Here is a 142928-nt window from a genome sequence, read left to right on the forward strand (position 1 = left end):
TACATATTTGTACAAAGGTGTATTTTGAATATGTTTATCTAGTGTATTAATGGATTTGTTTGTTTCAGTGTATTCCATCAAATGCACTTTGAGTGTTAAAGTTTTGAAACATTGAATCTTTTTCAGAAGTTAAATGAATTAAAAGAAAGAAACTATTGCAGTAATAAACTGACTGCCGCCGTGGAAAGATATAACTTTTGTCTTCTCATGTTTTTACAGTTTATGCACCGATCCACAGTGTACACTGCCTGTATATCATTTGCCGCCGTCTCAGGTATCCCTTAGATCTGAGGACGGTAACAACTTGGGGGCTCGTCCGGGATCAGCGCCACCTGGTGGTCGGGTGCTGATCAGTAAAGAACCACAGTGGTTGAACGTCTTTCATCCCAGACCAGCGAGTTGAACGGCAGACATCAGCAGTCCAGTCATGGCTACTCTTCGAGAACTACGGTGGGAGATCGAGAAGCAGCTCCACCTGCTGGTCAGCTCTTCGAACTGCAAAGCACTCTATAAAGTAGCCCTGTGTTGCGCGGTGGAGGAAGGAGAGGTGGTCCCAGGCGTGGATGCAACAGAAGTGGAACTCTACGATTTCATCGTTGATTTCATGCGAGGAGATCAACTGCAGAGTCTAGAGGACCAAGGAATGGGCCGCTTGCTGGCACTTCTTGACCTCGTTCATGAGTTGACTGCTACAGAACAAGGTTTTGCCTCCAACATCGAAGAAAACGAAGAGACTGTGGGACTGGTATCGCAATCTGCATCAACATCAGTAGCTTCCAGGGCGCAGGTAGCACAAACTACAGGTCTGACATCACATGCAAGAGCTAAACAAACTGTTTCATTGCCTAGAGTGTCTGAACAAATGACTGGTCTGATCAAATTCTCTGATGTTGCATCTTATCTGCCACGTAGAGAGTTTAAAATTTATGGTGGACAAATTTCTGATTCAAATTCAGATTTGAGTTTCAACAGCATTTGCAAGCAAATTGATGAAGGTATTGCAGATAATTTCACAGAGACAGAAATCATTCGAACAGTGTTAAAGGTAATCAAACCTGGTACCTTCAAAGAAATGCTTATCACAAAAGACAGCCTTACAGTAGCTGAGTTGAAACGGTTCCTTAGAGCTCACCTGAGGGACAAAAGCAGTACTGAATTATTTCAGGAATTGAGTAATGCAAAACAACAGGACAAAGAGTCCCCCCAACAGTTTGTGTATAGGTTAATGGGGCTTAAGCAGAGAGTGTTGTTTGCTTCAGAACAAACCGAATCTGAGTTTCAGTATGATCGTAAACTGGTCCAAGGTGTTTTCCTACACTCACTGTATCAGGGTCTGAATGAAAAATACACATTTGTTCGGAGGGACATTAAAGCAGCAATAGCAACCCAGGCAGCCACAGATGATCAGATCCTAGAACTGATTACACAGTCTGTTAGTGAGGAAACTGAAAGACAAAAACGAATAGGTCACACCAACAAGTCCAAAGTCACAATTTCAAGTGTAACACAGCAGGATGATGTGGTTGGGCAGTGTTCTCCCCTGAGTCTTGCAGAAGTTAAAGCCAATCGTGATGCCATTCAGGAACTTTCTGCTCAAGTATCTGTGCTGACCAAGAATCTGGAGAAAGTTGTCATGTCCATGGGCCCTTGTGTTCAACAGCAAACAAAAGTAGTCACCGCAAGTGCTCAACAGCTATTAAAATCGGAAGTGAAGGGAAAATGCAAGCAGTGTATATCCCAGAATGTTGAAGTGTGTACTCACTGTTTCTTCTGTGGTCAAGCAGGACACCGAGCTGTGGGCTGTCTCATGAAAAGTCGAGCGTTAAAAGAGAGGAGGTCACTGGGGAGGGACCACCAGTGACCGCAGATGATCTTGTGTCCCAAACTACTCCCCATGCACCCAGAGGTGAGAAACCTGTAACACAAAACACATACAGCAGAGCAATTGAGACTGTAGAGAAACGTGTTGCACAGCTGATTGGCAGTCGCTGCATGATAACTTGCCATTTAAATGGTGTCCGGGCTCAAATGCTTTTGGACAGTGGAGCCCAGGTCAGTATTGTTGGACGGGTGTGGCTAAAGCAATACTTACCAAACATTGAAATCCAACCACTAGAATCTCTACTAGCGGATTGCCAGCTTCATGTCACTGCAGCAAATGGAACAACCGTACCCTTTGATGGATGGGTTGAGGTTTTATTACAAATCTCAAGTGGCAAACAAAACAAAATTGCCATCCAAGTGCCCTTTTTGGTGAGTCAAAAATGCATGGACTGTCCACTGCTAGGTTTCAATGTAATTGAGGAGATCATAAGGGAGAGTAATAGTTGTGCGAATAACATCAGCCTAATTGATCTTCTATCTGAGGCCTTGCAGATGCACAAAGGTGCCGCTGAAACCTTGGTGTCCACAGTGAACTCCTCTCAAGACTGTAATGCAATCTGTAAAGTGAAGACTGGGAAGCTCGGAGTCACCATCCCCTGTAGTCAAGTCCTAGAGGTAAGATGTCGAGTAAAAGCATGGCACAAGGGTGGAACCATGATATTTGAACCAGCGTCAGGAAGTGTCATACCAGAAGGACTGGAGTTGTTTCCTGCTGTTGTAAATGTGCCTCCTGGTGCTTCAAAGACAGTGAAAATTCCAATTCAAAATTCCACAAACCATAACATTTACCTACCTCAGAGACTTGTGTTGGGTAGTATCGAACCCATCAGCGAAATGAGACCAATATGCCCATCCTCCAGTGTTCAGCATTCAGATAAGCAGATCAATGGTGCACTTTTGTGTTCATCCCAGGTCATGTCAGCAGATGATATCGGTCAAAGAGAAGATCATGAGAGGAGAGTTGTAGAAAAATGGCACCCACCTGTTGATCTTGAACACCTTGAAAAACGGGAACAAGAGATTGTAAGAGAAATGTTGTTTGATGAGTCAGATGTGTTCGCTCAGGATGAGGGAGACATCGGGTGTATTTCTGATCTTCAGCTGAAAATCCATCTATCAGATAAAACACCAGTCCAGAGGTGTTATAATGCCATCCCAAAACCCCTTTATAAGGAGGTCAAAGACTATGTGCAAAACCTGTTGAACAGAGGTTGGATCAAGAAGTCATCCTCATCATATTCGTCACCAGTGGTATGCGTTCGAAAGAAAGACAGCAGCTTGCGCTTGTGTGTCGATTTTCGAGATCTTAACCGTAAGACCATCCCTGATCGACATCCACTTCCCAGAATTCAAGATCTGTTAGACAGCCTTGGGGGAAATTCTTGGTTTTCCATTCTGGATCAGGGGAGCGCATACCATCAGGGATTTGTGAGTGAAGACTCTAGACATGTTACTGCCTTTAATACTCCATGGGGATTATACGAGTGGGTTCGTATTCCCTTTGGGTTGACGAACGCCCCAGCTGCATTTCAGCGATGCATGGAAGGAGTTTTGGAGGGTGTTAGAGATGAGTGCTGCGCCCCTTATTTAGATGATGTACTTTGTTACTCAAAGTCTTTCGACGATCATGTCAATCATCTCAGAAATGTGTTTCGTAAGATGAAGGAGCATGGAATTAAACTTCGACCAAAAAAATGCGAACTATTTAAAAGTCAAGTGAGATACATTGGCCGCTTGGTGTCAGGAGATGGAATTCAGATAGACCCAGCAGACTTGGAGGCAGTCAGAGCTTTGAAGAACAAGGAACCCCGCACCGTGGGAGAAGTGCGGACTCTGCTGGGATTCCTGAGCTATTACAGATCCTATATACAAGATTTTTCTAGACTGGCCAAGCCACTCTTTGAGCTTCTCCAACGACCACCTGGAACAAATGAGAGTACACAAAATCCCCAGGTTCTCAGTCGTCGGGGTGCACTAAGAAAGAGCGAAAAAGGGCAACTGAGCTCCAGAACGCCAGTCATTTGGACTGAAGAACATCAGAGTGTCGTTTCCAAATTTGTTGACATGTTGACAAGCCCGCCAGTGCTAGCTTACCCAGATTTTGACCTACCCTTTGTATTACACACGGATGCTTCCAATGAAGGTTTAGGGGCCGTGCTGTATCAGCAACAGGGCAATAAACTCCGTGTCATTGGGTATGGGTCCCGCACGTTAACCCCAGTGGAAAAGAACTACCACCTACACTCGGGTAAACTGGAATTTCTGGCGCTCAAATGGGCCATCTGTGATAAGTTTAGAGATTATCTCTACTATGCTCCAACATTCACAGTTTACACCGATAACAATCCACTAACGTATGTCCTCAGCACAGCAAGGTTGAATGCGGTAGGGCAGCGCTGGGTGGGTGAGTTAGCAGACTTTCACTTCGACATCCGATACAGACCGGGTAAAGCAAATGCTGATGCCGATACTCTGTCAAGACACCCCCTGAAACTGACAGAAGTCATGGGTGAACACACAGAAACATTATCACCTGAAACTGTGTCTGCTGTTTGGCAGGGTAGTAAAGCTGTGGCTGACAGTGATGTTCCTTGGGTTGCCGCTTTAGAGCTCAACAGTCCAAGAGAAGAGATCATATGCACTAAGGGCAGTATCTCCTCAGTCACACCTGAAAGCATCAAAGCTGCACAACGAGGTGATCCAGCAATAAGTGAGATAATCAAGTTGAAAGAACAGAGCTGGACACCAAATGAAAAAGACAAAAGTATGATGGGAAAAGAAACAAGGAGACTACTCTTTGAATGGCCCAAACTGGGGCTAGAGGATGGGATTTTGTACAGAAAAACAGGACAGAACAAGCAATTAGTGCTCCCTCCGCAGTTCAAAACAACAGTACTTAAAAAGTTGCACAACGAAATGGGACATGTAGGAGTAGAAAAAGTGCTCCATCTTGCTCGTGAACGATTCTATTGGCCCTCAATGAGGAAGGAGATTGAGGAGTATGTAACAACCAAGTGTGCCTGCATAAAACAAAAGCATCCGCATGTCCATCAACGAGCACCCATGGGTTCCATTACATCCAGTTCCCCGTTTGAGCTTGTGAGTGTGGATTACTTACATCTGGAGCCAAGCAAGGGTGGTTGTGAGTATATTCTTCTGCTGATAGACCACTTCACCCGCTTCGCACAGGCATATCCAACGAGAAACAAGTCTGGTAAAACTGCCGCCGAAAAGATCTTCCAGGACTTCATTCCTCGGTTTGGGTACCCCGAAAAACTCCACCACGACCAGGGCAGAGAGTTTGAAAACCACCTGTTTCAGAGGTTACAACAGCTGTCCGGAATCGCCCACTCAAGAACCACACCATACCACCCTCAGTGTAACCCTGTGGAGAGGTTAAACCGGACAATTCTGCAAATGCTCAGGACTCTGGAGGAGGAAAAAAAAAAGGAATGGAAAGACTACTTGCCTCACATTGTGCATGCTTATAATTGCACCAGGCATGAAGCAACCGGCTACTCTCCATTCTTCCTTTTGTACGGCAGATCACCCCGATTGCCTGTCGACTTGCTGTTTAACCTGGAAAACAAGACAGAGAGTTCAAATCAACAAGTTTTTGCACAAAAATGGGAAGACAGAATGAGGCAAGCATATCAAATTGCGAAGGAGAACAGCCAGAAGTCTTCAGCAAAGGGCAAGAAATACTATGACCGAGCAGTAAGAGGTGCCATTCTTCAACCAGGAGACCGAGTGTTGGTCAGGAACCTTTCCGAAAGAGGTGGCCCCGGAAAATTACGTGCATATTGGGAAAAGGATGTACACCGGGTCGTAGAGCGCATTGGTGATGGCCCAGTGTACAAGATACAACCTGAGACAGGTTCCAAGACTTTCCGCGTGCTTCACCGTAACCTCCTTCTTGCTGTCAATGACTTACCTTTGGAAGATCCCATGGCTGATGCTAAGGAGACAAGAAAAGGAAAACAAAGAAAACAAGTGAGAAGTCAGTTGGAGAATGAGTCAGACGCAGATGCCTCAGATGAGGAGGAGCATACTTACCGGTTCGACCATCGTATGAACATCCCTTGCTACAAATTTGTGACAGTTCCACAAACAGAGAGTGGACCCAAGACTCAGACAACCCAAACCCATTCTTACCTCCGTCCAACTGCATTGGAATTCTATCCTGATGAAAGCGTTGTTCCCACAGGGAACCGGGTTCAAGAGTTGGAACAAACCTTTGAGTCTCCATGTGTCCCTGGTCCAAGTCCACGGTCTGTGACGTCAGATAAAGATGAGGAGAGACTAAGGAATGAAGGAGATATGGTCAGAATGGCAGAAAATGAAACTGAAAGAGAAACTGAGGCGATAGAGGACGGAAATGTGAGAAGGACACAAAGAGCGGGAAAACCACGAGAAATGTTCACATATGACGTTCTGGGCAAACCATCATATCGACCTTGGAGAGCAGAAGCAAAGGCACTTTGGTCTACGCAACAATACATCCCACATGAAAATGCTCTTTACTACCAGTATATGCCCACTCATCCCTGCTGTCATTGGTATCCTAATGGTTACTGAGGTAGTGTTTTGAAAAAAATATCAAAGTAAAAACAAAAATAAAAAAACGAGTTTCAGAGGTAATTCAGATGTCAGGAGCCATCTAAGAAAGTAGGGGAGAGTGTAATGGAATGATAAAATGTAATTTTGAAAATTGACCCCCCCCCATTAATATGTGTATACATTTCCTCATGTTTTCTTTTTTTTTTTCTCTTTTCTTTTCACAAAATGATAACATTTCAGTTAAGGTTAAACATCTTTGTGGCACTACACCGCCATACCTCTAGATGGCGCATTACGCACATATGAATAATGCGAGAGATTTACTTCCCCCTGTTCGGCGCGCTCAGTAATAAACTGACTGCCGCCGTGGAAAGATATAACTTTTGTCTTCTCATGTTTTTACAGGTATCGAGTATATTTTATTAAAAAAAAGATTAATTTCATTGTACTTGTGTGAATCGACAGGGGTGATGCAAAGAGTTTAAGCGAGTTATGAAGTGTATTTAATCTAAAAAAAGTGTTTTAATTCACAAAGAATTATAAAAAACGGCTAAAGAGCAAGTTTATTCATGTTTCATGCCTGTTTATGTTGATTGACATTAGAAAAATGTTTATTAGACTAAGATATTGAGTTCATGTCTGATATATTATCGTTTTAGAAACGTTTTAGAATTACATTTCTTAGTGCATGTTGTATTCTCGTTTGTATCGCCATTTTGAGTGTTCAGCACATGTATTGTTTCAGTGTCTGCATGTGCGTGAGTTAAAAAGAATAAGACTAATTCTATCAAACTAATATATAATGACATCTAAAGTATTTTCATTATTGTAAAGTATATGATTATTATTATAAATCTATGTAAGATTCTAAATGCATATAATGCATACCTGCATATAAACTTATGTGTTAACATACAAGTATACATATTTGTACAAAGGTGTATTTTGAATATGTTTATCTAGTGTATTAATGGATTTGTTTGTTTCAGTGTATTCCATCAAATGCACTTTGAGTGTTAAAGTTTTGAAACATTGAATCTTTTTCAGAAGTTAAATGAATTAAAAGAAAGAAACTATTGCAGTAATAAACTGACTGCCGCCGTGGAAAGATATAACTTTTGTCTTCTCATGTTTTTACAGTTTATGCACCGATCCACAGTGTACACTGCCTGTATATCATTTGCCGCCGTCTCAGGTATCCCTTAGATCTGAGGACGGTAACAGTGACAATGACATAAATGAAAAAATGTCCACAGTTTTCATGTTATTAGATTTTTAACAAAAATTACATTTGTACTAAAAAAACCGCCCCCTTGGTACAAATGTAATTTTTGTATAAAATGTATAAAATTGGCTTTATACATGTTATATAAAATGTATAAAGCAAGTTGCTTTATACATTGGCAGAGGCGGGCATGGCAGAGACAGGCCTGGGCATGGGCAGACTTGGCAGGCAGCTCAAGGCAGCACGGCGGTGCAGGCAGCTCAAGGGATTTTTATCTAATTACAAGCCACTTCAGAAACCCTGTGTGTGCCCTGATGAGATAACATCTTAAAATAATGCTGAACAGGAATTTTCTAGTTTGTCTTGTTTAAAAATAGAATTAAGACACTAAAGGCAAATGAGCTGTTTTAGGCAAATATAACAATCTCAAAAATGTGTAGACCAATTTATGTGGGCATCAATAACCAAGAAGATGCTGAAGTACACAAGTTAGTCAATACAAATGTAACATTTTATTATTTTTATACAATCATACTAGTATTAAAAACCCAGGTAGAGCAGCAGGTTGATGTAATCATCACATGTACAAATCAACTAGCAATGTATTTAATGACAGTCCATAATAAATTAGCTTTGGGAAATTCAGTTGAAAAAGCATATTTATACAGTACAGTACAATCATCAACGCACAGGAGTGTTTGAATTTGAAAGCAGTGTGTATCTGTAAGTGCTCGGTGAAGAGCGTCATTGACTATTTACAAAGTTTTTGAAGCGTTGATCATTGAAGCCAATCACAGACATATCTGTTTACAGATCTGTCTAGGACAGCTCAGTTGTTTCGCAGACACGCACATTCTATTGTCAGTTTGTGGTCAACAAAATATTTGCAATAGTTGCTAACGTCACTGAACATTTTATCCAAGAGGGTATGTTAACTGAATGAATTAAAAACCAGCTCGACCAGATCAAGCTGTGATAGCCAAAACATGGTAGCTGGTTAGACACAATGTATGCTGGTAGCTGGATTTTTTTCCCATTTTTTTGTTAAAACTGTTATTAGATAGAGTTCGATGCATTTTTTGGTCACTGATTTAATTTAATATATAACAGCTGCCAGTTACAATACCTACCCTCTGTCTATTCTGATAACACCAAACCTACCAAACTCTAACAATGGAGCACACAGAAACACACATTCAAGTGGAGAATTCAATTTATTTATGTGAATATCAGTCTAACAACTGCTGACTAACTCTACAAGTGCACTAAGTATACCAGTTGCTTACTATTTTAATACTTGTAGTATATTTTTTGTTTATGAAAGTGAAGAATACTCTCAGTAAAAAAACTAGTTTAGTAGTTTTATACTGCAAATTGTCAGTTTACTATTTATATATTACTCAATTTATTTATGCGAATATCAGTCTAATATCTGCCAAATTATTGTGAATTCTGAGGTCATTCGCTCCACTAATTACCTAAAATAAATAAATAAATAAATAATAATAATAATAATAATAATAATAAAATATACAAAAATATAAAATATAAAATTACAATGTTAACTCACTTTCATATGTCTGTGAAAAAAACAATAATATAAAATAATACACTTTTCTGTAGCTTTGTGAATTTTCATATAGTCAGTAATTTTTGTAAAGAGCCAGAGCAGGGACACTTTGGCACTATTTAACAAAACAAATTGAAGATATCAAAATAAATAAATAATAAAAAGTCAAATGAGTAAAAGTTACATAGTTGTACTTCAGTGTATTATTGGTCTACTTTTAATTAATCTATAATTATACTTTCAAATAATGCATAATTTATCTCACACAAATAAACAAAAACAGCTTTTTGTGCTTTTAATGAAGATATGTTAGAATGATATTCACATTTGAGATTTCCTCTTGAATATCTGTGTGCCTGTGTGCTCCATTCTTAAAGCAAGGGGTTTGGTTTATCAGAAAAAGCATGTTCCCAAACACAGCTTGAGATGATAGTTTTTTCCAGGAACAAATATGTAAAAATAGGGCACAATATATTGTATAAATATGAAGGAATTTTCCCTATTTTGTTTTGTGTTTGTGTGTGTGTGGCTTGTGGTGTGTTACTTGTATTTTGAATTGCACATTGTGTTGTGTTTTAGGGTTAAAAGACGTCCTTAGGATAATGGAAAATTTCCAGTAGCTGTAATATCCAGTGGCCATATTTGTAATACACGTGCGATTTGGGGAGAGTTAGGAGGCCAAGTCCACTATAAGGAGAATAATGTTTTCATCAAAAACCTTCATTTCTTTTCAACTGAAGAAAGAAAGACATGAACATCTTGGATGACATGGGGGAAAGTAAATTATCAAGAAAATTTTAATTTGAAAGCGAAACTAAACCACGTAGCCTGAAATCAACTGAAGATGAAAGAAGACATTAAATCTCTCAAGATCTCAGCAGAAGGTCTTTTTGAGAATTAACAGGTTTAGATGTTGATGTTTTATTGAAAATGTTTGGTGGTCGGTGTTTCCTTTATTTGGTTAGTTTGACTCTTGGCTTTTTTGTGTGTTTGTGATCTTTGTAACAGAGTTTACCCAAACACATTTTGTTGTTGCAAAGAAACCAGAAAGAAAGATGATTGAATGATATAGTTGTCATCATGATGAAGCATAATCATTTGCTAACTGTAGTGATGTTACGGTCTGTGCCGAGGCTTCGGTGTCGAGAAATCCCGGAAGCTTTCAGTGAAGCGCGTATCGAAGGCTGCGTCCAAAAACCTATTGACATACATTGAGGACAACATTTACTGTTACATACAAATATAATTGTAATTATGCATTTAGATTTTTGTTCTGTAATGTGTACCTCTCCAAATAACCATTCATGTGGCCTTAGTGCATTGAATTCCTTGTGATGTAAAAGGAACTCGAGATCTTGGCTAGGAGACTGAACAATGGCTACTAGCAGCTCTGTATGTTCCTTCTTCTTCAATAGCATCTGGATCTGTAATGATATGAAGTTCATAGAGTAAATAATAGCGTACCTTCATATATGCAATTAATAGTTTAACGTTTTGTTCTAATGACTTCATTACCTGTTCATCTACATGGAGTCCATGCAGGAGGCTGACATGCATCAGAACTTGAAGTTTCCATTTCCACATCCTTCTTGATCCTCTTTTTGGGGAGCAGGTATTTTATGTGGAACAGAAAAGAATTTGGATTCGGTGGATGGGAAACGGTCTTCCTTCTTCTTCCAAGTTTCTTGAGATTGATCAAGGTTCAAAGGTTCCTCAGGTTGCCGCAAAAGCTTTTGAGGAAGTTCATGCTTGATGATATGCTCTGTATACCTCGCTTGTAGAGACTCGTGCATCTTTCTTATGAAGGTCCCTGTTTTGACTTTTCTTTCTTTATGCATTATGGAATGTTTGACAATTCCAAACCACCTTTCAATGTGACAGTTGGCATCTCTTGTTTTTGGTTGTTTCTTTGTTGTCTCCATGTACTGTTCATGACATTCATCCATCAGGTCTCCCAACAGCAAGCCACTCCAAAGAGGAAAGATAGCAAGGTACATATCAAAGAGGACTGTGAGAATGCCTGGACAAAAGTATGGGTTGTCTTCTGTTGCCAACCCTGTGTCATCATCAACCATTTCTTCCTTCACCTCTTTCATAATCTGCTGAAAAAAGGCATAGAATGGTGATTTGGCACTGATGGTCGTTGCATGTGTTCTGTCTTCACTTTCACACATTTCCCAGTCTTCAGATTGGGGAGTTTCTTCCATGGCTCCTCTTTGGATCTTGAAATGACACTCTCCAAAATACGCAGACTTTCTTTGACGAGGTCTGTGTTTTGTTGGGTTGTGAGCAAGGCACATAATGCACGGAACACCTTTCTTTATTAAGTCATGTTGCTGGCATTTTGAAGTCTTGCAAAAGCATATATGGCAAAGTATCTCAGTCCTTTGTCATCTGTTTGCCTACAGATTGCCTGTCTGACAGCTTTCAGGATGTGAGCAGAGCAAATGTGTAGTACAATATATGACTTCATTTCATCCACTGATTTTTTTGTTCATGCAGAAGTTATATGCTCTGTTGAGGTAAGATGTGCTCTTTGTTGAAAGCGAGCATCACACTTTGTATTAAAGCCCAGCTATAATCAGTTTCGACCTGTTTAATTTTTATTTGGGTGTACTTTGATAAATGCAAAGTGAATTGCATGAGCCAAAATGTGATTGGTGGTACTGAGTGCTTCATTGGAGAGTGTTTCACAAATAGGCAGTGGTGGTGCATCTCAACCTGCATTTCCTGGAAGAGTGAGCGCATAGTACAACACCGGTTTGGGCTGTTCTGGAATGTTTGACACTACACCACCAGTGGCATCAAGATGAGGGACACAGGAGACTTACTTCGCAAATGATGCACAAGAATGCTGATCCTCAACTCAGAGTACAAATGAACAATGAACCGATTCACACTGAAATGCTGTATGTAGCCTGGTATTTTGAAGTATTTTTCGTCCTTAAATATTGTCTGCCTTAAGGATATTTCCATCTTGATGTTAGAGTGTTTAATGAAGTCATATTAACTGAAAAGTTCAGTATCAAAGGTCTAAGTCTGTTTTGACACACATAGTTCCAGTTCAATAGCTTTTGATAACACACTCACAACCTTTCAAAAGAAGTTGTAAAATATTTATATTAATGTAATGAACAAATGAAAAGTGATCAATGAAGTCATTTTATCTGAAAAAGTTCAGTATCAAAGGCTTAAGGCTGTTTTGATGGACACACACAGTTCCAGTTCCACATAGTGCGCATTAGCGACATCTGGTGGTCAGACTTGTTTCTCCACCATATCTAAATCATCTAAATCACAGATCTACGGTTTGAAAAAGCACTTGACCAAAGCTTCGTAAATCCGTGACATACGGAATAACTCTTGTCTTGAATCATTTATATCTAATATAAACTAATCTCATCTAAATTAATTAATATGTGCCTCGAAGCCTTGGACAGTGAGTCTTTATCACGCTGTCAATCGAAACTTGCACTTTGTAGATGGTGCCTCAGATTAACGATGACGTCACAGCACTCCATAGAGGTAAGTGTGTTTGTTTGCTGTCGAGTTCTACAGAAAATTGTGTTGTACTTTGTGCTCATAACAGTCAGTAACGATAATAAAATTAAATTAGCCTTTTTAATGCAGATTCACAAAGTTATTGAAAGCGGCAGCCCGAATGTGCGAATATAAAACCAACTTTACCGAAGTAATAGATGAATGAAAGTAATGTAAATAAATTTGTAATGTAAAAAGTAATCTATATTATTTGTCCATTAAAAATTATCCATTAAACAATTGAAAAATTGAGGAACATTTGTGTTGGATAAAATGTTACTTAACACATCAACAGTTACCTCAACATTTAAATGTAGATTTGAGCACATAAATCTCAGAGGAAACTTGAATCTTGTCTGATGTTACAGGGACAGAAATGAATACAAAGTCTATTTAAATCTTAAGTTGTAGTTTATTTTAATTATTGTAATTTCAAACAGAGTTATTACAGCACTTTTCTGATTCTTGATGTCTGTATGTTTTCTGCAGAGCTTTTGTGGAGCAGGACCTGCGAGGTAAGGTGACAGTGGCATTTGTGAAAAAAAAAAAAAAAAAAAAAGGAAAACCTTAAAAAAAACATAAAGTAAGATCATTTTGTTACTTCTAATACAGAAATCAGATGACATTGTGCTGCTAAAATTACTGCTTTTGTATTGTTTGTGTATTTTTGTAGGATGTGAATGTCCTCAGACTGGTGTGAGCACTGAGGATGGAGAGACACAGCAGATCCTGGGAATGGTTCAGTGTCATGGATGAGACTCTCCATCACTCCTCCTGCCCTTACTGCCTCATCTGACCTGATGTTGCTGTGATTTCTTCATCCTCAGTGAACCCTGAGAGCCAGCAAGAGCATCTAGACAAAGACCAGGACAGTGAGGATGTGATTTTGGTCAAGATTGTTCTGCTGGTTTCAGTGGAGCTTCAAAAGCATAATCAAATAATGTCATAAAGCTTCTGGAAGTCAGGCTCCATTGACTGATAGTGTAGAAACTAGCTGGACAAACTTGATCAAAATCAACTTTTGTGTTCAGAAAAAAAAGAAAAAGAAAAAAAAAATGAACACAGGGATTGAACAGCATGAAGGCAAGTGAATAATGACTAAATTTATTTGTTTGGGTGAACTAACCCTTTATGCCCCCAAATAGAAATATGTATGAAATGTATGTATGCATTTATATTATAGTAGTACCTTGAAAAAGTAAACTTTAAGAAATAAACAGCTTTGTGCTCAAAACACTAACAAAAAAGGATTTAAAAAAAATCGAATTTACATTTGGCAGATGCTGTTATCCAAAGTGACTAACTGTGCTCTTATTACAGGAATGATCCCGTTGGAGCAACCTGGAGTAAAGTGTCTGGATCAAGCACACACTGGAGGAGACGCTGCAGAGATCAAACCAGCAACCTTCTGCTGACCAGCTCAGTGGTTTAGGCCACCACACCACAAAAGTAATGAAGCTACAAAAGAAATCATCATGTAATTGTAAAAATATGAAATGAAGTATGGCAAGAAACAGAATGCTGACATGAATGAAGTGTAAAAAAGTTTTAATCTGTTTATTCAGTCATGCTGATGGAGAGCACATGAATGTTTGCAGCAGACACAGCAGAGCCAGATTGTCCCGCACATCTTCTCCCACTCCTGCTTCAAGGGTTCAGAGGACCATCATCATGGTCTTCCTCATCCTCTGGATCAACGATGTCCCCATTGAGCAGAGCAGCAGTGAGGGACATGATGGATGAAGGTGTTCATCAGCTGCTTGATCAGAATAAAGCTGCAGAATGGGCACGGCTGTGTGAGATGACAACAGGACTGTAAATACGTGATTGTTAGATAATTTGAATAAAGCTTTGTTTCGTGTGTTGTTGACTTGTACATGCATTTATTTATTTATTGTCATTATTACTTATTCTTTACTTATTAATTATGCTATTATCAGTAAATTTATATATTTTATTCATGCTTTCATTGACTGTAAATGGAGATGTATTCACATCAGCTGTATTTGTCTAGTGTGTGTTCATGCACAGCTGTCATATAACAAAACATTACATTTTGCTTGTTTTACTAAAGAAGTAATATGAAAAGTAATATAATTAAGTTTTTGGTTTATGGTTAATGTTGGGGTGTGCTAGCAAAGCAATTCATTCTGAGGTAATCTTAATTTCAAGTAGTTTTTACTTACATTTGAGTATAAAATCAACAGTCTTCTCCAAAGGCGAGATCTTCGAGCAGCTGCTGATGTCTTCTTTGGCTTCAGACATTATTAACACTGAGAAAAACTTCACTAGGTAGGGTTGTGGAGTTACTGGTGCTGTGAGGTGTTAGTGCACCTGTCGCTCATATCTTTATTTTATTGCAGGACCTATAATAACATACAAGATCAGGGAAAATACCAGTTGTATCTTTAACAATGAACAATAATAATGAAAAAAAAACAAATATGTGTTTGTATACATCATCGTTTGAAATTATATACACAAAGCATGATGACGAGGTTAAATATTTTGAATACATCATAATGCATAAAAGTATTTATTTTATTTATTATTTGAAAGCCTGAGGGATGAAACTAGAGCTAATTCAACAAGAAAAGGGAAAAATTTTTATTTATGCTTGTGGATGGACATTTTTGCATATAAAATAAAGAAATTAATAACATTCACACGAATTTGGGTATTTGTAACAAAAAATAAACTCACATTATAAAAATATAAGAACTTTAAATTAACCCAAAATATATTAGTTGTAGCCTACTACAATTACAAAATTACTGGCAGCTGTTTCTTCAACAAGACCACAAAATAAGCAGTTTAATCAATATCAAGATATTAACAGAGAAGAATTAAACCTGTCACTCATATCTTTTAAGTTGTTGCACTTGTGATAACGTCGTAGGTCACATGATAACGTCAACATGGCGGATTATATCCGGATCTCGCATACTCAACGAGATTTGGCTGTTAAGTACCTACTCTTTTAGCGCTCGTTAAGTAAGTACTTAATGAAATTGAGTACCTACTCATTGAGTAGGTGGTTTCGGACGCAGCCGGAGAGTCTTTATCACGCTGTCAATCGAAACTTGCACTTTGTAGATGGTGCCTCAGATTAACGATGACGTCACAGCACTCCATAGAGGTAAGTGTGTTTGTTTGCTGTCGAGTTCTACAGAAAATTGTGTTGTACTTTGTGCTCATAACAGTCAGTAACGATAAAAAAATTAAATTAGCCTTTTTTAATGCAGATTGACAAAGTTATTGAAAGCGGCAGTCCGAATGTGCGAATATAAAACCAACTTTACCGAAGTGCCTGCCGCCACAGCAGCAAGCAGGCTCCTGATTGGTTAACGCGGCGCGAATTTACGCCAAAGTTAAAATTGTTCAACTCGGGCGTCAGACGCGAATTCGCGTCAAACGAATGCACAAAAAGCACCATTCGCGCGTATCGCGCGAAACGCTCAATTCGCGTCATTCGCGCGAACTAGACGCGCGAATGAGGCGAATTCGCGTCTTCCGCGCCGCGCTAAACGCCTCATTCGCGCCGCGAGACCTCCAGACGCGCGTAAACGCGTCTTTACATTGACTTAACATTGAAATCATTCGCGCCAGACGCTCTATTCGCGTTTGGTGTGAACAGGCGCTTTGTCGTTGGCTGAGGGTGAAGCCCTGTGAGAGCGGTCCTTTCAAAATAAAGGCTGATTTTTTTTTTTAAATCGAAGTCATTTAAAAATTAAATCGTGAACAGGGTGAATCGAGATCGCGATTTTATAACGATTTATCGTGCAGGCCTATTTTCAATACTCACATTTGACAGCATACGCGCCGCTTTTCTCCTCCGTGTTTGATTATGACGTATCCTCTCCCGTGGCCTGCTGGGATAGAAAAGTATCCAGCAAGGAATACTTCAGAATCTGGGCGGAAGCAGTAGGCCATCCGGGAACTCCTCGACTACTATTTTATGATTATTGAGGTTTCTGACATACTTAATTGCTCGCCTACTGCTTTCCCCTATTATTTAGGCGGTTTCGGACGCACTTTAAGTAGGCGCACGTCCGAATCTCGCGAGAATTAGTACGTCACGCAGGTAATTTTCGCCTACTCTTTTTGCTTCAGACATATTCGCTCGCCTACTGCTTTCCCCTATTATTTAGGCGGTTTCGGACGCACTTTAAGTAGGCGCACGTCCGAATCTCGCGAGAATTAGTACGTCACGCAGGTAATTTTCGCCTACTCTTTTTGCTTCAGACATATTCGCTCGCCTACTGCTTTTCCCCTACTAAATAGTAGAGAAGTAGGCGGTTTCGGACGCAGCCATCGTGTCTTTTTCTTCGCTCTTTGAACGCGGCGCGGCTGTTGCATTACCGCCCCCTACCGGATGATACATTGAATAACAATCTGAAAGACATGTTCAAAAGACATTTACCATTAAAGATGGGGATTTAAGAATGTTTAAGTATTAGAGACAAACTGTTCTTTATGCTACAATAAAAATGACTCTACACGTACATACACGTGTGTATCTTTCTTACTTACCATTGCTTTGATTGTTTTCTTTGCTGTTTAAGGATGTACTGTTTGTAACTTACATTCACCAAAATGCACCTGTGAATGTTTCTGCAACTGCGGTCACTTCTGATCTTGAGAACCTAAGAAAATAAACTCTTTTAAATATACACTTTCAATAGTTGCATTTGTTTTTTTAACAGCATGAAAAATGAAAAATTCTGGAATTAGCCATTAATATAATCAATCACAATATCACAACTTCCAATGCATCTCAAATTATGTGAATCTTAACAGTACTATATTATATATTATAACATAATATCATGAAGGCAAAGTAAAAATAGGTTTCCAAAGCCGTTTTTAATGCTTATTTATTTAACAGTCAATATTGTCACGATACCTGTTACACACACTGTTACATGGTGTGTGTGTGTGTGTGTGTGTGCCTACTTAACTATATTTTGGGGACAAATTTAGTGACATTTAGAAACCTGACAAAATCTCCAAAAATTCCTTTAGGAACATAGGCCTACTCATTTGTAAAACTAGCATAAAATGTAATTACTAAAATAAAGTAATTAAAGATTTTTAAAAAATGTAAAAAGTTAATGTAAATATAGATTATAATTTCTGTCCACTTCCTGATGTGAAGTGTATTTTTTCATGATGTCTTTTCATTATGACAGTATTAAGAGAGTTGGGGGTTTAGGTTTACCTTATCAAGTCATATTAACTTGTAATTAATCTTTAAACTACTGTCTCTTTAAACAACCACAATCAGCTTGTCTTGATATAACCTTAAGCATCAGCCGTACATCTATAGACACTCCTCATGTTGGTCTCTGTTCTGAAGCAGCAGGAAGTGAGTCTCGTCAAACACACTTTGAAACTCAATGTGAACACTACAAGTAAAAACTTCTAGACTGCTGGTGGGAATATATTTCATTTGGAGCTTCAATTAAGTCAAGAATATGTCAAGTATAATGGACTTCGGTAAGCTTTTCACTCGTAATAGAAGCTATTTTTTATGAAAGAAACTTGTTTACAGTTTTTGTAAGACACTTTTACTGCTTTCACTTTCATTTTGGTCAGTACAGATTTTGGATCTGTATGCCTCTTTAGGCTTAGTTTTCCTTTCACCATTAAGTCTTTTATAAATAAAAGCAGTCACAAATGCTCTTTTTTAGTTTTCTTTCCATCTAGTGAATGTAAATGTAACAAAGTCATGTCTTTGCTGGAGCTAATAGACACCAGTGCATTGATAATGTTTTCCCAGGAGTGAACACGGATAAAAGACAGATTTATTCATTGGTTTAGAAGGCCAATTTCATTATTTTTAAAGAATGTTTTCTGAAAACATTATTCTGAAGTTATTTAGAATTCAATTTACTGTGTGTTCTGTGATCTGTTATATATTGTGTGCAGATCACTGAAATTTTGCAATTTACTTTTCTCTATAAATTATAATTATTGTCCATTGATAACTTTTGTTCAACTCTGATTTAAGAGTTTTATTAATATGAGATTATATGTCATTTTAATCAATAATGTGTTTGGCATTCATACAGATATGGTAAACTTTATTTCAGTAACCCATTTTTTATACACACAGAGAGATTACTCAAGAAGACTTAAGATCTCACCCACCTTAAGAAGTGTGTTTTGTTCTCTATTTGTTGCAGGTGATGCTCAACATCTCTCAGAGCTGAGGATTGTGTTGATGGGGTATAGAACTGCTGGTAAGAGTTCAGCAGGAAACACCATCCTGGGCAGAGAGGAGTTTGACTTGAAGACATCTGCTCAGTGTGTGAGGAGACATGGAGAAGTAGCAGACAGACACATCACTGTCATTGAAGCTCCAGGATGGTGGAAGAATTACACTGTAGAGAAGAGTCCTGAGATACTGAAACAGGAGATTTTGCTCAGTGTGTCTCTGTGTCCTCCAGGACCACACGCTGTACTACTGATCATACGTGTGGATGATAGATTTAAAGAGACTGAGATAAAAACAGTGCAGGATCATCTGGATCTTCTCAGTGAGAGAGTCTGGAGTCACACTATAGTTCTGTTCACTCATGGAGACCGTTTGTTAGACACATCTATAGAGCGGCACATTGAGAGTGAAGGACAGGATCTCCAGTGGCTGGTGGACAAATGTGGGAACAGGTATCATGTTCTCAACAATCTCAACAGGAGTGACGACACTCAGATCAAGGAGCTGCTGGAGAAGATTGAGGAGACAGTGGCAGAAAACAACGGCCGCCATTTTGAAATAGACAGAAAGATTTTACAGGAGGTGGAAGAGAGAAGAAGAGCAGAGGAAGAGAGAGCAGAAGAACGAATGAAGAGGATGCAAAAAAAGAGAGAAAACATCAGATCACAGATGAGTGAGTCCACATACTTTATAGTGCAGATATTCACACTGATATATGAAGTAAATCATGAAAATGTAAGTCACACCAATAATAACAAGAAACTTCTTGTCATTAATCTCTATTTGTCGAGGCACTGCAATAGATGGGTTCAGAGCAGCTCACAGTGACGGCTCTTAAAAGCTGTTACTGAAGGAAATAAGCACTTTTTATTTCTCAAACAATCCTGTTCTTGATCGGGTGTGCTTTTGAAAACAGAAATCCTTTTACCTAACCCATAGACAACAATACATGTTAAATAAAAATATAACATAATGCATGTTATTTGAACATTTTTGTGTTTTGAAATTTTGAAATGCTTTAGATGTTTCTTGATTTTGTTTTGAGAGGACCAGATCAGAATGGTATCCATTGTATTTGTATTTTATTATGGTGGTCAATACCCATGAATCCCCTATAGCACACCATTAATGTGTTACACTTCTTATAAAATATTTCAGTGAGAGGAGTTGGGAAGTTTGACACGTGGTCTGTGGGAAGTTCTGCTTACAGTTCATTTGGATCACACTCAGGAGTAAGCAGCAGGTCAGATTCACCCTTCAGCTCTGTGGACGGCTCAAATCTCCAGAAAAGATGTAATAGCATGGGATTACCATCACCATATAGTGAGTATATTTTTTTATTATTTCATGTTTAAATGTATTATTTAAAACATATATTTTATGTACTGCTTCTTTTTTGGTAGTATTATATGCAAACTAGTTTTGATTCAATATTAACATTGAAATGTTATTTATTGCAATACAGTAGTCATATCCTAGCAATGCTCTCTCACCAAACTCAAGGTCAAAGAGAGGCAAAGGGTCATAATCCAGGCAGGCAGTCTAAACAAACAACAGAGCGAGCCAAGAATACACAGGCAAGAACAGGGAAATCCAGGAAAAAGGGCAAAGAACAAAACTAGGAACACCGGAGCAAAGGAAAGAACTCTCAGAATAGCAGACATTTCAAAGAACATTACTTCGCAGGGAATAGATGAATCAACCAGGCTTATATTGGCAGAGTGAACAGACAAACAGGCTTAATGGCCATGGCAAATAACAGGTGAGCAGAGTGGAAGGGAAACATGAGGTGCACAAACAGTGGAAACACAGGGAACACAGACAGGGATTGTGACAGCTATTGTAAGGCTCAGTGTAAGGAAATATGATTTTTTTTTTTTTTTTTTTTTATTAACAGTGTCTTAAAGAACACCCATTACTAATTTCCCTGAGAATATCTAATTGCAGTATGTGTGACCTGGCAGTGTATTGATTTGTATCTAGTACCTTAAACTAACTTTATTATATTATTGTGTTATAATTTTTTGGATTTTTGTGCTATTTTATTTGTTAATGGCATATTAATACTATTTATTATAAATTATTAAAAGTCAGAATTGTTACACTGTGTTGTTCTGATACAAAAAAATTTTTGTTGTTGTTTCTTAGTGAGTGGAGATGAGCGTTCTGATACAATGTCTGTGAGAAGCTCTGCTTACAGTTCAGACACGGCAGAAGCAGAAGACAGTGGTTAAAGACCACATGAAGCTGCCCAACAAATCCATTTTTCTTTCCTGTGTTGACATATTTCCCGTTAAAACAGGTTTTTCTTTTCTCAGATTATAACTACAAAACATTATCATTATCAGTATAACCCTAGTTAACGTGTATGATCTGTGTTAAATGTTTAAACAATCTTATACAAACTGTAAAGATGAAAATCGCATCAATTTCAGATGAACGATCTGCACTGTACAAATACACAAATGATCTTTATATAGTAATTGGCAACATATTTCAAATGACTGGTAAACCTTTCCACAGAAAAATAATTAAGATTTTAATAAATATCAAGGGAAAATCAGTGTTTCCTTTTTATAGGAAATGTAAATATTTTAATCATGACAAGACCAAATGCTTTAGAACAACATGATTAGGTGAGAGGGCAGACACAATGTCTGTGGGAAGTTCTTCTTATGGTTCAGTCGGATCAATATCAGGATCAGACAGCAGGATAATTTGTAGCTCATTGCACTGTTATCTCTCACAGCTCAAGATTCGGAACTTTGTGCTCCATTCCTGAGCCTGTGGAACATTCAGAAATCAAAAGTGTGCATGACATGCCAAATATCTCAAAACGTAAAGAGGACACTGAGAAGTCTTGAATGTTATTGAATTAAGGAAAGTGGTGGCGGCTGTATAATATTGACATCAGAATATGTTTAACTATAGCGATTACTTTAAGATGTTTTATATATTTGAAATGACTGTATAAAAAACCTAAATCAAGTATTAGTACTTCTCTGGGTAACTGCTTTCAATTACATACGTACAAGATTTTACACCTTTTTGTCTTTTGAAATCAAATAATTTGAAAATGTGTATTCCTTCATATAACCAACTTAAAACTTACAAGATATATGCATGCATAATATTTTTGCAATAAATAAATAAAAACGTCATATGTCATTGTTTTAACTCTTAAGTCATGTTTTGTTTACGGTCTCATTAACTTAAACTCTAAGATCTGATATTCAAACTCATTCAAACTTGGGATAGTGTGCAACAATTGTCCAAAGTCATTATAAAATGTCAAAGCAACAATCCACACTGTATGAATATATGAAAGATCTTTTTATAGCATTTGGTTTCACATGGCGATACTGATGAAGTTTTAACATCAAACTATTGCACATAAAAATATTTAAGATATTTATAAAGACCAAGAAAAAAGTGTTCCTGTCTTTTTTTCAAATTTACAAGAGGAAACTCTGTTAACGTGCTTTACATCAATATTTCATTCTGTCAAACACTCTAAAGGCAACAGACACATCTGAGATGAACACAACTGAGATCTAAACGTTACAAACCTATTTTAGCCCCAAAACACATTGCAATAAACCAGCAAAAACAGTGAAATGTGTTTAAAATTCATCTCTTAAGTGAAGTTTACAGTGATAAAGTGTGAACAATCATCCCAGAAAATGTGACCAAATAAATACAATCCAAGCTTTATTTCAAAATTCTACAGTATCGGTTCCGTGATGACATCACTGGCGTGTTTAAACTCGTGTCAGAAAGCTCAGATTGAGGCTGCTGGGAATCTGAATGGTCTCGAGGGCCACAGATGAAGGGTTGAAGGGGAAAGTGACTGAGAAAATGATCTTAGCGTCCATCAGTAACTGAGAAGACTCCTTACGATCCTTTAATAAATTCTGAGTAGAGAGAGAAGTGTTTAATATGAAAAATCAAACAATATCTGCTTTAAAATACATTTCAAAACATTGAGAAATGACTCACCTGTACAGACTTTATGAATGATATAGACACTCTCTCCTCAAACTCATTCACTGGTGTGTACAAGCTGAGGATCTTCACAATCTGTCAGAGAGAAACAGACACACAACATCAGAACTGAACTCAAGCTTTTATTTGAGCAGCTTCACACACACACACACACACACACACCTGTTGGGTGGTGAGAGCCGAGCACATGGTGCAGATGGCCTCTGCGTCATCCTGGCTCTTCTTCTTGATCTGCAGAAGCTGAGCCGCCTGAATCAGAGGCTCCAGAGACTCACGAGCTCCACTGCCCTGAAGATCTTTATCCAGCAGCCACTCCTCCAGCTGACACACATTATACCTGATGTGAGGAGAAAAACATTTCAGACACAGCAACAGAGTCGACAGAGAGAGTCAATTCCTGTGCTGGACACACTAGAGGAATCGACCCATCACTAGTCAGTACCTGATCTGCAGGCCTTTACTCCAGGAGCACATGTCCTTGCGAAGCAGTAAGTTGTTGAGTGTGACGCAGCAGATGAGGTAGAACTGCTGTTTGATGACCTGTCGGACCAGATCCGTGTCGTTGCCGTGCTGGAGCAGCGTGTAATAGAAAACATCCAGCTGTTTCAAAATGGACTCCAGCGAGTGAGAGCTGTCCTCTGGGAAACTGGACGTGCGCTTCCTCATTCCTGTGGGCTTCACTCCCATCACTCCCTGAATGGTCTCCTGCTCCAACATGGCTGGTGCTGGGATGAGGAAAAGAGGGAATGATCAAGAACGAATAATAAATATTGAAATCTTTATAACCGGATCGTGCAGAGTTACCAATCATGGGGTGTAAAATGTTCTCTATGACCCTGATGAGCTGCTGGTAGATCTGGATGGCTAGATCGCTCAAAACCTGGCAGTACTCAGACAGGTCAAAGTTCGTCAGACAGTGTTCGTTTTGTCGAGGGGTGTTGTGCTTTGTGTAGCCCTGAATGATGTCAGGAAGAAATAAAATATCAGGTCAGCATTCATATAGGAGTGAATAATTAAATATGCCTGTATAAATTAGGCATGTGATAATGCCTAAAATGCTTACTAGGTAGGCAGCACACTAAGGTTTGAAACACAGGCCTACCTCTTCTCCGCTGTACTGCTTCAGACAATGTAAGAAGCGACAGGTGTTTGCCAACCAGAATGAAATGGTCTCAAAATCTCCCCGTTTCTGTAAAGACAGTCATTTATTTTTAGAAAAGGTTCACAGTATCTTCTATCAGATGTTTTTTTAAAAGAATCTGCACAATGTTTTTAATGTAAAGATGTTTCACAGTCATCTCAGTGGATTCATATTCCAGCATTTTCTGTCTGCGAGAGTCTCTCACCTTCAGTACGCTCTTGATGGCGTTGATGGAGGAGTTCAGGAGGGTGGAGACCCGCTGGTCATCGTTGGCGTAGTCGGCGTGCCGCAGACACATGAAGAGAATGTATGCAGGCAGGCCTGGGATCAGATTCACCGCCACACCTCGGGGTTTGAGCTCTGGTAGATAAACATCACGATCAGAAGACTGAAAATGACTCTTTCCAATGAAATACAAACTAAGAATGAATACATTTGAAATCCATTTGTTGTTCTTTCCTCTCATCTTTGCATTGATGAAGCAAAGGAAAAAATATGAATACATTTGTGTTTTTTAGTGTCTGTGCTGATATCCTGATGTTCATGTCACCTGTGATGAGTATCTTGAACAGTTTGTTCTCGTCGTCTTTCCTGTACTCCAGCATGCCCCGGAAATCCCGCTCTTTCCGAACGATGCTGACCATGCGACCGCTCTCGCCGACCACGTCCGGAGAGGACTGCTCGATATGAACACCTGCTGCCACCAGCAAAATATTAATAATAATATTTTATACATAAAAATCATCCTGGGATGCCGCTCCAACAGTAAGTCATAATGTCGGCACATTTAACTAAATGCATTTTTTTAAGATGACAAAAAACATGAATTCAGTTAAATGTGTCCAATCTTGACTGAGAGTATTGATATTATGAATTCAAAATAAAAGTCTTTACCCTCAGCCTCTCCAAACTTTTTCATATATAGTTTCAGGTGTTTCTTTAGTTTGCGGATCATTTTGTCCTGTTTCCCCGTCTGCTCCAAGAGGTCCTATAATTGACAGAATTCATTTTAATACAGAAGAATATTAATTTCTGTCAGCACATGTATATTTTTCAGTGTGAGAATGCATGCGCACCATGTTTTGTTGTGTGAGGCGACTGATCTCGTGTTGCAGGCCTGCTTGTATTCGAGCGTCATGCGGAAGCTCCAAGCTGTCTGACATCATCTGCTGCTGCTGGTCAAGCTCCGCCTTTAACCGCTGAAGCTCCGCCCTCAAACCCTCCACCTCCTTCTCGTGGGACTGTCCCTGAGTTTGCAACTGTGACGCCAGAATCCTGCAGAGAAGAGATGTATTTAAATATAACTCAAAAGATAGATACTAAAAATCATGTTAATATTCACTAGATCAGTTTGATTTTTACACAAATTGTGTGTTTCCATCAATACTCAACAAAAGGATTTTTTAGAGAAAAAAAGTTTATACAATTTTCTTTAATGGTGGCATTTAGCCCCTTTGCATTCTCAATATAAAAAGCAACAAAAAAGGCTTACTGGATGGTGTGTATGTTAGTGCGTATGAGAAAGATTAAGTCTTTATATATTTAATCTATTTTATTTTACCTGTTAGTTTCTTTCAGGCTCTCATAAGCCATCCAGAGCTCTCCATCCTCATTGAGCTCATGAAGGTCCAAAGTCGGGGATCTGAGAGAGAAACAGTCATGAGTGACTTCCATTATAAGAAAACCTCGATGTTACAGTGTAAACATGGGTATGATGATGGAAAATACAAATTTATGAAATATAAAAGCTGATTTACCTGCTTGATTCACCTGAATCTCCTTCACTTCCTGTTTCCTGAAAAGAGAAAATATTTACCCAGCAGATTTATCAGGTTTTATCTATAATTCAATAGAAGAGAAAAAAATATTTATAAATAAATATAATATAATATTTAATATACAATTCTTATTATTTTGTATTGATTTTTATTTTAATTATCTCTTTTTTAGGTTTTGTTGTCAAATATTGTCAAATGTCTGAAAGAAAAAGGATTGCACCCTACCTTATGTTTAAACGCCTCCTGACTGACCAGCTGAGATCGCAGAATAAGCACCTCCTCCTTTCGCACCTCGAGCTCTTCATTGGTGGAGTTGAGCTGCTCGAGAACCACGTTATACGCCTGACCTCCAGGGGACGCCACCTTTGACCCCTTCCCCTTACTGAGAGACTGACGGAGCTCCTGCAGATCTTTCTTCAGCTTCTTATTGTCAGACTCCAGCTCCTGACGCTGAGAGCAGATCAGAACATGAATATACACATCTATATATTTCTCTGAACATGACAAAGTGTTTGTTTGGTCATGTTTTTGTACCTTCAGAGCCTCATAGTCTCTCTCAGCCACTAAAATTCTCTGACAATCTTCCAGTTCCTGAGAAAACAGAGAACAAACTTGCATGACTTCCAGTACATGATGACAGAATTTCATTTTTGGTCCATTATCGGGCCGTTCTTAAATATATAACACTGATTACTTTAGTTTGCTGCTGTTGTAGCTGCTCTTCTTTGGTGTCCATCTCACTTTGCAGGTCCATGTTCTCCTTCTCCAGCTCAGTGACTCTCCTCTGCAGCTTCAGCAGGAGGGAAACATCAGCTGCCGTCTGCACAGCGTCCTGGACGCATCAAACACATCCATTATATTCTATCATGATAGAAGAAATGTAGAGAAACTCAAGAGCCAAACTGCCATTCGAAACTGACCTCTCTTTCCATCGTGCTGACCTCTGACCCTGTCAGCACAGAGCTGTGGACGCTCTCTGTTTGGCTGCTGCCGTAGCCAGAGTCGGCTCTGTTATGTCCAGGTTTGGAGAGATCCTGTTTAAAAAGATTGGTAACATAAAATGGTTTATGATATTGAAAATGTTTTCTTTAACAACAACTATATCATTATTTAATTTCATCATTGAGATCTCATGTTTGTATAAGTAGCATGGCATATCCTTTTCTTACAGCTGCCTCCTCTTTTTCTGATCTCAGATCAGCGTAGCGCTCCTCCAGTTTCAGGTGTTCGGTCAGAAGGTTCTGGTAACGGAATCGTTCCTCGTTCAGCTGTGCTTGCAGGTGCTCAGTGGACTCCTGATTGGTCGACTCTGGTTTTTCTGTTCAAGATAAAATAATTTCTTCCTTCCTTCTGATTTTGTTTAAAATCACTTTTCTGACATGTAAATCCACCGATTGTTCCTTATTAACCATGACTCTGTTTATCTGCTAACCTCTGCTGTAGAGTGAGTGCCATTGAGATGAATATGAATGCTAATAGTTAATTTTCTCCACATATTATAGACATAATATTCTAGTCAGTAAAATACAAAAGTAATAATATTTGGAACTTTCCTCAAAGCCAAAACAACATGAACTCACCTTTTATCTGCTGCTCCTGTTCCTGGATCAGTCTGTTCATCTCATCTTTCTCACTCTTCAGCAGTGTGTTCTTCTCATTGAGATCAGCGACCATCTACAGATATCATATATGGCAGTATGCATGCTTTTTATAAAAAATATAACATCCTTTTCTGACCTTTATAAGTGGTGGTAAAAATTCTGCTTTCATAAAGCACCATGGTAATATTGTATCATCACATTTTGGACGTGTACCATGCTATTCATTCAAGTACATTCAATACCACAGTATATGAACATGATAATCATTCAGTACCATGGTAGATCAATCTGACACCATCACTGTAATACCACAAAATTACCATATTTGCTGACAGGTTATACATACACTACTGTTCAAAAGTTTAGGGTCAGTTAGATTTCATTGTTTTCAAAAGTCTCTTAAGCTGCATTTGCTTGATAAAAAAAAATTACAGGAAAAACAGTAATATTGTGAAATATATTACAATAGAAAACACTTATTTTAAATTGTAATAATATGTTAAAGCATTATTTATTTCTGCGATGTCAAAGCTGAATTTTCAGGATCATTACTCCAGTCTTCAGTGTCACATGATCGTTCAGAAATCATTCTAATCTGCTGATTTGCTCAGGAAACATTTATGTTGAAAACAGTTGTGCTGCGCAATATTTTTGTGGAAACCCGACACAAAAAAAACAGCATTTATTTTAACTAGAATCCATTTGTAACATTATAAATTTGATCAATTTATTGTGTCCTTGCTGAATAAAAATAATAATAATAAAAAAAAAACGTAGTAACCCCAAACTTTTGAAGAGTAGTGTATATATATATATATATATATATATATATATATATATATATATATATATATATATATATATATATATATATATATATATATATATATATATATATATATATATATATTCTATATAATCTAAACTATTAAAACACTATTTTGTCTAAATAAATAAAAATAAATAAATAAATAAATTGTACCTCTTTATTCTTCTCCAGCTCCTGACGAACCAATTCCAGCTCCTCCTGTAAAGATGTCACCAGGTCTCCGCGGTGACGGGCCTCCTCTTCCACCTCCTGAAGAGTCTTGAGCCGCACGTGCAACTTCTCCATCTCAGCAGCACTGTGGATCTCTAGTGAACTCATTCGCTCAGAAAGCTCTCGGTTCTCCTTATGCTGAAGACATAAAAACACATTGTTAATCAAACATGGATTCCTCCTTAGATATCACAAGGATGAAAGAGTGACGAAGGATACCTGCTCATCCAGTTTCCTCTGCAGCTGCATGATCTTGTTCTCCATGCCGACATTGAGCTTCTTGAAGTGCTCGACCGATCTGGCCTCAATCTTGAGTTTCTTGAGCTCTCGACGGGCCAGCATCCTGCGTACGCAACACTGCAGATACACCACAGCACGCTTGATGCGACGGAAACGCCAGCGGGCCAGGAAGCCACGCACCCAGCGCTGGATCAGTAGAGCCTTGCGCTCAAACACCAACTGTGCAAGAAAACAAGATGTCAACTTTCCATGTCAACTTTTGTATAACAAAGACATTAGATCGACAGAAAACACATTCATTTCTTGGCTGGAAATCCAATTCACTTTTGGCAGCTTCACATCAATTCAATTAATGTTGAAGGACACTGGAGTAGATCATGAATTCAATATGTTGAAAATATACTATTATTTATTCTGAAACATCAAATCCTGTTGCTTATGTGTTGTGGTAAATATTTTGAGTGTGATCACACCTTTCAATGAATGAGAATTAGCAACTCTCTACTAAGAAATAACTGTTACTTATTCCTGGAAGCAGTTTTCGCACCCGTTTGTACTCCAGTCTGGCTGTATATCCACGCAGTAACCTCTGAATGAGAACCGCCGCCGCTTTCTGTCGCAGGTACCGTCGTCTCGCCGCCCACATGCGCGTGTTCTTCTGAAAGATCACTGCGGCCCGTGTCCGTCTCAAGTTATTGCACAGGCTAATCGAGGGCAGATAAAAAACACTTGGGTTAGTTTCCAGCCAGCAACTGATAAACAAGTCAAAGTCTTCAGTAATAAATAAATTGTCTTCATTTATGCCCGACTCATTTCACAGGCTAAATTAATTTGCGAGCGTCACCCACCAACGAGCCTGGTGTCCTCTGGTGTATTTCTGTAAGGTAATGGCCGCCTGGCGAATTCGCAGGTATTTCTTGCGGGCCAGCCAGCAGCGGATGGTTTTTTGGATGTTTATGCAGGCTGTACGGAGTTTGTCCGCCCTCAGCTTTTCCAGGTAAGCCACCTGTCCGGCTCGGAAGAAGATCTTTGTTTTTCCGAACTGGTATTTATCTTTGTTCTGTAGAGAGGGAATGGAGTAACATAAGACTGTTTAAAAAACCCAAGTGTCTGAGCACGGTTAGAATAGACTTTAAGCTGGTTTTAGAGGGGTTTTGTGCACTTTTTGGGTGGGAGATCAGCTTAAACCAGCTTTGAACATCTTAAACCAGACATTTTTTTAGCCATGTTCTTTGTATAGAGAAAGAATTATATTTACAAAGACATGTGTGATACCTGCACAAGCCGCTCTAGGACATTCTGGCAGGTCAACTTCCTGTCTGAGAGGATCTCTTTCTTCCTCATTAGTACACGATAACGACTGAAGAACTCCTGGTAGGTCCACCTGACCGGAGGGAGTTAAAGCAGCATTGAAACAAACAGATTCCAGATCAGTTAAAGCATTTAGAGGTGGGTTAGCATAACTAATCAGTCTAAAGCAGTTTTAAACAAATACAAATATAGCTGAGAGCAGCAATTGTCAGGGTTCAAGTGCTTTAAGGCCTTTAAACATGCATAAAATGGTATTATATTTTATTTAATAAGCCTGTAAGCATTTAGCTGGTTTTTGAAATAATCTCCAATATTCAACGAATGATTCGATGGACAGCGGCGGTCTTAGAGGCAAAGTTGCTCAGAATGAGGAGTTCTACCATGTGGTATGAATGTTGTGTGCATGTGCAAAAAAAATCGGGTGATAGACAATCTTTTACACACGTGATAATGTGAAGGAGCCCCCGGGTGGCTGATTTCTTTCGAATTTCTTACAGGCCTCTAGGGCCGTGAGACAAACAGGCCCAGTGAGTTTCATTCTGATCAGCCTCCGTTAATCTTGTCTTATGCTCAAAGGTCATTGGCTGTCGTTAGCCGTGTTTTTGGAGATACGCCAGTGTCCTCAAAGGCAGTCTTGGCACCATGCACAAAAACACTGCATGCCAATCAGACTTAGGGTTGCATAGTTGTAGCCATTTTTATTTTTTTCCATGTTATAGCGCCACTAAGTGGCCAGTCGCCACGTCCTTTTTCACATGACCACAGAATGAGCTCTTACATATGTGTGCCAAGTATGGTGAAAATATCTCATTTCGTTCATAAGTTATAGACATTTTAGTAAAAGTGGCTCCGCCCACTTCAAACGTTTTGGCAGCCCTTAGAGACCGTGAATTGAAATTTCAACTTTTATAATTATTATAATTATAATTAAATATAAATGCATTTTATAATTATTGACAATCAGTCTCCAGAGAATCTTGTTGCACTGGTTTGGTTTCCGATCAGGCCAAAAACCTAAGACTAGTTTGCAAAAGTATAATTTCGACAAGCAAATCCAGGGGAATGCATTTTGTCCATCTTGAGCCAAGGATTCCAATGATGTAAGGTACGCACTTGATCCCCCAATAAGGTTTTTAGTGATTTTGCTATTAGTTCACCACTTCATAAACTTTGAAGATTACTGCTTTTGAGTAAGTCACATCTGATTGGTTCCCTTGAGTTGGTCACAGCCAATCAGATTCCAAGCAGAATGGACACTAGTTATGTCAGTCATTGAATCAGCACCTGGAAGGGAAGCCTGTGGCTGAGATACGAATGGTCTCAAGGACTCCACACGCTCTGAGCTGCTGAACGGCTCGATGGGGGTCCATTCTAGAGACAGAAAGAGAAGAAACTATGATGACCCGTATTACATAATGGTGGATTATCTCTGAACTCAGCTTACTGACATGAAGGGGGCTTTAACATCATTTGGCTTGATGCAGCGCACGTAGTGTGGGGTGGTGGCGTTCAGCGTGTCCATGAGCAGGTGCAGAGAGTTCCGGAACTGAGAACAGGAGGAAGAAAAACAGATAAGTGACACTGTAATTTTCTATGAAGAGATTTGGGTGGATCATTTTTTTCCCAATAGGAAATGTACGGAAGCTTGTTTCTGCCACTAAATAAAAAATAAAAAAGGTAATTACGATTTTTTAATTCACAATTCTGACTTTTTTTCCTCGCAATTAAACTTGCATTTCTGAGAATAAAATAAAAGTTTTTTTCCTCCTCACAATTTTATATTATAACACACAATTGTGACTTTATATCTCACAATTCTGACTTTGTCACGCGATTCTGACATTATATCTCACTATTCAGACTTTATGTCAGGCAATTCTGACTTTATATAATACAATTCTGACTTTATAATTCATAATTCAGACTTTATATCTCGCTATTCAGACTTTATAACTCAATTCTGACTTTATAACTCATAATTCAGACTTTATATCTCGCTATTCAGACTTTATAACTCAATTCTGACTTTATATCTCACAATTTTGAGATAAAAAGTTGCAATTACCCTTTTTATTTTTTATTTCATGGCGGAAACAAGCTTCCATAGTAATGCATATCTAAATGAATGAATATGAAAGATTCCTTAATGAATAACAGTGATGGATCTTGGCTTTGTTGGTCAACTCTAACCTGCAGTCCAACCGATTTCTTGTGCTCCCTAAAGGACTGGGTGGTCCGTCCAAACTTTGCTCGACCAGCCGGTGCTGTGGTGCTCTGAGCCGCAGGTGTTTCCTCATCCTGGAAGAGCTCAACCAGCAAGGCGAACTGTGAGGAAACAAGAGAGCCTTTATAAAAAAAAATTAAAAAAAGAGCGATATGTATGCTACTTATGATGATTACACCCTAGATTAGTGGTTCTCAATGGGTTATTTGCATTTAACACAGTCTTCTGCTGCTCTAAATTACCCATTTTGGGTTGCAACCCACAGGTTTAGGAACCCAAGAAAGATGTTCATGAACTGAACAGCAGGTGGCGATACTTCTCCAAAGCCATGTTGAATCATAACTCTATTTTTAAGTCACTGTCTGAGGGAGTAGAGAATAACATTTCTCAAGCTGAAACATGTTCCTGTGGAGCCCTAGAAGCTGAATTTCTGTGCCAGAAAAATGCTTAGTGAGCTATGTTGAGTTTAACACACCTTGCTAGCCTTGAGCACATTAATTTGTTCTTCATTGACTGTGTCTTTATTTTTCTCCAGAAATCCATCACACTGGTATTCAACCTAAAAGAGATATAGAGAGAAAAAAATGGCACAGATTTCTAGAAATTTCTATATGACCACACAAAAGCTACATATTTTTCTTCATGTACCTTGTCCGCAAAGTGCAGTATAATGAAGGCTGTGTTAGACATGCGTGGCTTCTCAAAGTGAGAGCTTTTCTTCAGGTGAGTGTTGTACAGCTTTTGTGCCCATGATTCATCTGAACCTTTTGGCATCTGGACACATCAAATTAAGGGATTTGAGAAGTTCATCATAGAAAAACAAGATCATAATTATCTAACAATTATGTTTTAATTATGTTTTTTACAGTGCATTCTTCATCTAAAAGATCTAGCAAGCCCATCTTGGCCTCGATCAGGTTGATGCAGGGCTGGTTGTCGTAGAAATCGATGAGCGTCCATGGTATCTGCTCCTTCATGTACTCCTCCTGCTCCAGTTTGAACACGTGCTGGAGGGGAAATGCTTTCTGTGAGTGGTGATGTGCTCGGACATGACTGCTTATTTCATGAATGCTGGAGCAGCTGACACATGTTTGAAAATGCTGACCATGTTAAACTGCTGCTGGAGCTTCTCATTGGCGTAATTGATGCAGAACTGCTCAAAGCTGTTCACCTCGAACGTCTCAAACCTGGGCACAACACAATGTACGTTGTCTGCAACTGCATTTTTATTATAAACAAAGTATGAATGTGACATAATAGCAGCTTACCCACCCATAGATGTCTAGGACACCGATGAACGAGTGCGGTTTGGAGGAAGTGCTCAGGGCTTTGTTGACCTGGCCGACGATCCAGGAGAAGAGCTTGGCGTAAATGTGTTTCGAAAGAGCATCACGGCCGTTCACGGCCTCCAATCGGGTAACAGGCTTGTTTAGGGTTTCTGTGGCGGTCTTGAGTTTTTTATGGCACAACCAGTGAGCCATGGACTCGTACGAAACCTCAGTGAGGTCACAAAACACTGCCAGGTGGCCACTCTCATCCTGGACACAATGCAAACAATATAGTGTGGAATCAAAATGCATTTACATTTAATCATTTAGTAGATGCCTCTGTCCAAATGTAAAATGTGAATTCAAGAAATCATTTATTCTCACTGCGACTCACAGAGACGCCACAGCTAGAAGATCCCCTCTCCTTCATGTCTACATTTCCCAGATGAAGAATGGCTGACAGGATTTGGAACAAACCCATTTGGTGTGCCTCAGTAATTCCTGGAATCAGCAGAGACTGGCACGTTTGTGCTTGAATGACTGAACTAAGTGTGAGTGAAGAACCATTAAACAGGCTCTTATCATGAGGAATCTAATTGTCCTTGATCTTTACAGGTAAAAGAGCTTTATGTACAATGAAAACATGCTGTAACTTCCTCCCTAGTCCAAAAAGACTTTAAACTAAGCTGCAAAATGGCTCGTTTTGAACGTTCTGAAGTCAGAAAAATTAATACATTATTATAATGTCCATGTTTATGCATCAACTATGACCATTAGGTGTTCAGAAACCTGGCCAGTTTAATCATGGAAATAAAATAAAATAAATTATGTAAAAAAAAAAAAAAGATGGGACCCCCTTTTATCATTCTAATAATAAATTAAGACAATAAAAGAGAGAAATATGGGATCCTGTTGTACAAAACAGCAGATGGCACATGGAAAGGTAAAGTATTCATACCCAGCAGTGAAAAGGCTTTCCTTGTGGCCTGCATCTCCTTCAGGTCATTCACTCCCTCGATGACGGGACTTCTGCCTTGGTTAGTGTAGGGAAAGTCATCAGCGCTACCTTAAGAGAAAGACTGGTTACTGAAGAAAAGAAGTCCACCCTGAGGGGAAGTGATGAACAGATTATCTTACTACAAAATATTAGCTTTCAATTGACTTAAAACCTACATATATGACCCTTTATAACCCAGTCAAATGAAGATGCTATGCTCTACTTGACTGTTATTTATAAACTCAATCCAGAAAGGGCATCATATTACCTAACTTCAGAGGTTCAAACTCGGGTAAATGGGCGCAGGCACAGAGCTGATAGAAGATGTGATAGTTTCTCTCCTCGCTCGCCTAAAACAGGAAACAGAAACTGATCACTTCAGTGCAAGTCAAGTGACATTCCCACATAAATACATCAAACTTTATTAAATTTAAATTTATTTTTTGATATTTATGTGCCCCTATTATGCCATTCTTAAGGGTTCTAATTTTGTTTTTGCCGTCTCCTACAATAGGTTTACATGGATCCAAGGTCAAAAAACAAAACATTTTCTCATAATATACAATGCAGCACTTCCTCTGTTCTCAAAGTGCCTGAAACAGTTTCTGAGAGCTACTCTGCTCTGATTGGTCAGATAAAGCCCAGACTGTTGTGATTGGTCTACTGCTTACAGAGCATGTCAGAAACAAAACGCCCATACCATATCTGAATTTCAGCTTCAGATCTTCCTCAGCATTTGATACAGTGATACGAACAGTAACCATGGTGACCGTTTTACTGCATCAATTTGAGCTCGAGTCCTCTTCCTTTGGAAGTGCATCAAAGTGGATTTGCTTTGGCAGCGCAGAAAACAGAGTCTTCTGGTCATGTCCATAACATGAACCAAACTCTTTAGGCCTCAGCTACAACTACAGTGTTTGAGGGTCAAAGTAGACGTCGTTCACAGGTTGCCAATGAAGACTACAGGCTGGCATTATCCAAATTTGTTACAAACCTACATAGGTTTGTGCAGGACGTGAAACTGGAATTACTGACGACTCGTTTCAATAACAATTACTCCATCTGCACTTTGATCTTTGAAACTTTGCAGACCTTTAACATTCACAAACATCTATATTACACTCTACATGAAAGCTAATACTCCAAAAAGCATAATAAGGGCACTTTAAAGCTACTAAGTTTTATATTAATGAAATTAATTGTGACTCATGGGTCATTCTCTTTAAATCAGCATGTAGTAGAGATGGAGGAGTATAAGACTAACCTGGAACACCACTCTAGACTTTTCCAGAAGGTACGTCCTCATGTTGGCTCCGATAATGTGGTGCTTCCTGTCAAATCCAATCTCAATGTACTTCCCAAAGCGACTACTGTTGTCATTTCTCGTTGTCTTGGCATTTCCAATAGCCTACAGACAGATGAAAACCCCAATATGACACAGAGTTTCTTAGTATAGATCTGTTTGATGTCTAGGGAGGAGTTTTTATAGGCTAGCAAATGCTAGTTAAAGTTAGTCGTACCTCCATGATAGGACTGGATGCCAGCACCTTTTCCTCTACACTGGACTCAGCAGAGGATCCGCTGACTGTAGCAAAGTAACGCATGGCATATTTGGCAGAAACAGTCTTCCCTGCTCCAGATTCTCCACTCACGATGATGGACTGATTCTTCTCATCTCTTACAGGAGGAGGAGGAAGAGAGATATCGTTGTCACTGCCTATGGACATATTCTTAAACATACTATTTGTATGACAAAAAGGTGTGTGCACATACCTGGCCATCTGTTTATAGGCCTCCTCTGACACAGCAAAGATGTGAGGGTCCATATCACCCATGTTCTGCCCACTGTAAGCATTGATGATGTCGGATCCATAGATCGGAAGACTTTCATATGGATTGATGGCAACCAGGATGATCCCTATTTTTATTTTAAAACAAATAAATAACTTGATTTTTACAAATTTTGGAGTTATTGGTCAAAGGTCAGACTGAATTGCAATGCAATTTTTGTTGCATTTTTATAATTGCAAAGCTTCAGACTTTTTTTAAAACTTTGCATACTGTATGCAAATCTGTCTAATCTAAGAACAGGAGTCCAGAACTCAAAGTCTAATGAGCTGTGCGGTGCAGATGACACACAAGCTCTGCTAGTTCATGTTTTATGGTTCATATTCGCTAGTAATATCTGCTGCACATGGGAGTTTCAAAGTCTACAGGTCATTTAAACAAAAATAATATATAATAAAATAAAAGTAATTTTTCTAAAAAAAAAAAAAAAAAAAAAAAGTGAATTTATCAGAATATAATTATCCTCAGACTGATTTCAAACTGACATTAAACTAAATAGGAAACTATTAGTTTAATATACAGTACAGTCCAAAAGTTTGGAACCACTAAGATTTTTAATGTTTTTAAAAGACGTTTCTTCTGCTCACCAAGGCTACATTTATTTAATTAAAAATACAGTAAAAAACAGTAATATTGTGAAATATTATTACAATTTAAAATAACTGTATTCTATTATATTTCACAAAGTAATTTATTCCTGTGATGGTAAAGCTGAATTTTCAGCATCATTACTCCAGTCTTCAGTGTCACATGATCCTTCAGAAATCATTCTAATATGCTGATCTGCTGCTCAAGAAACATTTAATGTGTACAATTGTACTAAATATTTGTGTACAATATTTTTTTTTCAGGATTATTTGATGAATAGAAAGTTCAAAAGAACAGTGTTTATCTGAAATCTAATCTTTTGTAACATTATAAATGTCTTTACTGCCACTTTTGATTGATTTAATGCATCATTGCTGAATAAAAGTATTCATTTCTTTAATTTCTTCTCAAAAAAATAAAAATAGAAATTCTTACTGACCCCAAACTTTTGAACGGTAGTGTATAATGCTACAGAAGCTTTGTATTTCAGATAAATGCTGTTCTTTTGAACTTTCTATTCATCAAATAATCCTGAAAAAAAAAGTACACAACTGTTTTCAACATTGAAAATAATCATAAATGTTTCTTGAGCAGCAGATCAGCATATTAGAATGATTTCTGAAGGATCATGTGACACTGAAGACTGGAGTAATGATGCTGAAAATCCAGCTTTGCATCACAGGAATAAATTACTTTGTCAAATATATTTAAATAGTACACAGTTATTTTAAATTGTAATAATATTTCACAATATTACTGTTTTTTACTGTATTTTTAATTAAATAAACGTAGCCTTGGTGAGCAGACGAAACTTCTTTTAAAAACATTAAAAATCTTAGTGGTTCCAAACTTTTGGACTGTACTGTATCTAGAAAGCAATGTCATGGCCAGTTGAGGTGTCATTTTCATTACCGCAGTATGTGTAGATAAGCTTGGAGTCTGTGAATCGGACACGGAGGTTGTGCAGTACAGCCGGTTCATGGAGGTAACTGAGAGCCGTGAGGTCGTTCTCGCCCACCAGGATGTCCGGGTTACGAAGAGGAGGCAGAACGCCACTCTTTGGGTCCAGCTTGTACTCGACCTCCTATGAAAAGACACTACAGTTCAGCTGAAGCTCATGAGGAGAACTATAAATGCTCTTAAAGAGAAAATATTGCCTTCCAGAGGTATAAAGAGTACCTGAAAACCATAGTTGAGTAAAAGGTCTGACACCTTACAGCAAAAATTACTTAGGAATTATAGAGGTTAAAAAAAAAAAGAGTTTGTTATTTTGGCCTTGTCTGCCCCTGATGCTAAACCCTTATTAAGAAATAAATCTTTTCTTTTCGGCATCTCTCTGGTAGTGACACTCTTTTCTTCCATTTCCTGTTACGGGTGTCCCCTAGATGGTCGTAACAGAAATTGGGGGCTCGTCCGGGATTTCTCTCTTTATTACAAGTCACCAATTCCAATATGACTTGAGTAAAAGTCTTAAAGTATCTGATTCTAACAGTACTTAAGTATTTTACTCATACTGAATGTAAGATTAAATATGTACATGTGCTCAAATCTAAGAGACAAGCCAGTGAAAAACAAGAAACAGCTCATTTGTGTCAATATTGCAATAAATCAAGGTCGACACAACAGTCTCTTAAACATCTACAAACACTCATGTCGCAGTTATGCTCAAGTGCTCACAAGTAAACCATTATCCTTCAAATAGTTCTCTTTAGTACACCATATAAATTAAATAATTTTAAATAAAATGAACTAGTCAAAGCCTCGTGCACTGGACGTGCTTGTTTTGGCGCCATCACCGGCAGTCATGTCTTCATCTTATAAACATCTGCAATTCAACCGAACTCAATTTGATACAGTACCTTCAATGCCCTGTAGATGGCGATATTGCTTATTTTGTAGCAGAAATAAACTGCTGCAGAAAAAGTTAGTTGCCATGCAAAATGCAACTCATCAAAATTACACATGTATTGGAGTAAAGGGTACTTATACTTATTTAAAAATGTAGTCAAGTATCATTTCTTTGATAGTCAAACTACCCAAAAGATATACAAGTACAGTAACTAATGACATTTACACCACTGGCCTTGTCTTCCAAACTTCCACTGTACATGCATTGCTGTGAATGTGATTTTTGTTTGTTTTTCTGTCATAATCAAAAGAATGTTGTCAGTAGAGCTAAATCTTCATCGAACTGAAGTTCATCAGATCATCTTGTCCACACATGCAGCTTAAATAACAGTTATATTGTGGGTAAAACATGCAAAAGCTTTCGCGATCACTGACACACTAATAGACAGGACATATTTACCTCAGGAAAACCACAAGCTAAACTTAACAGATATTTTTCTTTGCCCTAGTGACTTTACAAAAATGATAAGGTTACCATTTGCCAGCAGTGAAATAAACTGTGGCAACAGCAATGGGTGTAGTTACTGAAATATGCTGGAATTGGATCTCCACGCCCGTTATTTTTCCACACAACCAGTCTGACTCAACTCTGCCTCAAACTTGACTCAATGCTGACTCAAGCAGACTATGAAAGCTTTAAACCACCTAATCTGGTCAAATGTGCATCATGCTTTCCCTTCATATCCATGTTGGATGGGTAAACTGGAACAAATCAGGATAAACAGAATGTGGAAACCATTTGAAGTACAAGTGTTGCTCTCACAGATTCATCCTCCAGCTGTAGATGCAGGACAGTGTCTCCAGACCTGTAGTCTCTGGTCAGCTCTGCTGATCTCCACACATCTGTGGTGTCTGGGATCCAGACTCGAGCAAACTGCATGTGAAGAACAATGATCATCAAGTTAGTTTGAATAATAACAGCATTTATTTAAAGCAATTCAAAGCAGATGTATATCTTATTTCAACTTCATTCAAGCATATGATTGTTTAATCAATGCTTTCATGTTTAAAACAATTTAATATCGTTGATATTTTAGTGCTTATCTTTTTGGATACAATAAAAACTGAATGTTTGACAATTAAACAAACAAAAAAGAAGCCCCTTTAAAGTTCCCACAATCCTTTTGTAAGAATGCACATTCTGGATGATAATGTTTCACATGTTTCATTGCTCAGATGTGAAAGCAGCGGGGTTTAAACTCTCATACCTTCGAGTACAGCTCCAGCGCTGCCATTGAGCTCCGCCTGAACTCCCGTTACTCCAGAAACATCGCTACTCTCCGCATCTGGTACGATTTAAAAAAAAAACAGACTGTCTTTGAGAAACGCCAAAGTTTCTGCAATCTGTTGGCTGGTGGTGTGGAAGAAGTGTGACAGCCGCCGGGGAAACGCATTGAGCGGCACAGTTTAATAACTAACAGCTGTTCTTGTGGGTCGTGATGATGTGTGGACGCCAGGGGGCGCTTGGAGGCTCAAAACGCGGATTCCTCCATTGAGCCGCATTCAAATCTCAGGGTTTTTGTCTCATTGGAAGAATGTTTATACAAAATAGTGTAATCTTTTTATTATGTTAATTATGAAGACAAATATCTGGCAAACACATGATGCCAGCAATTTTATGAAACGATTAAAAAAAAAATAAAAAAAAATCACCTAGTAATCACAAGCAACCATAATTGGTCCATCCTGCCATCGCTGAGAAAAGTAACAGATACCACGTGACAACGCTATTAATGTGATGATTAAGCAAAATAAAGACGCTGATAAACTTCGATAGCCAATTAAATGTTTATAGATTGTAAAACGTGAATTGTTTTTTAATATTATTTATTATGAATTAAATTATTATTTATACTTCGAGTATATCACCAATTAGAAACCACTTCCGGGGACCCAAACCACGCCCATTAAATATTTCATAATGTTCTTCCCGCTTGTTCTATTTCTGTGTGGCAATCATCCTTGCCAGTTTCTTTTAAGCATGCTGGGTGTAGAAACGAGCCATACTTTTCTTTTGTCATTTGTTATTTTCCCAGACTGTTGTACAATATACTTGTTTTTTATGTTTAACCGTAAAAAATGATAAAATAGTCACCGTGGCAATGAGAGACGTGGAAAAGGTGCCGCCTTGTGGCGATTGTGTGTTACTGCAGCCCGCTAAGGAAAAGGTATTAAAACAATTAATACTCAAAATATGAGCTGGTTATGTGTATATCCACATCTTCTCTGCTGTTTAAATAATCTGTTTGATCATAATCTTGGCTTTGGAAATATTATAAACGCTCGAATAAAAATATTAATAAATAAAAAAAGTCACCGTGGCGATGACAGACGTGGAAACAGTGTCGCCTTGTGGCGGTTATGTGTTACTGCAGCCCGCTATGGGAAAGGTATTAAAACAATTAATACTCAAAATGGGAGTTGGTTATTTGTATATCCATGTCTTCTCTGCTGTTAAAATAAGATTTTTGTTCATAATCTTGGCTTTGGAAATATTATAAACGGTCGAATAGAAATATTAATAAATAAAAAAGTCACCGTGGTGATGACAGACGTGGAAACAGTGTCGCCTTGTGGCGATTGGGGATTATTGCAGTCCGCTAAGGAAAATGTATTAAAACAAATTAATACTCAAAATGTGAGCTGGTTATTTGTATATCCATGTCTTCTCTGCTGTTGAAATAAGCTGTTTGTTCATAATCTTGGCTTTGGAAATATTATAAACGCTCGAACAAAAAAATATTAATAAATTAAAAAGTCGTCATGGCGATGACAGACTTGGAAAAAGTGTCGCCTTGTGGCGATTGTGTGTTACTGCAGCCCGCTATGGAAAAGGTATTAAAACAATTAATACTCAAAACATGAGCTGGTTATTTGTATATCATTGTCTTCTCTGCTTTTAAAATAATATTTTTGTTCATAATCTTGGCTTTGGCAATATTATAAACGCTCGAATAAAAATATTAATAAATAAAGAGTGGCCGTAGCGATGACAGACGTGGAAACAGTGCCGCCATGTGGCGATTGTGTGTTACTGCAGCCCGTCCAGATAGGCTATACAAAGGCAGAAAAACAACGTAAAATTCAAATGTAAGCTAGTTGTATTTCTTGAACATTCTGTATGAAAAACGTTCAAGTTAAATAACGCATTAGTTAATTATATACTAACTAAGATATGGATAAAATTAAAAAGAAACAACCCCTGAGCACATTAACTTTAATAATCCTTTCTTTAAATTTATTAATCAAGGTCTGACTAGACCTAGTTAAACAAGCCACTTTGCTAAGAGTGCATTGTCAAAAAGTGCTTGTGGCTCCATTACATTTGTCTAGGTATTTAAAACACATTTCATTTCTGTTATTTTAACAGCAATTCTACTGCCTTTAAAAGACAAGAAATACTGCAGAGTTCAGAAACAACTACTTGGTCTCAAAGCACATGTGCAAAACTATTTTATTTACAAAACAAATGGCACAGTTGTGACAGTAAACGTTTGTACAGCTCAGATAAATCGTTTCAGTTGTTCTGGCAACACAACCTAGACGAGTCAGTGAAGAGGTCAACGCTCCGCAGTGTGGGGGAACTGACAGTTTTAAGGCCATTTTCATAATCAACAGGTAGGAGGCAAACAGCAGATCTCAACGAACGAACTTCAAACAGCTAACATCTACGAGGCCTTTTCTTTCTTCCAACAGGCACAGTTTTGGCAGAAGAGGTGGATGTGATTATTTCAAGTCCAGTCCATATCCATTCATGCAGGTCTTTTTTCAAGACATGCACAAAAAAACAAAAGTGGTTGAAAAGATGGAAAATGTGTAAAACCCTAAAATAATGCTGACCTGACTCAATCGGTCAGATTACCATGTTTAAACCTTGGCATTGATGCAATACATTTAACTGTAAGGTTAAATCCAAGTGCGCTGGTAGCAGCAATCTACACATTTCCTTATCAAAACATTATATTGAGAGCGTTTCTACAGCCGAAGACAAAAAGAGTAAGAAAAGACAGCAAAAGAAAGACAAAATGATGGTTGAGGGAACATAATGGAGATGGAGACATCAGGAGGAATGGCATCAGACGGCGAGTTTGCTGGCCACCAGAGACTGTTTCCGCTGAGGAAGGTCCTGAGGGGTGGGAATGTGGTCTCCGGTGATCTCTTCCTTCTCCGCCGCTGCAGTCGGGAGCTGCTTGTTCTTCATCTTGGCTTTGGCCATGTTATAGTCACCGGAGTCAAAGTATTTTTGCTGCAAGGAAAAAAAAAGTCCATTATTAGCAATCAATTGAATTCTGCCAATATTAAAAGGGACAGTTCACCAAAAAACAAAAGATCCTGTGACTAGTTACTCACCCTCATGTAGTTTCAAACTTTCGTTCATCTTCAGAACACAAATTAAGATATTTTTAATAAATCTGAGAGATTTCTGTCCCTCCAGAGACAGAAAGTTTATAAAGTTTATAAAGAGATTGTAAAACTAATCCATATGAATTGAGCGCTTTAGCCCAAATTTTCTGAAGAGACTCCATCGCTTTATATCAGGGCTGCATGATTTTGACAAAAATGTCGATTATTCCCTTGAGATTGTAATTGCGATTATTAAATTATGATTATCACAATTTATTTTGAATGATTTTTTTTTTTATAGCTTTTCTACAGCATTAAGCTGCAAATATCAACTGTACCTTGGTTTGGTTTATTCTTAAAAAAAAATAAATAAATAAACATACGGGCCATTTTCCTGGTTGCATCTGCACCGCCAGCAGGAACTCTGAAGTGATGTAAACTGCGCTTGTTGTTGTGACTTATTTTGACGGGGTCATGAAACCCCCCTGTTTTACCCTGGTCGTTCACACCTCTGAGCTGGAAAAGCTGTTAAAATGTGCGTGTAAAGCTCTGGAAAAGTGGGAGTGAAGAGGGGAGAGAACAACCAATCAAGCACATAGAGCACACTTATTATACAGAATAATGAATATTAATATATGAGCACGGAGAGAATGACAACAAACTCACAAGCACAAGGGAGAAATGTGAAAGAATATTTAATAGGGCTAATAATAGGCTACTTTGATTACATTTATGAGCACTGCAGTCTCAAAATCAGTCTTTTGTCTATTAGAATGATTGTGTCATCATGTTCATATCGGCTACACCACTGCATCAGTGTCCAGTTTGCACATATAATTCATTTGAAGAAGACTTGATGAAATATGTGTGCATAACCACCGTGCTGGTTAATGTTTGGTGCAGGAGAATGAGTGAAATAAAAACTTTAAACACAGATACTTTATTCTTTATGAGCTATGTGTCACGTGGCTAGTGTTGTTAAACTCATCGTGGAGCTCTGCGCTGAAACGATCATATGCACGCTCCGCGTCTATATCATAATAACAGTCGTATTTTCATGCGTTTGTATTCAAACTCCAGCTCTGACTGCATCGCAAGCAAAATACAACACGTGCTGCTGGGGGAAACAGCCTACGACTTGTGTGTTTGAACGCAGAGGTGAATGAGCCGCACTTGTTTAGTGACATTTGAATTTTACGCTGTAATGCGATCTCATACGAACGTATTTTCCATTTGTGCTGGTAGATTACAGCAAAACAATCCACATGCACACAAACCTCTGCTCCGGTCGCGTCTCAGGATAACACATTGTGTTGTAGCACTGAGGAAACGAACACCAACACCGCAATTATAATCTCATGCATACTACAGCGCAGTGATTGGATTAAATGAGCTTTATGTCATGAATATATGTCGAGAATCGCTCTAAATGGTCAGCATGTTCGACCATGCCCATGCTTGGGCCGAAAGTACACGATGACGTCAGATTTTGTGAGGTTGCTCCGACTCAGCTTTTCAAACAGGAAGACAGAAATCGCTCTAAAAAATGCAAAAATAACTTTTTCACTTATGAATAACATTAATGAGTACCTTTAGTGTTTTCAATGATGCGCAGCCTATACATATCTGTTTACATCTCAAAAAAAAGTGTTTTGGGGTTTCATGACCCTTTAAAGCGGATGTTCACATGCACATGCTTCTCTTTAACTGAGGCACTACAGCGATCCGTCACATCACATTAAACAGCACCAAAAAGTATTTATTTTTTGAATCTCATAATAAGATGTATGTCATTTGAAATCTGAGACTTTGCTTCAAAAGTAACAGCACAAAGATTATTGCGATTTATTTGATGGGAGACGCTACATGTTCTGCTCATTCATCAACTGAGAACAGACTAGACTAATCGATTCTTGGGATTAAGAATCAATAACGGTTCGTAAAAATGAGAATCGATTAAATCGAGAAATCGATATTTGCATCAAGCAAGCACGGTTGAACTGTTGATGTTCGCTGATCAAGGATTATATATGAATAAAAGCCTAAATTAAATCTGTTCATCATATAAAGTAGGACTGCACAATTAATTGAATTATCGAATTATCGTTCTTCAGAAAATTTGGACTGAACCGCTCAATTCATACGGATTAGTTTAGCTGTCAATGAAGGGACAGAAATCTTTTAGATTTCATCAAAAATATCTTAACTTGTGTTCTGAAGATGAACAAAGGTCTTATGGGTGTAGAACGACATGAGGGTGAGTAATTAATGACACAATTTCATTTTTGAATGAACCGTTTAAAATCTCTTTCGAAAACGTACCCCCTTTTGTAGTCTTTTTCGTAACAGATCTGACCCACCAGGCCTTGTCCCGAGATGAGGATATCGGGCCTTCAGTTTGGCCTCCTCAGCTTTTTCTGGACTTACAACAGTGTCCTGCATCTCCTGCATTAGATATGGGAACAAAATAACTTCAAACTAAATTTCATAAACCACAGGAAACAGATTGACTGAACTAACAGCAGCATAAACAGAAAAACAGCAATGATTAGTCCATTTTTCACAACTTACCTAATTAAATAAAGTTGTCATATATATATAGATATAATATAAATTAAAAAAATATATATCACACACACACACTTGACAATTATTCTAAATACTAAAACGCTTCTACAAACACACTACAGTTTAAAAGACTAATAAAATCAGTGTTATTTTGTATGGTCAAGCAGCTCTCAATTTAACACATATATTTATATATTATTATTTCAACAGTGCGTCTTTCATGACTGAATCAGCACAATCACATTGTCAGATGCGCTCGGCCTCTTACGAAACGTGTTTGAATGAGCGAACCTGCTGCTCCTCGCTGCTCGCCTCCACCTCACCGGACATCTGGACAACTTAAAGGCAAAAAAACAAAAGAAAACAAAACACAAAAAAACGAAACACTTGGCTTTACTTCGCCCTCAGAGAGCCGTCAGAAGATATCGTTAACTGACCGCCCGCTGCTGCTGCTGTCTTGAAAATCCTAAATGTTCTTCTTCGAGAGAAACAGAGCGGCGCGCGCACTCACTGAGAGCTGCGCCGCCTCGCGGACTGGAGGAGAACAGCGGCATATGTGTTTTGTATTATAAAATATTTGAAATATTGAATTATTAATTCGTTTACTTTCAAAAATAATTCATTATTTCACATCACAGAGAATTATATTAAAATTCCGTTTATTTGCTAGAAAAGTAAGAACTATCAATCACATGGCAGAAGGCATGTAGTAGATTGCGTCCAGTTGGGTTTTCATCGAATGTTTGATCATGTTGAAAATGTAGAGGCCTTAGAAATTCATGTATCAAATATAACAGTAGGTTTTATAAGGTTAAAATTCTCTTTTAACTAGAATGTGAAAATGTTACACACAACAGACAGATACAAGGTTTGGACAATGAATCTGAATCACAGGCCAATAGTGTTAATATGTTGTTTTGTAAATTATTTAAACAAATAAATCTTAAGTCATTGATTTTGAGGATCAGAGTTTTAAACGGACATCATATAAGAATAAAACCTGGTTAAAAAGGCACAAGAAAAAACATGGAAGGAAGCATTCGCATTAAAAATCATTTTAATTTACATAATGTTAGAAATCTTGTTAGTTCTGTATTCTTACATATTCTACAATGATAAAAAATATAAAGCATGGAATTTGAAAAAATATGTTTTTAATTAATTTGAAATAAAACAACAAATATTGGTCCGTGGCATGTTTCTTTCGATTATGAATAAAAATATACATTGAATAGTCCACTTTTGAGAGTGTAAACAAAGGGTTTGCTTTGAATTAAACATGATAAATCATCCTCAAACTGCAGTTAATCTTTTTAATATTAATGAAAAGACATCTACTGTACACTTCACTGAAATCTCCTCATAACAGGATCAAACAGAGAATCCACAAAAGCTCTCATAGAACTGAGAAACCTGCTCTAAAACATCAGCAAACGACCCATTAGTTCTGGATCCGTGTCACTAGATAGTACAGCATGAAGAAGAGCACGACCAGGCCGATGGACACGTAACACAGGATCTTTCTGTTGTCTCGGCCGGACCGTACCATTGTGGAAAACCTCTTAACGCTTCCAGTCAACAGGCCAGTCGCACTGAGAAAATTGGAGTCCTGAGTAAACAAGGATGTCAAACACATTATGAGTTACACCCATGTGCCAACACGGCACACACAACATCAACACTTTGATAAAACACACACACCATGCCATCCAAGTAGCTATTCTGCTCCTCAGCCTCTTTGTCAATGTCGTACGCCAGCTGTGGAAGAGACCAAAAACATTTAAATGCCACAACATGACCGCTTATTTTAAAATCACATTATATACAGTGTTTGGGGAAGTTACTTTTAAAAGTAATGCATTACAGTATCGCATTACTCCCTAAAAAAGTAACTAATTCCATTACTTTTCCCAACAGGGCTTGCTTGTTTGTTTCTTAATAATGAAAAAAAGTTATATTTTTGGCAAATGTACAGGCCCTTTCATACCAAAAGTAAAACGAATAAACCTCAGACTGCAGGAAATGCAAAGTCAGTCAATTCATGGGAAAAAAGTAACTTTCATTACTTATCTGAAGTAATGCCTTAAGTTGAAAAAAGTAATCTGATTACATAACTTGCGTTATCCCAACACTGATTAATATATACTGTGTGTATATATAAAATCTAACTTACAGATTTGAGTCTAGAAACTTTAGTGGCCAGATTTTCTGCCATCAGCTTGTTTTCAGCATCCAGCATGTCATCCACAGCACCATGTCCTGTCAAGTCCACAAAATTCACTGTTATTAAGTCATTTTGACACAGTTTACACCAATATGACTTTACAGTGCTCAGCGTTACTTTGAAAAGTAACATTTTAGACAATATCCCAATGAACAAAAAACAATTCCCAAAATGTTTACAAGCCTAAGTTTTATATAACATCTGTTTAACTTATAACATGAAAGTAAGGTTAATAATATAACTTAGATTACACATTTTTCAGTTTTGCTCAAATTAGCGTGATGCAAAAATGAGTACACCCCACAACAAAAACTACTACATCTAGTATTTTGTACGGCCTCCATGATTTTTAGTGATGGCACCAAGTCTTCTAGGCATGGAATGAATAAGATGGCAACATTTTGCAACATCTATCTTTTTCCATTCTTCAAGAATGACCTCTTTTAGGGATGGAGAGTGATGCTCAACTTGTCTCTTCAGAATTCCCCATAGGTGTTCGATTGGGTTCAGATCAGGAGCCACTGAATCACTTTCACCCCGTTCTTCTTCAAACATCCTACAGTGGTCTTATGTGTTTAGGATCATTGTCATGTTAGAAAAGTGCATGACGACCAAGGGCACGGAGTGATGGTAGCATCTTCTTTCAGTATAGAGCAGTACATCTTTGAATTCATGATGCCATCAATGTAATGCAGCTACTCGACACCAGCAGCACATAAGGACACTGCCACCACGTTTCACTGTAGGCACCATGCATTTGTATTCCTCACCTTTGCGATGCCATACAGTTTTGAAACCATCAGTTCCAAAAACATTTATCTTGGTCTCATCACTCCAGAGTATATAGTCCCAGTAGTCTTCATCTTTGTCAGTACGGGCCCTGGCAAACTCTAGGCGGGCTTTTTTGTGCCTGGGCTTTAGGAGAGGCTTCTTTCGTTGACGGCACCCATGCATGCCATTCCTCTGCAGTGTACGCCGTATTGTGTCACAGGAAATAGTCACTCCAGTTTGGCTTTCTACTTCTTTAGATAACTGCAGTGAACTTGCATGCCGATTTTCTTCAACCTTTCTCATCAGAAGACGCTCCTGTGGAGGTGTTAACTTCTGTGGACGACCTGGACGTCTCTGTGAGATGGTTGCAGTTCCTTCTATATAGAAATTTTTTACCACTTTTGCTACAGTATTCTGACTGATAAATAAAGCTTTGCTGATCTTCTTGTAGTCTTCAACTTTCTGGTGTAAAGAAATGTTTTTCTTTCTCAGGTCTTGTGACATTTCTCTTCCATGTGGTGCCATTGCTGACAGTGTGAAATGGGTTTTAACACCCTTTTATAGTCAACTGTCTGCTAATGAAATTAGACACACCTGTGGTTGAATTCTTGTTAAATTAGACATTTGTAGTCTAAAATTTAGCTTTGCTCCAGAGACTTTCAGTGGGGTGTACTCATTTTTGCATCAATCTAATTTGAGTAAAACTGAAAATTTTGTTCTTTAAGTTATATTATTAACCTTACTTTCATGTTATAAGTTAAACAGACGTTATATAAAACTTAGCCTGGTCAACATTTTGTAAATTGTTTGTGTTCATTGAGACATTGTTTAAAATGTTACTTTTCAAAGGGGGTGTAACGTACTCATTTACTCTGAGCACTGTATATCTGACCACTTTCAGATTCAAGTTTACCTTTACTGGCAACATCAACAATAAACGTTGTTTTTAGACCAGAGAAGCATCATAAAATTTAAATATTCTGAGGATATACCAATAAACTATAACTGTATATTAAAAGAAAACTGCTACGTGTCACTTACCTCGATTCCAGGGATCAGCCATTTTTAAAGAGCTAATCAGCTAACAACACCCAAAAACACTCCAAAACACGCCGAACAACAACAAAAACTATTCGTTTTAAATGTAAACGATGTGTAAAACAAATACCAACACATATGAGTTCACTAAAATGGTTGACAACTGTAAAACAGCGTACAGTTATCAAGAAGCGAGCCGCCGAGCAGCGCAGCGTTCACTGTAGAGCAGCAGCCGCGAGAGGATTGTGGGATATGTTTGTCCGCCAGTCACTCAATTTTCTATCATAAGGACTCTGTCTGATTGCATAAGCTTCCTACCCTGCCATCTGCTTGCGTTTGTTTTCTTTAAACATTTTGTTCGGTTAATATTAGTTTTTAAACGACGTCGATATGAAATAAACAGTGCTGTTATTGTTGTGCAGGTAAGCATCTTTATGTTATAATAATGCATAACATTGATTATGCTATCATCATAACGACGAATCACAAAATACCAAAAACAACGATTTCATAATTAAATCCGATCATATTGGCATGTCTTAACTGTTCGTGTGCGTTTTTTGTAATGAAGATGCATTCAATTAAATAGCCTATATAATGTATATCTAATGAAGTAGATGTATTCCCAGATACACAACATAAAGCGGGAAAGATTGAGATTTTTAAATATAATTAACTGTTATATTGTTGATGTTTTAATAGAAGTGAGATTTGTGAGATTTCAGAGCTTGTGTTGAATGATAACAAACACCACTGTCCTCTGAATCCTCTTAATGTACGATCTTTATATATTTATATTGAATATAGTGCATTACATGGATTTAATATGCATGTAAATAAGGGGTTTAAATTTGTAATATGCGAATTAATCACAATTATTGCAAGCACAAACCTTTTTAAAATTCATGTAAAGGTTTCGTTAAACGTACTTAAATGCTATAATTACATATAAATGATACAATGATAATATGACTTTAAATACAATATAATCTGTAGTGAAATTATATTATAGTGATTATTTTTATTTTTTATGAAATAAGCAAAATACAATCATTTTCACTAGCGGTCTCAGACGTTTGGAGCCGACTGATTCATGCAATCTCTTACACACACACACACACATTTGTGCATGTATTAATTTACATTTATAATAATGTCTGACAAATTACGCATCATGTTAAGTTGAAATGGATGGAATTTTTTATAATTGAATTACATTCACCTTAAATATAGGCCTGAATATGAAATTTAATCATCAAATTTAATATTATTATTCTTTTAATGTGTTAAATAGTCAATCTCTTAGTGCCAATGTATATTTAAATTTAATGTGTTTAATTTAGTTTGTTACTTTATGTAGCGTGGAGCACCAATCAGCCACCGATTGTCATAATGTTGGCACGCAAAGGCCTTTTACCTGATGGGTTCCTGTTAACACGTCTCGCTGAGGATGCCGCACAACCCAGTCGCATCCGGCCAAAGTCACAGAGGGCACGTTTCATCACCAAGAACGGCTCGTGTAATGTTGCCCACAAGAATATACGAGAACAGGTGTGATGCACAAATCAACTCTGGTCCATGCAAATGTTTAAATTCACTCACATATTGTTGTATAACATGTTATTAGACAACAGATGCAATTGTTGCTTCTCAGGGCCGGTTTCTCCAAGATGTTTTCACCACCATGGTGGACCTGAAATGGCAGCATTCCCTCCTCATCTTCACTTCGGCATTCCTCTGCTCCTGGATGCTCTTTGCCATGGTGTGGTGGCTCTTGGCGTTCGCTCACGGTGATCTGGAGCCTCGAGATCCCAATGAGCCCGGACCTGTGCCGTGTGTCACTTCCATTCACTCCTTTACATCTGCTTTTCTGTTCTCCATTGAAGTGCAGGTAACTGACCTTATCTAGAACAGTGTCAGCTGAGCTTAGTGCACCTAAATTGAGGTTAAAAGGTTTGTAAGATCATAAAAAACATGTTTCCGTAATGTCAGGTCACTATTGGTTTCGGAGGACGGATGGTGACGGAGGAATGTCCGCTGGCCATCATAGTCCTCATCATCCAGAACATTCTGGGCCTGATCATCAACGCCATCATGCTGGGCTGTGTGTTCATGAAGACGGCTCAAGCCAACCGGCGAGCAGAAACCCTCATTTTCTCGCGGAACGCAGTCATTGCGCCGCGGAACGGCAGACCGACGTTTATGTTCCGCGTCGGGGATCTGAGGAAGAGCATGATCATCTCGGCCACCATCCAGCTGCAGGTGACTAATGTCTTCTACTCTCTTAAAAATAAAGGTTCTTTATTGGGTTTTTGATGAAAAACCTTTAATATCCATGAAACCTTTCCATTGGACAGAAGGTTCTTTATAATGGGAAAAGGTGCAAAATGGTACTTTTAAAGGGATAGTTCACCCAAAAATGAAAATTCTATCATCATTTACTCACCCTCAAGTTGTTCCAAACCTCTATGAATTTCTTTCTTCTGCTGAACTCAAAAGAAGATAAACATTGACTTCCATAGTATTTTTTATTTGATTTTTTTTTTCCATACTATGGAAGTCAATGGGGTCCATCAACTGTTTGGTTACCAACATTCTTAAAAAAAATCTTCTTTTGTGTTCAGCAGAAGAAAGAGCTTCATACAGATTTGGAACAATTTGAGAGTGAGTAAATGATGATAGAATTTTCATTTTTTGGGTGAACTATCCCTTTAAGAACTGTGCACTGAAAATTTTTTTGGGGAACCCAGAATGGTTCTTCTGAGGCATCATTTCTGTCCAGAATGTCTTGACTTGAATTCCACCCTAATCTTGACTTCTGTTCCTCAGGTGATTCGGCGGACAGTGACAGCGGAGGGTGAGGTGATTCCTGTTTGTCAGCTAGATATCCAGGTGGAAAACCCTCTCAGGAGCAACGGCATATTCCTCGTCTCTCCACTTATAATCAGTCACACTATTGACAGAGGAAGTCCGCTGTACGAGGTCTCGGCGCAGTCGCTGGCTACAGAAGACCTGGAGATCATTGTTATTTTGGAAGGTGAATGGAGTGCATTTCTTTTTATTGTCTTTATCTTAAAATATGTTTCTAAGACACGTTTATAAAAGCTACTTAATGGGATAGTTCACCCAAAAATGAAAATTATCCCATGATTTACTCACCCTCAAGCCATCCTAAGTGTATATGACCATCTTCTTTCAGACGAACACAATCGGAGATATATTTAAAAATATTCTTTTTCCTCCAAGCTTTATAATGGATGTGTTTTGAAGCCATCCAAAAATGCATCCATCCATCCATCATAAAAGTAATCCATACGGCTCCAGGGGGTTAATAAAGGCCTTCTGAAGCAAAGCACTGGCTTTTTTTAAGAAAAATATCCATATTTAAAACTAACTAGCTTCCGCCAGGCGACCGTAAAAATACACATGTGCAAGCCGACTTATGGCAAATGAGTACAAATAGGGCTGTGCAACAAACTCAAGCTCCTCTTCTCTTGTATCGAAATCCTCTGACATTTCTCTTTAAAAATGATCTTTTAGACTTCTAACTCGTGACCGGTGTTTTGCTTTGCTCTATCCTCGGCGCTTCTGCGTTCGTCATTACGTCATGTGTCGGGTCAGAGGTCACTCTTCCACTGCAAATCGATGCGTACGGCCATCTGCTGGAAGCTACTTATTATAGATAATAAACTTTTAAATATGGATATTTTTTTGTTACAAAAACCCATCGCTTCACTTCAGAAGACCTTTATTAACCCCCTGAAGCCGTATGGATTACTTTTATGATGCATGGATGCTTTTTTGGGGGGGGTGCAAATCACCCCTCCATTCACTACCATTATAAAGCTTGGAAGAGCAAGGATATATCTGATACTCGTCTGAACGAAGATAGTCATATACACCTAGGATGAATTGAGATTGAGTAAATCATGGCATAATTTTAATTTTTGGGTGAACTATCCCTTTAAACGTCCTTATTGAACCAAGTCAGTAAAACCAGGCCAATAAATTGAAACAAGACAACCCTGAAAAACTAAAACCAAACTAAAGCAATGAAAGAGTGAAAACCAACTCTAAATTGAAAAGACAAACTGATGATATCTTATAAGGTTGCTGCTTACATAGCTCACTAGTTTTTGAAACAGAGCCGATGTGTCTGTCCTACCAGGTGTCGTGGAGACCACCGGCATCACAATGCAGGCCCGCACATCCTACACCCCAGAGGAGATCTTGTGGGGTCGGCGTTTCGTCTCCATTATGACGGAGGAGGACGCGCGCTACTCAGTCGACTACTCCAAGTTTGGGAACACAGTCCCCGTCCGGATGCCGGCCCTCAGCGCCAAAGAGCTGGATCAGACCAGGGGTGTGCAGGACAGCGGGCCCCATGAGGGTAAACCTCAGGGCTGGGGGCTGGTGAGAGCGGGACGGGGCGGGTACAGGAGGGGTGGCGGCAGGGCCTGTGATGACGCGGCATCCAAGCCGTGGTACGTAACAACGGAGAAAGAGGAGGAGAAGAAGGGTCAAAAGAAAACGGTGAAACTTGAGGAGATAGGCAGAGAGATTGAAGAAGAGACAATGGAGGACATGAGCGATTAAAGCACAGAAAAACCTTTTTTTTTTTTTATCTAAATGATCTAGCAGTTACTGGAGACATTAGTTGTCAAATATAGCACATAGGTCTCAAATAGGTTTTATACTACACATGTTTTGTAAACTGTCAAAACATGGACAACTTAGAATTTCGTGTAGATTTTGTCCTGTTCTGCTGGCAATATGATGAATTTTAGGATTGTTTTGACAGAGAAAATGTGGTACTTGGCAGTACTAGTCAAGCCGTGGCGCCTAGTTAGGGTAGACGACATAAATTGTTTGATGAGAATAAAAAGAGAGGCTGTGGGGCTTAAAAGTACAGTACATATAGTCAATTCAAAACGTCCATTAACATGACCAAAGAGCTTACTTAATTCACACTGAATTTGTTTCACTGTGCTACTACATATGTAAACATGCGCTATACCAAAGTCCCTTTCAGGCAAGTCATTTCACTCGGCGACCATCTTTGAAACGCCTCTCGTGCAGCTATTTTAGTCATGCGAGTGCAGTTCCTATCTCAGTGATTGGGGAACCTTCAAATTCTCTGAAGCTCTCTATTCACCAATTTTAAATTTCATATTTGAAATCACCAGTGAAATCTGACAACTGTTTCATAAATGTGTTTTTATGCTCAAATAGCTTTTTTTCAGGCAGGACCAGCCAATGCGCATGCACAGTCCAAAGCGCGTCTCAAAATAAAGAGTCTGAAATTGCATACTCTCTTGAGTAGGTACTTATTTTAATAAGTAATTACTTCACAACCACGAAAAAAGTATGTTCTACATGGTATTAATGTGTGTAGTACGAATGTAATCTGGACATACTATATTCACCATATTGCCCTTATCACGTGACCTACGGCATCAGCTGCGTCACGTCACTGCCATCCTCTCCTGTGGCCTCATGGGATAGTAAAGAGTCCATTGTATGCACACTTCAGAATCTTGCCAGATTTTTTGCCTACTCTTTTATGAGTACTGGACATACTTTTTTGTCACATACTGTTTTTCGGCTATTATATAATAGGGAAGTATGCGATTATTGGATGCAGCCTGTCTGTATCTATAGCAACTGGAGCTTCTAACAGCAGCCGCCGTGACGAAATGACTTTACCAATTTGCTTTATTTTCGTCCGCGAGGGTCTGCCGGCATTACTTTCGTTTTGTTCTTTGTTTATTTTGAATTAAAGTTTTGTTGAACGTTCGCCGGTTCCCGCCTCCTTCTTCCCACAACTACTAACCGTGTTAAAACGAAAGTAATGCCGGCAGACCCTCGCGGACGTCTGCCGGCCACACAAACATAATAAAACATAAAATAAAGTCCAGGCCTGGTCCTCTCTCGTCTTTCACTGATGTCGCTCCTCCTTTTATGCCTCCGGAGCTCCTCCGTGAGAGACTCGAGGCCGGCACGCCTCGCAGGTGATGCTCGTTTTCACTCGCGTCACCGGCCTCGCGCCGTTCCCTCACGGCTCTCGCCCGCCCTGCTCGTCACAAAAACAAACTGGAAACAGATATTAGAAGCGCAAAATGTATAATACAATATATAACTAAGCTAGCAGGCTAATCAGGTAGATGTATGCTATGCTAGTACATAAGCTAACTAAAGAAAAACAGTAAAAATGAGAAATGCTTGATTTCACAACCTATAGCTTCAGTTATATACTAGTATATGAATCAGGTAATTTAAAAGACATTAATAGTCATTATAATGCATTTTAAACTATATAAATTATAATGTGATTTTGCAGGAATTATAATCAGGTGCTAAATGTTGAACTTCTTTTAACTTGACGTTGCAAAGAGACAACAGTCAAACGCCCTCTAGTGCATGTTTACGTAGAAAAGCAATGGAAAAGCAGCAAAGTGAAATACAAAAACGTGTTTTGTGTGGCTCAATCCGTTTTATACTCCACAGCTTTGTTTTCATTCACGTCAAATTAAATATGGCATCTACCCAGACTAAAATATATTGCTGCTGCTGTTGAAGCAAACACGAGGCAGCTGTATATGTTTTGTATATTGGGTTTTGATTCCATAAACCCTTTTAAAATATTCCAGTTCTACCCTCCTAAAAAATCCAGCATTGCTGGTCACCAGCATAAGGTGTGTTTTGCATGCTGGGACCAACATGGGAAGCTGGAGAGCTGGTGGAACAGCAAACCAGCTCGGTTCTGCTTGGGAACAACATGACTGTGCTAGTCCACCAGCCAGACCAGCACTATACCAGCAATAACCAACATTAACCATCCATGGAACTCATGCTGGTTTATTCTGGATTTTTCAGCAGGGTGTTCTTTGCCTTTTTGTGTTCTCATCTTGTTTTATGAGATGTGATTGTGTTTATGTGACCTTTTTGTTTTTAATGTGGCTGTTTTTAGCTTGTAAATGTTGACATATAGTGTGTTTACATTGTGTGGCCTTGTGCAATTGTGTGTGAACTAGAGGACCTGATTGAGCACATCATGTTTGTGTTTCCCTAAGCTATTTAAATAATACATTCCGTGTTGATTTCACTGTTTACATATCAGCGAGTTAATTTATTTTGTGTATTTCATGTATTTAATAAAGTATATGACATTTTATATATCTGACTGAAGCACTTCCCGCAGTTTTCTTTACTTTTTTCGGAAAGCGGTGTGTTATATCACAGGATTAGGAGTCAACAGCTGGGCAGAGTTTACTTTTAGAGACTTTGCAGCATTGGTAGTCAGAGTGAAGCCGGCCCATCTGTGTTCAGAATGGTGGAGATTTTAAAATCGGCTGTTTCAAATCCACTCATCAGTCTAGTACTGTATACATATTTTCCCATTTTCTTTTTACTCAGTGTTAAGGTGCATTCGTGCCATGTCATAATTACGACCATCCTTGTAGAACTTGTAATTACAACGTGTAAACTCTGAGAGCTATGACTTGTACCACGTGGCCGCTGTACCACCTGACCACAGCAGATTTAAAGGGCCAGTTCACCCAAAAATGAAAATTCTGTCATTTATTACTCACCCTCATGTCATTCCACACCCGTAAGACCTTCGTTCATCTTCGGAACACAAATGAAGATATTTTTGTCAAAATCCGATGGCTTAGCGAGGCCTCAATTGACAGCAAGATCACTGTCAGATGCTCAGAAAGCTACTAAAGACATATTTAAAACAGATCATGTGACTACAGTGGTTCAACCTTAATGTTATCAAGCAATTTGTGCGGCAAAATAACTTTTCAACAATATATTGATGTGCGATTTCAAAACACTGCTTCATGAAGCTTCAAAGCTTTACATATCTTTTGTAGTCACATGATTTCAGTAAACAAGGCTTCGTTACGTCATAAGTGTTTTCGAAATTTCAATAGTTCACGTGACTTTGGCAGTTTGATACAGGATCCGAACTACTTATTCAAAAAAAAAAAAAAAAGTTTCATAAAGCTTCATGAAGCAGTGTTTTGAAATCACCCATCATTAGATATTGTTGAATAAAGTCATATTTTTTCTATTTTATTTTGGCACACAAAAAGTATTCTCGTCACTTCGTAACATTAAGGTTGAACCACTGTATTCACATGAACTGTTTTAAATAAATAAATTAATTGTCTTGCTGTCAATGCAGGCCTCACTGAGCCATCAGATTTTATGAAAAATATCTTAATTTGTGTTCTGAAGGTGAACGAAGGTCTTACGGGTGTGGAACGACATCAGGGTGAGTAATTAATGACATAATTTTAATTTTTGCGTGAACTGTCCCTTTAAGAATGATTGGTTTATGACATCAAAGTACCACAAGAGTAATTCGAAAGCATATGGAGCTTTATTTGCGGTAATTACGACATGGTGTGAATCCAGCTTTAGGTGCTGAATTTAAATGGCTAGTTGAAGTGGAGCTGTCCGCGGTGCTGAATGGACTCTTGAACTGGAAGTTTGAAACTGGACATTTAAGCTAGTAAGGAGTAAGACAACCCTTCAAAAAAAAAAACATAAGTACATTCTTTAAAAACGTAGAAATTCAGAAAATCAATTTTTTTTAATTGGTTATTTTACTGATGTAATGGTACCACATACAAAAGTCATATATGAAAAGATCAAACATTTGCTGCATTATTTTAAAATGTCAGCCAAAATAAAATGTATTTAAATAAAATTCATAACACAATGGTATTAGAATCAAAATAGTTTACAACAAACAGTGCTTTTTCGATTTATAAGTGGTTAGTCAAAACCAAACAATCACTAAATAATGGTACATAGTAAATATATAGATATGCATAAGAGGTATGGCAACAAAAAACCTCCGCAGAAGTTCTATTGTGAAATCATGCAGTGATGGAGCAGGACCAGAGGCCGCTGAGCACCGCCAGCAGGTATAAGAATGGCGTGCTTGCAGCTGTCACTGGCCCGCTGTTACACAGGTCAGTGTTGCAACACCTGTAAGTGTATTCTGATATCGACGGGAACTTCTGGGACAGACGAGAGTTATCACAGTCTGTGTATCGAATGCACCGGCGAATGGTCTTTCCACCTGGAAAATGAGAAATGTTTTAATCAGAGAATAGAATAGAATAGAATAGAATAGAATAGAATAGAATAGAATAGAATAGAATAGAATAGAATAGAATAGAATAGAATGTAAAAAAAAAAAATCCCAGTAAAAATTACAGTAAAAAAAACGGCAGCTGTGGTTGCCAGAACTTTACCGTAAAAAATACAGTAGCGACGTAAAAAAAATCTATTAAATTTATGGTAAAATAACGTATTTCACTAACTGATATAATGTTAATTTACCAACCTAATGACGTACTAATATCTGTTTTGTACCTTTATAATACACTGACAGTCACCAAACACAGTGGTGATAAGAGTCACATGATGAATCAAAGTTCATCACAAGCAGATTTTCCACAAGCTGAGAAGGACAACACTAACATATAGAAGGTGCACACAGTGTCATTCACACACACACTAAACACCATCGTAGTAACATGCATGAAATTTTAAAAATGCAATAAACATTAATTTAACAACATTAGATGTAACATAAAACCCTAACGTACATAACTGATTAGAAAAAAATGAGAAAAACTAAGAAGAAACGGAGTTATTTCAACGAAAATATATCAAATGTGAAGTGTCACGCAGGGAATTGTGGGAATGTCAATTTACAGTTTTTCACTGTAAATTTTACAATGAATTGTTATTTTTCACTTCCAAAAACTGTAATTTTACGGTATTTTACCGTAAAATTACATTAAATGTACCGTTAGATCTATTACAGTTATTCACCGTATATAGTACGGAAACTTTCTGTAAACCAATTGACAGTTTTTCACCGCATCATTTTTACAGTCTTTTACTGTTAAAATCACGGTAATTTTTTTACAGTGTAGAATAGAATAGAATAGAATAGAATAGAATAGAATAGAATAGAATAGAATAGAATACACTCTTAAAAATAAAGGTTGCATTGATGGTTCCATGAACAACCTTTAAAATCCATGTAACCTTTCAGATGCACAAAAGGTTCTTTATATTGGAAAAAGGTTCATTAGATTTTTAAAATGTTCTTCAAACTTAAAAAAAAAATATTCTTTTAAGAACTAATCACTAAAACTGTTCTTTGGGGAACCCAAAATGATTCTTCTAAGGCAGCAATGTGAAAACTTCCTTTTGGAACCTTTATTTTTTAAAGCAGAATAGAAGTTCACACTTAAAATTGTATGAACAACATTGCTTTAGATAACAAAAGATAAAGCAAACGGTATACTAATTATATTAAAAACACATTTTTCAAGCAAAACATTAAGTAAAGTCAGTAAGCTATACTGGTTAAAATCTACTAATTTTGCAAGATCAACCACTAACAATCATCTGAACAATAAATTCATGAAACATTTTACCTTTTGGAGAATTTAAGTTGGAGGTTATCCCAACTTAAGAGGTTATTTGATTTTTGATGATTTTTAAGAACATTCTTTTCAAGAATTCAAATTCTATTTAGGAATTCCTGAGTAGGAACTGCTTCATCTTTAGAACAATTTAAGAAAAAAGAAAAGAGTGTTTTGTGAATGTAAAATATTCGTAACTTTATTAGTTAGAAAGTAAGAAGGACATTCCGTGTTTGAAGCACTTCTTATTTTCCATTCCCTTTATGTATCAGTATTTTGTATGAATTTATTACTAAGAAATTTAGGGGCTGTTTACCAACACCATTTTCAACTAAAAATGGAAAACTTTTTATGCATTATGGCTTATTCACAAAAAAATGGTGTATTGGGGGCCTGAAAATGCAAACTTTTGAAAAAGGGGTTTTTGAATATGATACCATTATTGTGTTGTGAATTTGTGGGTCCGTGTGAAAGAGGATCGTTTTGATAACGTTGTCATCTGTACGCAAAAAACACAAAGGAAAAAGTTTTCATTTTTAGTACATCGTTGTCATGTAAACATACGCTTTAAGACTGTTTTATGGACATTTCTATTTCTAAGGGGGCATTTACAAACATTGTTTTCAACTAAAAAACTAAAAACGTTTTGGTGGTTCATTTACACGACAACAGTGTTCTGTGGCCTGGAAATGCAAACTTTTGAAAACGGGTTTCAAAGTGCAAGTTTTTGAAAACTATACCATTATCATTTCTGTGTAAACTACAAAAACTTGTATTTGTGAAAACGGTGACACTTCATGTGTAGTCAATATGTGCATAGTGTTTCTTTACAAATTGACATCAACTCCTGGCCTGGCATGAATAATACAGGGATTTTAGTCGTTTTCACTGATCCATGTAAACGGAAAATACTTTTCCATTTTTAGTACATCGTCGTCGTGTTAACATACCCTTAAACTCTAAAATTAAACCTTTTACTGTTCTCTTTTAATTCTTTATTCAACTCAATTTATTTGAAGAAACAAAAAACATTTTGGTGTTAACTTTTTCTTGCAGGATTAACATTTTTATGCTTTTGAAAACTAAATATCCCCAACACATGGGCCAAAGTGTGTCTAAATCACGCCTGATTATAAAAAAGGAGAAACAAAACTAGACAGTTGTCTAAATATATAAACTCATGACCTTTTCAAGAAATCCAGATTTGCTTTTACCTAGTAGCAAAAGGGTGAAGTTTGCTGAATCATACATTTGAAGGACCAATTATAGTAGAAAAATAAGGTAATGAATCATGTCACCTTTGCCATGCTCCTATTCTATAAAAACTATTGTACTGTCTTAGGGGATTCTCTGTGATTGATACAAGGTCCTCTTGGCCGTATTCTAAACCATTGTCTGGAGTCTGTCTGGTTACTGCTGAGCAGCAAGTTAGTGGAACACTATAGACCTTATTCCCAAGTGATAGTGTTCATAAGACACAAGACGTTATCTAACTCAGCTGACGTCGATTAGGAGATGTGCTAGAGGATAAACTGATAAGCGTCATCAGTAGACTTCCCAGATTAACTTTAAGGTGCAGTAAGCAATTTCTGAGAATCATTGTTGAACAGTATTATAAATCAACTCAAAGAAACACACCCCTCCCTTCATTGCTCCGCCCCCAAAATGCATGAATACGCAATGCAACACAACTGAAGCAATATAAAGCTTCACGAAAAATAAAGCAAAGATGATGACCAAACGACTAGGAAGAACAAAAAATGAACATACAGTAGACAACAGTATATAGAAGCAAGAGTTCATCTCTCTCTTGCTCACTCTCTCTCCTCCCCCATCAGGAGTGGACACGCCCCCTCTTGCTTATTGGCTACAAGTGTGTTGTGGTGCTCAGTCTGATCCACTTTCAAAAGCGTTTTTCAGAAATCACTCATCTTTAAGTCAGTTGCGTAGGGGAATTTCTACCACAATAGCCAATTAATTTACAAATTAATAAGTAATATTAAGTAAGTGATTATATTTTAGAGTAATTAGTAAAGTACAGTTTTTTAAATTCTTCTTTAGAGTAACTTACCCAACACTGCTCAACATCATTTGGTTAGAAGTTATTGCAAAAGTGGTTTAAAAAAAGTGAAGTTAGTTAGAAAATGCATGGAAATTACAATGGACACTTAGAAAATGGATAGGCTGATAGCATTTGTTAACTATGAACTGGAACTATTTGCATTGCAATGGGAAAAATGGCTAATTACATAACATCCCATTGGCCTGGTTTTATTTTCAAAATTTGATAAATGTTTATCTAATGTTGAATCTCAATAAACTTGTTTGTACATTGTTTGATATTTTATATGTAATATGAAGATATTTAAGTTTACTTTTTGGATGATATATTATAATAATGAAACAATAATATTTGTGTTTAAAATATATACAATGCACTAGTGTACAAGTACGCAGTAAAATCCCTAGAGTTAAATCAACTCTGCTCAGAGTGCATATGGTCCCTCTCTAAATAGTGTTAAAGTAGCACTAAAGCAGAATTAAAGTTAATGAGATAATTAAGCAATTAATAAAGCTGAAGTCAGTTGTAGTTCTTGTGTTTCTCTTTTCTTCAGTGATTCTGCTTGTTAACAGCAGGTGTTCATCACTAACGCACAATCATTAATTAATTAATTGCTTAATTATCTCATTAATTTTAACTCTGCTTCAGTGTTATTTTAACACTATTTAGAGAGGGACCATATGTACTCTGAGCAGAGTTGATTTAATATAATATCTTTGGATTAATATAATATAATATAATATAATATAATATAATATAATATAATATAATATAATATAATATAATATAATATAATATAATATAATATAATATAATATAATATAATATAATATAATATAATATAATATAATATAATATAATAGCCAAAGATTTTTTCTGTCTCAGGATGATATGTACTGCATACTAAAACTTTATCCACAAACCTTTCTCATGAAGATACAAACACGCGTCTTCGTAAGAACAAACTTGCTGCACAGTGCAATGGCCCCCAGTGTAATCCTCACACTTGTAGCATCGAAGAGACGAGCCTGCAGAGGAGAATCGCATTCCATAATGCTTAACGCCTGTTTCAAATAAAAAGCATTGAGGTCATGACCAAAGCCACACAAAAAAAAACAACCCGACAAAAAGTACCATATCCATTTAACTTACCCAAGCTAAGAGGCAAACAACAGACCAACAGAAAAAGTCCAAGAGAGCACTTCATCATGAGAAAACCTTCCCGACCTAAGAGACTGATAATGAATAACAATAAACTGAAATTAAACAGAACCAAAATGGGTGGAAATTTTATTGTGTATGTAGGCTACTTATATGAAAGCTGTAGGAAATACATCAGCAGCAGCAGAATTATATTAAATATATCACTTACCCTGCTCGAAAGTATTCAGATATCACAAACGTCCAAGCTTGTGCGTTTCAGCAAACCAAAAGCATTCCTCGTGCCACCTCTTCCCTGCTCGAGCTCTTGCCCAACCTCACCCTTGCCCTACATGAATGATGTCATTGATGGAGTTTCTCATAGATGCCAAGACCGATTAAACACCCAAAAAATGAGACATTATTTTTAACGGTCATTATTGTTATTATATCGTCTGTGGTGTTCCCTAGAAAACTTGTAAAATGAGAAACAATGTAGTCAGTGAGTTTTTCCTGCAATAAAAAAGCAAGCAAAATTCAATTGTTTAAAGCTCAGAAATTTGTTTGCATCTCAAAAACCATTTGCACTTCGCTTATCTTATCTTACACAGCCAGAAGAGGGTTATACTGACCTAAAATTGAGAGCATTCAGAATTTGCCTTAGTATACAGAATCTTAAAACAAAAGATCTTCACTCGATGTTTGGAACTTTAATTGAATCTAATTTTCTTTACAGCGTAACCACTGAGCACGAGAATTAAAACCCAATCCTTTCTGCTACGTTTCCCAACGCTGCAGCTGGTGGTTACAATAAGGCCTGTGTCACATTTCCCAGAGCCGTTCTGCAGTCATGGAAGCACTCAATTGAAATGTCATCTCAATGGCGCCCTTATTTTAGTCTGAATCTGAAAAGGCACAAAATACAACTGTGAATCTGTATCTGATGACAGCAGAACAATCGGGGTTGAGAAAATGGATTTGTTGGCATTTAAAACACAGTGAAGTGGCGCTGTTTGTGCGGCAGCCCACACAAGTACTCATGTTGTTGCTTTTTTTCCTACATTACCGAAGGGAACAGAAAAGTGTCAGAATGCTAATATCCAGGAGAAGGCGTGATGATTGGCCTCTTCCACAATGCCGGAATGGGTCTGTGTTTAAAGGAGTAAAGTCTAGGCACAGATGAACAATGAAGCTGTGGTCAGACAAGCAACAAAGAGCACTTGATCTTTGTTTGGGCTGTGGCGCTCTGTGCAGCATTTCAAATGATGTTTGTGTGTGTGTCTGGCTAATCCTGCTCACAAAAATAGATAGGAGTCAATTTCGGGTAGTGCTTAGTTTCAGTTTCCAGATTTTTTTTAATCCAGATATATTTATCCTGTAAAGTTAATTACACTAAATTTCAAATATCTGAACATATTTTTAGCATGCAATCATCATCATCATCTTTTTAAAGGGGTCATGACATGGATTTTTTTTATTATTTCGATATATTCCTTAAGGTTCACTTAAAATGTTAATACAGTTTATTTGGAAATAAAAAGCAAATATATGCAGAAAAATTATTATTTTCAAACCTCATTCTAACCCTGATCCATTTTTAAAGGGAAAATATCAGACTGTTTCCATGTTTTAGTGCTATAATCAGGTCCCCGTTGCATCTGCCAACCCAGAAAACATGAAAAACAACAACCCAGTAGCTTTGTTTTGGTAATCCATTCTCTGCAAGCATGTGAAAAAAATGTTCGCTCCCTTCTTGACGTATAGGAAGGGGATCTTATTATAATACAACCGCCTTTTAATCTGCATGTTTCCACCCACGGTGTGCCATTTTGTTTTCGCAAGCGAGGCAAAGCTGCAGATTAAGAAAATGTAAGTATTATTAAGAAATGTAATGTGTTTCTTCAGTTCAGGAAGCTCCACTTTCTGTGTGCTTTCCTTAGCATCCATTTGCAGAAACGTCCAATTGCATCCTAAAAGTTGTAACGTCTTCCTGAGTCTCTCAATCAGTGTTGACTCCGGTTTGAACAATGTAAGGCTGAACACCGTTACTGACAATCCTCATTTTGGCTGCGTGAGATTCTCCAGCTTTGTTGTTGTTGAGCAACCGAAGCGTGAAATGTTAAAGCCCCGCCCACTTTTGAAAAGCGAGCTGGGGGCAGCAGCTCATTTGCATTTAAAGGGACACACAAAAATGGTGTGTTTTTGCTTACACACAAATAGGGGCAATTTTAACAAGCTCTAATAACTGATCTGTGGGGTATTTTGAGGTGAAACTTCACAGACACATTCTGGGGACACCAGTGACTTATATTACTGTGGCGACCAGGGCGGGCGAGAGCCGTGAAGGAACGGCGCGAGAGTTAACGAGCTCCACCTGGGAGGCGCATCGGCCTTGAGTCTCTCACGGAGGAGCTCCGGGAGCATAAAAGGAGGAGCGACGACAATGAAGGACGAGAGAGGACCAGGCCTTGATATGATTTTATGTTTTATTATGTTGGTGTGGCTGGCAGACATCCGCGAGGGTCTGCCGGCATTACTTTCGTTTGTATTTGTTTATTTTATATTAAAGTTTGTTTGAACTTTCGCCGGTTCCCGCCTCCTTCTTCCCATACTTACGAACTACGTTACATTGGTGCCTAAACCTGGGAGGAAGGAGGGACATGCTGTCGGAGAGCCCTCGCTGCTGAGGGGGATCGCGGTGCTGTGGAGTTCGGGCAGCGCGGGAGTGAAGACCACGATAGGCTGCCCGAGGCGGTGGTGCTGGAGCCTTGTGAAAGGTGGGACGGAGACCTGGATGCCGTGCTCCTGGGACGAGGTGGGGTGGCTGCCATCCTGGAGGGAGCGGAGGAGTGCCTTCGTCTGCCGTGGGCTGGAGTCTGCTACTGTCCGCAATGAAGGGGAGGAGCAGGGGACGGCAGACTCGCTGCCTGCTGCCCTCAACCGGAGGAGCCATCGCCGGCCATCAGGAGGCGGTCGAGGATCGGCCGTCCACAGAGCGTCCAGTGCCATCGCATGGCACCGCGAGGAAAAGCCTCTCGGCTGGCTGAGGACCGAGCGGCAGTGTGTCCGGGAGCCGGACCCAGAATTTTTTTTTCTCTTTTTCCTCTCTATAAAGTTGAGATATATAGCTCCAGTTTTTTGTTTATTTTTGACCCCTCCATACCACAAGTGTTGATGGTTTTGCTCCTAAATTACTAATTTTTTTATTCCATGCACCTTGTTGGATGTGAGAAGTTGCACCAGACTATTGCAATTAATAGTATTATATTAGTAGTATTATATTAGTAATAGTATTATATAATTATATTACAATCTGTAACAATAAGAGAGACACTGCTGTTTACATTTAGTATGGTAAATAAAACATTTATAGTATAGGTATAAAAATATTTAAGTAGGCCTAATGAAATTTGAAGGAAATACATTTTCTGAAATGTTGCGCTTTCTTGCGCTTGAATGTTAATATGGCCCTCCTGTGAGGTGTCAAATCACAGAAACGGCCCCCCGCCAATTTGAGTTTGAGACCCCTGTTTTAAGCAATGAAACTTGCAGGATGTTTTGGTACAAAGATCTCTTATATGTTAAAAGATCAAGGTAAATATGATTTCTCATGTCATAACGCCTTTAATCTTAAAGTCATCTTACTGTATCTTTATCTATGACTAGTGAGACAATTAAGCAACCAGAGAAAAATGACCAAGACAATAAAAATAACATAAAAAAAAAAAAAACTTTATTAAACCATTATTTGTTGAATATAGATTCCATATGCTGTCATTTTAAGTGGGTTTCTATAATACATGTACACATTCTCTAGGCATACATTTCACATATAATTCATATTCTTGAGTTTCCAGTGTTATATTTTCAGGAAGAAGGTGTGTATGATGTGTAAATCTAAGCAAATGACATATTTCTCTGCAAAAAGAAACAGACTGAGAATATAAAGCTACAATTCACTTATTCCATTTGAAAAACTTGAAATCAGAAGTAACTTTGTTCCTTAGGACTTAGACCTAGTCTCTCCCACATAAAAACACATCATCAATAATTGTTTGAAAAACATTACATAATAATTCATAATACGGACAATGAACATTATTGTGATTACATGACAACTGTAAATCAAGAAGTACAAAATTATGAATCTAGACGTAACATTTACATTTGGTAGGCGTAGTATTTGATGAAAGAAAAATTAAAGCCTCAACGAAACAAAATCAGGCTCGACTTTGGCTCATTTGATCAGAATTCACCATTGAAGATGAGCAAACGTTTGCTTTGACACAGCAACGGTGTATAACTCCCAACACAATACGAGAAGATTCACTCGATGGCATACCTCACTGTGAGGTAACAGTCTGACATTCAAAAGCATTCACATACATGCATAAATGAAACAAAACTTTTGGATTTTTGGCAGCTCACTTATTAATCCTTTACACAATCATATTGCTATTCCAAATGAGTTCAGATGTGGGTATGCTATGACATCAATTGCTCACAAATGCTAACAAAAAAGCTCATTACTTTGAAACTTAATAGTTTGACAATAAATGAGAATAATCTTTTGCGTAGAGCAGAGTTTTTAAAATGTACATTCATTAAAACAGAATAAAAAATGGATTTATCTAAACGTTATCCCCAAAATACAAGCTTTCTGAGGCTCTAAACACATGCGAATTACATTCAGACGTGCAGAATGTAAATCTATTTCAAAATAAAGACAAGCTGTAATGACTCTAGAAAATTTTATTTATGTAAAACACTGCAGCACATGGAAGGTAGTCCAGTCTTAATAAAGCATGTGGATAGTTAAAGGTTAATGTAACTTCAGAGAACACTGCATTTAACTGCTCCTTTTTGATTTTGTACTATACAGTGAGAACAATCAATACTATTTAATATAGGTGCATTCATGGCATATTGTAATTACCGTAATTACGAAAATTTCAACTTGTAAAGTGTTCACATCCTCGTAGAGCTCATAATTACAACTCCTACTTGTACCATGTGACCGCTGTACCACCTGACCCAGCTCCATGTACAACGTTGCGTGTTGTCATCGCAAAATTACGGTAATTTCGACATGGCGTGAATGCAGCATATTATACTGCATGTATATGTTTGAGATTGATTGATGGCGCTTTAACATTTATATGAAATAAATTGACAAGTTGACTCATGTTTAATTTGAACTAAAACATTGCAAATATAACTATAAAATCCTTAATTTAATAATTAATTAATAATAGATCTCTAATTTTTTTGGACCTTGAGAAATTATATTTAAATATAGTTATGAATGAAAAATATGGACATTTCTTGAACAAAATAAAAAGGGCAAATCCATAGGCATCTTACAAAACATGCTTGATCATATTGGAAACTCTAAATTCCAGAGTTTTGCTTTAAGGAACATTATTAGTAAGTTTTAAACTTGCTTGTTTTTAAGGACATACAATTTAAGTGTAAAATATATATTGCACAGTTATAATCGATGGACTTTAGTGGCAAGTACGGCAAAATTAACTAATTAAAAGTCAGTGAAAAAATATATGCTGCTGACCATAAGACATGCACTGATAAATTACACGAATGCACATAATAACACAATCAAAAATACAAAAGATGTGTTCTTGTATGACACTGTTTCAAAAAGAGCTATTCTTTCAGGTACTTAACATCTAAAAAATTATTCCAAAGGTAAATAGTTGTACAGTGTCGCCTACTAGTGGTGACGTCATGCACAAGCATTTGAATCGGATGAAAAGTATGGCTGAGGAAGTCAGAGTGTGATCATATTTGGGGCTTTTACTACTTAAAATATTTTCTGTTCATCATTTAAATTTTCAGTAAACATTTGACTATTTAGGCTGCCTATATGCAGCATAAAAGTAAACATATGATATATGTGTTGCTTTGATGCAGCATCCGAATAAAATCGAGTAAAACCGGAATGAAAATTTAACTATAATATAATTTGAACATGTACCAGAAATCAAACTCTAGCATTTGGTAAAAGAACAATTGGTAAAGAATTCAAACCTTGCATATTTAGGCTATATACTTTAAATCAGATTGGATGTAAACTGCACATTACAGGTGCCCAATTGCATAAAGTATTATGGCACATCAACATGTTTTCAAACCATTTTTACAAGTAATCTTAAGCGTAATGATTAACTTAAAGCAGGATTCCTCTAATCTGTCCTGCAGAGTTTAGCTCAAACCCTGATCAAACTCACCTAGTTGTAATCTTCTAGCAACTCTGAAGACTTTGATTAGCTTGTTCAAGTGTGTTTAATTAGGGCTGGAACTAAACTCGACATGGTAGTTGCCCTCCAGGACCAGATTTGAGGAACCCTGACTTAAAAGAGCATCTAAAATAAGATATAAAATGTTAGGAATATACTGCATGGCAAAATAGTGGCTATTTCCATTCCAATTACTGATAACCAGCATAAAGAACATGCTATAAAAATTAAGCATTTTTGTTAGATCATTTCCATACACACAAGTCTACATACAAATACAGAATGATTGCTCGAATTATATTGCAGACAGAATAATAAAACAGTTTTTCCAGAAAGTTTTTAGTTAAATCAGCTTTTGCAAGAAGGTAACATTTTCAGAGATTACAAAAGACTGAAAGGAGGCTTCACTCACCAATGCCTGATGAAATGGTGCTCAGTCGAACATTCACCTAATGGCAACAATCCTCACAACTAGAAAATAGTTTCTCTTTGGAACAAAAACACATAGCAACACATCACAACCAATTACATGAACATTTTAAAGTGTTTCATGTGCCTGCGACCTGCAAAGGCATTCATACCGACTCTTAGAGAAGATGCTGATCTAGGCCATTTTAGCAGCAGGGCCAGAGTCAAACTACTTGGCCAATCACATTATAGTCCCGATCAGCCCTTTTCCAATGAGATGGCTTTTTTGGAATCATATTGGCTGAGGAATTGGCTCTGATCAGTCAAATATCAGGATAATACTCTGCATTTATATCCATATTGTGCAACACAGACTTTTGTTCGGCGGTGGACATTCTGCTCAGCACCTCTGCTGAGAGCGAATAGCTGTTCCCAGATTTCTCTTCAAACCAACTGTCCAATGCTCGCTTTCCATCAAAGCTACCAATAGGCGGTCCATTAATGGCCAAGGTGAGCAGATCATTGATCTGATCCAGAGTCAGTCTGGAACGGCTATTTCGGCGCACTTTTTGCAACGAGCCTCTTCCTTTGTCGCAGCATGTTGTTGACGTTGGCAAGACCCTGACGACCTGCAGGATGTGATTGAGAAGAGGAAAACGTTGCTTGTATCTGAAGATGTGGCTGACTACTTCTTTAAAACCATTCACACTACAATAATCAGCTTTCAGATCCCTCCATTCAACCACAAGGCTTCCTCTGGCATCTACTCTTTCTTGAGAGAGCTCGCGTCCGGATGAAGGAATAGTCTCCAGGTGGTCAAAAATCACAAGGATCTCCTCCTCTCCATACGCGCCAAGAACATCCCTGTTAAGTGGCCATGAGGCCAGGTCAAGAACCTGACAAGCCTGGACCACTGTGCGACTGCGTGGATCAAAACGTTGGGCAAGGATGCCTTGACTTCGCTGACAGATCTTTTCTCGAATGGACTGAAACTTGGACTCGGCAACCCGCAAGTTCTTGAGGTCCACTCCATTGAAACTCTCTCGAAAGTTGTCTTCAAACTCCTGTAGGTACTCCCCTGGGGAATCCACCAATTGGCCAATCTCATGAATGGCATCCTCAATTTTTGCGTCCACCTGTGACGCCAACAGATAGTCCCCCTGAAAGATGAAAGCAAGTCGTGAAAAGATGGCAATGATGTCCAACAGAAAATAGATCAGCTTCACGGACTGATAGTCCAACAGGAACTGTAGGAGAGACAGAGCGATGGCAGCAGCATCACCTCTCTGGGTTTGGCTGCTTATGCTCTTCAAGTGAGCAACCACCTCCAGATAGTCCTTAATTAGGGCATTGAGAACATTGGGTTCCCCTATGATCCAACGAACAGCCCTTATATCCCCAAGAAATTCAGCTTCCTCAGAGAGAGTTGGTGCTGTAGACCTCAGCTCAGCCATCAAACGTGGAGAATACCGGTAGAAACTGAGCAGTTGCTTCAAATTGTTCTCCAAATCCTCCAAGCAAGACAGTTCCTTACCACTGATGGCGTCCAGAACCTCTAAATGGGGACGATGGATCATCACAGGTAGACACAACACCCAAGGGATTGTCTTTCGAATGGCTACGTAAAGATTTGCCCTCAGACTAGAGGAAATGTTTGAGCCATCTATTCCCAAGCCAACAACTAGCATGTCCTGGAGTCTTAACCCGAGGACACCAAAGGCACGATCCACGGCCTGAAGGTAGCCTTCCACGTTGCCTCCGCAAAGCCTTTGCAGGGAGAGGAACTCGGTGACAGGAAGCCCATCAGTGGTGGTGAACTGGACGTAAACGGCAACAGTGTCAGCCAGGAGATCGTCATTCTGTCCATCCATGATGATGCTTAGAAAGGGCGAAAGGCGAATCTTCTCAGCCAGATCCTCTTTGAATGTTCGAGCGATGTGTTGGATTAGAATCTGACAGTCATTTTCGTTCATGTACTGATCCACCACTTTGAGGTCGCACTTCTTGAGGAGCTCTGCCAAGGGTCGCAGATCGGAAAATGGCCGCCCTTCCAAAGCCAGATGGTAGGCAGCGTTGAAGAGTGTCATCATATTACGACACATCTCCTCAGTCTTCTCTGGGTGCATGCGAAGTTTGTAAAGCTGCAAACACTTCTTGTGCAGATTACTCTGGCTGTGCAGTTTAATGGTGTGGATCTTGAATTGCTTGGAGCCGATGATAAAAGCAGAAGTACGGGAGGACTGGACGGTGTATTGTCGGCACACGTGGCACCACATCTCATTCAGTGTGGGTGAATAACGGAGAAACCAGAACTTCTTCAGCCACTCCTGTTTGAAGCGGCGAATCCGACGACCTGAGCCCACCGAGAGCTTTGAAGACTCATCCGCAGCCACCATGAGGTCAGCAGAAATGGATTCATCAGCAGAATCAACATCCTGGTCATCCTCTTCAAGCGCAGCTGGGATGGGTGTCATGGCATCTATGAAAGATGAGCAAACAGAGCATGACATTAAACTGAACACAAATATGAAGCAGAATTAAAATCAAGAAACAATTCTTTACTGGTTAGATTCGGCATGAATTATGGTTTCAGAGTTTCCATACCTATTATAAGCACAACTTCTCAATACAGTTCACATTTATCTCAAGTCCTACATCAATTTTTAAAATATGATTAAATTAAAACATTTTTGTTTCTGAAAAACAACAAACCAAACAGGCAGAGAACTAAACTTTAGTGGCAGGTTTCAAAAAGAAAACACTCATTAATAATTTTATTAAAGCTTTTAATTAAGAGTGCACTTCCATTTGAAACATTTCAACAAATACGGCAATCACACAATCAATGGCAAAAATGCAAAAAACAACAAAAGAACGCAAACTTTAGTTGATGAATTAAGAGACAAAATGTATTTATATAGCCATATATTTTAAGAACATCAATATTAAAATCTATTGCAGAAAGGCTCTCATCCATGGTAGCATTTCATCCTAGGTGCAAACCTACCTCTGAGATCCTCACTAGGAAGGGGCTCAGATGGTGCTACAGGTTTAATTTCAGCATGCCCCTGTCCTCTGAGACGGAGCAGTTCAGCCTCCAGCTCACGTATTCGTCGTTTTAGCCTCACACAGTTTGGGCAGAAAGATGTCGATGGTCCTTCACCGGTCAGGGTGGCATCTTCTTCCGTGTCTTCCATTTTAATACATTTGGCATCAAAGCCACTCTCGTGGTGCTCCATGGAAGCCAATCCAGAGGCAAAGACTGACACTTTACACTCACCGTCAGGCTGGCTGAAAACCTGGCAGACATTTGTTCTTGCTCTTGGAAAAGACAAGGTGCTGTTCAGGGGGTTGTTCTGACTTTGATTAGCCTCCAGAGATGCTTCCAGAACATCTTTGAAAATGAGGTCAATCTTCTTTTTCTTGGCCTGGGGCTGGTTTTCTGCCTCATCACTTCCATGCTTACTTAGGGTCCTTCTACCGTGCATTGCAGATCTTAACACTGGACCTTTGGGCTCATCATGCTCTTCTAATTTCACTCCTGCAATACAATACCGCAATGGTTAATAAGGCAAATGAACACTATCAGTATATTTAAAAAAAAAACTGTAAAATATAAATCTTGGAAAAAAGTACTGTATGATAGCTAAAGCAGGATGAGTAAAAAGATTTTGTATATAAAATATAATCCCATTTCACTTACCTGTTAAACCATTGCAGGCCTTGAACATCTCGTCTGGGTACTTTTTTGTTGATCAAAAATGTTTAATATGAAATAAGTTATATTTTGGTCTGTTCCTCACACAAATCTTTCAGAAGATTTGAAATATAGCGCACAAATCATATGGACCACATTTGCGATACTTTTATGATACCTTTGGATCCCTTTTGAATCTTGAAACCTCACATTAACTGTTAGTGAAAAATAAAGTACGACCAGTAGGATTCTTTCTCCTTTGTGTATTTCAGAGAAGAATGTCATAAAGAAACAACATAGGAATGAGTATGTAGTGCTAATTTCTGTCTGAACAACTGTTTAACTACTTTTTAATAAACTGCTTATTACTAGCAGAATATGACATGGGTATAGTATTCTTCTCGGAACTGTTCACAAATTTGAAATGTACATATTTATGGCAGTGCCGTTCATAACACCAAACTGGAACCATGTAGCTTTTGACAACAAAATACTTAATCGCCATTTATATTCTCTTGCAAATAAGGAGGAATGAAAATGAATATTGTTGTGAGTTTTCAGTCTTGCTGCCTAGTTCAACAACATTCAATCTAATCCAGCAAACCAAAATTTCTTCCCATAAAATGTGTTTTATACTGAAAGAACCAAGTATTTTTAACTTAGATGATTTCATTTTGATAAAATGGTTGTAGTTCAAGGTAATTTTTCAAGAGTCGCCAAACCTGCATTCAGCTCTGCAGTGTTTTAGCAGCCTCTTACAATGTGTTTGGAGGTTCCTTAACCTCTGACCTATTTCGAAATCCTTCAGTATATTTTATTTTTTTCTCAAGCACCAGCAAGAGGTGTCTCACCTGTGTCTAGATTGCGATCAATGCTGTCCCGAGACACACTCTGCAGTCGCCTCATGTACTCGCTGCTGTACCACACACAAAGTTTCTCATCCACCTTCAGTCTCTGACACACTCTGAAGTAGATTTGATCGCCATGTTGAAATGCACTCAGGTTCTTTTCACTCTCATCCGAAGAAATCTTAATAAACCTGAGAGGAATAAACAAAATTGCACTGAAAACAACCATATAAATATAACCAAAGTGACTAAAAGAACACTTGGTTACTACAGTAGCACAATTTTCTTAGAAATTAAAAAGAAAAGACAAATTAAAGTGGTATTGGTATTACCTCATCCAGTTAGCTGTAGTTTCATCACTCCCATCAATGAATTTATATTTGTTGTCCTTATCAACAATCTGTAATAAATACATTTGGCATTAAAATACATACATCTATGCTAACTGGTGATTAGACATACAACATAACCTACCATCCAAGAGTATGGCCCTGAAGGTTTATCTGAGGTCATTATTTGGCCTTGATAAGGACCAAACAGCGCCCCCTTTGGTATATTTTCATCCTTGCAGCAGACATCCACCTTATCACCATCTCTGCGGACATCAATGCCTGAGGGTACAGTGAGAGCTGCCCGATTGGGCACCCCTGATGCCACAGGAGTGTCTGGCACAAAGACAGGTGGCCCATGGGTAGGGCACTCCTCCAAGAAATACTTCTTGCACTCTTCACAGACTGTATAATAAGCAATGGATAAAAAAAGCATAATTATATGCATGTATGGATGTATATTATTTAAATTATACTATATAAAATTCTAATCCGATACTAAAATTTCCACAGACCTAAACAATACTTCGATTTAAAGGATTAGTTCACCCAAAAATGAAAATTCTGTCATTAATTACTCACCCACAAGTTGTTCCACAACCATAAGACCTTTGTTCATCTTCGGATATTTTTCATAAAATCCAATGGCTCAGTGAGGCCTCCATTGCCAGCAAGATAATTAACACTTTCAGTGTCCAGAAAGCTACTAAAGACGCATTTAAAACAGTTCATGTGACTACAGTGGTTCAACCTTAATGTTATGAAGTGACGAGAATACTTTTTGTGTGGCAAAAAAACAAAATAATGACTTTATTCAACAATATCTAGTGATGGGCGATTTCAAAACACTGCTTCATGAAGCTTCGAAGCTTTATGAATCTTTTGATTCGAATCAGTGGTTCAGAGCGCGTATCAAACTGCCAAAGTCACGTGATTTCAGTAAATGAGGCTTTGTTACGTCATAAGTGTTCACCACTGGGGGCGTGACTTTGGCAGTTTGATATGCGCTCTGAACCACTGATTCAAAACAAAAGATTCATAAAGCTTCGTGAAGCAGTGTTTCATAATCGCCCATCACTAGATATTGTTGAATAAAGTCATTTTGTTGTTTTTTTTGGCGCACAAAAAGTATACTCGTCGCTTCATAACATTAAGGTTGAACCACTGTAGTCACATGAACTGTTTTAAAGACGTCTTTAGTTGCTTTCTGGGCACTAAAAGTGTTATTTGTTTGCTGTCAATAGAGGCCTCACTGAGCCATCGGATTTTATCAAAATTATCTTAAATTGTGTTCTGAATTAATTAATGACAGAATTTTCATTTTTGGGTGAACTAACTCGTTAAGAGAAAAGTGAATAATACTTACACCAAAAACTGGTACAGTGCTCATGGTCAACTTTTAGTTTTTTGTTTGGCTCTTCAGTTGACTTCTTATTTGAGGCACTAGGGTAAATAGGTAGAAAATAAAAACTGCTTATTACTAATTCTACCTTTATGCACAGTAATTGCTTTTTTTTTTTTTTTTATGTTTTGTATTGTTCACACTTTGTAAGTGTACTGACCTGGTGCTGCATTCGCCCTCAGTCTCCATGGGAGAATGGTCTGGAACAGCACAGGAATCTGCCATCTGGGCAGGAAGGAGAGACTCCTGTGTGCCCCGTTTCACTTCGACATATTCTTCTGTTCTGAAATTCATCAGTTAAACTTTTTACTCACATTTTTGTGCTGATATAATTTGTAATAAAACAAATGCATTTTTTTTTTTACTAGTGTTCTCAAACTTTGCTATATAATTTTAAACCTAAAATCCCGATACTGTGGGGGTAAATAAGTTCATGTCCATGGCACCGTGACGTCATGCTGGCTTTACCTTGTCATCTCATTTGCATATGTTGGTTATACATGTTCATTTTAAGTTGCTTTCATGAAAACATACATAACGCACAGCACGCTCAGTAAACTCGAAAAGTGACCGCAAGAAACCCTCACTCCGTTCTGCTGACGTTTCCGATCCAGAATCCACTTCCAAAATATTTCAGTCACAGAGCAGCGCTCTGATTGGCCAAGCCGGCCATCACTCATAAACTACAAGAGCTGTAAGAGAGACGAGTGCAGGAAAACAAATAGGACAACAATACTCTCTTGAAAGACAAAACTGCTGCAAAGTTGTGTTCGTCTAAACATTGTGAGGTAAACATTGCACATACGAGCAAGCGCGGGTGATGACAACGACGGTACGCAATGCTTCTGCACGCTCTCTGTCCGTTTAGCGTCTGCAAGGCAACTGGCAATTTGCCTAACGCTTTCGGAAGCCATTTTCATTGGCCACATTGGCTAGTGAGTGTAACTCACCGTCTATGGAATATACGCAGTGCGTCGCGGGGTCTTTGGTGGTCTTCTTTAGCCGTGGCGCGTCTCGTCTTTGAAGATACGCGGCGGTGACGCAACAGCACGGGGGGATTTCACTAGTCCCGGGCGATGCAAAGTTTATCATCTCCAAATGTTTGTAACACAGTCAGCTGCTTCTCTCTGCTATGACCACCATCTTTTTATTACAGGAAATGACATGGAAAACGGAAGAAAGCGGCGTTTGTGCAGACCGGGCACAAAATTTCAGGAAAGGGAAAGTTAGATTGTGTATGTTAAGTTGGGAGGCAGCGGTGCGCGCGTTTCATGTGCGTTCGTTTTCGAAACGCGCCTAACTAAAGATTACGCAGCGTTTGCGCGGCAAGTTTTCACTCTTTTTAAAAATAAATAATGATTCCCTTATCATTTTAATTATTCATCTCACATTCACATCATCTCTGCAGTTCATTCAGTTTTAAACACATATTGTACAGATTCCTTTCAAACTTGTTCGTTATACTTTAAGCCTTTGGTGTAATTTTTTTTTTTTTTTTTTTTTTTTTTGATAAGGTGTTATACTTTGAGATTAAAGGATTAGTCCACTTTTAAATAAATTTCCTGATAATTTACTCACCCCCATGTCATCCAAGATGTTCATGTCTTTCTTTCGTCAGTCAAAAAGAAATGAAGGTTTTTGATTGAAACATTCCAGGATTATTCTCCTTATAGTGGACTTCAATGGCCTCCAAATGGTTGAAGAAAAATTACAGTTTCAGTGCAGCTTAAAAGGGCTTTAAATGATACCAGACAAGGAATAAGGGTCTTATCTAGCGAAACGATAAGTCATTTAAAAAAAAAAAAATAACTGTATATGCTTTACAAACACAAAATATCACCTTGCACGTACTTCCGCATTCTTCAAAACGCCTTCCCTATTCTACTTACGGAACGAACGCGGCGCCAGTTTAGTTTTTTTTTTTCCATAAGTAGAATAGGGAAGGCGTAGGACATGCGGTGTAAGTGTTTTGAAGAATTTGGAAGGCGGAAGTATGTGAAAGGCGATATTTTGTGTTTATAAAGCATATACATTTGTATTTTTTTCAAACATGACTGATCGTTTCGCTAGATAAGACTCTTATTCCTCGTCTGGTATCGTTTAAAGCTCTTTGAAGCTGCACTGAAACTGTAATTTTGATCTTCAACCGTCTGGAGGCTATTAAAGTCCATTATAAGGAGAATAATCCTGGAATGTTTTCATCAAAAACCTTAATTTCTTTTCGACTGATGAAAGAAAGACACGAACATCTTGGATGACATGGGGGGTGAGTAAATTATCGGGAAAATTTTATTTAAAAGTGGACCAATTCTTTAAAGTCTGAATAGCCCCCATTGACTGAATCTTATGTAAATTACCGTAATTACGAGTATTCTGCTCGGAACTGTATTGAACTACTTAAATTAAATTTCAGTTTCTATGGAAACGCCGTTCATAACCATTTCAAAACGCCAAACTGGAACAGTGTAGCTTTTGACTACCACCATTTATATTCTCTTGCAAATAAGAAGGAATTAAATATCACTATTCACACCGCTTTGAAATGACAAAAAGAAATGGTTGCAATAGGTGTAACTACCTTCATTTTACTATGAAATTGCTGCTATTTTTTGTAGATTTTATGATGTCACAATCATCAAGTGGAAGAAGCCGGAGTAATTTTCATACAATTCTGAATTTCCATTGGTTTAGTCTAGTATTTAATTCACCATGAACTGCTTCAGGAATGTCCTACAGGTCTGTAGAACAGGACATCAGGTCTTTAGTTACAACAAACTGAAGCTACTGTTTTAAAAGGAAGTTGCTTTATACAACTTTTGGACATCCTTGTGGTAGTTGTAGTTCTTAAAAGCACAGCCTGAGGCTTTGGAGGTCATAATTCACCTGCACTTGAGCTCAACTTCCATTCTAACACTTTAAATGTCTTTTCTGCCCTCAAACGTCATTAGGCCAATGCTGCGTCTGAAATCGAATACTTCTCTACTATATAGTAAGCAAAAAACAGTAAGTCAAAAGAGTAGTTTGTCTGTATGTATTTGAAAAAAAGTAGGTCCCCTGATGAGAAATTGAGTCCCCCGGGTCGGGAATCGGGTCTCCTTTAGGACCCTGAGTGATCCCATTGGTTAAACAGGCTTTTAATGCATTTTCCTAAAAGAGACTCAATTCCTGGGGGGGGCTCGATTTCTCATGACACCAGCGAGATTCTGAAGTGCGCATTCGATGGACACTTTACTATCCCATGAGGCCACAGGAGGGGATTTATGATTGACAGTGAGGTGACGCAACTGACGCTGGTAGGTCACATGATGGTAACATGGCAGATGTGGTACATCTGAATCTCATACTACCCATATTCGTAAAATATAGAACAATTTTTTGTCGCTAAGTAAATTCAAATTAAAATATAGTACCTACTTGGGGAGTATTGCGCAGTGTAAATTTAAGTCAAGACAAACGGGAGGCAAATATTCTTTGTCAATTTATTAACAAAATGATAAAATAAATAAATACAAATTGATCAAATGCTCCTAATATCAATTTCTTCCCATGTTCCCTACAGTATTTTCAAAACACTGCATACAAAGGACTCATCACAGGCTCAATACAGGAGAGGTAAAAACCAACTGACTCACTCACAATGTCAGGCGAACAAACGAAGAGGAAAAAAGACCAGAGAGAGAGAGCTCTGTAACAGAAAAAAGTCAAAAAATAAACACACTCCTTTTTAAAATCATTATGAAAAAATACAAACAATTTTACAAATATTCATATTGTGTAATAAACCATTTACACTTAGTTCAGCACACCAGGTGAACTTTTTTCATTTTTTTTTCTTTAAATAACTCATGTCGCTACAATGTATCCTGTTTTGTGTTTCATCAAGTGGAAGATTTTTTTTTTTTTTAGATTTTTTCTTTTTTTTGCACGCGTAAACAAAAATGTTTTCCAATTTGACAGTTGACTGTAGATGAGGTAACGCTCACGCACACACCTGCTCAAACACACACTCGCTCACACACAGTGCACAACATCAGGGAAGTCACGACAATAGAAATGAAATGCATCAACAGTACAAGAAGGCCACAATCATGACTGAGTATGAAAAGTGAACAAAAACTACATTGAAACTACAATGACTTCTTTGTCACTGTGGAATTATAACGCACCATAAAGAATATGGATGATCTACAAACTATTAAGATTAAGGTGACAGGATGAACAGCTGAAATGGGTGTGAAAATGTTTGGATTTTATGCATAAAAAATGTACACCGCAACCTTTCGCCTTTTAAAAGTTCTAAAACCAAAATTGCAAAGCCACAGACAACTCAGAAAGCTGGCGGAAAGCATTTCCCACATGTCAGAGCCACAAGCTAGAGCAGAAATCAACTGTGATGGAAAAAAAACTTTCAATGATATGTATCTCGAATGCATATAAAAAGGCTTCCTAATAGCAAAATGCATGTTTGCAGTCTCTTTGGGTATACAGAACTTGAATGCTTTGAATGCGTGGCTTTCAGAAGTTCCCTCCCCTTCTTTCTAAATTCCCCCACCCACAAGATTACATGCACTCTGCAAGATAAGCCATGTAAGACCATAAATATCTTCTCACAACCACTGGACCCCCCCAAACCCGCCCACCCAGCGCCCCAAGATAACAATAACATTCAGCATGTTGTGCTAGCAAAGGCAGACTTGAATGAAAGTAACGGTCCATGAGATTCATACACAGCTGAAATGCCACATTTCCATGTTCCAAAGAGCCCAGAATTGTGGCCAGCAAATAATTCCCATCTGTAACTGTACATGAATGAACTATTTTCTACAGATGCCATTGTGAAAGTGTATATTGTTCATAATTGAAACACACAAAACAAAACAAAAATGCATGTGTATTTAAGAGATGTACATATGTATACTGTTTCGTTTTGGCATCATCTTTGCCAGACATGTAAAAAGGAAAGTGACACAAAGTTCACATAAAAATCTTTACAAAATAAACTCAAAACTAAATGTATATTAAAAAAGTCTGACAAAACTCATATAAAAAATTTGCATAAGAAGGCATGCTTTTTGTTGAACTGATTGGACAGGTGGTGTTCTGGGCATTTGAGTCTATCCAATCAGATTGCAGGTTTTCTTTGATCCGTTCAGCCTTGCTAATAGTCAAGGCTGAAATCTAAATACCTGATTCAGGTACAAGTCCAGTATTCTAAGTGACTGAAGGAATAAGAAAGGGTGCACTTTTTTTTTTTTAAGAGCAGAGTGTTATGTATGACATTAAGTAGTAGTCACTGGTCTGAACAGTCCTGTTTGGTGATACGACAAAAGAAAAGAAAAAAAATCTCCTGAATTTTACACTAAAAGAGAACTTAAAATGAGCAGACAATTAAGTATTTTGGAAAACAAAACCAATACTTAGGACATTCCTATAAAAAGTGCATTAAGACAGGAAACCATGACTTCCAGAACTTCTTTTCCAATGAATGTCAATCCACACACTTAATATTTTGGTGGCACAGAGCGCTCCTATAAACCAATGAATTATTTTAAAACACATTATAAGGAACAACTCTTATTTTACAGACCAATTTTGTGCATCACTAAGATATACTTTTGTTCAGAGTGTTAAAAAACTCAAGGCAACTCCTTAAAATATCGCCTACACTAGAGGGGCTCTTTAACTTCACAGCAGATAACTAGGTTTAGTAAACAGACAGACAGACAGACAGAGACAGGACCAGACCAACACAAGCACATCACTACATCCAGTTCACTTTAACCAATCAAATTACAACAAATGTGCTTCTAATAGAGGTCAAATGAGTAATGTTTTGCAGAGAAAAGGAAATATGACCGGTTTCATTCAATATTTTTAGGGAAAGACATGTAGGTGAGCTAGGAGATTAAATTCTGTATGTAAAAGGTTTGAAGGCACTCTGGGCACCTGTACAGGAAGGAGTAAAAGTAGTTTTCTTTAAATATTCTCTAGACTGACAATGGTGACTTCTGGAAGGCCTTAAATATTCATGTCGGTATGCCACAATAATGGTTGCCATGATATGAATGTTTATCCATCGTTACCCAATCCTGGCTCAAAGGGTAAGAGGGCATTATGGGAATGTATTAAGGATAAGTATGTGAATTTTCACAGTAGATTGTGAGAAATTGCAGCACATTGTCGATATAACCAAGACCCCATCCACTAAGAACCACAAATTGGGTTTTAAAGCCATGAAATCCTGACTACACAAGACAAATCCATCATTAAAAAAAAAAAAAAAAAAAAAAGACAAAACAGTAAACTTCATCCCAAGCACAGAATCCATATTGTTATCTCTCATGGTTAAACAGTCATCTTTTTGAAATCCCAAATAAATAAGCACTATTGTATACATGGTAAAAATTAATTAGCACTTACAAAAGTGTCTTAAACAGATACATGGAATTTGATATGCTTAAAATTGTTCAATCCTAGCCTGAATGGCTGTCATCACAAAGGTAAAAAGGATATGCTGTTTTGGAATGGCCTGACATAAACATAAAAAAGGTGCCAGCCGTGCATCACTGTTTAAGACTTAACAGATACTACGCAACACAAAAGAAAAGCCAGCAGAAGTCTGTCCTGAACAGTGCTTCTCACTTTGTACGTCAGTAACTGACCATTGTTTTCCTTCTTATAGGATGTTATGTTGGCAAATATTGTAAAAACCAACAGAAAAAGATTTAAGCGCTTTTGAAAATTTTGCTCAGAAAGTCTCTTAAGAGGTTCTTAGTACGTTTGCTTTAGTTATCTGCAATAAAGCTTGTGCTTTAATTAAGGGTTTTCTGTTATTTTCTTATTACTCAATTTGGCTCATACATCAAACCCTCAAGTTTAAGACAGCAAATTGTGACTTAGTCATTATTGTTTTTCAAGAAAAAAAAAAAAAAAAGATTTTGGAAAAATGGGGATGGGAATAGTCCATTATATTCTACACTAAATACAGTAAGAGGATATTTCCATTATTTTGGATTAAAAAAAAAAAAACCTTAAGCATTTGGCAGTTCAGAATTCAAACAAAAACAGACACTCATTATGCAATGTGCATCTCTGAGATTGAGAAAGCTGCTTGCATAATTCATGCCATTTTTAAACACCTTTTATAAACAACTGTTTCATGGAACAGAAAAGCACTTATTTTCAATGAAGACTAGGAAGACCTGAATATATTTTCTTAAAAAAAAAAAATCCACAAACAGCATCGAGTACACACACACTGACTTTAGAGCAAGACTCATTCAATACACAGAACCACCATCACTTTTCAGACTAATCTACCACGCATGATTTGTTGCAGTTATCGAGATGTGACTTCTGGTGTAGCTTTCTCTTCCAGCCCTTTGTCAAAGATCTTGAGAGGCTTTGCAGAGCACTCTACCGCTAATTAGCCTGAGATGACTTTGAGATGGGACACTTTACTGCTAACTGGGAAATGCGGACAAGATGTAGGGTGGAGGAGAGAAATTAGAGGGGTTGCTATAGGCAGTCCTGGCCGAGTCCTGATTTAGTCTAACCCACGCCAGCAACAGGATTCTAAGCCACTGCCATGCCACTGGCGAATACTGATGCGTTGATTTTTTTAAAATCATGTTTGGAAAGAGAAGCTTTTGGTTTTGCCGGTCCACTCAGGCCTGGCTGGAGGTGCACAGGGTGTGGGCATATTCATGCAGTCTTTGGACATGTCTGCCCTGCCTTTCTCCTCCCGGAGAGAAGACAACTAAGACAACCTATGAAAACAAACCCCATGTTGGAGGCACACACTGGTCTGATCTGATAAATCATCATCTTTATCACCGTTGTCATCCTTATTATTAATATTATTAAACTTCTATTTTTTTTTTATAATCTAATAATTGGCATGACACTCTTTTGCAAGTCACCCTTTTCTCCCACAAGTTTGGGCTCTCTTGGTCTACAAGAACCAAGACTAGTTCGCCTTGGATGTAGAAGTACTGTACTGTTGACAGTTTTACCATATGCATTAAAAAAAGAAAAAGAAAAGAAAGAAAATAAAAAACGACAACATTTATTTGGATATAGATAATATATATATATGTATAATATATATATATATATATATACGTATAGATTGGCAACTTTGTGCACCAGTCCAAGGTGCAATAGGAAATCTGTTTAAATGTTTTGGTGATGTGTGTTTAGGGTGAGGCTGAAAACTATTTGGGGTTGTCCACGCTGCTTAGAGGGGCTGGCAAAGCCTGTTGAGAAGGTTCTGAGGTTTTGCCGTTGTTGGTGTTCACGCCATGACTTCCATCTTCCTGCAACTCCACTTCCATCTTCCCAGCATCCTCCGCACAACTACTGTCATTGGGAGGGATGTTCTCGGAGTCCGCCGAGTCTGCAGCATCGACAGTACCCTTCTCTTCTTCCGGGTTCAAGCCGGTACAATCACAGTCCGTTTCTCCATTAGTCTTTACGTCCCTTACATTAGGCAATTCCACAGCCTCCACCGTTTTCGCCGTATCCATCATATCATCACCGACTGTGGTTTCGGGCACTTCCGGGACACTAATTCCCGATTCACCTGATGCAGCCTCAGGTGTGACTGCGGTCGCTGGCTCTGCCATTTCACCCACCTCTGGCTCTGCCTTCACTTCAGGGACTTGTACAGCGACTGCTACTTGCACACTAGGCTCTGTGGGACTCTCCTGCACACACACTTGTGTAGCATCCTTTGAGTCTTTGATGCTCCCTGATTCTGTGCAGTCCTGTTTGGAATCCTGTAGGGTTTCAGTCTCCATGGGCTGAGTCAAGTTAAAGCTCTGGATTAGGCGGACCAGATGTTTCACCTTATCCAGAGAGGACTGCATCTCCTTCTGACGGGCAAGTATGCTGTTCTTGGTCTCCATGCATTTCTGTTAAAGAACAGGAATACAGCTTTACATAACGCACACAACAAAATTACATTAACATTAGCAATACAACTAACAATCATTAAATAAAATCTTAAAAGAACTATGATGCCAGTAAATAAAGCGGAATGTTTGCCTTAAAATTGGTTTTCTGAGGAAATCATCCCTTCACAGAGACATAGTACAGCAGTATAATTAATCTTGAATTTGGAAAAACTCCAGTTAAAGAGGAAAATAAATAACTCACTGTTATAGAGTTGCTGAGCTGCTTCACTCTCTGTTCTAGTTGCTCTCGTTCCAGCTTTAGTTCGGCACTCCATTTCATTAACTTCTGCTTCTCTTCTTCTTTTGCTGTTGGACAGGGACAAAACACCCATCAATTTAATGGGCTCTAACATAGATTTATACATTTGACAGACACTTTTATCCAAAATAGTTAGAAATATAATTGGCCCTGTTTACACCTGGTATTAAGATGCGTTTTGGTTGATCGGATCACAAGTGGATGATGCTAGAACAGCCTTAATGCCTGAAGAAACTCAATTTGTGTAAGGGGGGAAATGTACACTTCATTTTGGCAGGGAAAGGGGAGTTTGATCTTTCAGTCCATCTCCCATTTCTAATTATATAACAATGCACGTGCTTTAAAGGACTGAATTCCAGTTAAAAGAACACATCATGACTAGCCTGGGAGAGGAGAAGGCAAGGGCTCATTGTGACAGATTAAAATACCAGGTGTAAACAGGAATGTGTCTCCCTCGTCTACTTGTGATCCGATCGACCAGAACACATTTTAATACCAGGTGTAAACAGGGCCTTAGATGTGACCACTTAAAATGTAAAATAGGGGTACAAATTCTTACGCTTGAAGATCAAAGTATCAATACCTTCTTTGTAAGCAATGTAGGAATGGACAATTGCCAGGGTTCCTGGCCATGGAATGGCCTCTTCCTTCTTCAGAATCTGTAAAAGAAATTCTCTCAATAACAGACCAGTGCTGTGCACACTTGACCTCTGGAAAGCCATGAGAGAAACTGAGATCAATTGTATATGGCAACAGTGATGAATAACAGAACTTCAATGGGAGTGTTGGATGCTGTCTTACACTTACATGATGAGTGGAAAAAAGGCACAATCAATACCGAACCATGTGAGAGCTTACAAAGGACGAAACAGCCTTAATGCCTGAAGAAACTCAATTTGTATAAGGGGGGAAATGTACACTTCATTTTGGCAGGGAAAGGGGAGTTTGATCTCTCAGTCGATCTCCCACTTCTAATTATATAACAATGTATGTGCTTTAAAGGACTGAATTCCAGTTAAAAGAAGACATCACTGACTAGCCTGGGAGAGGAGAGGGCAAGGGCTCATTGTGCTGCTATTATTTACCTGGTCTTGACATTTAGGACAGATCCACATGCCTTTGGGAATGTTTTTGAGGGGTGGGTCCAAGCAGTCGAGGTGGTAGACACGCGAACATGTGTCACACATGAGCAACTGTCCACTGCGTCTGCACACAGTGCAGAAATCCTCATGGATGTCTCCCTGTCGGGAAGAACGGCAGGTGTCAGTACCACCGCCCCCTTCTGGTCTGGACCAATCAGATGATAGTGGGAAGGGTGGGGAGGAGAGGAACTGACTGCTGTTTGGATTTGTCTAGTGGCTCACTGGATTGTTCACTTAGTCAGGGCACTGGATATTTAGCTAGTATTTTATTATTATTATTATTATTATTACTGGGACCTATATTAATCACTATTAAAATGTATCATGTAATTGTCAGTATTGGGTATTTTGGCTTTTAAAAATTCTATACTATATTTAATTACTTCAGGCCTGATATTTGTATGGAAAGTAGAGAAAGACTGTTCACTTTGTAAGACTGCTGGCTCCATTTCAACAAATACAACAAATAAACACATGAATGACAGTGCTAGTAGGTCAGTCTTTCTCTTTCCAGGGTGAATGCAGGAGTCTAACAAAGAGGAGTTACCTTGCTCCGGTACACATTGAGGTGTACAGGATGAATGCAGTGGAGGGTTTGGGGGGGTAGGGGCAGCTTGTGATGTAGAGAACTCTACTAGAATAATAAAAGTGGGGGCTGTCATCAACATGGTCGCCCAGACTTGGCAGTTGGCTACTTACATCCCCGGAGCTGGGGCTGGGCTGGGGGACAGAATGAGGGTGGACTGAGAGGGGAAAGCCCCCCGTGTCAGGCCGCTCAGGGGCTGGGGAGGCGGGAAGGCTGCTGGTGGGGGAGAGCAGGGGGTTGCAGCCCAGCTCCGGCACCGCCGTGCTGCTGGTGGTGGAGGTGCTGTATTTGGGAGGGCGACCTGAGTGAAATGAGACAGACAAGAAAAGAAAAACAAACAAAAAAACAAAACCAAAAGGAACAGAAAAATGGAGGAGGAAAAAGGGAAAAGAAAGAAAAAAAAACACAAAGATGAAATAAAATAATGGCATTTTCTAGTTGCAACATACCTTAGAGAGGGGATCCTCATTGGCTAGCATGAAAACAGGAAAGGAGGGAGAGAGCGAAGGAGAAATGGAAGGGAGGGTCACAAAAAGCAGTTAGTGCAACAGACGACCACAGCAGCATGCAGGGAATTTGAAAAGCAGTGAGCGAAAGAAAGAGTAAAAGGAGGGAAAGAATCAAAAGAGAGAGTGCGAAAGAGTCTAAGCCTAAGCCACAAACAGATAGACATCTAATCTCAAATCTCTATATATTTCTCTGCAGATGTTGCCTACAGGAACAAGTAACAATTTTTTCACAAGGTCAATAAGGTGTCGTAGATCAGAACAGGATCAACAACATTGTCTCTGGATTCACCACAAGAATATCTGCCCCCCTTTGCCATTTATATTAAATATTAGAACTCTTCTTGTCTATACCTATTACTGGAAACAGACATGTTTATAAAAGTAGTGTCCTAGGTCAAGCCTTTGAGGTGAAGTCTTGAAAGACCAAGCCCAAGTTTGTCCAAGGGGCAAGTTCAAGTCAATGTTCATGTATTTGGTGTGAAGACCAAGTCAAGTCTTTCAAGGCCAAATCAATCATGTTGAAGCACCGCTCTGAAATTCAAGAATAAATAACAGTATATATTCAAAGAAAAAAAGGAGTGCATAGAGCACACAAGAAACTCAAATCTGAAGTAAGCAAGACCAAGAGAACATATTTCTCCCTGTAGACCTACTGACTCTACTGACATTGTTCAAATTTCTCTGATTTGGAGTCTTAAATCAGATGTTAACAAGTCCAAGGCAAGCCAAATGTCTCCATATCTGGAAACTATACAAACTGAGGGAGCAGTTCCTCAACCACTTACTTTATCCTTTAAAACATAATACATGTCATCTTAGGTCTACTGAACAGCTGTAGGACTGCAGAGAGATCAACCTCTAGCAAAGACAACAAAGTAGAATTGCAAGAGAAAGCAGATAGGTGTCTATTAGTCTGTTAGGTGGTACATATAAGCAGCGGGGCTACAATACATCAACTTAAGCAACTAAGACAGGCAAGTACAGACCTCTCTTCCTGGTGCCTTGATGCAGTGGAGTGTTCAAGTAAGTGACAGCACTCTTTTTCCTCTGAGACATTTGAGAGAAGTCAGAATGTTAGAGGAGGTGGAAGTACAATCTTAGCTCTCAAAATCAGACCAGATGGACGAGGGAACTACAGAGCATTTTTTGTACCTCAGGTTCAAACACTGCTCCACTGTACACTGGGTTGGCTGTTGTTCTCCTCTTACGTTCCTGTCTTCTGCTCTGAATCTCTGGAGAGAAAGGACATTCCATGCACATCTGGTTACAAAACATCCTGTCCTAGTTTAATTTGGTGGAAACCCACAGTATATCATTGATACCAGTGGGACTTACCTTCAAGATGGTCATGTGTGACCAACCCAAGAGACACCATAAAGGCAAGTTTCTGAAGGATGAATATACATCAGTTTTTATTTTGGCTCAAGACAGAATTTGTCAGACATGATGGTTTTGTTAACTCTATGAAGGTGCACAGTACCTGTGGGCTTTCCTCTCGTCTGACCTTAGCTGGAGGAGGAGGAGAGGATGAGGGTGGTGTACTTGTGACCACCTGTTCTGGTCCTCCTTGCGGTTTCACAGTCTGATGTAGAGAACAAGAAGCAAGGAATGCACTCCAGTCAGTTGAATGAATCTTAGGGTAAGAACAACAGATTAAAATGTCTTTTGCATGTCTAGAGGACATGGGCAGGCTAATTAAAAAGGCGCTCTTACCTTCAAGTCGGAGTTAAGGTTGCTGATCTGAAGTGTCTGGGCAGGACTGATGACAATGCCTGTGACTTGCGTGGTGCCGCCTGTGACTGTGGTCGTGGTCTTGTCAATGGTCGCGCATTGCTGTCCGTTCACAATGCGCACCTGGTGGATGGGCCCAGCGGAAGCAGGCAGAGATGACGTCAGCTTTGTAGTGAGCATCAGGGGCCGCTGGATTAGAGGGGCTGCCACCATGGGAGGAGGAGGAGCTGGAGCGATGGGCACATTGATGGGCATGGGTGGTTTTGGTCGAACCTGTGTAATGGAGAAGGGGAAGCTGGGTTACTAAGCAGATACGGTCTTGCCAAACCAATTGATTATGAAAGCCACTCTGTTGCCATGCCCTTAATATGCATGCTGTTTTGTGTTAAGATACCAAGTAATGCCAACATCGAGCTCTGGTTCACTCACAGTGACTAGCTTGAAAGTGGACGAAAATGTCCCATTGTGTGCAGAGCTCAATTTAGTAACACTAAAGCAATCCCTTAAAGTAGAGGTGGGCAACTTTGGCCCTCAAAGTCCACTTTCCTGCAGAGTTTACATCCAACTCTGATCAAACTCACCTGCCTGTAACTTTCTAGTAATCCTGAAGACCTTGATTAGCTCATTCAGGTGATTAGGATTGGAGCTGAACTCTGCAAGACAGTGGACTTTGAGGGCCCCTGTCTTAAAGGCCTAGTTCACCCCCCAAATTCTGCCATTATTCACTCACCCTCATGTCATTCCAAACCTGTATTGACTTTCTTCTGTAGAACACAAAAGAAGACATTTTAAAACAACACTGGACCACGTTGACTCTCACTGTATGGACTTTTTTAAAAAGAGACATTTTACAAAATATCCTCTTTTGTGTTCCACAGAAGAAAGTATGGCATACAGGTATGGAATGAATTACGGGTAAATAAATGATGGGTTCAAGACAACTGGATTCATCTGAGCTCACTTCAGCATTACAAAGCTTTTTGAGGTATAAGGTGATAAACTGTCACTCTTTAAGGGGGTGGGGTTAATGATAGGGTCAGCCAAAGCAATATTAAAAGAACAAAAGCAGAAATAAAAAGCTGCAACTGAAGCAACAGCATTATTACAAAGGAACAAACAGCAAAACACTGTCTCACTCTCAAACAATGTGTCTACACCAAACGTGATTCAGCAACTTAACTCTGCAACTGAGTGCATATTCATACCAATAGATCTCTGTTGACATGTTATTCAAATGTTAATACAAATGTGCAGCTTGCACACTTTCAGTGTAGAATGACTCAAGTTGTGGGACTTATGGGTCACGTCCAGTGTAGACACGATGCTAAGGGTGCTTACACACTTGAAAAAAGCGGGTCAGTTTAAAGGGTTAGTTCACCCAAAAATGAAATTTCTGTCATTACTTACTCACACTCATGTCATTCCAAACCCTTAAGACCTTCTTCGGAACAGAAATTAATATATTTTTGATGAAATACGAGAGCTTTCTGACTTCCCTACAGACAGCAACGTCATAACCAATTTCAAGGCCCAGAAAGGTAGTAAAGACATTGTTAAAATAGTCTACACTGTCAGTTTCCTACGCTTTTCACCTTGTAAACACAGTCTAAAGGGAGGTCAGAAAGCTCTCGGATTTTATCAAAAATATCCTAATTTGTGTTCTGAAGATGAACGAAGGTCTTACGGGTTTGGAATGACATGAGGGTGACTAATTAATGACAGAAATGTCATTTTTGGGTGAACTAACCATTTAAAATAAAGCAGTAATACTGCTTAATTGAATTTTCATTGATCAACAGATGCCTAGGTCTGAGTGCAGTGCTGTTATATATTTTCTTTAGATTGCATGACAGAGCATCACTGTTGCAAACCTTTGTTTTTTTTCCTTATATCTTTGCAACACAAAACCCAATTGAAATCAACAGATTTGTAGCAATCTAAGACAGCATAAACTTATGTGTAAGCGCCCTAAAGCAAAGAAGAAGAAAAAAAAAAGAAAAAAAAAAAAATCAGACAGTATTACAGCAACAGCCAGTGCTAGGATAGAGAAGGTGAAAGTCAGTTTTATTGTGAGGAAAAAAACAGAATTTGAGTCTCTAGGTGTGGGACAGTTATTCTTTAGAATTTGTCTTTAGATGTTTGGGTGACTGTGTTCGAGCGATTTCAGTTCCCATCTTAAAAACTCTGTTTCAAGATGAGAAGTTTACTTGAATCGGATTGTCTCTGTAAACAAAGGCTTTACAGACACTGGGCCTTTACTAGATTGTGTGTCCCTCTGGTGGCGTCAATGTGGAACTGCACATACATAAGGGGAGGGGGCAGGTCTAACAGAGACGCACCTGTGGCTGAAAGGTGGGTCGAGGCGTCAATCTAGGAGGAGGGACAAACTGGGGAACTTTGATAGGCTGGGCAGAGGTGGTGGTGGCCTGCACCTGTGACAAAACCAGCCATTCATTGGGCACTCAGCAATTGAAACGAGAGAAATTCACAACATTGTCTGCTTTTAGAGGAAATTAGCCTCTTTCTGGTTGCATCACAGAAGTATGTCACCATACACCCCTGCCAAGCACATTATTGTCAGAAAGGAAGTCATTTCAAGTCTTCATACTTACTGGAGAGATAAACATCCTGTTATAAACACATCAAAGCAAAGTTGGTCTGACTATACTAGTCTACATCAAGCTATGCAAAAACACAGATTGGTATTTCTACTTCAATTTAAGGTTATATAGAAGTTATATGGAAACACTAAGTGAAGATGAGGAAACCTTAGCAGCAATTCACACTCACGACTATAACATTCTTGGACACAATCCGTGTGGCGGCATCTAAGTCCTGATTGGGTAGTTTGCTGGCCACCTGAAGGTTGATTGGTGTGCTCTGGGAGTCGGAATTGGCGCCGGGTCTCGGGGGGTTGCTGATGGCAGTGACCATGGCGACTGTGGGGCGTTGTGTTGCCATGGAAGCAGGCATGGTGGAGGCGGCAGCTTTCAGCACGAGAGGTAGAGTCTTTGCAGTTATGACCGGCGTCATGGTGAGAGTCTTCTAGTTGAGGAGGTGGGGGTAGGTTTTGATTGAGGGAAGCAATGAATGAGGACACAAATGGCGGCGTTAAAGTCAACATGAAATCAAAATTTGTGACATTCTTATACTTCTCTGCAGGTCCTTGCCTTGCATCAAAATATAACACTATTTTACATTGTCCTTGTTACACGTTACATGTAGTTAAAGGAATAGTTCAAACAAAAATGAATATTATCCCATAATTTACTTACCTTCAAGCCATCCTAGGTGTATTTGACTCTCTTCTTCGTTTAGTCAAACATAATCAGAGTTATCATCCATCATAAAAGTAGTCCATATGGCTGGAGTGAAGTGATGGGTTTTTGTAAGAAAAATTTCCATATTTAAAAGCAAACTATAATTCCCCTTTTCACAAGAATTATAGAAGTAATAGAAGTCTCTGCTTTCCCCAGAATGTGTCTGTGAAGTTTCAGCTCAAAATACACCACAGATAATTTATTTTAGCTTGTCAAATTTGCCCATATTTGGGTGCGAGCAAACATACCATTTTTGTCTGTGTCCCTTTAAATGCGAATGAGCTGCTGCTCCCGGCTGCTTTCCAGAAGAGGGCGGAGCTTTAACAGCTTGTGCTTCGGTTGCTCAACAACAACAAACCTGGAGAATCTCACGCAGCCAAAATGAGGATTGTCAGTAACGGAGTTCAGCCTTACATTGTTCAAACCAGTAAATCAACCATTCACTAGAGAGAGTGACCTCTGACCCGACATATGGATTACTTTTATGATGGATGGATGCGCTTTTTGGAGCTTCAAAAACTCAGGCTCTACTCAATGCCATTACAAAGCTGGGATATATTATTTAATATAACTCTGATTGTGTTAGGTGGAAAGAAAAAGTAATATACACCTAGGATGGCTTTAAGTTGAATAAATTATGTGATCATTTTCATTTTTGGGTGAACTATTTCTTTAATATAGTAATTATTATAAATTGTGCATTAATTACATGTAACTAACCCTAAACCACACATTAATTCTAACCATAAAGTAAATACATGAGGTTAAGTATTATTACGAAGTACTTAAATGTTTAATTACACCATAAAGCAAACCTTAAAATAAAGTTAATTTTCGCATGTGACCTAGACCGCAAGTGCAGATTATAGATAGATAATCTCAGCCAATGACCAATTCGCTATTAAGCCATTGTTTTAGCAAACTCTCATTGTAGGTTTAGCTCCATTCTTGTATGTAACACCCAAATGTCATAAATTAATATTAATATAATTAATAATAATAATATTGAATCAGTAGTCACACCCTACTATTTTTTTCAATGTTAAATATTCTGTTTTACTTAGAAAAAAAGCTACAATAAGGAAATTCAATTTTATAAAACATTAATAAAATAAATGTAGTTCCACCCCACACATTTTTCCTGTTGAATAATCTGTTTCACCAAGTACGCTACATTAAAATGGGAAATAAAATGGGTTGTGAAAGCATTTCATTTTAAAAATTCAATAGTTAATAAATACCATGCAAAATAGTAAATTCTATGCTAAAATGCAGTCATCACTGCAGTTTGTCTTTTAATCTCAGCACAGAAAAAAAAAACAATACAAAAGAAGTTAAAAAACAGAGGCGCCATTTGAGTTCATACATTATTGTCAATATTAAAAACAATAACTACCTAATAAGCTTCTAAGGTCACTCTGGCCTTATTTTTTACAAACTCAAAAGCTTATTTCAGGGACAACGGTTTGTGAGCCTGCAACTACAAAGTGTACCTTTAGAACAGAGCGGCACAGATGACTCAGGACAATTGTTTTTCAATAAACCTTTTGGGTAAACTAGCCTGCTGTGCTAGAGAAACTGAATTCACATCTCACCAGTGGAGAGTAAATATTCACCTCTGAGTAAAGAGTCATTCTAAACATTTCTGTCTAGAAAGTGCCTGTGCCCGGTTGCATAAAGCACCTTAAGTTTTTCCCTTAAGTATGACACTTAAGGCGTGATTTCCCCTTAACTAAGGGAATGACTTAAGGGTGTTGCATATAATCTCTTAAACTGTTCTCTTAGGTAAGGGAAACCGTTAAGTGTTTAACGACAGCATCCCAGGTTTTGCCGTTAAAAAATTCTACTGTTGCCATGGACACGTTATTTGTTAATACGTATCGTGGTAAGTTTTCACAGAAAACAACATAATATGGATAAGGAAAACAAAAAAGAAAACCAAATATGAAAGAGACGAGAAACTCAAATTGATTGTTTACTCAAAATTGAGATTTCTGCCGTCATTCACTCACCCTGACGCCCTCATGTCGTTCCAAACCCATAAGACTTTCATTCATCTTTGGACAACAAATAAAGATATTTTTAATATTCTCTCATCATTTATGTCCATTTATTGAAAGACATCCATATGATTACGGCTGTGTCGGAAGCTCAAATGTGCGCGCAAGAACCAATGAGGGTTGTTTTTGCGTGTGATGCACGCACGTTTGCGCTTCCGTTTACCATATAAGATATGTTATAAGATGTTATATTTCATCAATGTTTATGTGAATAAACCGCTAAAGTACAATTTGTCTATCATATAAAGCGGCCGATCGTGGCACGTTATACGACTTGGATTGAACCTGCTCACTCTGTGTAACACTTAAGGTGAAGTTTTACGAACCTTACGATATACTTAGGGAAATGAAGGTTAAGGGGCTTTATGCAACACTTACGCATTACTTAAGTGAAAAATATATACTTAAGGGAAATTCTTAAGGGTTTATGACGTTTCGCCTAAAGAAACCCTTAAGTAACACTTAACGGTTATTTTCTGCAACACCCTTAAGTTTAAGGGAAACATAAGGGCGATCTTAAGGGAAAATTACACTTAAGGTGCTTTATGCAACCGGGCACTGGTGTTTGGGGTGTAAAGCGATACCTGTGGCGCCCCCTGGTTGTGTGGAGGCCCTGTGGGCAGCTGTGACGGGGGACAGGCGGGCGTCAGCAGCACGGTTTTACCGTCTGCGGTTGCCGGGAGCATCTGTGGCTTCAGTTCAGGCTCCTGTTTGACCAGCAACTCTTTCCGCAACTGCTCCACCACTTTTTTCTGAGAGAGGGAGAAATTACTGGGAAATTATACATCCATTCGCATTCACATTTTGATTGTGTGTTAGATGAAATGGTGATTACAACTGAATACGTCAAATTGTTCTGAAACACCCATAAATGCTTTTTCTGGGAAAATAAAAATGAAAAGACCCCCCCCATCAATGTTCTGTTTATATCTAGCCGCAATGGTTTCTAATAATAGATCATTAGTCACCAAATTCCCTGGTTTTCTTTGTTCTGGGTATGAAGCTAAGCTGTGGCTTAAAAGACCCTTCAGGTGCGAGACCATCTTGACAACACTGAAAATGCTTTTATAAAGGCCCACTGAGCGCTACACACACACAGAGAGAAAAACGTGATTGAAATTCATCTCACACACTCTGCTGCCTCAGAGTCCTCTGGAGCCAAAGCGCACCTCTGAGAGTGGAAACACACACACATACACACACATTCCTCAACAAAGCCCTTGCGCTAAGCACAACATCAAATGAAAGTCTCTTCCTCAAAATGAATTTTGACAAAACTATTTTTCTCTTTAAGCGGACGATCAATCACATAGTAGCAGCTTTAGACTCACAAGCAGAAAGTTTACATACGTAACAGACCGCCGTGCCGGCTGTGGGCCTCACATCGAGTCTAAAATCACATTAATAAAAATTCATGATGCGGAAAGAGTTTAGAATTCATATGAATGAACAGAGTTTTAAAGGCAGACAAAATGTATTCACAGCCGACAGTATTGAGAAAGAGTCTGAGGAAGCATCAACCTTTTGACCTGACACAATGCAAACAGGCACACGCACCTTGTGGATAAATTAGATGATTCTTACAAAAACCTGTGCAGGTCATATTTCAAATTCAAACAGAACAGAAGATTTTCTTCCTCTCTCTCTCTAAATATATATAATTTCTTATTTCGTTCGTTAAATGTGGACTAGAAAGGTTCTTGACAGGAGAACTGAATTAGCATTCACTGGACTGTTTCATCACCTCATGCTATAATCCTCATCTGGCTTGACTAAAGCTACACACACATACAATATTTAACCTCCACATTGGAGTACAGAGTAAAAAAAAAAAAAAAAAAAATCAAATCATGTGTACTTATACTGATCTATTCTTTCTCTCCATCTCTATCTCTCTCTCGAAGGATAAAAGCTCAAAGCTAAGCCAGTGATCTGCGAGTCAGTAAACTGGGACGATTCTTTGATGAAACTAACGGGAGAATTTCAAGAGTAGGAAGAGAGATAGAGAGAGTGAAATATTGCCCCAAAATCTCTGTGCTAAATATCCAGACTTTTCAAGAAGCGACCGAATAAGTGCAATCTCAGACTCTCTGAAAATCTGGAGTGTTTTCACCAGCAGAAGACGAGACAAGCCCCAACACACACATCAAACGTACACACACACAGCAGGCTGCATGCGTTAGCTCTTAAACTCACAGACGCTGGCTGTCCCGCTGGCTGCTCTTTTCTCTACCGCAAAATGTTTAAATATATATTGTTTATTTTCACTGTCATCTTATTATTATAAACTAAAAATTCCCACAAGATCTAACTGCCACATCAGGAAATCAATAAGACCACTCTGAAGTAAACAAATCAAAATTCACTCCAGTAAACACAAATTGACCTGGACACACAGATCTGCTGAAACACATTGGGGTTTTTGTGGTGTTGCTTGAAAAATAAAAGTAAACCCTGCTTTAACCAGAGTTATTGTCGCCAGTGTTGGATAGATTACTTGGAATATTATTGAATACAAATTATATGATACAAATTGTAGTTAATAATGTTATCTATTACATTACACATTTTAGGTAATATGATCTGACTACTTTTTAATTACTTTTGATCTAACTTAACAGTGTACCATATTGATAAAAAAAAAAAAAAAAAAACTGAAAAAAAGAAAAATTATTCCATTATTTGTTAACAACATGAAGTTACATCAGGGTTTCCCATACTAGAGTTTGGGAAGGTTCATAAATTGATAAAAAGCTCATAATTATTTAAATCTTAAAGGTGATAGAGAGGATTTTTTCGCCGACTGAGAAACCAAAGACTGTTAGTGAGTTTTTGAAATGAGCGCATGCGTAAGAACAGCCCCCCCTCCTTTTGAGGGAACGCCTCCCAAAACTTGTGCACGAGTATTGGAACACGAGTGTTTACCACCGGCATTCGCTGTGTCGTGTTAGTGGATTCATTATGTCGGACTCACCGCAGGTAACTCATAATCTGCAGTTGTTACTCCTGTCTCCTGACAAAAACATTGCATGCGGCGCCTGTGGAGTGTGGAAAGTTACTGGAGCGCGCAGCCGCGCTCGTCTCTCACAAGGAACGTCATGGCAGTGATTGACAAGTCAGAGGGCCAATCGTTTACACGATTGGCTGATGTTTTTAAGGCCCTACCTCGTGCACAGATGAAGTATATTAATATTTTTCCTTTCAGTGCACCTAATAAATAGTCTTTTATCAGTTAGTAAAGACAGTTTCAAGTAATATTGCAAAAATGTATTAAACAAAACATCCTCTTTAGCGCCTTTAAGTTTAAATGAAAAGAAATCAGTCATTTTAAAATATAAATTATCAAAATAAAACATTAACATAAATTTAAAATACTTCATTTGTTTATGCTCTCAATTTTCCATGTAATTATAGTCACCTGACTAGTGGCCAAAAACTGAAAGACTTTCTAAACATATGTAAGCAATAGGCTTTTTTAGAAAAGCACATTTAAATGATAATATTAACAATAATTAGGTCAATGAGTCAATGAATTATGAATAATTTACTGCAATTTTGTGAATATTAAGTAAACAATCAATATAAAAGTAACTGTAGTCTGACTATGAGTATTTTAAAACATAATATAACCTATTTTTTTATTTATAATATTATTATTAGTATTTAATTTTTGGAATCTGATAATACAGATTACATATAATAACTTACTTCACATCACTGATATCGCTAACTAATATAAAACTATTTAAAACATTTCGTTTATTGAAATCAGACTGAAATAAAATAAAATAAAATAAAATATAAATATTAAATTAAAAACTTCATGAAAATTGCTGCTAACTGGCAACTAACTGTAGACACTAAAATAACTAAATAAACACTAAAATTTAAATAAAAATAAACTTAACCTAAATAGTAACATGAAAACTATAAAAAAATTATATATCATATAAAAACAACAGCTAATTGAAAATCTTAATAAAAACTATAATAATATACAAATAACACTAAAACAGCATTGGCTTCAACACGCACAAAACTGTCAAGTCACCGCTTGACATCAGGAGAATATGCCTTCAGAAACGATCATATTTAACTAAAACCTTAACTAATAACTTTCCACCAATCAAAGCACACAGTATACACTAAGTACATATCCTTTACACTGCATTAGTAAATACATTTTTTTTACAACCAAAAATCACATAATCAAACTTTGCTCATGTCACACAGGCAATAAAGCATCTGAATCATGTTTCACTGTTCAAAAACATTTCCCTTGGTTTCAGCACTTGCAGCAGTGAATGACGTCACAACTACTGTGAAAGTTCTTACCTGTTTCTCACTCAGAGCCGTGATTTTCGCTTGGAGCTCGTGAAGTTGTTTCTTCAGATCTGCGTTCTATTAAAAATACCAAAGATAAGCGTAATAATCACTTGATTTGAACATCAGTGACACTGAGTATCTGAAGAAAAAAAAAATGCCTGGAACTATATAAATTCAGAATTAAAACACCAAGCTGCCTTATTAGTATGCCAAATATAATGCTCAGCCGTCAATCATGTTAAGTTCTCAAACAAACCAGAGGATTAGTTCTGAAGAGCAACATCATAAAGAATATTTACCTGTGGATCCTGCTTCATTTGGGCGACAAGTTTCTATGGCAACAGAAGAGAAGACAAGACAAGACAGTCAAAACTTGCAGTTTGGGAGGGAGTAACAGACATGGTGTGGCATCTACAGGCCACATGTGGAACTACAGCATCTGCCTCACATTCAAACAAAAGCAGAGCAGCAGCAGGCAGCCTGCCAACGGCTTTCTGTAACTGTCTTCTAGTTAACAACGGTTTGTGGAGACACCGTTTAATGTGTTCATTTAGAACAAACATTTTACAGTTGCAATGAACAAATGTAATTTATATGAAAAGGGTGAATTTCAGTTGACGAGTTGATCCAGGTGGGGTGAAATCGATCTTTGACTGACAGCTATATTTTAAAGGGATAGTTCACCCAAACTTCATTTAGGGTCTTCAGCTGAACACAAAAGAAGATATTTTGAAAAATTAGTTTCTGGTCCCCACTGACTTTCATAGTATTTTTTTTTCTATACTATGGCAGTCAATGTGTTACTGACATTCTTCAAAATATCTTCCTTTATGCTAAATGGAAGATAAAACTTCATTGAGGTTTAGAACAACTTGAGGGTGAGTAAATGTCAGAATTTTCTGACATATAATTTTTTTTTTTTTTTTTTGTGAACTATGCCTTTAAGAAGTTAGGGAAGAGTGGGGTAAGTTGTGCCACTTTATACTCAAAGTTGTCCTCTAGGCAAGAAGAAATGAAATGTTAAATGTTTCCCCGAATTATATTTCAAGACATCTGCTATCAATTGAATCTGACATCCAAAACATATGGTCATTGAAATTTCTTCTACTAAAAAAAAAAAAATGCCTTCTCAAATTCACATTTTCATAAACCAGTCGAGAATGAAGCAAAACAATTTTTAGAAGTAAAAATGCCACTTTGATCATTTAATAACAATTTAATATATTATTTAATAATTCATGATTAATCATTAGCATGATTTTATATATTGACAACATGTATAATATGTATTTTAAAATAAATACATTTGTTTTAAAATATTATCACCACATTTATGCTACATCATACATCACAGGCTCTTTCGAAATATATGAACAAATCATGACACATCTTGTTCCACTTTAATGATGGGATTTTATGTTTCTTCAAAGTTTTTGCAGTCCACCAGTAGGCAACAGTGAGTCATGCGAGACCACAAAACAAACCGTTCAGCTGCCCGGATGAGGCAAGAAATCCCTCTTCCACCTGCCCGTCAAATATTCCAAGCAACATGAAGACAAAACCAGACGGCAACTCACCAAAAAAAGAAAAAAAAAAAGAAATCTCCAGTATGTAAAAGAACACCTGCTTGAGATGATTCGTTACAATTGAAGTAATGGCTAACGCTTTATCAGCCCAGTGTGACCCTGATTCTCCTCCTCCTTCTTTCTCTCCGTCCCTCCCTCCCTGTCTTTTTCCTTTCTCTTACCCCACTCAGACAGCTCAACTAATTTTCTGCCTGCTGGGACACGCCGTCTCTGACTGAGAGGGACAAGGAGAGAAACATATCTTCATTTATCACTAACGTTGCAACGGAGGACCTAGAGACCTGTTCTTCCAGACTCCGAAATCATTTGAATCGCCCGAAAAGCATCTGCTTTCTGTCATTATAGCAATGGAGAAGCTTTCCGGCACTGGCTTGTGATTTTAACTCTTGTAATGAGAGTACGGTGACGATTCAGAATTGTTTTCCCCACATGATTTAACTGATTAGAAGCCCATTTGCGAGATCTCCTACCTGATGGACTTGTATTTCCACTTTCAGGGCCTCCTGTAATGTTTGCAATTCCATCATTGATCCAGTTCGCCAGAAAGAGAGTCCCAGGAAACTTTCAGCCTGTCTAGAGAAATCAAACAAAGAGGTTTCTGAGACTTATTGGATTTTTTTTTTCTGTTTTATATATTTAACTTTTATTTTGCAAGATGCTTGGAGGTTGACTTAAAGGGATAGTTCACTCAAAAATGAAAATTATCCCATGATTTACTCACTCTCAGAAGAACACATTTGGAGATATATTTAAAAATATCCTGGCTCTTTCATGCTTTATAATGGTAGTTAAGGGGGGACCAGATTTTGAAGCCCAAAAAAATGCATCCAGCTATTATAAAATATTTAAAACTTTATAAATTCAAATAACTAGCTTCCGGGCGGAGGACCGTCCACATACTGCGCAAGATGCCTGACGCAATGCATGACGTCTGATGTAGGAGTATCATAAGATTAGACACCTCTTGCAGTTCAAACAAATAGGGCTGTGCAACAAACTCAAGTTCCTCTTCTCTTATATCGAAATCCTCCGACATTTCTCTTAAAAAATGATCGTTTTAGACTTTTAACTCGTGACCGGTGTTGTGCTTTGCTCTATCCTCTGCGCTTCCGCATTCGTCATTACGTCATGCGTCGGGTCAGAGGTCACTCTTCCGCCACAAATCGATGTGTACGGCCGTCTGCCGGAAACTAGTTATTATAGTTAAAGTTTTAAATATGGATATTTTTCTTACAAAAACCCATCACTTCACTTCAGAAGAACTTTATTAACCCCCTGGAGCCGAATGGATTACTTTAATGATGCATGGATGCTTTTTTTGTCTTCAAAACATGGCCCCACATTCCCTACCATTATAAAGCTTGGAAGAGCGAGGATATTTTTAAATCAATTTTCAATTGTGTTTGTCTGAAAGAATGTAGTCATATACACCTAGGATGGCTTGAGGGTGGGTAAATCAGGGGATAATTTTCATTTTTGGGTGAACTTTTCCTTTAATTCAATGCCACCATGAGGAGGGAACACAAGGCGGTATCTAATGCGGTAAAAACGCACTTCTCTAAATCGAGGCATGATTCACAATGTCTCAGGTGGTAGTAAACAGACACGCTTTATCCAGGTCGTATTCCCAGAGCGATTCCGCAACACCACACTGCAAGAACCTCTTGTTTAAGTTCGAAAAGTATCTTGGCCAAACGGGACTAAGAGGAGGAAAAAACTAAATAGAGGTTCTTATTGAAAAGCAGTTTTCTGGGAGAGGAAAACTGCAGTTGGTGGATAAAAACTTATGACAATCGAAAAGATGGGCAGGACTGTTGGACGAAAACGGAACAACCTAGACGCAAAGACTTTAGAGTAACAGTGGGCGAAACGGAGGCAGTGTTACAGACATTCATTCACTCTCATTGATTTTGGTGTGCGGCCCTGTGCCAAGAGGACAATTATAACAGAGGCTATTAGAGGACTTACCAGCTGGCACTGAGACTGGTGTTCACGCGCTCTCTCCAACTCCCTGCACAAGATGAAACAGACACACACACACACACAGCCTATTAGATTGGGGAGAGACACTCCAATTCCCTCTCTCTCTTATACTGTCTGTGAAAAAAAGGGGCAACATTGCAAGCGCAGCATTCAGCAGGCTTCTAATTGCTCATCCCGTCTGTGAACCCCACGACAAAAAGTCCTGCATCCCTCCCTGCGCATCTCCCGGCATCTTCACCGACCTAAAAATATCTTCTTCAAAACTCAAGCATCGGATTTGTCCTTTGTGCAGTCCTGCCAAACGGAGTTCTGAGATATTAAGCGATGACTATACTCGCCAGCGATGACATCTGTCATGACCGCACGGAAGTCAGGTATCTCAGGACCTTCAGCCCACAACGCGCAGGAAACGACACCCTCTCAGATCGAGTCACTCTGCGAGTCTTTGTTCAAATAAAGTCTATAATAACACACAAGTAAATATTGCAATCACTTGATCTTTAAGAAGGGAACCATGTCAACTTGGGTGCTCACAAAAATTGGGAGTGATTATGAACACCGAAGTTGATATTAGGCACCTTTTTCAGGCAGTTTTCATTCTAAAATGTATTTTAAAATCACAGTGTCTATGCATTTATAATATAGGATTAATAAATCAAAACAACACCATTCTGACACAGCATTGATATTCATGAAAACTAATATTAAAAATACATTCTAAAAAATGCTGGGTTAAAAACAATCCAGGTTGGGTTGAAAATGGACACGTTTAACCCTCTTGTTTAAAAACTGACTATATGGCTGGCTTAAAATGAAGCCAAATTAGGTTGGAAATAATACTTTTTTTTTTTTTTTTTTAAATCTGACACATAGTTACTAGAGGCAACAGTAATAAACAAAAGGTGAACATTTATTAAGAAGCAATTTAATGCATGTTTATTGTTTAATTATTATTCATTATTCATATTAATAAATGTTAATTTCCAACATACTTTGGGTTCATTTTAAGCAAGCAATACAGTAATTTATAAACAATAGTTGAGTTAAACAAAACTACCCAGCAAGCTGGGCAAACATTTAACCAACCCAATCCATTTTTTAATCCATTTTCAACCCAATTTGGGCCATTTTTAACCCAGTATTTTTTAGTGTACAATCTGAGGTGGATTAGCGGTTAAGCATTTCTGCTGCCAACGACCAGGAAACAACACTATGTAAACATCCAAAACCCAAAATAAAGGCCCATTCACACCAAGAACAATAACTATAATGATAATTATATTAGCATTCACATCAGCAGGTGATATTGTTCTGTTTATTCTAAGCATGTGCTGCAGTTCTGTTGTCTGGCACTTTAAATGCTTGTTGCTCTTTAAAGTCAAGTGGATTTTGATTGGCTGTCAATGTTTTTAGCATTAATCAGCTGGAAAGAAAAATCTTGTTAATGTGTGCGTTTTGCTCAAATCAATAAATTAAAAAAGCTGGGTGGAAAAAAAATCATTCTGAAAAGGGCTTTTCACACTGCACTTAACCCCAGTTTATCATCGTTCTAAACCACTTTTAACCCAGGGTTAAGGAACGTTTCACACTTGTAATTTAGTAGCGGGGTTAACACCGCTTTTTACCCAGGGTAATGAAACCCTGCTCCGGAGCAGGGTTAGTGACTTAGCATCACTTTTGAGCTGTTAACCCCACATTGCGGTGCAAAACTTGTACAGTGTGAAACAATGTGGTGTTATAATGTTACAACTAGAAGCTTAGCAACAGACAACCTGATTTAACTGATTATGCATATTCACATGCTTTGGACAATCACAGAAACACTGTGCATTGTGTATTAACAGTAAATTCAGCGTTTGAGAAGAAAAATGTGTCAAATGCCGACAGAAAATGCGACAATTTGAGTTAAGTAGAGACCGTTTCATACTTACCTTTATAGTCCGAAATGTTTTTTTTCAGTACAAACTCGATACTAGTCGGCAATGCGAGGATGCGCAATGTTAAAGCCATGTAAACAGCGTGCTGTGTTTATCCAATCAATGACACTGACACCGCAGATATGCAAATAAGAACGTTAACTCAGGCTTTAGGAATGTGAAACGTCAGCTTATGAATACCCAGGAATAATTGTAACGCCAGGTAAATTATGAGCAGTGTGAAACGTGAATCAAGATAACCCAGGATTCGTTTCACCCAGGGTTTAGAATGACCCAGGGTTAACCATTTCAAGTGTGAAAAGCCCTAATAAGATTCCAATTATATTGTTTCTCTGTTATAGTTGTGGACTGGACTTTGATTTTTAGAACTATCTTTATCGTCCTTGGTGCGAACGGGCCTTAAGTCTCTGTAATAATTTACTGAAACTTGCAAGTCACCTTATTATTATTAAATAGAAAGCATTTGTTAAAATAATAGTAATAATAATACTAAGAGTAGTAATAGTAATAATAATAGTAATAAGCACAATAGATATCATTCAACTCATGAAACTTTGGTTAGAGGTAAATCCCCCTGAGCTAGACCAAAAAAAATCGATCTCATCATGGATGCCATAAAAGAGATTTATGTTGAATCATAATGCTGACTGGCTTTTAGTAAGCACTAGCTAACCTCTTAAAAAGGGCATCTAAAAACCCTACATATTAAAAAATAAGCAGATAAAATTTGCATCAGTAATGAAAAATTAATATATTTACATTTGAGTTTGCAATTCAAATTAGGTTCTTGTTTGTAATAGGAAAGTTATACAGTACAGTAACAGAAGGCTTTTTTTGTCTCCGTAAAGTTTTCAGTGACCTGTTGAAATGTTCTTGTGTAAAACTATACAACCAGCCCAGGACAAATCTACACTCCAAAATCTAGAAGAATAAAACTTTTGGTTGTACTTTGGCAAATATATAATCTATACTTCAATTTCAAAATGTAAAACACAGCAATTTGAATTACATAAAAGTGTGAATAAGTCAAAACAACGTATTGTAATAAACTTTATATACAACAAAATATTAGTACGCTACAAAAAAATAGCTGTTATTTTAAACGAATACCTACACATGTAACAACAGGCAATCTTGAAATGATTTCAATTGACCTATAAACAACTGATTCATTTGAGTGCTGAGAACAGATAAACTTTACTTAAGCAAACTGATAGAAGATGGCTAAAAATAGACGAATAAGGGAAAAATGAATGATTGTCCTTTATAAATAGTATCCAGGCCGGGATAAGGTAACAGAATATCACAACTACACCTGACAAGACACAAACTATAGGACTAAAATACTTCCAGTGTCATGTTACATAAGCTAGCAACGTTTTGTTTTGCATAATTGTTTGATAGACAAGAATGGCATCAACAACAAAACTCAAGTGAATATTTCAGAGCAGTATTAAACGCATTACATTTATCACATACATAGACCTAAAAGATTTGATTGCGACAGTATAAACGTTGAAAGTGAAACTACATGGACAAGGAAAGCAAAACCTAAATAAAAGAGCATAACATGTCAGGTGAAACAGTGTAAAGTTTTACAAACATGTCAAATAGCAACAATCAGTTCAACATATAAGCCAAACATGAGCAGAAATACACAGTTAAACAATAAACAAAGAGGTAAACACGTTACTAGAGTTTGAAAAACTAGTTGTAAACTAGTAAATTGACACTAAACTTGTGCTAAAAAGTACTTAAATTATCCAACAAAGGCTAAATGCGAAATATTTCTACATGACAGATATCTTAACTAAGCTTTAATTTGCCACCTGCAAAGCTACAGTAATATACAAACACTCTGACAGGGTACAGTTTGATCCAAAAATTATCCCGAGCTATACATCTGATCAGGGATGTGTAAATGACAGGAAAAGTTGAGCAGCACTTTGATTAGGCCACTATTATAAACCTCAGGGAAACACGGAAGATGATGCACAGTGTTTACCCGCAGCATACTTTCACAAATATTCATACAAGAGGTGGTTATGCATGTTTGATCCACTACAATATGAGTATAAAAGCGTTTCGACTTTCTTTTTCTCTCTCTAAAAGAATCTGGCTGTAGTTGGCGCAAGCTAAAACACATCAGCTCCAATAACTCAGCCTCCACCAACCCCAAAAAAAAAAAAAAAAAAAAAAAAAAGGCAACATAAAAGAAAATCACTTTCTTAAACAAGCAAAAAAATCGCAGTGTTATAAAAAGCATCACTTTATCACTCACCCACGACAAGTCCAGCTACTAAAAGCGTTGAAAACTATCAAAATAGGAGTGAATGTTTTTTTACAAACCTGCTGCTGGATATAAGGAGCTTTCATATTGTGCTACGGCTAACTCTGCTAAAGCTAACAGGCCAACAGCACAAATTACAGTTAGATGGACTCGACTGAGCCGCAACCACTAATTCAAGCCATGCATGAGGAAAAGATCTTCATTCTTCCCCCTTTTATCCCCACGCTGCCATCGGATACATTGTTTCCACTGAACTGGAAACAACCGTTGCGGCAACAATGTATCCAGCGAAGTTTAAAATGTTACAAAATAACAAAACGCGCGGAACGTTCGATTCACGCGCTGCACTTAGAAATACACCACTCAACTCCTAGAAATAAGCGGCAATTTAGCTCCAAAATCATCGGGATCCTGACTTCTCTACCTACCCGATCGCGACGGGGTTTGGATTTGGAAAAGCGACGAAGAGTCTTTGAACGATTAAAGTCCAAAAACGAGGCGCATAAAAGTTGCAATAATAAAAAAAGATCCCAAGGTGCACTTACCCTCCTCTACTCACTTGAGCAGTAGTGCCTCTCTCTCTCCCCACAAATTATTTAAATAAATATTTACAAACACTCCGAGATCTCGGTCCGATCCGATCCCTCACATAGCTGTAGTGGTCCTCTGGGCTGAATTTAGCTAGGTTAACGACCTTATTTTTTGTTTGTTTAATTTTATTTTGTGTGTGTAAAAAAGAGAGAAACTGAGATACAAAACAAGAACTCTTCTTCAATCTCATTCACCACAGCCGCAGCACTCGGAGATTCATCCGCGCAGGAAGAGGGAGACGAAGGGGGCAGGAAAAGTAGCCGTCAAAAGGCACAAATACTTTAAACATCTATTCAAACGATTCAGAGACATCGCGATTCCTGTAAAAGTGCGCGTGCTTAGTGTAAAAGTGGAGGTGAAGTTTCCTCAAAACGTGTTTGTGAAGAGGACTATTTTTTGTGACGGTGCGGCGAATTTATTTCACTTTGCCTAAGGAACAGCGGTAGTGCGTCTCCCATTGCCTAGGGAAAAACCCGGATGTAAACTCGGCGAAACTCATCTGGAGAAAAGAAGTGGCAGTCAACTCACTGAAACTCATGGATATACACTCAAAGAAAGCAAAATAAGTGTTTTATTAGTATAAAGATTATATATGCATATTATCAAAAACAAATACAGAGAGAAATGCTTCCTTTTAAATATAAAACATCTTACAAAGTATAGGCTAACTGGTTAAATTATGTAAACAATATAGCCAAATTAAAAAGTGCTAGACTGTAATAAAACAAAAAGGGAAAGATGCTGCTTCATTTGTCTGAAAACATTATAAGCTATTTATTAATAACAATTTTACATGCTCTAACAGACTTTCTGCTTTATGTTTATACACAACACTAGGCCTACAGTATTACTGAGTCATACAATAATGAAAAAACTGAGTTAGAGAATTTCATTTTATATATACAAGTGCACACACATATTTATAAATATATATTGTGTGTGTGTGTGTGTGTGTGTGTGTTTTATATATCACTTACAATCAGTTGTAAAAGTATATGCAGTTTCCTCATTATGAAATTTCTTTGCATATGGGTTAATGACGTGACACTGTTTTTGTGATAGGATAGAATTTTTGTGGAACATAAAGTAAAAAAAAAAAAAAGAAATAAAAGAAAACCTGTAACTGTCCCGGGACTGTAAAAATTAACATTAAAAGTTATAAAGGCCAACATTGACATGTTGGGTTAATTAGTATAATCGTTTATAATTATTAATCTAAAAAGCAAGCAGTGAAGCATATATATATATATATATATATATATATATATATATATATATATATATATATATATATATATATATATATATATATACACACACACACACACAAACACAACACTTTAAATATATATATATATATATATATATATAAACACACACACAAAAAAACTTTTTAAAAATAAAAATATATAGACACACACACACAAACACTTTTTTAATATATATATATATATATATATATATATATGTATATTTATATATATGTATATATATATATATACACACACACACACACACACACACACACACACACACACACATACTTTTCTGTGTCTGCCAAATCAAAGTCACGGCAACCAACTTCCAGGAAGCCATTTGCTTGTCATGTGACAAGAAAACCATAACAAAGAGAGGACCCCTTTAGACCCCTGTATGATTTTGGACATTCTTATTTATCATTGAAAAATATACAAAACAATATTTTTTAAAAGTAATTTATAAATTGGATCCAGGAAATAAAATATTTAATGTATAGAACTTCCCCCAAATATACTAATAATTGCACAGTATGTTATGCACATTGAAATATGTTATTGTGTCACTTCGACCCAGTTCCATTATTCTTCTTTATGAACATTTATGTCAGTCCAAAACATATTTGCATACATGCAACGAATAGCCTATATAAATGTAAACTCGTTTTATTTGTATTACTCCAGAAATCACAGGATTAGCTAATCTATATTCAACTAAACGTTCCAGTACTACAGGTTTCACAGGATAAATAGTCAGCAAAAGAAGTGACTGCATCCCCCATCCAGACCACCATGTCTGCCTGACACCACTTCACTCCCCCTGCAGCCTAACATCAAGTCAAAGTAAATGCCTCTGTCATTCACTGCTCAGTGTTTTATATCATACCGAGCGCATGTGCACGCTTCATGTCTCTTAAGAGCGTCAGAAATATATTTACGAAATAATCTACGCAAACGAATTCTCCTACCATGTTATGAAAGAGATGGCCGCTCCGTTAACCAATGAAATTGTCAGGAGTTAACAGTTTTTTCTGGGCCGCCATGACATATTTTTGAGGCTTTTTTGCAGATTTTTTTTTTGCTGAATCGACAGACCGCGAATCAAAAGGATTTCGCTTTGTGGCAGGTGTCTGTTAATGTAGGAGCGGTAGAAACTGCTTCTCATACTCAAATTCAGCTTTGATCCGAACTTAACTCTCAGTTGGAGGTTTTACACGCGTTTAAAACTATTGGACGCAAATCTCGCGAGAAATAAGCAAACGTGTTGATTAGCTAAAGCGAGTAAATCTAACCATGTTTTTAAAGTAAATAAAGCTTAGAAAAAAATATCCCTACCTAAAATGTACTTTTAAACGAATAATAAAAAAATATATTATCTTAAGAATAGATTAGATTATAACTGTATGTAATACTAAAAATAAATAAAAATGAAATATGTCAACAAAACATGGTTTATAAATCTAAATTAAGTAAACATACAAGGAAATAAATAATCATTTGTACATGTAAAATAGTAATAAAAAATCTAAAAGCACTCAAACATAACAATATGAAATGTGAAGGGCAGCTTATATTGTTTGGCAACACTGGTGATGATCAGAAAGCTTAAATATTAGATAAAATAACAGCGGCTTATTGAATCATCATGACCCTTTTATTCTCCGCTGTGTTCTGTCATTTATTACTGCCGCCTTTCACTAGTCTCAAGATGCCCAATTTAATAATGTTCTCCTGCAAAGCTCTAAATGCCACCATGACTTTAACATCAAGTCTAAAATCAGTCTTCAAATGTATTTGGGAACTTCAGTCCATAGTTAGTAGCTTCACACATTTATAATTTCACCTATATAACCTATAAAAAAATGAAGAATTAATTAGTATTCACATGTAATGTTACACAAAACAGCAGTGCAAATGAAGAAGGCTATTGTATTTTCATCCATCATGGCTTTTTTTTTTTCTTTCTTTCTTTCTTTAAAGCCTGCCATGCTGCATCATTATTCAGTCTGTCACATTTCTGCAGTCATTTATATTCTTTTTAAACAAGTATTGAAGTCTGCAGCCTGGCTTGAATGTTTTGGCACACTCATAATAAGATGAATAGGACATCTTGGCCTTCTCTCTCGGTGTGAAGCGTTTTGCCTGTTGTGAACAGTAGATGGCGCCATTGTACTGGCTAAAACTCGGCGCTAGTGAAACACTGTAAACTTGATCTCATCAAAGTGCTTTCTTGGTCTTCTTTTTTCCAGACAGGGTGCTCCACTTGCTCATTTGTGGCATTTATACAGCCGCATATGGAAGAAACTGATGCTCTCGGATGGGGACTATTTTTAATGTACTCGATTGTTTTTTAAACAGCAGTGGTATACGTTTCTCTTTCACTTACACACTTTTTGCACTCGTACATTGTTATAACCAGTGTCAAGGTTACGTGTAGGCTTTGTACACTGCAAAAAGGCAGTGTAGGAGGATGGTGCTGTTAGGATTCTTACCATAGATCTGCCAAGTGACCAACAGGGGGTGCTACTGTGCAACAGCTGATCTTCATGTGACAGATATTGAGAATTGCAGTATTTTTTTGTCTAATTAAACTATTTTAAACCTTAATAAATTAATAGCATTTCTTTTCCGAATATTTTAATGTAGGCTATATTTAAAATGGAGCGAGTCATTATGCTATCACGTGACCAGTTGAAAACTAGTTTATCTCGAGAAACCCTCAGAGCAAAATAAACAAATACTGTAGGCTACCTTTAACTGTAGTCCAATAAAACACATTCAGCATCAGTATGGCGTATAGCAGTGCACTGTGTGGTACTCTATCATTATCTAAAGCGATGTACTCTTAGAGAAATCTATAGTCACACATGGATGTCTCGGCGAAAGCATTGATTTGTGAATTCTGACATTTCACGACTGTCAGAGGATGAAGATATCTTCATCATAATTAGGGTTTTTATAAAGATAACAGCTCTTTAAAGTATTCAAAGCCAGATATTATCTTTGTGGGCTTACTTCAGAAAATCAATCATGCTAAAATGCATATCTCAAGCACATAGGAAACCTAACCTGCTTGAAAACTGACATTGATTTGAGTTGGGCCGACGTAGCATTTCAACAGGTGTATTAGAGAAAAGAACAGGCCCTATTAAAACATTATAATTCATTGCAAAGCAGTTGTATTATATTAAAAGATTTTAAGGACTAATCCGACCTAAAACGGATTGCAAACCACAAGGTTTGTTTCAGATCTAGCTTGAATGACCTGCTGTTTTGTGCCCATCTGTTGTTTCTGTGGTTTAATTGTAATGGACACACAATCAAACAGCTTTTTCTCTCTCTCACCTCTTGATGTTTTTGATTAATCTAAACAGGTCACTGTAATCAGCACAAAATCAAAAGCATCAAATGACATTAAGGCTAAATGAGATCCCAGGGTTCCTGCTTGGTAGTATAATTTTTTTGTAATAGCTTACACTGAGCAGAGGTCTATGAGATAGATAGACGGATAGATAGATAGATAGATAGATAGATAGATAGATAGATAGATAGATAGATAGATAGATAGATAGATAGATAGATAGATAGATAGATAGATAGATAGATAGATAGATAGATAGATAGATAGATAGATAGATAGATAGATAGATAGATAGATAGATAGATAGACATAGTATCCTCGGGCATAATGTGATCATATTCACGTCACTCACTTTCCATATGTCGTTTCAGAGTGGGTGGTCTGGTTGTGTCTTATTGTGTATTTAGGGAGGGTCTTTTGTCAGAACAAAGGGTTTTCCAGTAACACCTGTTCTGCTACATCAAAACCTGCATCTCTAAATATCTTTGAATTCATCAGGCAGGATCGGGTTAGTGTTCTGGCTCAGCCAAACCTCAAAGCGGACTGACATGAAAGCTGACGCATAAAAGGAAATGAGCTGAGGCTCATGGACTCTGCTTTGGTCTGCTGTGTGGACAGTAGTTAGTTTCACGATTCAAGTCACGATTAAACCTGCTACAACTACTATTACATGTGCAAGCATAGATTAAGGTAAACTATTAAGGTTTGGCTGATCCACATTTGCTTTTAGAATCAAATCTCTCCACCTGCATAAAATAGCTTGTGACAGATGAGAACATTTTGACCATAAATATATTATCGTCTCCAGAGCTGTTGCAGAAGCTGTATGAATGTTAAGATGTAAGGTAGTTTGGTCAAAATGACCGCTGATGAATTAAACTGATCAAAAATGTATCATAAATCAGCAAATCATCATATATAAGAAAGAATGATTTCTGAAGGATCATGTGACACTGAAGATGGAGTAATGATGCCGAAAATTCATCTTTGCATCACAGAAATAAATTACATTTTGAAATAGAAAAGTTATTTTAAATTTTAATAATATTCCACTTTATTACTTATGGAAGAGGATTAGGGCTAAGCAATAATAAAAATAAAAAAAACATCTCGAGATTAAACTTGTTAAATTTCAAGAAAAAAGTCGAGATAAAATGTTGAGAATAAAGTCATTAAATTATGAGAAAAAACTCGTTAAATTTCGAGAAAAGTAGAGAGAAAATATTGAGAATAAAGTCATTAAATTACGAGAAAAAACTCGTAAAATTTCGAGAAAAGTCGAGAGAAAATGTTGAGAATAAAGTCATTAAATTACGAGAAAAAACTCGTTAAATTTCGAGAAAAGTCGAGAGAAAATGTTGAGAATAAAGTCATTAAATTATGAGAAAAAACTCGTTAAATTATGAGAACAAATTCGTTAAATTATGAGAAAAAAGTCATTAAATTTTGAGAAAAGTAGAGAGAAAATGTTGAGAACAAATTCGTTAAATTATGAGAAAAAAACTTGTTAAATTTCGAGAAAAGTAGAGATAAAATGTTGAGAATAAAGTCATTAAATTACGAGAAAAAACTCGTTAAATTTTGAGAAAAGTAGAGAGAAAATGTTGAGAATAAAGTCATTAAATTACGAGAAAAAACTTGTTAAATTTCGAGAAAAGTAGAGAAAATGTTGAGAATAAAGTCATTAAATTACGAGAAGAAACTCGTTAAATTTCGAGAAAAGTCGAGATAAAATGTTGAGAATAAAGTCATTAAATTACGAGAAAAAAGTCGTTAAATTATGAGAACAAATTCGTTAAACTTATGAGAAAAAAGTCGTTAAATTTCGAGAAAAGTCGAGATAAAATGTTGAGAATAAAGTCATTAAATTATGAGAAAAAAGTTGTTAAATTTCGTGAAAAGTCGAGATAAAATGTTGAGAATAAAGTCATTAAATTATGAGAAAAAAGTTGTTAAATTATGAGAACAAATTAGTTAAATTATGAGAAAAAAGTTGTTAAATTTTGAGAAAAGTAGAGAGAAAATGTTGAGAATAAAGTCATTAAATTACGAGAAAAAACTTGTTAAATTTCGAGAAAAGTCGAGATAAAATGTTGAGAATAAAGTCATTAAATTACAAGAAAAAACTTGTTAAATTTCGTGAAAAGTCGAGAGAAAATGTTGAGAATAAAGTCATTAAATTACGGGAAAAAACTTGTTAAATTTCGAGAAAAGTCGAGAGAAAATGTTGAGAATAAAGTCATTAAATTACGAGAAAAAACTTGTTAAATTTCGAGAAAAGTCGAGATAAAATGTTGAGAATAAAGTCATTAAATTACAAGAAAAAAGTCATTAAATTATGAGAACAAATTCTTTAAATTATGAGAAAAAAGTCGTTAAATTTCGAGAAAAGTAGAGAGAAAATGTTGAGAATAAAGTCATTAAATAACGAGAAAAAACTTGTTAAATTTCGAGAAAAGTCGAGAGAAAATGTTGAAAATAAAGTCATTAAATTACGAGAAAAAAATCGTTAAATTTCGAGAAAAGTCGAGATAAAATGTTGAGAATAAAGTCATTAAATTACGAGAAAAAAGTCATTAAATTACGAGAACAAATTCGTAATTTAATGAATTTGTTCTCGTAATTTAACGACTTTTTTCAGTTGTACGCACAGCCTTGCAAGTAAACTTCACTTGACCCGTGTGACACACGTGTTCGACGCATGCGCAGTTTTGAGCATCTCTCACCACAAGTTACATCCCATATAAATATATTTGTATTCTTTCATGCTAGAGTTGTACAAATGAAGGTACTTTCTAACCTCTGTCACCTATATAGGCCTGCATTGTCACTGTAGCTTGCATGCGTTCCCATCTGTTCTGTTTATGCAGGTTTTCTTTGACTATCTTGTGAATCTGTACCCCCAGGGCACGGTTGTCACCTTGTGGATAAACTAATTACTGCAAAAAAAATGTGCGACCAGCACTACAAAAATCCAGCGGTGCGCATACAGTACGCGCGCACTCTTCTGATGACGAAATTCGCGTCACACACTGTATGCTGACCCTCGCGTATGTGTAAAAAGTATACTTTCGAGACTTCTTTTAACCGACCGCAAACTTTTGAGCGGTATACAATAGTTTCAGATTCACATTGTTTTAGGTTTAAGTTGCTATAGTTCCTTATAATCACTAATAAGCACAAATACATACCAGAATGCATTGTGTTTCGGTGAATTCTTCCGCCATTCTTTGAGCCCCATTTATGACGAATGATGCTCTGAAATTCCCTTGAGCTATTTTAAAGGTCATATTGTGCGACAGTGCTCGCCTCTGGAAAATATAACATATGTGTCACGGTCTGTAACATATAGCTCCCCCGCATCAGTCATCCCGCATTGTTAGGTATCAATAGCAGTTTAAAAATAACACACTGACAGTTGTTTGGTGAAAGTGTGCGGGTGTGTTTCAGGAAATGCTGTCCCCCGCTCGACTCTGTGACGTGTCACCAGGGTTTTAATCTCAGATTTAGGCTAAAACAGCTGCAATCACATTAACTGACAAGGAATTCTTCACATGATGTATTGTCTCTGTGTACACTTAACCAAATGAGCGCTCAAATTAGACTGAATACTAGAAGAGATTTTAAACACAGCCTCTGAGGTGAATGTGATTTCACCAAGTATAACGTGTTCCTGGATCAACATCTTTGTTAATCCTGGAACAATATTCCAATCAACCAGTCAGATTTGAGGGATAAGTTTACAGTTGTAGCAGTTATGGCCTAATGGTTAGAGAACCTGAATTTTTCAGCAGGAAATGTAGGTGGAGATGAATGGATGGTAGGTGGAGTGAATGAACAGCACTCTCTTCCACTCTCATTACCCACAACTGAGGTGCCCTTGAGCAAGGCACCTAACCCCAATCTCTCCCCAGGCGCCGCAGCAAAAACGGGTGTGTGTTCACGGTGTGTGGGTTCAATAGTCACTGCTGTGTGTGCACTTGGATGGGTGAAATGGGATACTTGGCTACCGTCACATCCAAAAAGATTGATGACGCACCATCACACTCTTTAACTGTAGTAAGTAAAGCCACCAATGTGCCAATATGGCGCTGACATCTTGAGTCTTGAGTCTGCGCAGTAGTGAGCGCAAAGTGGAGCCGCGATAACAAGGTCCCGCCCACACTCCCGCAGAATCGGTTATTCCTGCAGAACAGCTCATTATGTTGGTGTGAAATAAACAGTTCCGGAAATTTAGAAATTAAAGTTAAAGCTCCAATCTCCTCCCGAAGATCCAGAAAAACGTCTGTTGGTGCTTCAATGACTACTTTGCTTAGAGAAGCTGTCAATCTCAGCTGTCAATCATGACGTCAAAACCCACATTTTTATAGCATCAAATAACTAACTAAAAACAAATTTATTTAAAGAGCGAACACTTTATTTACCTTATTTGACATGTAATTTGACTGTTTAGTTTGTCTCACGTCCCATTACATTACATGAAGAGGGCGGGGTTTATGACCTATACTGCATCCAGCCACCTGGGGGCGATCAAGGTGCTTTGGCTTCACTTTTCAGGACTCGTGTGGCACACTTGGTGACTTCACTCACTCACTCACTCACTCACTCACTCACTCACTCACTCACTCACTCACTCACTCACTCAGTTTAGGCTTACAACCAAGGTTAGGTGTTCCTACGTCAGTGTTATTCCCCTATCATTTCCCTCTGATTTTAGGGATAAGTTATGGTTTGGGTTAGGTTTAGGTGTAGGGATAGGGCTAGGACTAAATTTCTGGACAGGAATGTTGTTCCAGGATCAACAAAATATGTTCCTACCCCTAAACCTAACTCTACCCATAACTTAAACATAAAATCGGAGGGAAACGAATAATACTGATGTAGAAGCCTAAAGTAAGCCTAAAACTTGACATTGAACTTGTCTCTCAAATCTAATTGGTTGATTGAAATGTTCAACAAAGATGTTGATCCAGGAAGATGTTGCACTTGGTGAAATCACAATCACCAGTCGAGGGCCTGATGTTTCTGCGCATTCATTATGTAATCCATTTGTATATTTTTATTTCCTTTTTATCTTATACCTTTTTCCTTCCTTTTTTTGTCCCTTCAATCATACCTCTTTCTTTCTTTCTTTCTTTTTCTTTCTTTCTTTCTTTCTTTCTTTCTTTCTTTCTTTCTTTCTTTCTTTCTTTCTTTCTTTCTTTCTTTCTTTCTTTCTTTCTTTCTCCTCCCACTTTTTGTCTATTTTTCCCTACCTGAGCAGCCCAGTATGTTATCTAACTGAACCCAGTGTGTAGGAGGGGATTATATATCCATGTGCTTATATGAATATCATCTCTGTGGATGGTGCATAGCAGAAGAGCTCTTCTCTTGTCCTCTGCTGCCGGTGGAGATCGGAACACGTGTGAAACGCAGTGAACTTTGACCTCACAGGAACTAGGACAAAGTTAACACTCCAGTATCCTCACTCGAAATTCCACAAGAAAATTTCAGCGGCTCTGTCAGAACTACTGTCTTCAGTTAAAGTGAATCTTACAAGAAGAGCATCTCTGAGTCATATTTCACACTAGAAAAACTATTCTTCCATGTTTTGTTTTTTTTAATGTTTTTTTTTTTAGTTGAAATTCTCATTAGATTCTAATTACTGTATTTTGCCATAAATTAGAATAAGTAATTAAATTAAATTATAAATTATAAATTAAATTAAAACAAATGTTTAAATACCTTAAAATGATAAGTAATAAAGTATGAATAATGTATTATATTATAAAAATGTATTATAAATAAATTATGTATTTTTGTGTTACGGTAATGAGAATGATATAAAAATGATAATTTGGTTGAAAATGTGTTTAACTGTCATAATGCCACAATACAAAAATATATCTTTATATAGAAATATATTTTTATGCAAATTATTTGTATATGTCATTTTTTATTAAATACCATTTTTTATTAAACATTTATTAATTAATTTAATAATTAATTTTTATTTTGGGAGAGAAATATGACATTGTTATTTTAGAAATTTTTTATATAGTATTTATTACTATTTTGAATGAACTTTTATGTTTCCATTCTCAGTTTCCATTTTAATTTTAGTTTAGTTTTATGTTTGTTTGTTTTTTAGTTGGAATTCTCATTAGAATCTAATTACTGTATTTTGCCATAAATTAGAATAAGTAATTAAATTAAATGAAAAATTATAAATTAAATTAAAATGTTTAAATACCTTAAAATGATAAGTAATAAAGTATGAATAATGTATTATATTATAAAAAAAATATTATAAATAAATTATGTATTTTTGTGTTACAGAGATAAAAATGATAATTTGGTTGGAAATGTGTTTAACTGTCATAATGCCACAATATATAGAAATATATTTTTATGCAAATTATTTGTATATGTAATTTTTTATTAAATATTAAAACATTTATTAATTTAATAGTTATTTTTTATTTTGGGAGTGAAATATGACATTGTTATTTTAGAATTATTTATAATTCTATTATATTTCTATTTTGAATGAACTTTTTTGTTTACATTCCCAGTTTCCATTTTAATTTTATGCCCCATTTTATTTCATTTTTATTGTTTTTTTTATATTTACCTATAGTTCTTTTCTTTTCTTTTTTAATTTTACTACTTTTAGTACTTCAAATTAAATTTATTTAAGTTATCATACCAGTCCATCATTTCTCATTTTTAGCTTTTCATCTAATATTTAGTTTTAGCTTAAAGCAACAGGCTTGTTAATATTGTGTTTTCTTGCACTTTTCACTTTTCCAATCTATTTCAGAATGCACATCATATATTACATGTTTAAATCAAATAAGAGACATGACAGCATTGTTAATTGAGCCGCCAATCCAAAATAAAGTTTTAATTTCGTCCTTTTTTTTGACAAAATAACTGAGCTAAAACAGAAATACAGTTGCAGCTCAAGACGTGTGTGTGTGTGTGTGTGTGTGTGTGTGTGTAACCAGCACGTATATGAACCGATGTAAGTCCCTGCATAGCGTAGTTAGCGCAGTGTGGGCTTCGCTCCAACCGTCTTTATGTAAAGTCTGAGTGGGAGGAAGGCCTGATCCGCTCTTCTGTTCCAAAGTTAGAACAGTATACTGCAGAAATACAGTGACGATGTGAACAAAACCACCCACTCCGACGATACAATGCGGAAAAACTCCTGTCGTACTCTTCTTTAGCACTTTGACCCTCTAGATTTGAAGAAATAACCATAACAACCTTCTTCCCCTAATTTAAGTGTATTATGCAATACCGTCATCACGCAAAGTGTGATTTACATTTGTGTGCGCTGTCGACTGCTTCCTGTGGTGGTTTACAACCAATTCCCTTGATTTACCAATAGATGGTGACACACTCCTGTCCTAACCTGGACCAGTGAAGAGAGAACGTGTTGCGGGGGAGGTGTTAAGAGAAAGGAGACCTGATAAAAGTGTGTGTTCAGACGTCAACGAGTCAGTCAGGCTGCACAGCAGGAGACGGGCAGGTAGCCACACGTCTATAGAAGTCCTACACCTGTTTGACACTTCCTGGATTGTGCGCACATGCCTGGTTGAAAGTGAAAGAGAGAGAGAGAGAGTTTGCTTAGAGGTAAACTTGCCAAACAAAGAGATGAGTTGCAGTAGGTGAGCCGTGAAGGAGGAGGAAGTTGACTGGCTGTAGTCAATGGATGAGATAAAGGAGGTTAACTGTCAACGCTGTACTTCGAGATCTACTTCCTGGTGTTGTGCTGTGCTGTTCTGCACGATTGCCTAAACTGTCCGCACTTCCACAAACCACCTCAGAACCTCGTCTTCGAAAGTTTCTCTTGCATTTTTTTTTTCGTCTGCTATGGAGACTTTGATGGACTGGTTTCCTGTGACCGTCACGTCTGAAGTTGTGACAGGAGAAGTCAGGTTGCATATCTGAGATGGAGCAGTCAAATCCTCACCCTGAGGGAGAGGTGGAGGGGCTGTCCCGACCTTTGGACGGTGAAGACCCCGGTGGTCCTGATTCAGCCTCCTCGTCTTGTTCAGACCTGTCCATCACAACCCCTGCAGCTCAACCTTGTCCCAACAACACCAAGAGCTTCTCTGGACTGCGGATCTTTGGTAGAAAGTGGGTGAGATTTTGAGACTTCCAACTTGAGTGTTGTTTAAAATGAAATATTTCGTTTTTGAAAGATTTCCCTTTCTTTGCTCCAAACATTTGTGATTGAAACAATACGTTTGGAGGCTTTTTTATTTTAATTATAGGCTATTTTATTGTATTTTATGGACTTTCAATTTCAGTGTTACTTAAAAAACAAGGTCAACTTTTGTTTAGGGTCTAATTCTCACTATTTACTAACTATTAACTATGTATTTTGCCTCAATAAACTCCTATTTACTACTTATTAAAGGTTAGTAAGGTAGTTAACTTTAGATATTGGTGGAATTAAGGGATGTAGAATATGTTAATGCAGAATAAGGCATTAATATGTGCTTTATAAGTACTAATAAACAGCATGCTAATAAGCAACTAGTGAGAACTGGACCCTAAACTACTAAAAATAATAGCTTTTTTTTTTTTTTTTTACCAACTATTAATCCCAAAATAGGCTATTTTATTTTATTTAAATTATAGGATTTTATGTTATTTCTCTAAACTTCAATGTTGAATTTAACATAAGAGCATTTTTTGACCAACTTTAGAGGCCAATAGGAAAAATTATATGTATTTGAAACTTTGAAAGTGTCTCTTCCCTTTCTTTACATTGAACGTTTGTGACTGAAACTGCATGTTTGATGTCTATTTGCAATTTAAACTTGTGTTTTGCTTGGACCAACCCTGTGGTAAAAGGCACCACCTGCTTCGTCTTTCTAGGAAACACACCTTTCCAAACCTTCATTGTAACTATTTCTACTTAATAACGTTAACTTGTAACTCCCATGGCATCTCCTCCTCAGGTGATGTGCGCTTTCGAAATTTCATCAGGCGTCTAAATTAATCCGACGATCTCCTGTGGTTATCTGGAAATAGATACCTTTAATGGATTGTAGAAGCAATTAATTACGCACTATAATTGTCCGACCTGTTGGGAGAAGAGCGTATACCTGTGCTCCACACTCCTGACCTCGCGCACCTTGAGCTGACTTAGATCTGAGTGATTTTAACCCGTTTTACCTGTGAAAAAATGAGACAAGGCACTGATAATATGAGGATGTGAAATAGTGAGAAAACAGAAGTGTGTGTTTCTTTTTGTATCTTTTCACCTCACCACTATCATGATCAGGATTCTGATATGATTTGCATTTTTGCACAGTTCAAAATTGTCCCCTTAAAAGGTAAAAATATAGTAGGCTACATAGAGTTGCATGCAAACGTATGGGAACCACTTGCAAAATCTGTGAAAAAATGTAACAAAATAAGAGAGATCGTACAAAATGCATGTTATTTTTTATTTAGAACTGTCCTGAATAAGATATAAAAGATGTTTACATAGTCCACAAGACAAAAAAATAGCTGAATTTATTAAAATAACACCGTTCAAAAGGAACCATTGGTTCTTAATGCTGTTTCTTAAAAAAATCCTGCAGATTTTTCAGTTTTCAAGGATTTTTTTTGCATATTTGAACCCTTTCCAGCAGTGACTGTATGATTTTGAGATCCATCTTTTCACACTGAGGACAATTGACAGACTCAAACACAACTATTAGAAAAGGTTCAAACATTCACTGATGCTCCAGAAGGAAACACGATGCATTAAGAGCCTGGGGGTGAAAACTTTTTGAATTTGAAGATAAAGGTAAATTGTACTGAATTTGTCTTCTGAAAAACATTCAAGTATCTTCTGTTGCTCCCAAATGGCAGTACTAAATGAAAAAAAAAAAAATGTTTCAACAAAGGGTTCAAATACGCAAAAAATGCTGGAAAACTGATGAATCCGCAAGACCTGAAGGATTTTTCTGAAGAACAGAGCTCAGTTTAACTGCTCAGAACAAACAAGGGACTCATGAAGAACCATCACAAAACAAAAAAAAAAAACAGTTATGAATCATCCAGATAACCACACACAGTATTAAAGGGATAGTTCACCCAAAAAAGAAAATTTGATGTTTATCTGCTTACCCCCAGTGCATCCAAGATGTAGACTCTTTTTTTCTTCAGTCGAACGCAAATGATGATTTTTAACTGCAACCGCTGCCGTCTGTCAGTCAAATAATAGCAGTGATCAGGAACTTGAACAATAAGAGTCGAAAAAACTTCCATAGACAAATCCAAATTAAACCCTGCGGCTCGTGACGGCACATTGATGTCCTAAGACACGAAACGATCGGTTTGTGCAAGAAACCGAACAGTATTTATATCATTTTTTACCTCTAATACACCACTGTGTCCAACTTCGTTCAGCTTCCTGTTAGTGAGGTCTGATCGCGCTCTGACAACGGAAGTGATGTCTCATTGAAGTATATGGGCGAGACATGAATTCCGTCATCACAACGCGTTTTTTAACCTCACTAACAGGAAGCTGAACGAAGTTGGACATAGTGGTCTATTAGAGGTAAAAATGATATAAATAATGTTCGGTTTCTCGCACAAACCGATCGTTTCGTGTCTTAGGACATTAATGTGTCGTCACGAGCCGCAGGGTTTAATTTTGATTTGTCTAAGCAAGTTTTATTTACTGTTATTGTTGAAGTTCCCATCTACTGCTATTATTTGACTGACATACGGCAGCGGTTGGAGTTAAAAATCATAATTTGCGTTCGACTGAAGAAAAAAAGTCACCTACATCTTGGATGCACTGGGGGTAAGCAGATAAACATCAAATTTTCATTTTTGGGTGAACTATCCCTTTAAGAACCAATTTTTTTGTAAGATCTCTCTTATTTTGTTAAAATTATTTGCAGTTTCACAGATTCTGCAAGTAGTTCCCATTCGTTTGCATGCAACTGTATTTTTTTTATTCTAAAAAAAATGCAAAAAGTTTAAAGTTAGCCTTTTTTGAACTAGCCAGTCAGTCACTTAGTGGATAGCCTGCACTGACCAGGTTTTGTTGTTGATGGTTTGATTCTGTTCTTCATTCAAAGCCCTTGACCTAAATTAAACGAAGACTCTCCTCTTTCACAACTTAAAGGGTTAGTTCATCCAAAAATGAAAATTATGTCATTAATTACTCACTCTAATGTCGTTCCACACCTGTAAGACCTTCCTTCATCTTCAGAACACAAATTAAGATATTTTTGATGACCTTGCTGAACTCCGATAGACTCTTTCAAGGCCCTGAAAGGTAGTAAAGAAATCGTTAAAATAGTCCATGTGACTACAGTGGGTCAACTGTGTAGGAGACTGACATGGAAGAGAAGAAATTGTTGAATAAAGTCATTATTTTTGTTTGTTTTTGCGCACAAAAAGTATTCTTGTCACTTCATAACATTAAGGTTGAACCACTGTAGTCACATGGACTATTTTAACAATGTCTTTAATACTTTTCTGGGCCTTGAAAGTTGTAATAACATTGCAGTCTATCAGAGTCTATCTATTCTTAATTTGAATATCTTAATTTCTTAATTTTAAAACAAAAATATCTTAATTTGTGTTCCGAAAATGAACAAAGGTCTAACGGGTTTGGAACATTATGAGGGAGAGTAATTAATGACATTTTTGGAGAACTAACTCTTTATGCTGTTTAATACCGTCAACTTTACACCTTTAAAAATAAAAGTGCCAAAAGGGTTTTTTTGCAGCGATGCTACAGAACCATCATTTAGGGTAATCTTTCAGTAAATAGTTCTTAAAAACATCCTCTTTTTTTAATACCAAGAACATTTTAACAATTTAAAGAATTTTATCTTCATCTAGAAAGTTGGATTTATTAATTGGAATGAGTAATTTGGGGTTTTGGCCGCAGGGAAAAGTTGGACCGTCAGCCTCAGGGTTGCGGATCCTGTTTAATCACTCCTGTTTAATCTCCAGTCAGATCAGTTCTTTAAAATATCTTGCTCTGTGAGTCCTAACAGAATTTTTAACAGTTTAAATAAATGTTTTTGCAGATCTTGCTTTTCTGCTATGAATAAAACTTGGTTAGACAAGTAATGTATCCAACCAGACACATCACGCAATCAGCCGGAAGAAGATGATGAAAATGTGTGTGACTCTGGAATGTTTTTGCAGGTTTTGCAGTTGGCTTTCAATGCACTATAGTCAACTGAAATTTATTTATATGCTATTTGTAATTTATTTTATTTTATTTTATTTTAAGGACTCTCAATTTCAATCCTGAAATTAAAATAATAGCTTTAACTAAGTCTAAATCAAGCTTGCTTTTCTGCTTTCCGATATGAAAACAAAACTTACATTAGTATCCAATCAGACATCTTGTAACTCTGCAAGTGTGTCTCTGGAATGTTTTTGCAGGTTTTGTAGTTGGCTTTCATTGCACTACAGACAATGGAAGTTCCCTTGCTCTATTTTTGAGCATGAAAAACCAGTTTTTCCAAGTAAGGGTTTGAGAAGAATTCACCTATAGTCTGGTTTCATGAGGGTTCAGCAACTCATGCATGCAGTTTAGTTTTCTGATTCGCTTTAATTGATAATGGCATTTGCTTCAGTCAAGCATCATGTAGTATTGCTCATACTACTGTAATGTTTGTATTGACCAACCGCCTAACCTTGTTAGTGATGGTTCAGACAGAAATTTAGGTCCTCTGTCATTATTTACTCATTTGTATGATTTTATTCTCTCTCTTTTTTTTTTTTCATCCATTCAATGAAAGTCAATGGGGGCCAGTGTTGTTTTGGTCCTTATTGACATTGCACGGACAAAAACAGGAATGACATGAGGGCGAGTAAATGATAACAGAACCTTTATTTCTGGATAAACATTGCCTATAGCACTGCCTTTGGCACATAACTTTTTTTGGTATGTTTATGCTGCATACATAAAAAAAAAAAAAAAAACTTGAATTGAAGGAGAAACCCAAGCCATATCTACAGTCAAGAATATATCATTGAGACTTGTTGGAGGGACTCTTTGAGGGTTCGTTTAATTAGCAATCATCTGGAAAACCACCCAGAACATCCTAGCAAACACATAGAAACTGCTCCAATCATTTTCGGTATAGAGATGTGCCGATATGAAAATCTTGGCCGATACCGATAATTCTTTATATTTGAAAGCCAACAACTGATAAATTGGCCGATAAATCTAAATTCAAATTTTTATATCTTTTTTAAGAGCCTGATTACAAAAGGTTTCACTATTAAAAGCCATGTCAATCCATTTCAGTCATATTTCAAGCAATTCAAAACCATCATGGTGAACAGTGCGCATCTGAAGTGTCTGAGCTGAAGGACATAATCCATTATTTATCGGCTTTGATATATCGGCCAAATTTTCTTATTAAGCTGATTACATTAATTAAGAATTATGGCGCTAACGGCCGCTGCAGTGACGCGATGACTTAACCAATCAGCGATTGGCTCTTATTTAGAAGGCGGGACTAATTCCGCCATATTGCGCATTGGACTTTCTCCCATTCCTATTAATACGTAATTCATAATCATTCATAATAATATTTCTATAAAGTCTTTGTTTATAGTCAAATCATAAAAGATGTTAGAATTAATAATTATTTTTAGTACATATTTTTTACTTAACTATAATATCTGGTTTGGAAGTAAGCAGCTTAAATATAATAAATAGATAGATATAAAATAGTGTAACTGTTTCTACAACTATTTCTACTTAAAAACATGAACTCGTAACTCCTATGACATCACCTCAAGTGATGGGTGATTCATAAAATTATGTCAAACTGTCAAACATATACATTGACGTAATTCTGTCAGTATTTCAAAATAAATGACCATTTCTCCATCAGCCAGTCGCCCGTCCATCGAAGTGTACGTGTCTGTATCTGTACTCCACCTGTTCTGTGTGCTGATGAGGCACCTGTTTGCATCTGTGTTGATGTGTGTAATCTGATAATGCCATACACGGCCAGGACACCTGAGGAACACACGTCGTGCATCACTGCGGTACAGAGAGTTCCGACTGGATTCCTAGGGCCAGGAAGTTCTGTGCATCCAAACAGCCATTTAAAAGTAAAGACTGCAACAAACAACTGCTTTTTTTCAGGTCATAGGTAGACACAGGTTTCCTTGAACAAAATCGCACCCAGTGGCCCGTCTCACACGACTTCATTTGCATGGCTGCGCTGTTCCGCCCCGTGGAGGAACAGGCCCATTTCTGCAGCTATCTTTAACGTCTCGTTCTATGCTAGAGCTAAGTATGGATCAGGGTCAGAGTCTCAAGGTGGGCTAATGGAGATCTGTAGGCCTATGTGGGTGACTGAATGTGTGCGTGAAAGCGAACGTGTGTGTATTGCTGCCTTCACATGCTATCAGAAATTTAAAAAATGGAAAAATAGTCATATAAGATTTTGGTCATTATCACCCACTCCTTAAATAATTGTGATTACAATATTGACCAATATAGACTATGATTTTGGCATAATCTTGCAGCCCTATGAGAAACTGACAGGAAATGACATCAGACACCTAGAATTAGAAATAGGCTCTAAAAATAACTGCCATAATGCTGCCATGCAAAAAAATAAAACAAAAAAAACATTCAGCTCCTGAGGCGCTTTCTGGCGAGAGACATAGTGATGATGTGTTGTGTCTGTGGTCTGACCATTGTGGTAGAGGAAGTACAGTCATAGGAACTGATCGACTTTGCATAACAAAGATAGAATGGAGCAAGAGACTTGACAAAATCAGGGAATTTTCTGTGATCATCATGACACTATTGTTGACGTTTACATACTATCATCCTTATGACCTTCTAGCCTAGGGTCATAGGGCTGGAGCCTATCCCAGATTCTTAGGCCAGAGGAAGGCAAAGCGCCCAGGACATATGGACAGTCAATGTTTAGCTTCTTTAAAAAATATACAAGACAAAATAATTACAAAATTTGCACAAATCAAAAATCACAGAATCCACAAAAAAAAGTCGTTGCACATGAGGTGGTGACACAAAATAGTAATACTAAATGAATAACAGAATGCAATTCCTTTAGTCTCTCTTATATAAATGTCTGAGGAGTGAGAATAGAGCACCTTTAGATTTAATTCATTTGTTTAAATGGTGATCTCGGTGTTTCCTATCCAGCAGGTGGTGGCATTGCCATCCTTTCCCCCTTCAATCTAACATTCCCCTTACCTGCAACATCAGAGGATTGCTCAGAATGATGGGGAAAAAAGTAAGAGGTAATTGCTTGAAATGATAAACACTGATAAATCGAACGCAGTGAGACCATGAATGTGCAAGTAAATGGGGCCAAATTTAATTTCTTAATATTGACTAAAGTTTATGTTTTTTTTCTCTTCTTATATGCTAAATGCATCTCTAATAATGATAATAATATTGTAGATTTGAGCTGGTAAATTCAAATCCTGTATGGATTGATCCATTAGTTATACACAGATGTATTTTTTGGTCAAATAAATAGATGTACATTGCTGTTTTTATCGTTTTTGAAAGAACTGGTGTCATTTATTTGATCAAAAATACAGTAAAAACAGTAAAATTGTGAAATATAAATATGATTTAAAATATAAGTTTACTATGTAAAGGGATGGTTGATTATGATTTCACTTTTTTTTTTTTACTTAATTAGTGTGTAATGTTGCTGTTTGAGCACTAACAACATCTGCAAAGTTACGATGCTCAAAGTTCAATGCAAAGGGAGATATATTCTTTTACAGAAACCTACTGCAACAAACGGCTGGTAGGGACTACATCAAGCTTCTTCCCAGTTTAGTGACATCACTAATCTTAAAATTTACATAAACCCTGCCCCCGGGAACACACAACAAAGGAAACGAGGTCATGTTGGGCTGCTTTAGAGAAGAAGAAGAGTTGTTGTAGTAGAGTGTTGTAGTCAAGTCGTCTGCTTCACAAACAAGGGTCAATTCAATGCTGGATTTGCACAAAAGATTAACATGACGGCACATGCTAGTGGATGATTTCAATCAACTAACCACTAACCATTCAGAAACGTCCAGTTTCAATCTAAAAGTTGTCGACTCTGGTTTGAACAATGTAAGGCTGAACACCGTTACTGATAATTGTCATTTTCGGTGCGTGAGATTCTCCAGTTTTGTTGTTGTTGAGCAAACGAAGCGTGAGCTGTTAAAGCTCCGCCCTCTTTTGGAGCAGCAGCTCATTTGCATTTAAAGGGACACACTGCTCATACCCAAATAGGAGTAAATTTGACAAGCTGTGGGGGATTTTGAGCTGTAACTTCACAGACATATTCTGGGGACACCAGAGACATATATTACATCTTATAAAAGGGGCATTATAGGTCCCCTTTAAATATATTTTAAAATGTAATTTATTTCTGTGATCAAATCTGAATTTTAAGCATCATTACTCTAGTCTTCAGTGTCACAATATCCTGCAGAATCATTCTAATATGCTGATTTGCTGCTCACGAAACATTTCTGATTATTATCAATGCTGAAAACAGCTTAACTGCTTAATATTTTTGTGGAAACTGATTCTTTTTCTGAATTTTTGTTTTTGATGAATAGAAACATCTTTTATTTGAAACTGAAATCTGACATTATAAATGTTTTTACTATCACTTTTGATCAATTTAATGCATCCTTGCTGAATAAAGAAAAAAAAAAACTTTTGAATGGTAGTGTACTCTTATACTAGAGGACATTGTGGCCTAGAATAAAAGATTACAAGGACACGCTTGATGTGATTGTCATTGATGCGCACTGATTAATTAAGACCGTTAACACACATTAGGAAAGTGTTGTAAATGGGGTTAATTTTGATTCAATGTTGACTTTAACCACAGGGTGTTCCCTAAAATAATTTGTTTTGTAATAAAATGTCAAGACAAAGACAAATTAGTAAATGATTAATATAAAACTGGTGTGTGTTTCTATATTATCAATATCAAACGAAGTTCACAGTGACTAAGGGACAGCTAAGCAGGTTTGTTCGCCGTGATGTCCCACTCCATGGTAACAGCCAGCAGATCCCTCTCCCCCATCACTTAAAAGACAGTAATTACTTCCACACAGAGTCGCCCGCTCTGTGTTCATCCTTCATGCGCAGAACAAGGGGCACAATCAAGTGGCTCATATTGACACTCAGTATTTAAAGTCCGACTGATAATAAACGGACCTCTGGCGTAACAAAACTGCGATGTTTGTTATAGGTTGTCAAATTAATATTCAAGCGCATTCACCCCTCACCCATGTTCTCTTGCGCTGATCCATAATGCAACAGCACAAGGGCCTTGAAATGGAAATGACATGCATTGTGCTTTTGGGGTGGAGTGGCATCGCCGTGTCTTCCTATTAGGGGACCTGAATAGACGCAAGGTGTCCTCACTAAAGCCATCATCTTTATGATTAGCTTTACAATGGTTAAAAAAACGACATGCTGTTTAAACCTGATACTGATCTCGTGGGTTAAACCTCAGAGATCATCTTTGCAGCTTTAGGTGTTGCATGTTGCGGGTAGTTTTGCACCAAAATTTGGTGCTAGGTCCTCTTTTTCTTAAGCAATATGCATAACGGTCCATTTAAAAGCAGAAGCAGCTTTGCTAAATGTTCATGAGGGAGATCATTATCATCAAATTATTAGTTGTGTTCCTGTAATGCACCTGGTGTCTCCCTCATATGTGCCAGGAAGACTGTATTACGTGATCTAGGAGTCTAGAAAGTGATAGCGGCAGCAGACGTTTGTGCTTGTGTATGTCTTGCACAAACTCCCAGGGTTAAGCTGATAATTGGTCATTATTTTAAACCGGAGGCTTCGATGCACCCTGCATTCCCTCCTACCGGTTACCTCCTGCCTTGTCGATAGCTCTTTCCTCTGTGATGTGTGCTGCTGCTTCCCAGTGAGCTGTGTTTTTGTGGGTGGATGTGGGGCGTCTCTTCCTGAAGGCTTGAGTTGTGTGTAGTTCATCTCTGTCTGTGTGCTGTGTGTGTGTGTGTGTGTGTGTGTGTGTGTTGGGGGAGGCTGTCTCACCTGTTCATCTCTTGGACTTTCTCTGTCAGTTGACTGTGAGGAGACGGTCAGGGAAGGAGACGGGAGCTAAACTCTCAGGTCGTATCATTTTTGTTGTTGTTGTTGGATGTTGACTAATAACTGGAGAGAAATGCAGAGTTAAGCTTTAGAACTTAGTGTTTAGAGAGGTTTTGTATGTTTTTGTACTGTTTGTGGACATTTAGCAGTGAGTTTGGTACAATTGTTCTTATTTGAGTACTTTTTACATGCATAAAGCTTTGTATTGTAAATCTATTTAAATGTAGCAAATGATAACAAATGATATGTACAGCTGAGTAGTGCAAATTCTTAATTATATTGAGAAATAGTATTATAATTTTACAAATTGAATATTTATTTTATTATAAATACTATTAAAACGTAAATATAGCAATGTAATTAAATAAAATAATAATCATTTTGATAGTATTTTTATATTGAGAAATAATATATTGTAAATTAATTGTATATAATATTAAATATAATATAATATATAATACATAATATATTATATAATAATATAAATATAACTGTAAATACATTTATATATATATATATATATATATATATATATATATATATATATATATATATATATATATATATATATATATATATATATATATATATATAAACAATTGGACATTAAGAGATACCTCAGTTGTGTTAAAGTAACTTTAAATTATTATTAGAAAATTTTAAAATAGTCTTAAGTCTGCGCTTTTTAATTAAATCTGTTGCGACGTAAACAAACAGAACCACTAATCGTCATGTAATCAATGACAACCAATCGTGATATTGTTGTCCCTATTTTTAAGATTAGAGTGGAGCTAATCAAACTCAGACTTTGTGTTTAAATGCATATTTTGGTACTAAAGGAACCATTGCTAAAGATGACCCTGACAGTAATTAGTTTTTTTTAGTGTCAATTTTTATTGTAAAATTCTTTGTACTGTAATGTACTGTCAATCCTACTGTAGTACAAAACCATATTTAGTGTAAATAATTCTATACATTACTTGAAAAAAGCAGCAGTAAGTGTCATTCCTTACCCTGAGAGTTTTGTCTGGGTCATATCCGCCTCTAAATGAGATGAGACTAGTTACGTTGCTATAATTAGTACAGGCAGTCACTACTGAAGGGTCAGAAAGCCCTTATAATCTGCCCCGGACAGCCCCGTGTGATAATCAGGACGTTCATGAGCTGAGCAGAGCTTCATTTCCTTGAGTGCTTTTTACGTCATTATGGTATGATGTCATTACCCGTGGATTCACAGTTCACCTTTGTAGACAACTGGCTGTGCTAGTATTAACGAGATTTGGAAGGCAAATTGTCCTGGCGTAAACCCCTGGGAAAATCTGTGCTAGGACAGGTGGAGTTAGCTTTCTGCGTTCAAAACAATGTTAATGACCAGTGTGCACTCATGTCTAGTCTCCAGCATACTGTATGTTGTGGATACTGGAGTCCCCATCAGGGTTTTTAACTAAGCTAACCAAAAAGACATCCTTGGCAGACCAGATTCACAAGCTACTATTCATGCTATCTTAAGCTTGTCTGTTGTGAAGTCTGTAGTTGATGAGGTGTTTGATGATGTTGGGAAGTGTTGAGTCAAGATAGATTACCTTGATTTTAAGGATTAGCTTTAAATCTTGGTCATTGGAGGTCAGTGTGACAAGCTTTCGTAGTTTCAGTGCTTAATCTATGCTGACAGGCTAAATTTTCAATCAACAGCCTCAGGGGGAACATTAGAAAGGGAACTGTATCCTTCCAGCCACCATGGACACTTTTTTCAGACGACATTTTAAGAGGAAGGAGGCAGGAGAAGCCGTGCATGACGGCCACGTGCCTGAACCCTGTCGACACAGGAGGCCGAGTATTGCAGTGCCAACCAGCCGTGCCCGTCGGCGCTCCAGCGTTGGCCTTCCGTCTACTGCATTGGCCCAGCGACGCCGATCCAGTGTCCAACTTCTGGCATTACCTCGAAACACTTGCAGTCAACCGGTACAGAAAAGCAGTGGAAGACGGCGGTCCAGCACCACCACCCCAAAGGCCAATCCTCGCTTTGCCGTACGCCGGAAGAAAGTAGGCAAACTCCGCAATATAGACACACACCTCCTGGGCCCTTCCATGCTGCTGGCCAGCCTGATTCAGATGACAGAAGAGGAGGAAGAGGATGAGGAAGGCCGTAGTCCACTGCCGGGGCAGGTGGAACTCAAGGGAAGCTGCCCGAAGTTCAGGAGTCACACAGATGTGCTTCTTTCAGAGGGCGACAGTGACAGCGATGACTCCAGCGGGCACTCATTTGAGAGTCACCACTCAGAGCTGCACAAGGGGCACCTGGAGGAGGCCAGTGTGTCAGACTGGGAGATCAAAGAGTCCTCTGTTTTATGCCAGCAGGATTGCCTTCCTCTGGCTGTTGTGGCAGAGCGTGTCCAGGCCCACCCGTTGATCCGAGTTCCACGCTGCCTCAGGAGGAACTCCTCGCATTATGGCCACGCGGAGACGGGCCCGCATGTCCGCTACTGCCGCAGCAGCCAGAGGAGGCGCCGTCGTCGGGTCTCCACCATCTCAAAAGCGGGAAGCCCCTGGCCAGGAAGAGGCCTGCCGCTACCTAACCGAAGAAGCTCCACTTGCTACAGGGCTCAGGCGACTCTCAATCCTCTCCTGGGAGCTTACTACGATCCCAGTCTGGAGTCTTGGACTGGATTCTTGTCGTATGTAAAATCTTTTCTGTTGTTGGGTCTAATTGTCGTTGTTTCATGTTATTCTCACAAATTAGATGGAGAGTAGGACATTTTATTGTAGGATTTCATAAAATGTCCATACAATAACAAAAAACATCCATTAAATGGTTAATTCACCCAAAATGTCATTAATGACTAACCCTCATGTCGTTCCAAACCCGTAAGACCTAAAAGATATTTTAGATTTAGTCCGAGAGCTTTCTGTCCCTCCATTGAAAATGTTTGTACGGTAGACTGGCCATGTCCAGAAAGGTAATAAAAACATCATCAAAGTAGTCCATGTGACATCAGTGAGTTGTTGAAGCATCGAAAATACATTTTGGTCCAAAATAACAAAAACTACGACTTTATTCAGCATTGTCTTCTCTTCCGTAATCCTTGAATTGATTCCATTGAATTGATTCCATTGAACTGATTCCATTGAATCCTTTCATCTGTTGGCGTTGGTAATGCACTTTTACGTCGCCGTGGTTGTTTTTGGCGATTAGGACATCCGCGACATTTTGAAGCATCGAAAATACATTTTGGTCCAAAAATAACAAAAACTACGACTTTATTCAGCATTGTCTTCTCTTCCGAGTCTGTTGTCAATCCGTGTTCATGGCTCCGCTTCTTCTTCTTCTTCTTCTTTCCTGTTTTACGATGGTTGGCATCCAGCTTATTGGTGCATTACCACCCCCTTCTGCTCCGGAGTGTGGTTCACGACTCTGCTGATGTAAGACGCTGCTGACGTGTTATCCGGTGCGCCAGAGCTTCGTTTACAGTCTGAGCGAGACGCACGCTGTATTCAAGCTATTCTACATTGTTTGTATTTTGGTATTGCTATATTTTTTAAAATGGTGCATAAGTGTGCATGACGCGGATGTCCTAATCGCCAAAAACAACCACGGCGACGTAAAAGTGCATTACCAACGCCGACAGATTCAATGGAATCAATTCAATGGAAAGGATTCCGGAAGAGAAGACAATGCTGAATAAAGTCGTAGTTTTTGTTATTTTTGGACCAAAATGTATTTTCGATGCTTCAACAACTTCTAACTAACCCACTGATGTCACATGGACTACTTTGATGATGTTTTTATTACCTTTCTGGACATGGACAGTATACCGTACAAGCATTTTCAATGGAGGGACAGAAAGCTCTCAGACTAAATCTAAAATATCTTAAACTGTGTTCTGAAGATGAACGAAGGTCTTACGGGTTTGGAACGACATGAGAGTGAGTCATTAATGACATAATTTTCATTTTTGGGTGAACTAACCCTCTAAAACATGAAGGCTGCACCCAAAAACGTAGGCAGCTGACTTGTTGCCTTGCTCCCCTATCAGTCAATGACTTTGGAGGTAGCGCTGGTTACATTCAAAGGTCCCTCACTGAACTGATTTTGGATGAGCTCCAAAGCATAATGGTCTAGTGCTCTACAACAAAATAGAGAGCGCCTGAACTAAGCAAATATTTAATTACTACAATACTAATTTCTAGGGTTGTGACAAGATCTCATGCCACGAGATTAAAATGTTCCTTCCAGCTCATTGTACACAAGCTGCAGAGTCATACGTAATGTAGAAACGAATCAGAGGTCACTGATCACGTGATGAGAATAAGTGACGAGATGACTGGCAAGACCATGGCAGAGGATTTGTTGCACAACAGAGCCTTCGTGTCTGATAAATGTCTTACTGTGCGTTCACACCGCCGCCGGCGAAAGTGTCAAAGTGACAGGAAGTCATTCATTTTCAATGTGAGCCGGCGGCAAGCTCCGGCGAGAGCGGCGCGGCGCGTCTTGGACGGTGAGAGCGCTGAAGAGAGTTGAAATCAGGTCAACTTTATGGTAATGAGCTGTGATGCGGTTCAGCGGCAACCAAATGGATTCGACCCTCCCGTCGGTGGAGGTTTGAATGCACAGTACAGCGTTGTTGGCAGGGCAGCCAAGGCGAATTGTGAATCTCTCATCGGCAGCGGTGTGACTGCACTTTTATCTTGTAGAATGCGTGCGCAACACTGCCACTCCCTATTCACAGAGTACAAGTGAAAGCGAAAGTAAAATGCCATTTCAAGACCCCGCATTTTGAAAGCGGCTCCCTGATGCATGCAAATATCTCCCAATATGCACTGCAAAAAATGCTTTTCTTACTTAGATTTTTTTGTCTTGTTTCCAGTCCAAATATCTAAAAATTCTTAAATCAAGAAGCGTTTTCTAGACAAGGGTTAGCATTAGGGTCTTGTCTTGTTTTCAGAAAAAATAAGTCAAAATGAAGTTAGTTTTTGCTTAAAACAAGCACAACAATCTGCCAATGGGGTAAGCAAAACTGAAAACAAGATTATTTTTTCTTGTTTTAAGCAAAAACTCACTTAATTTTAACTTATTTTTTCTGAAAACAAGGCAATAATTTTTACTTGTCTGGAAAATGTCTTGATTTAAAAAAATTTAGATATTTGGACTGGAAACAAGACAAAAATCTAAGTAAGAAGAGAATTTTTTGCAGTGTGAAAGCTATCTTAGGCTGGGCTGTGTAAACCATCTCTTAGCTCTTTATCATGCTTGAAGAAAAATTTGGTCTCTATTTGCACTTTGAATATTGAGTATACTTTGATTATGGTTGCACTTATTTTTTTGCACTTAATAAGAATAAGAGAAAAATTTTATTAATTTATACTGTTTTTATTTATGTGGTCAATTTGTGGAAAGGAGATCAATTAGGAGGTCACAGCCTCAATCAGAAGTTCTGGAAGCTCATAATTCATGTACAGTAAGGTCTGAAGAGACTCATATGAAATCATACAGGAAAGAAACCAGTCAATTTTTTGGCAAAACCTTTTACAGTGCACAACAGTATTGTTGTATTTTAGCAGTAAAAGAACTGAATTGACATTCATTACAAGATGATTAGGTCAAACATTTCAAAATGCACTTGCAGATTATTTTTCTAGTCATGATTTTTGTCATTGAGGATTTCTTAAAAGTACTGTGTAAAAATCTCATCTCGTCTTGTGAGCTAACTCTCTCGTCACACCCCTAGTAATTTCTCACTAGAAATTAAATAAAAACTAAAATTAAATGGTCAAAACAAATTGACGGCCAGCCACAACTTTTAGATGCTATCTTTATTTTTTAGCTCAACTGTCATGGAATTCAGTACACAATATTGTGAGATAAGGAATCTCAGTAGACAGGATGTAACATGATCATTGGATTCGGATGTGCCTTGTTGCCTGCAGAGGCAGCATTTTCCAGGTTTTTGATATAGCCAAAGAAACAGATCATGACCTAGGTTCCTTGAGGGCCACGGCCCTACAGAGTTTAGCTCCAACCCCAATCAAAGACATATGAGCAAGCTAATTCACAATTTACTAGAAAATTACAAGTAGGTGATCAGGATTTGAGCTAAACTCTGGACTGGATTTGCTATGTATAGGTGCATTATGAGAAGACAGTTTCTGTTAAAAAGGCAGTTGAAGTAAAGGTGCATGCACAATGAAAGTGACTAAATTGCTTAAGGTCAAGAAGTTGCTTGATAGTTACTGCATCGTGTCATTGCACAACTGCGTGAAGCTAAACTCTGCTAACCTTTGTTTTTGCAATCTTATAAAAGATGAATGACATCCGACCGCTTTGCCACTGCAAATTGCTGTCAGTAAGAACGCCCCTAAAGAGTTTATATTGTAGTAAAGACCAAATAAATGTAACATGTACAGGCTTGTTGTTTAGAAACTATGTTATTAGACACATCTAAATGTCCTCTTACAAGCTCAGCCTTTTAAGGCAATATCTTTAGTAATTTCTCAAGCGATCAAACATTTAGATTGAACGCAAGAGCAGGTAGTTCCAATGCAGCTTTTCGTTGCATTGACCTTCTCATTCTCCATCCCGTGGATACGAGCTCCATGGCGCTCGCTCATTAGCACAGCTGCTACCATAGCGAGGTAATGTGACTCATCAGCACTACTGATCACCTAGTGGGCTTCTAATCAACAGGTTGCTAAGCTTCACTGAATCGCTCTGTAGGGATTAGGACACAAAGGTCAGGGTGAGCAAGGTTTTGATTACAAAAGGATTACAAAAAACCTTGGAAATGCCCCACCCAAAGCTAAAGGTGGATACCTGCCCTCATAAATGCATTTCCTGTGTTTTCTTGGCATAAACCTTCTTGAAAATTTCTTGTGAAGACAGAGTCCCTGTACTTGGAGGGGCAACATCTGTTTCTGCTCTTGTCTATTGTGTCAGCATTTAGCATAAACATTGATGTTTCTGCTCTTGTCTGTTGTGTTAGCATTTAGCATGAACCTTGATGTATTGATAGCATGCTCAAATTCAATATAGATGTGTATTAAACAGTTACCTTGAGTTTTATTTAGCTTTGTTTAGTATAAAATTGTGTGCTGCATCTTGCAAATTTGGTGAGCTAAATAACGTAGGCTAAGTATTAATATGCTAGTACAGAACACAGATTAGATGCAGAAAAACCTATAAATTTCAAGCCATGTTCCATAATGCTCTGTGTGGGTGGCTGGTGAAAATAGTCCTATTGATTGATACAGAATTTAACAGATGCAATTTAAAGACACCCCTCCAAGGCATTATGGAGGAAAAATTGCATAAAATAAGATGCCAAACTTTCAGGGAAAATGCACTTAATTTTATTGTTTTTGATGAGTGCTCTAATTGACTTGGTTAAGATGTGATGGACACAGGAAGTGTGTTTAGTCTGTTTAATGTCACTGTCATTGTGTTTTTCTCAGGAAAGCTATCGCCAAGGCTGGTGTGCAGGATAATGCCGCCCTATCCGGCACTGCAATAACTGCCAAATGTGAACCCAACAAAGAGATCTGCAACACTGTGGATTGGACTGTGAGTTACTCATCTGTATATTAAAGGATTAGTTCCCTTTCAAATTAAAATTTCATGATAATTTACTCACCCCCATGTCATCCAAGTTGTTTATGTCTTTCTTTCTTCAGTCGAAAAGAAATTAAGGTTTTTGATGAAAACGTTCCAGGATTATTCTCCTTATAGTGGACTTCAATGGACTCCAGACGGTTGAAGGTCAAAATTACAGTTTCAGTGCAGCTTCAAAGCATTTTACACGATCCCAGACGAGGAATAAGAGTCTTATCTAGCAAAACAATGTCACTTTCTAAAAAAAATTTAAAATAATATACTTTTAACCATAAAAGCCCATCTTGAACTAGCTCTCTTCTTCTTCTCTTTTAGAATTCCGACAGTGTAGACGCTGCTAAGTATATTACTGCCCTCCACAGGTCAAAGTTTGAACTACATTGTCATATACAATATGCTTGTGCAAGTATATAACAATTAGTTCAAACTTTGACCTGTGGAGGGCAGTAATACACTTAGCAGTGTCTACACTGCCGGAATTCTAAAAGAGAAGAAGAAGAGAGCTAGTTCAAGACGAGAATTTATGGTTAAAAGTATTTTGTTTTTTTTTTAGAAAATGACCAATCGTTTCACTAGATAAGACCCTTATTTCTGTTCTGGGATCGTGTAGAACGCTTTGAAGCTGCACTGAAACTGTAATTTTGACCTTCATCTGTTTGGAGTCCATTAAAGTCCACTATATGGAGAAAAATACAAGAATGTTTTCATCAAAAACCTTAATTTCTTTTCAACTGAAGAAAGAAAGACATGAACATCTTGGATGACATGAGGGTGAGTAAATTATCTTGAAATTTTAATTTGAAAGTTTACTAATCCCTTAACAAACAAGATATTGTAGACCGGTTAGCATTCTTTGTGGCAATTAGCAGTAAACTCTCATATCACAGTAATCTATCATTAATCTTCTGTAACTTCTTACTGACTGTTAATTGTCTTCCACAGGAAAATGCCCAGTTTGGTCAACACGTGTGGTTTGAGACCAGTCTGTCTGGAGATTTCTGTTACGTGGGGGAGACGTATTGTTTTGCAAAGTCCCTGGTAGATGACCCATATTTTTTATATTTAAAACCAACAGAAATGAGTTCATAGTAGTGTGCCTCTGTTGATAAAAAGAAATCCTGCACAAGAGCTCCCTCTACTGGTCAGATGTTGTATGCACATGTTAAGATGCATTACTAATGCCTGTTTCACAAGCAGATACCAATTGTTTCATTTTCTTTTCTCAGCAAAAATCTCTTCCTCGCCACAAATGTGCATCCTGCAAAATAGCTGTTCACACTGTATGCATGGATCAGCTGGAGAAGGTTAGTCGTTTGCTGCAAAACTGAAAACTGTATAGAAATTAGGATGTGTTAAACTTTTTATCTCAACAAATTAAATTATTTTCCATAGATTAACTTCAGGTGTAAGCCATCATTTAAAGATCCAGGGATGAAAAATGTCAGAGAGGTAAGACTTTTTGTCCCTCAAAAAAAAAAAAAAAAAAAGTTTTATTGTGTTATTTTGTAAAACATCTTGAGATGGTTTGTGTTTCAGACTCCAAACATGAGACATCATTGGGTCCATAGGAGACGGCAAGAAGGAAAATGCCGGCAATGTGGAAAGGTCAGTGCAACACTCATAAAATATGTAATGTGTAATCATCCAGAAAGTATTTATGGCCTAATTTCACTCTCCTTCCTCAGGGTTTTCAGCAGAAGTTCTCCTTCCACAGTAAAGATATCGTGGCCATCAGCTGCTCATGGTGTAAGCAGGCAGTAAGTGTTGCTCATCTGATCTGAAATCAGTTTGCTGAAATGGTTGCAATATACAAGTATACTGCTGTTAATTTACTACTGTAAGTTTATCAAAAGTGACAGTAAATATTGAAAAAAAAGCAGATCAACTGTTTTCAACACTGAAAACTGACACTAAAATTCAGCTTTGCTTCACGGGAATAAATTAAATTTCAAAATATATTCAAATTAAATTCACAATATTACTTTTTCACTGTATTTTTGATTGAATAAATGATCATCTTCTTCCAAAACCATTAAAAAAATCTTACAACCCAAACTTTTGAATGGTAGTGTTTAAAATGTTGACACATTTTCAAATATAATAAACTATATATCAATGCACTTTGATATGTATCTTACAGTATCACAACAAGGTGACCTGCTTCATGCTGCAGAAAATCGATGAGACGTGTTCCCTCGGCGCTCACGCGGCTGTCATCATCCCTCCTACCTGGATCATCCGAGTCCGCAGACAGCAGGTACCATCTGACCTGAAGAGAGCTGGGTTTATTTGACCCTTTCATAAGACACAACATTGATAATCATAAGAAATGTTGCAAATCAGCATATCAGAATGATTTCTGAAGGATCATGTGACACTGAAGACTGGAGTAATGATGCTGAAAATTCAGCTTTACCATCACAGGAATAAATTACATGTTAAAACATATTCAAATAGAAAACAGTTCTCCTAAATTGTAATAATATTTCACATTATTACAGTTTTTACTGTATTTTTGATACAGTAACTGACTTCAAAAACATTTAAAAACCTTATCAATCACAAACTTATATGTATATCCTTGAAATAAAGATCCAAAGTACTAAAAGTGATGTAATGTTGTGATGCATCAGCTGACAAAGTCTTTCACACAGTGTTTTATGTTCTTAACTAGGTGAACAGAGGTCATCTTCAGCTGAAATGTAAACACATAAAATTAATATGTACCTATAAACCTGCATAATCTGTCCCCGGTCAAACTGTTTACAGGCATCATTAAAGAGCAGTAAAAGAAAGAAGAAAACATCTCTGAAGGCCAAACCCAGCAAGAAAGCCACAGAGGTACTACTGTGAATAAAAGTGACATATTTGCGTCATATATATATATATATATATATTTCAATATTTAACTCTCAGCAGGATGGCAAGTGGAAGCACTTTGTCGTAAGACCGATTCCTTCTCAGCTCATGAAGCCTTTGCTTGTGTTTGTCAATCCGAAGAGTGGCGGAAACCAGGTCAGAACTCACACACAGAGATTATATCGCATAGAAACGTTGTTTTACAGCCACATAACAGTACTTCTTTTCAATGAAGGGAACCAAAATTATCCGCTCTTTCATGTGGTACCTGAACCCCCGGCAAGTGTTTGACCTTACTCAGGGAGGTCCGAGAGAGGGGTAAGACATGATAGATCATACTTTCTTTCTTTCTTCGCTCTGAACGTGTCTTTTTACACTTTCTCTTCTTCTTTTGAAGGTTAGAAATGTACAGCAAAGTGCCCAACCTGCGTATCCTTGTTTGTGGTGGAGATGGAACGGTTAGTCAAATATCTGTGCTCTTATCTAGGTAAAACTGGATTGTGGGCAATATTATTGCTGCTCATACTTGTTTATACAGTATGTGCACAGTATGCAAATTTTCCATCAGTGTAGTGCTGTATTCTAGACATGACCTTTATATTTCACAACATTACTGTTTTTGCTTATCCAATAAATACAGCCTTGGTGAGCATAAGAGACAAAAACATAAACCAAATTGCAGTTATTCCAAACTTTTGGCAAACTTTTTATATATAATACGTAAAAAAGGTACTTGATGAAACTGACTCGCCTCAATGTCAAATTGAAATTTATTAAGCATCAAGACAATTTGGTGAAACTTTTTTCTGATAATATATATTTAAATTATGTTAAATATGAATGCAGTATGTGCACAATATTCAGTTTTTCCCACAATGCGGTGCACTAAAAAGTACCTTCAATGTCCAGTGTGACTAATGAAGCAGACGTACTATCAGCCATGAATCATGAATAGTGCTCCTATTATGCTTTTTTTAAACCATCGAACGTTTTTTTACTAGATGTAATATAAGTCTAAGGTGTCCCCTGAATGTGTCTGTGAAGTTTCAGCTCAAAATACCCCATAGATTTTTTTAAATTAATTTTTTAACTGCCTATTTTGGGGCATCATTAAATATGAGCCGATTTATGCTGTGCGGCCCCTTTAAATGCTGGCGCTCCCTGCCTACGGAGCTTGCGCTTGCCTTAAACAGTGCCTAAACAAAGTTTGCACAGCTAATATAACCCTCAAATGGATCTTTACAAAGTGTTCATCATGCATGCGTCGGATTATGTGAGTATTGTATACTGTTATATTGTTTACATTTGATTCTGAATGGATTTGAGGCTGGGCTCCGTGGCTAACGGCTAATGCTACACTGTTGGAGAGATTTATAAAGAATGAAGTTGTGTTTATGAATTATACAGACTGCAAGTGTTTAAAAATGAAAATAGCGATGGCTCTTGTCTCCGTGAATACAGTAAGAAACGATGGTAACTTTAACCACATTTAAAACAAATTAGCAACATGCTAACGAAACATTTAGAAAGACAATTTACAAATATCACTAAAAATATCATGATATCATGGATCATGACAGTTATTATTGCTCCATCTGCCATTTTTCGCTATTGTCCTTGCTTGCTTACCTGATGATTCGGCTGTGCACATCCAGACGTTAATATTGGCTGCCCTTGTGTAATTCCTTATAATAATGTTGGGAACATGAGCTGGCATATGCAAATATTGGGGGCGTACACCCCGACTTTTACATAACAGCCGGTGTTATGTTGAGATTCGCCTGTTCTTCGGAGGTCTTTTAAACAAATGAGATTTATATAAGAAGGAGGAAACAATGGAGTTTGAGACTCACTGTATGTCATTTCCATGTACTGAACTCTTGTTATTCAACTATGCCAAGATAAATTAAATTTTTCATTCGAGGGCACCTTTAACATTTCCTTTCATGCAGTGTGTAATATAGC

General features: G+C 37.7%; 9 protein-coding genes and 1 long non-coding RNA gene across 34 annotated transcripts in view; 3 read left to right on the forward strand and 7 right to left on the reverse strand.

Moving 5' to 3' along the window:
- Positions 1-14207: 14207 nt before the first annotated feature.
- LOC137015511 (uncharacterized) lies at positions 14208-17080 on the reverse strand. The gene is made up of 3 exons (XR_010893986.1): positions 16585-17080; positions 14966-15145; positions 14208-14571 (listed from the first exon to the last, which is right to left on the reverse strand). It is a non-coding gene; the product is annotated as an uncharacterized lncRNA (long non-coding RNA).
- A 1055-nt stretch (positions 17081-18135) lies between these two features.
- On the forward strand, positions 18136-22150 carry LOC137015211 (GTPase IMAP family member 9-like). Its single transcript, XM_067380010.1, has 4 exons — positions 18136-18278; positions 18968-19672; positions 20158-20322; positions 21148-22150. The coding sequence occupies exons 1-4, from the start codon at positions 18257-18259 to the stop codon at positions 21231-21233; spliced, it is 978 nt and encodes a 325-aa protein (XP_067236111.1). The 5' UTR covers positions 18136-18256; the 3' UTR covers positions 21234-22150.
- Positions 22151-22353: 203 nt separating this feature from the next.
- myo5ab (myosin VAb) lies at positions 22354-40285 on the reverse strand. 2 transcript variants are annotated; one of them, XM_067380656.1, is made up of 40 exons: positions 40156-40285; positions 39711-39821; positions 37952-38123; positions 36377-36521; positions 36124-36280; positions 35868-36011; positions 34872-34953; positions 34565-34672; positions 34001-34107; positions 33611-33876; positions 33444-33525; positions 33205-33345; positions 32987-33112; positions 32814-32897; positions 32305-32439; positions 31563-31660; positions 31399-31485; positions 30079-30187; positions 29652-29863; positions 29351-29507; positions 28783-29022; positions 28507-28701; positions 27504-27597; positions 27093-27241; positions 26844-26957; positions 26618-26755; positions 26458-26514; positions 26149-26373; positions 25903-25940; positions 25707-25787; positions 25222-25420; positions 25040-25133; positions 24696-24839; positions 24351-24505; positions 24107-24193; positions 23809-23959; positions 23447-23729; positions 23167-23341; positions 22999-23079; positions 22354-22913 (listed from the first exon to the last, which is right to left on the reverse strand). In XM_067380656.1, exons 1-40 carry the CDS (start codon positions 40180-40182, stop codon positions 22761-22763), a joined length of 5403 nt encoding a protein of 1800 aa, XP_067236757.1. In that variant the 5' UTR covers positions 40183-40285; the 3' UTR covers positions 22354-22760. The 2 variants fall into 2 exon arrangements, with proteins under 2 accessions (XP_067236757.1, XP_067236756.1); XM_067380655.1 differs by having other exon boundaries at positions 24696-24842.
- Positions 40286-42381: 2096 nt separating this feature from the next.
- arpp19b (cAMP-regulated phosphoprotein 19b) lies at positions 42382-46368 on the reverse strand. 4 transcript variants are annotated; one of them, XM_067379825.1, is made up of 3 exons: positions 46297-46368; positions 45614-45736; positions 42382-43193 (listed from the first exon to the last, which is right to left on the reverse strand). In XM_067379825.1, the coding sequence occupies exons 2-3, from the start codon at positions 45731-45733 to the stop codon at positions 43023-43025; spliced, it is 291 nt and encodes a 96-aa protein (XP_067235926.1). In that variant the 5' UTR covers positions 45734-45736; positions 46297-46368; the 3' UTR covers positions 42382-43022. The 4 variants fall into 4 exon arrangements, with proteins under 4 accessions (XP_067235926.1, XP_067235923.1, XP_067235924.1 ...); XM_067379822.1 differs by having other exon boundaries at positions 46151-46348; XM_067379823.1 differs by having other exon boundaries at positions 46128-46313.
- Positions 46369-46865: 497 nt separating this feature from the next.
- bet1l (Bet1 golgi vesicular membrane trafficking protein-like) lies at positions 46866-50134 on the reverse strand. The gene is made up of 4 exons (XM_067380036.1): positions 49896-50134; positions 48033-48118; positions 47561-47617; positions 46866-47468 (listed from the first exon to the last, which is right to left on the reverse strand). Exons 1-4 carry the CDS (start codon positions 49915-49917, stop codon positions 47301-47303), a joined length of 333 nt encoding a protein of 110 aa, XP_067236137.1. The 5' UTR covers positions 49918-50134; the 3' UTR covers positions 46866-47300.
- A 70-nt stretch (positions 50135-50204) lies between these two features.
- On the forward strand, positions 50205-55572 carry kcnj11l (potassium inwardly rectifying channel subfamily J member 11, like). 2 transcript variants are annotated; one of them, XM_067379819.1, is made up of 6 exons: positions 50205-50314; positions 51253-51443; positions 51520-51783; positions 51885-52154; positions 52722-52929; positions 54061-55572. In XM_067379819.1, exons 2-6 carry the CDS (start codon positions 51285-51287, stop codon positions 54486-54488), a joined length of 1329 nt encoding a protein of 442 aa, XP_067235920.1. In that variant the 5' UTR covers positions 50205-50314; positions 51253-51284; the 3' UTR covers positions 54489-55572. The 2 variants fall into 2 exon arrangements, with proteins under 2 accessions (XP_067235920.1, XP_067235921.1); XM_067379820.1 differs by having other exon boundaries at positions 51547-51783.
- A 3022-nt stretch (positions 55573-58594) lies between these two features.
- cd59b (CD59 molecule (CD59 blood group) b) lies at positions 58595-63857 on the reverse strand. Of its 2 annotated transcripts, none has more exons than XM_067380205.1 (4): positions 63790-63857; positions 63570-63652; positions 63341-63445; positions 58595-58992 (listed from the first exon to the last, which is right to left on the reverse strand). In XM_067380205.1, exons 2-4 carry the CDS (start codon positions 63625-63627, stop codon positions 58787-58789), a joined length of 369 nt encoding a protein of 122 aa, XP_067236306.1. In that variant the 5' UTR covers positions 63628-63652; positions 63790-63857; the 3' UTR covers positions 58595-58786. The 2 variants fall into 2 exon arrangements, with proteins under 2 accessions (XP_067236306.1, XP_067236305.1); XM_067380204.1 differs by having other exon boundaries at positions 63341-63481.
- Positions 63858-67313: 3456 nt separating this feature from the next.
- Positions 67314-77683, reverse strand: prdm11 (PR domain containing 11). 5 transcript variants are annotated; one of them, XM_067379949.1, is made up of 9 exons: positions 77449-77492; positions 76967-77190; positions 76659-76781; positions 76463-76539; positions 75242-75501; positions 75100-75167; positions 74771-74958; positions 73230-73763; positions 67314-72701 (listed from the first exon to the last, which is right to left on the reverse strand). In XM_067379949.1, the coding sequence occupies exons 2-9, from the start codon at positions 76972-76974 to the stop codon at positions 70546-70548; spliced, it is 3414 nt and encodes a 1137-aa protein (XP_067236050.1). In that variant the 5' UTR covers positions 76975-77190; positions 77449-77492; the 3' UTR covers positions 67314-70545. The 5 variants fall into 5 exon arrangements, with proteins under 5 accessions (XP_067236050.1, XP_067236048.1, XP_067236051.1 ...); XM_067379947.1 differs by lacking the exon at positions 76967-77190 and having other exon boundaries at positions 76659-76776; positions 77449-77683; XM_067379950.1 differs by lacking the exon at positions 76967-77190 and having other exon boundaries at positions 77449-77586.
- A 3439-nt stretch (positions 77684-81122) lies between these two features.
- Positions 81123-115641, reverse strand: phf21ab (PHD finger protein 21Ab). Of its 13 annotated transcripts, none has more exons than XM_067378950.1 (19): positions 115584-115641; positions 102943-102985; positions 101445-101547; positions 99688-99720; positions 99398-99463; positions 95647-95814; positions 95015-95059; positions 92473-92724; positions 92022-92114; positions 89665-89955; positions 89432-89584; positions 89287-89338; positions 89104-89183; positions 88938-88998; positions 87556-87743; positions 86800-86955; positions 86298-86373; positions 85658-85761; positions 81123-85413 (listed from the first exon to the last, which is right to left on the reverse strand). In XM_067378950.1, the coding sequence occupies exons 3-19, from the start codon at positions 101499-101501 to the stop codon at positions 84715-84717; spliced, it is 2574 nt and encodes an 857-aa protein (XP_067235051.1). In that variant the 5' UTR covers positions 101502-101547; positions 102943-102985; positions 115584-115641; the 3' UTR covers positions 81123-84714. The 13 variants fall into 13 exon arrangements, with proteins under 13 accessions (XP_067235051.1, XP_067235050.1, XP_067235056.1 ...); XM_067378949.1 differs by lacking the exon at positions 115584-115641 and adding an exon at positions 110000-110075; XM_067378955.1 differs by lacking the exon at positions 115584-115641 and adding an exon at positions 107730-107959 and having other exon boundaries at positions 89432-89533.
- A 14296-nt stretch (positions 115642-129937) lies between these two features.
- The window catches only part of dgkzb (diacylglycerol kinase, zeta b), a 29628-nt gene continuing 16637 nt past the window's right edge, over positions 129938-142928 (forward strand). The window contains exons 1-13 of one of the 3 annotated variants that reach the window (XM_067379163.1): positions 129938-130522; positions 132194-133176; positions 137948-138056; positions 139047-139142; positions 139331-139408; positions 139497-139553; positions 139641-139709; positions 139790-139861; positions 140245-140361; positions 140874-140945; positions 141021-141119; positions 141199-141281; positions 141361-141421. In XM_067379163.1, coding sequence (XP_067235264.1) covers positions 132239-133176; positions 137948-138056; positions 139047-139142; positions 139331-139408; positions 139497-139553; positions 139641-139709; positions 139790-139861; positions 140245-140361; positions 140874-140945; positions 141021-141119; positions 141199-141281; positions 141361-141421 — 1851 coding nt within the window. In that variant the 5' untranslated portion in view covers positions 129938-130522; positions 132194-132238. The remainder of the gene's footprint in view (positions 130523-132193; positions 133177-137947; positions 138057-139046; positions 139143-139330; positions 139409-139496; positions 139554-139640; positions 139710-139789; positions 139862-140244; positions 140362-140873; positions 140946-141020; positions 141120-141198; positions 141282-141360; positions 141422-142928) is intronic. The other 2 variants (XM_067379162.1, XM_067379161.1) reach the window with 2 other exon arrangements.

The sequence above is a fragment of the Chanodichthys erythropterus genome, chromosome 24, assembly GCF_024489055.1.
Source record: "Chanodichthys erythropterus isolate Z2021 chromosome 24, ASM2448905v1, whole genome shotgun sequence".
Lineage (NCBI taxonomy): Eukaryota > Metazoa > Chordata > Actinopteri > Cypriniformes > Xenocyprididae > Chanodichthys > Chanodichthys erythropterus.

Excerpts from the sequence above, each read along its gene's own strand:
- kcnj11l (XM_067379819.1), top strand. The coding sequence starts at position 51,285 with ATGTTGGCACGCAAAGGCCTTTTACCTGATGGGTTCCTGTTAACACGT. Across the intron at positions 51,444-51,519 it reads ACAAGAATATACGAGAACAG|ACAACAGATGCAATTGTTGC; the intron begins GTGTGATGCACA and ends ACATGTTATTAG. Across the intron at positions 52,155-52,721 it reads CGGCCACCATCCAGCTGCAG|GTGATTCGGCGGACAGTGAC; the intron begins GTGACTAATGTC and ends TCTGTTCCTCAG.
- phf21ab (XM_067378950.1), bottom strand. The coding sequence starts at position 101,501 with ATGATGGAATTGCAAACATTACAGGAGGCCCTGAAAGTGGAAATACAA. Across the intron at positions 95,815-99,397 it reads CGGCTCTGAGTGAGAAACAG|AAAAAAGTGGTGGAGCAGTT; the intron begins GTAAGAACTTTC and ends TCCCTCTCTCAG. Across the intron at positions 89,339-89,431 it reads GACGAGAGGAAAGCCCACAG|AAACTTGCCTTTATGGTGTC; the intron begins GTACTGTGCACC and ends TTCATCCTTCAG.
- cd59b (XM_067380204.1), bottom strand. The coding sequence starts at position 63,627 with ATGATGAAGTGCTCTCTTGGACTTTTTCTGTTGGTCTGTTGTTTGCCT. Across the intron at positions 63,482-63,569 it reads TTGTTTGCCTCTTAGCTTGG|GCGTTAAGCATTATGGAATG; the intron begins GTAAGTTAAATG and ends TATTTGAAACAG. Across the intron at positions 58,993-63,340 it reads TTTGTATCTTCATGAGAAAG|GTGGAAAGACCATTCGCCGG; the intron begins GTTTGTGGATAA and ends CTCATTTTCCAG.
- prdm11 (XM_067379947.1), bottom strand. The coding sequence starts at position 77,590 with ATGATAAACTTTGCATCGCCCGGGACTAGTGAAATCCCCCCGTGCTGT. Across the intron at positions 75,168-75,241 it reads CAGGGCCATACTCTTGGATG|ATTGTTGATAAGGACAACAA; the intron begins GTAGGTTATGTT and ends TATTTATTACAG. Across the intron at positions 72,702-73,229 it reads TCCTAGTGAGGATCTCAGAG|ATGCCATGACACCCATCCCA; the intron begins GTAGGTTTGCAC and ends CATCTTTCATAG.
- LOC137015211 (XM_067380010.1), top strand. The coding sequence starts at position 18,257 with ATGTCAAGTATAATGGACTTCG. Across the intron at positions 19,673-20,157 it reads AAACATCAGATCACAGATGA|TGAGAGGAGTTGGGAAGTTT; the intron begins GTGAGTCCACAT and ends AAAATATTTCAG. Across the intron at positions 20,323-21,147 it reads GGGATTACCATCACCATATA|TGAGTGGAGATGAGCGTTCT; the intron begins GTGAGTATATTT and ends GTTGTTTCTTAG.
- myo5ab (XM_067380655.1), bottom strand. The coding sequence starts at position 40,182 with ATGGCAGCGCTGGAGCTGTACTCGAAG. Across the intron at positions 31,661-32,304 it reads AGAAATCGGTTGGACTGCAG|TTCCGGAACTCTCTGCACCT; the intron begins GTTAGAGTTGAC and ends TCCTGTTCTCAG. Across the intron at positions 27,598-28,506 it reads AGCTGGAGAAGAATAAAGAG|ATGGTCGCTGATCTCAATGA; the intron begins GTACAATTTATT and ends TGATATCTGTAG.
- bet1l (XM_067380036.1), bottom strand. The coding sequence starts at position 49,917 with ATGGCTGATCCCTGGAATCGAG. Across the intron at positions 48,119-49,895 it reads GGCTGATCCCTGGAATCGAG|GACATGGTGCTGTGGATGAC; the intron begins GTAAGTGACACG and ends TGGACTTGACAG. Across the intron at positions 47,469-47,560 it reads ATAGCTACTTGGATGGCATG|GACTCCAATTTTCTCAGTGC; the intron begins GTGTGTGTGTTT and ends TTGTTTACTCAG.
- arpp19b (XM_067379822.1), bottom strand. The coding sequence starts at position 46,189 with ATGTCCGGTGAGGTGGAGGCGAGCAGCGAGGAGCAGCAG. Across the intron at positions 45,737-46,150 it reads CGAGCAGCGAGGAGCAGCAG|GAGATGCAGGACACTGTTGT; the intron begins GTTCGCTCATTC and ends TATCTAATGCAG. Across the intron at positions 43,194-45,613 it reads GAAAAAGACTACAAAAGGGG|CAAAAATACTTTGACTCCGG; the intron begins GTACGTTTTCGA and ends TTTTCCTTGCAG.